Consider the following 103,691-nt stretch of genomic DNA (forward strand, 5'->3'; position numbering starts at 1 on the left):
GAGCAAGGCGTGTAATAGTCGGTGAGGTGACAAAGGACCCCAGGGTAACTTCTAAGCAACTGAAGGCCTCTCTCACATTGGCTAATGTTAATGAGTCCACCATCAGGAGAACACTGAACAACAATGGTGTGCATGGCAGAGTTGCAAGGAGAAAGCCACTGCTCTCCAAAAAGAACATTTTGCTGCTCGTTTACAGTTTGTTAAAGATCGTGTGGACAAGCCAGAAGGCTATTGGAAAAATGTTTTGTGGACGGATGAGACCAAAATAGCACTTTTGGGTTTAAATGAGAAGTGTTATGTTTGGAGAAAGGAAAACGCTGCATTCCAGCATAAGAACCTTATCCCATCATCTGTGAAACATGGTGGTGGGATCATGGTTTGGGCCTGTTTTGCTGCATCTGGGCCAGGACGGCTTGCCATCATTGATGGAATAATGAATTCTGAATTATACCAGCGAATTCTAAAGGAAAATGTCAGGATATCTGTCCATGAACTGAATCTCAAGAGAAGGTGGGTCATGCAGCAAGACAATGATCCTAAGCACACAAGTTGTTCTATCAGAGAATGCTTAAAGAAGAACGAAGTCAATGTTTTGGAATGGCTAAGTCAAAGTCCTGACCTTAATCCAATCGAAATGTTGTGGAAGGACCTGAAGTGAGCAGTTCATGTGAGGAAACCCACCAACATCCCAGAGTTGAAGCTGTTCTGTACAGAGGAATGGGCTAAAATTCCTCCAAGCTGGTGTGCAGGACTGATCAACAGTTATTGGAAAAGTTTAGTTGCAGTTATTGCTGCACAAGGGGGTCACAGCAGATACTGAAAGCAAAGGTTCACATACTTTTGCCACTCAGATATGTAATCTTAGATCATTTTCCTCAATAAATAAATGACCAAGTATAATATTTTTGTCTCATTTGTTTAACTGGGTTCTCTTTTTATCTACTTTTAGGACTTGTGTGAAAATCTGATGTTTTAGGTCATATTTATACAGGAATATAGAAAATTCTAAAGGGTTCACAAACTTTCAAGCACCACTGTATACACAGAGTTTCCTGTTCATAAGGTGGTGATTTACTTGCTTGTGAATTATACTACAATAGAAGTTTATTATTACGGGATACTGATCTGAGATAAATTTTGTTACTTTTAAAACTAAAGTGTGAATAATGTACAGTGTATTGCAAAAGTATTCATACCCTGGGTGTTGGTCCTGTTTTGTTGCATTACAACCTGTAATTAAAATGAATTTTTGGGAGGTTAGCACCATTTAATTTGCACAACATGCCTACAATTTGATAGGTGCAGGGTTTTTTTTTTTTTAATTGTGACACAAACAATAATTAAGATGAAAAAAACAGTAATCAGGAGTGTGCATAGGTATTCAACCCCCTTTCATATGAAACCCCTAAATTATAGCTGGTCTAACTAATTTGCGTCATAAGTCTCATAATTAGTAGATTTAGATCCACCTGTGTGCAATCAAAGTGCCATATGATCTGTCACATGATCTCTGTATAAATCAACCTGTTCTGGAAGGACCCTGACTCTGCTACACTACTAAGCAAACAACATGAGAACCAAGGAGCCTCCAAACAGGTCAAGGACAAAGTTGTGAAGAAGTATGGATGAGGGTTGGGTTATAAAAAAAAAAAAATCCAAAACTTTGCTGGCTTGAAACTCCCACAGAGCACCATTAAATCCATTATAGCAAAATGAAAAGAATATGGTACCACTACAAACCTGACAAGAGCAGGCTCCCCACCAAAACTCCGATTAATGCAAGGAGGGCATTAATCAGAGATGCAACAAAGATAACACTGAAGGAGCTGCAAAGATCCACAGTGGAGATGAGAGTATCTGTCCATAGGACCACTTTAAGCCGTACACTCCACAGAGTGGACAGAAAAAAGCCATTGCTTAAAAAAAAAAAATCTCGTTTGGAATTTGCCCAACCGCATCTGGCAGACTCCCCAAACACACGGAAGAAGACACTCTGGTCAAAGGAGACTAAAATTGATTGTTTTGGCCATCATGGGAAATGCCATGTGTGGTGCAAATCCAACACCCTGAGAACACCATTCCTACAGTGAAGCATGGTGGTGGCAGCATCATGCTGTGGGGATTTTTTCATCTGCAGGGACAGGAAAGCTGGTCAGGACTGAAGGAAAGATGGATGGCACTAAATACAGGGCAATTCTGGAGGAAAACCTGTTTGAGTCGGCCAGAGGTCTGAGACTGGGACGAAGGTTCATGTTCTAGCAGGACAATGACCCTAAAGATACTGCTAAAGCTACACTGGAGTGGTTTGAAGGGAAACATTTAAATGTCTTGGAATGGCCTAATCAAAGCCCAGACCTCAATCCAATTGAGAATCTGTGGCATAACTTGAAGATTGCTGTACACCAACACAACCCATCTAACTTGAAGGAGTTGGAGCAGTTTTGCCTTGAGGAATGGGCAAAAATCCCAGTAGCTAGATGTGCTAAGCTAATAGAGACATACCCCAAGAGACTTGCAGCTGTAATTGTAGCAAAAGGTGGCTGTACAAAGTATTGACTTTGGGGGGTGTGAATACCAATGGACACTCCAGATTTCTGTTTTTTCCATCATTATTATTGTTTGTGTCACAATAAAACAACAGTTTTCACCTTTAAAGTGGTATGCATGTTTTGTAAATCAAATGGTGCTAACCCCCCAAAAATCCATTTTAATTCCAGCTTGTAATACGACAAAACAGGACAAACATAAAGGGGGATGAATACTTTTGCAAGACACTATATTTTAGTCCTTTTATCTCCCAAGACATCTTACACTTCCACTACACAGACAATGTGGGAAGCTAATACAGTATTTCTCCGTCTTGCTAAAAGATTTATCTGTTCTTGTTCATCTTCTATGTTTAGGTTGATCTGAGATCAGTTATGCTGCGTATATTTATTTTATTATTGCTGGATACACCCATGATTTCCTTTTACCAGTGTCGGTTTTAAAACACTGCCTCACTGTTTAATGGAGTGTCTGAGGGCTAACCAGCAGATCAACTGATTCAAGGTCGAATGTCTAAAACAACAGTTTTTCTTCAATAGCTTCCTTCCTGTTTGAAATGGATTTTAAGGTTATTTGAGGCATACATATTAGTAACAAGAAGGACGCCTTTGGTGCTGAATTCTACTCATTTTTTTCTCTTAAGTTTATAATCTTAATTATCTTATGTAATTATCTTACTAGCTTGTTCAGGAAATGCTCCAGTATACATCAATATAATACTAGGAATAGTAACAATCTGAATATCCCTAAGTGTCGTACTGCCAAGGCACACAACTCTTTTCTTTATAGGGGGGTCTCTGTCTGGAATTCACTCCCCGAGGCAATTTCCAAGTCTCTATCAGTATCCATGTTTAAACGTAACTTAGGGCCTGGTCCCACAACACTGATAACTATGACTATCCCTCTGCCTGAATTTAGTTCTAGTCTGGAGCAGTCACACCACATCTATAATCCCCACTATAAGATCTGTTGGTCCTGCCACTCAGGGAAATAAAGGCATGCAAATTAGGAATAGTCATGGAAGTTTTTTTCCAAGTAGTAGCACATTATTCTGGGTCATACTGTACATCTTGGATTTCAAAACAACCCATGTGCATACTCTGGTTGTTGATTTAATATGGATAGGTCACAGACTATGGAAATATAACAAGTGTTGCCAGGCAAAACAAACCTCACCCGGCAGCACTTATTTTATACCTATATGTTGATGATGGTTATATTTCTCAATCATCAGCTGTCAGGTTATAGTCCTATGAAAATCCATGACCTTGAGTTTGACATTTCAAAGTCATTCAGGGTCAAAGGTCATGGCAGCAACTGAAAGCCCATATGCGACTTCTTATATGTTGATAATGGTAAACATCTGGCTATCATGAACCATTTTAAAGTTATAGCTCTTTGAAAAGCCATGACCTTCAGTTTGACCTTTCAAGGTCAAAGGTCATGGTGCCAAATGAAAGCCCATATGGCACTTTCTATAAGTTGATGATGGTAAATATCTGTCTACCATCAACCGTTTTCAAATTACAGCCCTCTGAAAATCCATGACCTTAAGTTTGACCTTTCAAGGTCACTCAAAGTCAAAGATCATGGTGCCAAATGAAAGGCCATATAGGAGTTCCTATATGCTCATAATAGTAAACATCTGTCTATTGGCAACCGTTTTTGAGTTATAATGGAAAATGTTACTTTTACTGAAAGGTTGACCTTTCTGGTGACCTTGACCTTCACCTTGACCCGATTAGCCCCAAAATTTAATCAGGTAATCTACGGACCATTGCCCACCTATCCTGAAAATTTGAATCAATTGGTGCAACCGTCTAGATGCGAGATTGTTAACAGACAGACACACAAACAAACCGCACTAATTACAATACCTTGCCCCGCTTACTCCGTCGCAGGCGAGGTAACAAAGGATACAAAATACGGAGTGGTTATGGATTTTAATACAGATGCATCATGGATGCTAATAATTTACAGATTGGTCATGGATCTTTCAGACTGGTTACCGATTTTATGCAGATGATGCATCACAGATAAAAAAAAAATTAAGAAGTCTAAAACAATTAAATGTTTGGACTGCTAAAATTCATAATTAAACTATCTTACCGGCATTTATATCTTTATTAATTTACTATTGATATTTCACGGAAAATCACATATCCGTGAATAAAAGATCTGTGCTTTGTATTTTTTATTTTTTTTTTCGATGAATCCTTGTTCCATGACTTCATGATACAACAAGGATGTACAAAGATGCCCGGGGAAAATAGCACATGCTCAGACAACATCACATGGAAACATTTACCTGATTGGTCAGATGTTTTATCGGATCAGGTCCAGGCCTGGAAAAATCGCTCCAGAAGCAATCTCACCGATACCGATAAACCCAGGCCTGGGCTATAGGTACCGTTATCGGTCTGGTGTGACCCCCAACCACATAAACTGCATGGGAATCTTCACAGACAAACTGCAGGGGACTGATTTATTTATAGTTATCATTATAGTTATCGGTAATGTGGGACTGGGCCTTTAAAGTTGCATTATTTTGGAAAGTGGCTACACACCTAATTCTGATAAGTTTGATAACATTTGTAAATAGTATTCTTATCAGGTTTTCATCATGACTTCTTTCTATATATTTCAGTAGAATATTTTCATTTATTTTTATATTATTTGTAATTAGAATTATTTATATTTTATAAGCATTTGTAAATTAGGTACTGTATGAAGACCTCATTTTGGGAACCTAATAAAGATTATTGTATTGTATAAGACAAAAAATAAAAGCAGCTCGTCATGATACTGAGGACTTTCCTGTGGTGGAAAACCTTCAGCTACAAAATGCTGGCCTTAGAGACTTAAATAAACATTAAATGGTTTTTCCTTGTTAAATAACACATTATTAATCTGTTTATTTGTCATTGTAAATTTTGTTAGGCATTCACAATGCAAGTCCCTGTGAAAGAGTTGTTGCTATAGAAACAATAACGTATTTTTTTTTTTTAAAGTGCATTAATATAAACTTGTGATTTGCACTGCAGCCAGAATTACCATCGGAGCTGCTGTTGTAGAAAATGAATAAACACCTACGTACGTAACAGGATGCTGGACAACTAAAGTATCATTACTAATGGTTACTTTAAATTGATACAAATCAGACAGTAATCTACTAGGGAAAAAAATATTCTCTTTGGTCAGTTTTAGTGACCATCCTTTGTAAATACTGCAAACGTTTAGAGAGATTTCCAAAAGCATGGTGCTATTTGCCACATGTGCAGGTGTCATAACAGCTGCCTAATGGCTTTAGCTGCTGTTGTCAGGAAGGAGCTTGTTTAACAACGTGTAACTGACCTAGGAACAGCTGGAGAGGTGAGTGTCAACAATCTCTCTCTCTCTCTCTCTCTCTCTCTCTCTCTCTCTCTCACACACACACACACACACACACTCTATGGGTGCTAATGTTCTCCTAGGGTTCCTTCTCGGTTTAGAGTTACCTGAGATCAGTTTTGCTGTTTTTATTTAGCTATGATCCAGCTGTTGCTGATGTGAGATTAGCACTAAAAGGAATTGGTGGTATGACTATCTCTGTGCCTCTTTCTTGGGAATTGTAACTGATCTGATTCTTATAGTATAAGAATATACTGAGTGCATAGTTAGAGAGTCAAAGCTAGATATTTTCACTAGAGGATCCCCTTACAGACCAACACGGTCCATTACTTAGCTTAATAATGTCTGGAAAATCTGTGAGCAAATCAGTGCAATTTCACAAATAACATGTAGCAGGTCCATGAAAAGCTCAAGGCGGCCGTGGGAAACATGACAGAGTGACTGTTTTGCTGGCGGGACATGGCTTACTTTCTCTATCCCATATAAATTCACTGAGTTAATCCTTATTACACAAGTCAGGGGATGTAAGCAGGCCGTGGCAGCCATGTTTGACCGTATGGGTCATGTGAGGGAGGGAGGACGGAAAGAAGAGATTAAAGCTAGAGTCTTAGTAAGCAGCGTGTTCTGGATATTGCTTCCAAGAATAAATTTATATGGCGCTGACAAAAAAGATAAATGTTAAAGAGTAATGTTTGTTTTTAAAGAAAGTAACATATTCAGTAATAAAATAATTAAACAGCAACAACAACAACATGGTGGCTGTCTGGTTTTACCTGAAGTTTTACCTGTGTGTGTGTGTGTTTCAATTTAAGCATGACACAGGAAGTTCACTTATTAGATGGGATTAGAGCAGATCTGCAAACTTCATTGACACACAAACATTCCCCCCTACACATACACACATGCACAGGCTTCCACTGTAAATAAGAATCTTGTTCTTAGTGACTTGCCTGATTGAATAAAGGGCAAATAAATACATAAAAAACCCCACAATAATCTTATCTAATAATAAAAGATGTATATTTTGAACAGCCTTTGACCTCCACACCCAGTCCTTCTCTCTGTGTGTGTACGTGTTTATAGACAGGAATCTACCAGGTATGCTAATAAAGTTTACTCATCATTCCTGTGAGTCAGAGACAGAGAGACTGAGATGAGAAGTGCTGTCACCTCCATTGAGAATGGCTTATTATAACCCCGCCCCCAATATGTTTGGGCTTGAGACTCCACCCCCTCACATGTATTCCACTCATGATTTGTTGTGGTTTCCTTTGATCTTTCTGCCTTATGTTTAAAACATAGCCTGCCTCTCTCTCTCTCTCTCTCTCTCTCTCTCTCTCTCTCACACACACACACACACACACACACTTTATATTCAGTAGATATGATTATGTTAGCAAAAAAGTATCTAAGTGTGTGGGTGTGTGCATGTTGTGAGTCCTAGTCCTTAATCTTGCAATCATGCTGACAGACAAGGGCACAGTGTTCTATTACTGTACAGAACACTCTCTCTCTCTCTCTCAAACACATACATACACACACCTCCACATGTTCCCAGCCCGGAGCTGTTTGGGAAGCCTGTGTTTTTCAGTGTAACTGTGTTGCTGATCAGACAGTTCCCATTGCCGCCTTCTTCCATTTGCATGTCTTTTGATATATTTACTGAGCACACAGAGCTGTAGCAACGCTCATACACTTCCCAAAGATACAGAGACTAAACAAATGCAAGTAAGAACAATGGAGATATTTCTTCATAACAGAGTGAGCTGATTTAATAATAAATAACATAATTATGCAGTGAATGAACTGGAAGATGCTGCACTGTTTTAGGGATTTGCCACTTTTGATTCCTGTATTTAATGTAAAAGTATATGATTAACAGAAATGGTTCTTATTGAAAAACTGCACCGTATGGGCAATGGAGATGCTTTTTTTTTGTATCCTTGTTGCTGTATACTTTGAAATTGTGGTTATTAGATTAGAATTTTGCTGGTCCCCATTCTGTGTGGAGCTTCTCCCTGTGTCCATGTGGGTTTCCAATGAGTTCACATTTGCTCCCACTTCTCAAAGGATTGACTACTCTAAATGGACGGCACAGTGGTGTAGTGGTTAGCACTGTTGCCTCACAGCAAGAAGGTTCTGGGTTCAAGCCCAGTTCGACGGAGGCCTTTCTGTGTGGAGTTTGCATGTTCTCCCCGTGTCTGCATGGGTTTCCTCTGGGTGCTCCGGTTTCCTCCACAGTTCAAAGACATGCGGTTAAGTCAACATGGGGCAGCCTTGGGCTGAAGTGCCCTTGAGCAAGGCACCTAACCCCCAACTGCTCCCTGGGTGCTGTAGCATAGCTGCCCACTGCTCTGGGTATGTGTGTATGCTCATTGCTCACTTGTGTGTGTGCACGCATGTGTTCATTGCTTCAGATGGGTTAAATGCAGAGGACGAGTTTCACTGTGCTTGAGTGTGCATGTGACAAGTAAAGGCTTCTTCTTCTTGAAACTAAGTGTGTATGTGTGTGTGCATGGTGCTCTGTGATAGGGTATTCCCAGGTAGGCTCTGGGTCCACCAAGGCTGTCATCTATTCAATACCCTGTTCCTTTCATTCCCAAAGGTAGTTCCAGGTCCTAAACCTACTTTATGCTTGATACCAGTACCAGACCTACTCCTTTCCCAGTTTCAATACAGGTCCTAGCTCCATTTCCACTGTCAGTCCCATTGCCCAGTGACTCTTCCAGGTCCTGAAAATGCCCTCACCTTAGACCCAGATTTTGTTCTATTTCCCAGTTTCGATCTCAAGCCCTGCTCCTTCCCAAATATCAGTCCTAGGTTCAGCCCATCTCCATTTTATTCCAGTTTGTCTCTATACAAGGCCATATTCCTTCTCTAGTGCCCATCTAAGGATCATCTCTTCCCCCAGTATCAATCCCAGGTCCCGAAACTTTCCTGTACCCTTCACAGGTCCTGACCATTCCCCAATATTAGCCCCAAGCCCTGCTCCTTCCCCAGTGTCAGCCTTAAGTCTTGATCCTGCACCAGCATCAGTTTTACCCACTGGTCCTTTTCCAATGTCAGTCCCATGACCCACATCTTAATCAGTATTAGTAGCAGATCATTCCCTTGTCTTTCCAAGAGGCAGTGTTGGCCAGAATATTCCTGACTGCTCCTTTTCCAGTACCATTCCCAGGTTATTAACATTCCCTATTGTCAGTCATAGGTTATGAACATCACACAGTGTCAGTTCCAGACCTTGCTCTACCTTCTTTTATCCTTAATCCTGTGTCTGATCGAGGCCTGGCTCCTTCCCAAGTATCAGTCCCTTGGTCTGAACCTAGTCCAGTCTCATTCATAGCTCTTGAACATTCCTCAGTATCACTCTCAGGTACTGCTTCTTCCACAGTGTCAGTCTGAAGTTCTGATCCTGCCTCAGAATCTTTCCCTGATCCTTCCAAGAAGCAGTATTTGTCTTAAGATTTCTGACTGGTCCCTTTCCACTACCATTCCCAGGCCATGAACATTCCCCGGCCATGAACATTCCCCAATGTCAGGCCCAGTTTCTGAACATTCCCCAGTGTAAATCCCAGACCTTGCATTCCCTCCCTTTGTCAGTCCTAAGCCCTGTACCATCCCCAGTATTAGTCCTAGCAGTGCTGGACTGGCCATCTTGCTTACCAGACACTTTTCTGGTGGGCTGGTGCATCTTTGGGGCCCACAAAAAAAAATTAATTGATTGGCCCATAAAGTAGATTGAGTGGCCCATTGGTTGGTTTCTTGACTGACACTGGGCTGGCCCAATGGCCCATTCTCATCTTACAAGACACTTCCCCCTTGGGGCTCTACAATTAACGTGTGAAACATGGATAAGCCAAAGCAAAAAGGTGGCACAGAGAAGTTGCAGGCAAAGAAAAGGCAGACTTTTGAGGCAGATGCTGCCAAGTGTGCAAAATTGATGGATATGTTTGCTGCAGGACCTTCTGCAGCAGTGGCACCTGCCATTTGCCACTAGTAGTGGGCAGAGTTGGGAGGTAGAAGTGATGGGTGAGACTGAGAAAGACAGGTCGGAAGATGAGGGCAAGAGTACGTAAGTTGAGGAAAGACTAGAAGTTGAAGAAGTGAGCACAAGCTAATATGGTTCAACAGGGAGTGTGTCATGATGATGATGATGATGATAACCAAATCATAGATATGTTCTGCTTTTAATTAGGCTACTGTCAAATGCAGAATCTCATGAAGCTTCCCTTGATAAAGTTGAGCAAAAGTGCACTAACTGATTTTGCCTGCTAGCTAGTGTTTGCAAAAATAGCTTGACTTCATTACAACAAAAGTAAACTGCAACCTTGCTTTACCTCAATTTAGCTAGCTAGGTACACAGCTAGCTTAGCTAGCTTGCTTACTTTGTAGGCACAGCTATTTTGTTAATGCTAGCTTATAATAGTTATTTGTGCACACTGGTAACTTGGCTAATGACTAGTTAGCTAGCTGGCTCTCAGTGTTTTGGATTGTTTACTAATATCCTGTAAATGTTGCTCTTTGTCTTATGGAGGAGGAATGCTGTTCCACACATTATTATTTTGCTAACCATATGGGATGACCAGTGTTCTTTCTCCATCCTAAAATCCTAAAACTCTCCTTCCCTCTGCAACATGTGCCTTCTTTTTGGGAAATCTAGTCACACTGTTTATTATCATTAAATTGTAACCTCATGAGTGAGGCTCAGTCCACTCCAAACAACTTTGTCCAAGTCCCAATTCTAAGATCTAATTTAATTGTTCATGAAAAGTGACAGTGACAATGAAGAGTGAAGCCATTATGTGGATGACACAGTATTTAGAAAGATAAATGATGCTTTCATCCATTATCCATTAATCAAATAAACGGCTGTTTTCCCATTATCAGTAATGTATCACAACTTATTATTGGATCTTTACTTTCTTGACAGGAAATTTCACTCTTGGGACAAGTACATTTTAATTATTTAATCCTACACTTTTACACTTACTACATAGCTTTGTAGTGATTTTGGGGAATCGTACAGAAGGTACACATGTTTAAAAAGAGTGCAGAAAGATGGGCGGTTTCTGATGGTGGGTCGGTAATAGTGAGCCAGTCTGGGCCAAAATGCCAGAGCTGATTTTTGGTCCCAGTCCAGTTCTGAGTCATAGGTTATGACTTTTCCCCAGTATCATTCCCAGATTACAGTCTCTTCCCAAAGCTTCTGTGACACTAATGTCACAGGTGCCAAACTACCAACAATGTCAATCAGTCCAAGTACCCTTTGCTGCAAAACCAAAAGTCTGGGGGTTGGAATTACACCTGATCCAGCTTCTCTGATCTAGATTGAGTCAAAACAAAAGTCCAGAGGGTAGAGACAACTCAGTATGTTTCAACTTGGATAAATCTGTTTAGATTAGATCAGTCTTCACCCCTAGCTCAATCTATTCCTTGTGTCAACTTTCCAGAGCCTTCCTTAGTAGAAATCCTGTGCTCCTTCTCCAGTTTCTTTCCCAGGCCCTGATCATTCCACAAAATCAAAAACAGATTTAATATTTTCCCAGGCTTTTCAACTTCACCAGTGTCAGAACCAGGCTCCTGCAGTGCCGCACACTACTTACGACCCCTGAACAAAACTTCTTTTTAGCTTCCTGACATAACTTATCATTAGCACTCCTGCATGGATGGATCAATAAAAAATTGATAATACAAACATAAATAATAAATTGCTCCTTAATGCCACTCTTTGACATTTCAGAAACCTAATCCAAAAGCTTTTCAAAAGCTCTCCATGATGACACTGAAAAGATTTACACAGTCAATGTAAGGTTAAGATTCCTCCCACTTGAATTTTTTGGTTTGTTGGTTGTTCAGTTTTTCTCTCTCTTTTTTTTTTTTAGAGTGAGATGGAATGCTGATCACATCATGCTGGTTTTCTGCATACACTGTATCTCCAGAGGGATAGGTCTTTTCTTAAAAAAAAAGAAGAAAAATATTATTTTTATTAATCAATTAGATAATTTTATCAGTGAAACAGCTGAGAGAAATATGGTGTACCATTTCAAGCTCGCTTGTTGTTATTCTGAGGCACCAAGCTAACACACCATTTTGCCTACTTAGAGAACAAAATTTTAACTGTATAACTGGCCAAATGTACAGTGGGGCAAAAAAGTATTTAGTCAGCCACCAATTGTGCAAGTTCTCCCACTTAAAAAGATGAGAGAGGCCTGTAATTTTCATCATAGGTACACTTCAACTATGAGAGACAGAATGGGGGGGAAAGAATCCAGGAAATCACATTGTAGGATTTTTAATGAATTAATTGGTAAATTCCTTGGTAAAATAAGTATTTGCTCACCTACAAACAAGCAAGATTTCTGGCTCTCACAGACCTGTAACTTCTTCTTTAAGAGGCTCCTCTGTCCTCCACTCGTTACCTGTATTAATGGCACCTGTTTGAACTCGTTATCAGTATAAAAGACACCTGTCCACAACCTCAAACAGTCACACTCCAAACTCCACTATGGCCAAGACCAAAGAGCTGTCAAAGGACACCAGAAACAAAATTGTAGACCTGCACCAGGCTGGGAAGACTGAATCTGCAATAGGTAAGCAGCTTGGTGTGAAGAAATCAACTGTGGGAGCAATTATTAGAAAATGGAAGACATACAAGACCACTGATAATCTCCCTCGATCTGGGGCTCCACGCAAGATCTCACCCCGTGGGGTCAAAATGATCACAAGAATGGTGAGCAAAAATCCCAGAACCACATGGGGGGACCTAGTGAATGATCTGCAGAGAGCTGGGACCAAAGTAACAAAGGCTACCATCAGTAACACACTACGCCACCAGGGACTCAAATCCTGCAGTGCCAGACGTGTCCCCCTGCTTAAGCCAGTACATGTCCAGGCCCGTCTGAAGTTTGCTAGAGAGCATTTGGATGATCCAGAAGAGGATTGGGAGAATGTCATATGGTCAGATGAAACCAAAATAGAACTTTTTGGTAAAAACTCAACTTGTTGTGTTTGGAGGAGAAAGAATGCTGAGTTGCATCCAAAGAACACCATACCTACTGTGAAGCATGGGGGTGGAAACATCATGCTTTGGGGCTGTTTTTCTGCAGAGGGACCAGGACAACTGATCGGTGTAAAGGAAAGAATGAATGGGGCCATGTGTCATGAGATTTTGAGTGAAAACCTCCTTCCATCAGCAAGGGCATTGAAGATGAAACGTAGCTGGGTCTTTCAGCATGGCAATGATCCCAAACACACCGCCCGGGCAATGAAGGAGTGGCTTCGTAAGAAGCATTTTAAGGTCCTGGAGTGGCCTAGCCAGTCTCCAGATCTCAACCCCATAGAAAATCTTTGGAGGGAGTTGAAAGTCCGTGTTGCCTGGCGACAGCCCCAAAACATCACTGCTCTAGAGGAGATCTGCATGGAGGAATGGGCCAAAATACCAGCAACAGTGTGTGAAAACCTTGTGAAGACTTACAGAAAACGTTTGACCTCTGTCAGTGCCAACAAAGGGTATATAACAAAGTATTGAGATGAACTTTTGTTATTGACCAAATACTTATTTTCCACCATAATTTGCAAATACATTCTTTAAAAATCAGACAATGTGATTTTCTGGATTTATTTTTCTCATTTTGTCTCTCATAGTTGAGGTATACCTATGATGAAAATTACAGGCCTCTCTCATCTTTTTAAGTGGGAGAACTTGCACAATTGGTGACTGACTAAATACTTTTTTTGCCCCACTGTATGATACTGTTTTTCTCCACACTAAATAAGTTCAATACATTTATATCAGCATAGCAGATCAATCATCTGACATGGCCTTCTGTATCACCTTGGGCATGTATTTCATCCTGAATAATTATCCGCCCCTTGTCTTCAAAAAAAGGGAGTCATAATTGTGATGAATAATTCACAGGATGAGAAATTGAGCAGCTCTAGGGTTTCGAGTGCTTATTGTTCCTGGACGAGGTCTCTCAATGGCTGCAAAAAGTGAACTCGTCATGCTTCTTACTCATCACTGGCCGATCACGGATTGGCTAGGTGTATTGTCCTTTCATACATGCGCACGTACGTGCAAAAGCATTTTTCTTATTTTTCTTGAACGTACCCACATACACACAGGGACAAAGTTACTGAGGAATACAATGCCGAGAGAGAAGCTCATCACATTCAAGAGTGATGGTAAATTGTTTTTTTTTCTTTCAATTAACGTTATTAGAGAGTTCCTTATTTTTTAGTGATTGGTAAATTTATGTGTTTTCAAGCAAAGTCTGATTGATTCACTCACACTGAATTCCTACTGAATATATTATCAGGCTGTTATGTGAGTTTGTTTAATGATTTGACAGATACTTTTATCTAAAGCAACTTTTATCCAAAGTGGGATGAAATTCAACCCAAGCTCAGATCTGTGTACAGACTAAAGTTTCTGCTGATGGCAAGGGATGACAAGTGATTTGTCAACAGGAAGACCAAAGACTAGCGCTGGAGAGCCAGGACTTCTTTAAAGTTATTTAAATTACAGAGATACGTACACCTCTGCGAGATGAAGGTTGTTTTTCAGTAGACGTGCACAGTCTTCAGGTATTCCTTGATGATTTTGAGTGAACTGAGCTGAGTAGTTCATTCTCCCATCAATAAACAAGTAAAGAGTTTTGTTTTAAGCTTCATTTCCAAAGGATTTTGGTATCACTATTTTGGTGATCCTCCAGTAATGTAACATAGCCACTTATGTCCTTATGTAGGTGTGGGAAATTTTTACTCTGTAGATGAGGATAAAGCATTTGAACTTGACATGGGCTGCACAAGTGATGCAGTAGAGTGATTTTTATTTTTTAACATAATCACAGCTATCATATATATTGATCGTGCAATTGCCTGTGTGTAACTATGCAGCTGTGTGTGTGTGTGTGTGTGTGTGTGTGTGTGTGTGTGTGTGTGTGTGCACTGTAGAAGTAAGTATGGTTGAGTGAGCATCGTTTGACCTCAACCAGAGACCCTGAGGGTATATAATGACACAGATAGACACCTCCTCAATGCCCCTTTGTACCTGCTGTTTGACAATAGTACACTTGTAATGACCTCTGCAGCATACACAGATTTGGTTACACTGGACACAAGGGATGCAATAACAGCTTTCATTTTCTGATATTTACATCTAGATGTGCTTGAAAAAAAACATAGAGCATGGCATCTTTTGTTTGAATGCACCCATTTTGCAGTGATCAGAAATATTGGAAAAATATGACTGACGGGGGCGGCACGATGGTGTAGTGGTTAGCACTGTCGCCTCACAGCAAGAAGGTCCTGGGTTCGAGTCCAGTTTGCATGTTCTCCCCATGTCTGCATGGGTTTCCTCTGGGTGCTCCAGTTTCCCCCACAGTCCAAAGACATGCAGGTTAGGCTAATTGGTGGCTCTAAATTGACCGTCGGTGTGAGTGTGAATGGTTGTTTGTCTCTGTGTGTCAGCCGTGCAATGATCTGGCGACTTCTCCAGGGTGTACCCCGCCTCTTGCCCATAGTCAGCTGGGATAGGCTCCAGCTTGCCTGCGACCCTGTAGAACAGGATAAGTGGCTACAGATAATGGATGGATGGAGGGTTGTTTGTCTATAGGAAGAAAAGCGAGCAATTTTGAAGTTGAGAAAAGAGGAAAATCAAATCAATCAGAGACATTTCACAAGCATTGGGTATAGCCAATACAACTATTTGGAATGTCCTGAAAAAGAAAGAAACCGTTGGTGTACTAACAACCTGACATCAAACAGGTCTGCCAAGGACAACAGCAGTTGATGAGAAAAACATTGTGAGAGCTGTGAAGACAACCCTCCAAAAATATCATCAGCAGTAAGAATCAGAAGGCCAGATTGGAATTCATGAAGCACAGAGATGAACCACAAAATTTCTGGACCCTCTATCAAAGTGATGGAAAAAGAAAGGATCTGCTTATGATCCAAAACATATGTGCTCATCAGTCAAGCATGGTGGAGGTAATGTCCTGGCTTGGGCTTTAATGGCTTCTTCTGGAACAGGTTCACTAATCTTTATTGATGATGTAATTCATGAAGGTAGCAGCAGAATGACTTTAGAAGTCGTCAGAAACATCCCGTTTGCCAATTTACAGAGAAATTCATCCAACCTAACTGGGGGAACTTCATCATGCATCAAGACAATGACCCAAAACGGCACGGTGGTGTAGTGGTTAGCATGGTTGCCTCACAGCAAGAAGGTTCCAGGTTCGAACCCAGCGGCCGGCGAGGGCCTTTCTGTGTGGAGTTTGCATGTTCTCCCCATGTCTGCGTGGGTTTCCTCCAGGTGCTCCAGTTTCCCCCACAATCCAAAGACATGTAGTTAGGTTAACGTGGGGTGGCCTTGGGCTGGAGTGCCCTTGAGCAAGGTACCTAACCCCGGACTGCTCCCCGGGTGCTCTGGTGTGGCTGCCCACTGCTCTGAGTGTGTGTGTACGTGTGTTCACTGCTTCAGATGGGTTAAATGCAGAGGATGAATTTCACTGTGCTTGAAGTGTGCATGTGACAAATAAAGGTTTACAAAACAAAACAAAAAACACTGCCAACACAACAAAGGACTTCATCAGGGGAAAAGTGGAAGGTTTAGACTGGAGAGGTCAATCAGCAGACCTTAACTGATTTTGCAGCATTTCACCTCCTGAAGAGGAGACTGAATGGAGCAACCCACCAAAACAAATAACAACTGAAAGAAGCTCTGGTACAAGCATGAAAAAGGATCACAGAATAATAACGCAACTAATTAGTGATGTGATGTGATTGGGTCGCCGGATTGTTGCAGATGTTACAAGCAAGAGGATATGCAATTTCATTATGATATTAAATGTTTTTAGTAAATATTAAGTAAACTTACTTTAATTTACTTTAAAGGTAGACAGCCTTTCAGATTTTTCAAGTGTAGGTCATGAAAAGAATTTTCCCTGACACCCAATTATTTTTGTTTAGTGGACTAAAAGCTACTGAATTCGAATCACAGAATTCCAATTGTATTCGTTTTTTTAAAATAGAACAATTAATGAATTTAGGGCCACGTGGCCCTAAATTCTCTGCTATTTTTTCCTGCTTCACCATGATTCAATTCAAGATACTACGTCATGCATCACGTGGTGGGCTTTCCCTGTTCGCGCAAGACATTGTGGGATACAAATTTGAAACAGGAGAGAAAAATGGCGGACGTGAGTGTGCGAATGAAATGCAAAAGACCGACTACAGTGATGGAAAGTGAGAAGAAAAGGCATTATGTTGTGAAGGAAAGGAAATGCAGGACCAAACTAATAAATATCGGTGCTCAGCGAGCACCTCGGTGTGATCAGCTGTTCGTTTAGTGACAGAATGATGGAACTGTCAATACATGGTCAAAGGTAAACCTGTAGATGGCAGTAATGCAGCACTGTTCATGCCAGCTGCTATAAAACCCAAAAGAAGAAGAAGAAGAAGGTAAACCTGCGCATGCGCACACAGACTTCCTCTGTCTGCTTGACTGTGCGAAGTGAGCGATTTCATGCACATTATTTGCTTTAGTCCCCTCAAATTAAATAACTTCCCAGCCACAGAACAGCCTGATATTTTTTAGATATTACAGAAATAAACATATATCACAATGACCAAATTTCAGAGGGAACTAAATTTCACTGATTTTATGAAATCAAAAGGCTGTATAGCTTTAAGATTATCTGTTCATAGACTTTTGCTACTCTTACGATTTGGCTGGTCTGCCTTCAAAGGTGACATGTTCGAAGTTGTTTCACACATATCGATGCAAATGTCAGAAAATGAAAACTGAAATTAAACATCTAATTTAATATTTTTCAGCTATTTATAAGGAGGATCATTTCATGCAGATTAATTTTACTGATGTGCGAACATTTATACAATAATAGATGCTTTCATGTTTCACTCTTAATAATGTGGTGCCAGAGACGACTACCATTTCCAGCTTCTCATACACATTTATGAGCTTGTCCTCTTTCACTGGACATCTGGTACTTTCTCTTGTAATTGTTTGTGCATGCCTAAATGCCATTTTCATTTTGTTTTTACAGTCAGCATTGATGTGGATGATGGTAGGCCATAATATTTCAACTGCACATGATTTGGAAGATACGTAGGGTCCAAAAGTCAACTACCAGTACCAGAAACTTTATTTTCTTTTTTTAAAGGTCCCATGGCATGAGATTTTTACTTTCTGAGGTTTTTTAATGTTAAAATGAGTTCCTCTGACCTTAAGTCACCCCAGTGGCTAGAAATTTCATAATGTGTAAACCAAACTATGCCCAATATTTGAGAATGGCGCGTCAAAACGGTGCGTTGAGAAGCTCTTCCCTTGCCGACATCAGCAAGGGAGATGATCCCCACGCCCCCCCTCTGGATTCCCACCCACTGTATGAATTGCCCGCCCAGTTGTAGTGAGGAGACCATAGAGGACACAACAACATGGCATCACCTAAGCGAGCGAAACATGGAAATTGCGCTGTACATGGATGTGACAACACAGAAAAGAGTCTGTTTTTACTACCGACGGGAGAGCCCCTGAAGACGCAGTGGCTTAATTTTATTTACTTCAATAATACGCCGTCGAGTCTACCTAAGACGGTGTATGTTTGTCAGAATCATTTTCCTGATGAATGTTTCCACAACTTGGGATAGTACAGGGCAGGTTTTGCACATCAACTGTCACTGAAGCCTGGGTCCGTACCAAGCATCCCTGCCGCATCAGCCACAAACAGCGAACAAGTAAGTGTATAACTGTTAAGTCGTTTTGCCGTGTTTTAAAATCGGTGCGTTAGCCTTGCAATGGCTACATTAGCTGTGCAGCTAACCGCTTCCTGCAGTTAGCCAGGTACTCTGCGCTACAAAACCAAAAAGCATGCAGCATGCTCTGTTAAACTGAGTTTAGTCTGGAAATTGACTGTAATTTATGAGCTTATGTTTTGCCGTGTTTTAAAATCGGTGCCACGTTAGCCTTGCAATGGCTACATTAGCTGTGCAGCTAACCGCTCCCTGCAGTTAGCCAGGTACTCTGCGCTATAAAACCAAAAAGCATGCAGCATGCTCTGTTATAATAGCCAATCAAAACAGTTTTTACAAAGACACCCACATTCTTTTTTTTAAATCACTCGTTCATTTTATTTGTTTGTTTGTTCAGTAAAAACCCAAACATTTGCTGAATTTATTTTATTTCCTCGCGTCGCACCTTAATGACGTCAGCGCGCGGTATTTTTCCCTTCGCGGTTTGTTCCTTCTCTCTCGCCATAGTAAGACACCCACGTCCGCTTGTTCTGACCCACTGGAGGTAGCGTCACAGTGCTGTTAGCCAATCAGAGGTAACACGTTTACATGTCATGAATATTAATGATAAGACCCGCCCCCACCCTCTACCCTTCCCCGCCTCCTGCTTCTCGTTAGCAAAACGACGCACTGGGAAAAGCGCTGAAATGGGGCTTTCTCCCAGGAGGCTATATCTACGTGCCGAGGGTTCATTTCGAGAAAGCCTGCGGATATAACATCCGGAAATCTCCACGAGCCCGTTTAAAGCATCAACAAACCACCATGCCATGGGTCCTTTAAGGTGAAGACAGATTTCAATACAAATAGTTTTACATCTACACTTGTCTCTTATTTACGGAGTTTAGTAAAGCAAACTCCCCTCCCCCACTGATTAACTAATGCTTGGTGACCTTTCGACCCTGCAGTATATACAAACACTCTTAGAAACACTTGTTTTGCCCTTAATAATTGTTTATACCCAATAAATATATGATTCTGATAAGCTAAACAAAATACCTTTTTTTTCAGGAGATAAAAGTGGCAGCATTTACTCTGTTGAAATTGATGCGGCTGGAAGAAGGCAGCGACAAGAGTTGGACAAAAAGAAGAGAGAAAGAAAGAGTAAAGCTGAAAAGGGACAAGTGCAGAGGCTACAGATAAAATCAGATGATCATAACGGTGAAAGGAAAGGGATAAAGAGAGGAGGAGAGGTAGTGGAGACTCCCAAGGAGCGAAATAACAGTAAGAACAAGAGAACCAAGAAACAGCAGGAGGTAGCAGAAAAAGAAGAAGAGGAGGAGAAGATGAAGAAAATAAAGCAAGAAAACATTAAAGAAGATGATCAATCAAAAAAGATGAAAAAGGATCGGAAAAAGGCAACGGAGAGCATGTAAGCTGTAAAAGTAAAGCTAATGAATGTGAATAAAACACTGTTACTCTGGATTATTACTGTATGAGTAACAGTACTAAAACTGTATCATTGATAGCTGAAAAACAAAATTAATCAGTATAGTTAGTTGTAAAATTAATGGTAAAGGGTAACAATAATAATAGTACTACTAGTAATGTAGCAAATTTATGAAGGTAATAAAATTAATGAAATATACTGTAATATATTGCAAGCAAGAGAAATAAATCTAGTCTAATTATTTGTAATACAGCGTCAATGGTAATATAATAAGCAAGATTTAAAAAAGAAGAAGAAAAACAGAAAATGAATAAATATATTGTACATTATAGGAATGAAATAATAGGAATGAAATTCTATACATAGTAATAAAATCATTGACGTAATAGATAAAATGGCAAAGTATTAAAAATATATTATTTGTATTAAAACAAAGTCATTAGAAATAACTAAAAAAATAATAATAGAGCAGTAAAATTAATTGTAATAAAATAATAATTATGAATTAAATTATTTGTTAGTAAAAACTGTCAAAATGATTAAACTGCAAAATTAATTATATTATATTAATTTTATTAAAAATGAATACTAGTACAGGTATTAGACATTAATTGTATAAAAAGAAAAAGTATTAAATACTGGAAAAGTAATAATGAAATGTAAATGTGGTTGAATTGGAAGGTCAAGAGTTCAAGTCTCAGGATTGCAAAGTTACAACAGCAATCGGGAAAAAGAAAACGCAAGAAAGAAAATCATTTATTTTCTTATTCTTGTTTTATATTTTTTTATTAATTTTCTTATTATTTTTCAGATTTATTCTTTTTGATGGTATTCCTGTGCCTCCATTGTAAATGATGGTTGTTGGGTTTTTTTTTTTGCCTTTTTAACACTTTTTTGTTTTCTACATAATTCCATATATATATTGCATATGTTAGTTCATAGTTTTGATGTCTTCAGTATTGTTCTCCAATGTAGAAGAGAGAGAGAGAGAGAATATAATACACATAAAGATCATCTTTATGTCTGTCATTTCTAAATAGGATGATTATAGCACGTTCAGTGCTGAGTTTCCCAAAAGCATCATAGCACAAAGGTCATCATTAAAAGGTCGAGCGAGCAGCACAATGAACACTCTTTCCTAGTTAAGATGCTCTTAGCGTTAAAAAGCTTTTGGGAAACCCACCACAGTTCAGTTATTCATCAGTACACACTTTATCCTGGTCAGGGTAGCAGAGGGTCATACACACACACACACATGCATGCACGCACGCACGTACACACACATTCACACACGCCAATCCACTTACTGGCATGTTTGGCATGCTCTGCACAGACAGTAACTCATGCTCAGGATTAAACCAGGGACTCAGTCAGCAACATGAACAGGCATAATGGCTGACTAAAAAGACAAATCAAATGGCATGTTATCATATTAGTCAAACTTCATAATTTTCGCAGTAACAGCTTTGATGTTTTCCATGGCTCTGAGGTGAGCTCTTCATCAGATGAAGAGTTTGCGGTGGGTTCGCTGAGTGAGGAGGAGCTGGAGAAACTCATGGAAGCTATAGATGAGAGGAAGAAGCTCATCGCCACACTGAGAGCACAACCTTGGCCAATGCACAAGAAAATGTCTATGCTCAGGTCAATCACATACATTACAGTATACACACAGCTATGGTTTTATCCTAATCCACTGCACACAAACATACCCAGTTTTATACATGTTTGTGGGCACACCACACACTCACTGTGCTCAAAGGATGTTAGTTTTATGGGGTCATAAATGAAAAAGTCACATCCACACCCAAGCTTCTTTCCTGACTCATGTACAAAAAGTTGCCCACACTCCAACAACATCACACACACAAGCACAAACCTGAACCTCAAAACATGTTGTATACTGTATGTAGTGATTATGGGGTTATGTCGTAACACCTATATTTAAAGACCTCAATGATTGCAAAAAGAAAAAAAAATATTCATATGAGTCACACTGGACTCCTTGTTACCTTCATCCTCTTGCTTGTTTTTTTTTTCTGCAACACAGGAAGTCACAAGCATTTATAGAGAAATATGAGGGCACTTTAGGAAAAAGCAGAGGGAGGAAGCTATATGCCTACAAGGTCAGGATAACAAAGGTCAGCAGTTATGATCTGAAATTTAACACTCATCATGTTCATTGGACTATCCCAGCTGACTAGAAGGATAAAGCGGCTAGAGATAATGAGATGAGATGTTCATTGGACTGAAATGTATGCTGTATGTTTTCAATGTTTTATTATGTTAGATGTGCAAAAAAAACCTTACAAAGAACAATGAAAAATGTTGATTAATATAGAATATTGAATAAGGGTCATTGAAGCTTTATTTAACTGATAAAAGTACAAAGAAAAGTTTTTCAATAGTTTTACTGACGAACTTAATTGTATTTTGTAAATATAAATGAAGTTAAAATTTGATGCCTGCAACACACTCAAAAGAAGTTGGGGCAGAGGCAAAATAAAACTGAAAATTTCATAGGATATTCAAGTAACACCATTCTGGAAGATTCCACAATAAGCAGGTTAATTGGTAACAGGTGAGGGTATCATGATTGGATATAAAAGGAGCATGCACAGTCTTTGCAAGCAAGGATGGATCATGGCTCACCCCTTTGTGCCAAAATTCGTGAGAGAATTGTTAGTCAATTCAAACAGAACTTTTCTCAGTGCAAGATTGCAGAGAATGTACATCTTTTAATATTGTGAAACAATTCAGGGAATTCAGAGACATCTCACTGTGTAAAATGCAAGGTTGGAAACCACTGTTGAATGGGCATGACCTTCACGCCCTCAGGCAGACTGCTTGAGAAACTGTCATGCTAATGTGACAAATATAGCCACGTGGGCTTGGGAGTACTTCAGGAAACCATTATCACATAATACAGTCCACTGCTGCATCCAGAAATGCAAGGCGAAACTGTATTACGCAAGGAGGAAGCCTTTCATCAATTCTATGCAGAAATGCCACTGATTTCTCTGGGCATGGACTCATCTCAGATGGACTGAAAAACAGTGGAAACGTGTGCTGTGGTCAGATGAGTCCACATTTCAGCTTATTTTCAGGAAAACTGGACATCGAGCTCTCCTTGCCAAAAATGAACACGAACACCCAGTTTGTTATTAGAGAAAGGTGCAAAAGCCAAAATCTGTGATCACGGCATGGGTGAGTTGCATGTGTGTGAAAGTACTATTGACACAAAGGCATATATTGGGATTTTAGAGAGACATATGTTGCCATCAAGGTGACATCTCTTCCTGGGAAGTCCATACTTATTTCAGCATAACAATGCCAGGCCTCATTTTGCATGGGCTACGACAGCGTGGCTTCGTAGACACAGAGTGCATGTGCTTGACTGGCCTGCTGCCAGTCCAGATCTGTCTCTTATTGAGAATGTATGGTGCATCATGAAGAGGAGAATCAGACAACGGCGACCACGGACTGTTGGGCAGGTGAAGTCTTGCATCAAGCAAGGATGGACAATAATTCAAATGGCAAAACTGCAACAATCAATATCCTCAGTTTCCATGTGATTAAAAAGTGTTATTAAAGGAAAGGTGATGTAAGACAATAGTAATAATGCCTCTGTCTCAACTTCTTTTGAGTGTGTTGTAGGCATCAAATTCTAGTTTCATTTATATTTACAAAATACAATTAAGTTGGTCAGTAAAACTATTGAAAATCTTTTCTTTGCACTTTTGTCAGTTAAATAAAGGTTCACATGAATTAACAAATCACAGATTTTTGTTTTTATTGCATTTTGGAAAATATCCCAACTTTTCAGGAAATGGGATTTGTTGATAGATAGATAGATAGATAGATAGATAGATAGATAGATAGATAGATAGATAGATAGATAGATAGATAGATAGATAGATAGATGCATTGTCATGTTTCCTTATGGTGCATGAAATGGTGCATACTTTTTCTAGAGATGTTTTGTGGTGTTACATGTAATGCATTGCTTCTGTTCACTCAGAAATGGGTGAAGTTTCAGAAAGACTTCAATAACTTTAAGACAGCCTGCATTCCATGGGAGATGAAAATCAAGGAAATTGAAAGTATGTGAAATTGAATATGGCCCATATTAAATATGACCTATGGTCTCCTGTCGATGCTTTTTAACTTTTAAGATATCATTTATCTCAGTCACTTAGTTTGTAGAATTATCAAACATGAATTGATACACTTTAGCACTCTTTTTTCCCTTCTAAATTTCACAAATATGTGAATCCTGTATTTGTATCCTCTCTCAGGTCATTTTGGTTCATCAGTAGCTTCCTATTTCATATTTTTGCGATGGATGTTTGGCATCAACATCATTCTCTTTGGCCTGTCCTTTGGGCTTGTTATGTTTCCTGAGGTAAGGAACATGTTGGCTTCAAAATATTCCATAGAAAAGTTGTGCATTAATATTCTCACCAGTATTAGGGCACTAAAATCTAAGACTGGTTAAAACATCTCTTAATAGCTGTTCAAATATTTCGATTGACTTTTGAACTGGACAATTCCAAAGAAGGGGTCAGGGCATTCTTTCACAGTGGCTAGGGTCCCCATGCACCACAAAATGTACCCCATCATCTTCACAGGGTTTTCTGTAAGCTCACACCTACTGAGAAGAACTATGTCATCAATATTGTATAAACAGATTATAAGAATCTGAAATACTTCAAATCTGAAAAACACTTTAATCCTTGACAAACTAGATGACTCTGATTCCAATATTCTCCTCCTCCCATCAACCAGGATCTAAACATCAAAGCTACGTAAGTAACAACATCTCAGTAACCATTGGCAGGGGTGCCGCCAGAAATTTTGGGCCCCATGAAAGATTAGAATTTTGGGCCCCCCAACTTTGCCCACCCTCGTCACAATTGCACTATTGTCATTATTTGACTTTTGATAGCCCATGGACCTTGAGTTTGTGACTTTGTTATTACATTTTATGTATTAACCAATGGTTGTAACCAATGGTTTAGAACGTGTGAACATTCCACACACGTAACCATGTCAAACACTTGACTGGTGTCTGTTATTAGTGTAACGGGTTTATTTTTTTCCACTTGCCATTGTGTGTAGTGGTGGGGAAATTCTGCGCTGGCCCTTTAAGACCGCAGGTAGTTATGGGAACGAGGCGCTGGCCTCTTTCAGTTCGTTTTGGAAATGTAAGCGCCAATGCCACTGGATGTTTGCAGCCCGTCCTCAGCAGTGTATTTGTGTCTCATTTCTTCAGGATAAAAAGACTGGTGAACAACACAACGCAACGTCTGTTACATTAGCAACACTTTAATCTAGCAAACTGTATATGGCGCTCGCTCATTAAAAACTTCAATCCTAAAGCATTTATGGGTTGTATTGCTGCTTACCTCCTCCAAAGGGGGGTTCAGTGGTTTGGTAGGGTGGAGGTCCCCCTTAGGCTGAATCTGTGCATATTTAGGGCACCCCATTAGTTATGAAACTGGTTATTAGCACTAGTTATTAGCACCAGCATAACGTAATATTTCATCTTGTTTATCACACAAGTCAGTTCAGTTATTAAAATGGAAAAAATGTCACTGTACAAACTGTAAAAGTGTTCTCTTGATAGGCTAATCCAACCACGTTCATACTGTTCATTTACCATTCGCTAATATTTTGAACACACATGTGAGCGATAGCTACCTTTCTTTGGGAAAAACTGAGTGATCAGTTGCCTGCCTCTCCGGTCCCTCTCAGCTTTCAGCTGCCTTTCTTTACGTTTTTGACAGCCACGCTTCATATTTAGCGATCATAGACTGTACGCATTCCACTGCTGGCTGGCTGGCTGCTGCACCGCGACACAGCAGCAAGTAGCGTTGCACTGATCAGCACACAGATTTAACGCATCGCGCTTCTACCAGAACTGGACCGTACCATTTCGCAAAAGGGGGAGGGTTAAATGACAATATGTTGAAGAACTCAAGAAATAGACAACCTTGTTCAATTAGCTCATTTTACCAGATGGAATATTGCATTGTTGTTATTTCAAAAGTCTTATTAAAATCATCAAAAGCATATTATCAGCCCCTTAAAGGGCCCCATGGCAGTGCTGGGCCCCTAGAATTGTTCTAACCTCCCCCCCCCCCCCCCCCCCCCCCGGCGGCGCCCATGACCATTGGTCATACGGTGTTACAAAGCTTTACCATCTACCTGAATATTAAATACTGGTTGAAATACATGGGCCATTCCATGCCAAATCAACAAGAGGTTATGCTCGACCATCTCAGATTTCAATGAAATTTGGAGGGCTCAGAGATACTATTAAAAGAAGTTAGTCCCCAAAACTTGAGCTTCCTATCACCAATAGTTTCAGAGATACAGGCATTTGAATTTTTCGATTTTTTTTGTTTTTTGCTCAAAACATACATATTTCAAAGTGCAATATAATCTTTATTATGCAAGATAGAAACCTAACATTTTGCACAGAGAGACTCAATGTCTTGTACTACAAGCTTCAACTTAGAATTTCAATGGTCATTGTATATTAGATGGTGATTTTAACAAGGAAATTAAAAAGACAAATTTGCATTTTTTGCATTTTTAACTCATTCTGGAAGCTTGCCTGTGGCAGTAATGCTTAAACTAAGAATGTTACTCAAATCTACACAGAAATATGTACCAATTTCAGTTTTACCAAGTCTCCACTATTCCTAGTTTGTCTGTAATAGGGTTTTGAAATTCGCCGATTTCTAAAACATGCCATTTTCAGTAGCAAGAAATCCAATGTGGGATAGCAGTTAGGAACTTGTAATTTTTTTTTCAGTAATCCCCAAGACCCATATTTTATATTTCCAAATATTTGTTCTGTGTCCCTCAAGTAATTTTAAACTACAGGGGTTTAAAAAATCCATTTTCACCAAATTCGAATTTTTTTTAATATATTTTCATATAACTGATATTTGAGGGTTAATAAATGCTTCAATAAGGCTCAAGTAGGTTAGGAGACATGTTTCTTCCTCAATTTTAAATAAAATTTCAATTAATGCTCAGTATTAATTATTTGTAAATTGATTTTAATCTAAGACTGTGTAACATTAGCAATCAATGACCAGCTATTGTGTACCAGTCAACAGCCAGCCTTATCAATATCAACAAAGCACAATAGGTGACCTTTGATACCAGAACAGGTGGCTCATATCTTATAGTTTTAGAGTCTGTAAACTGCATACTTGTTCAGATAACATTATATTGCTTGGATTATATTAAATACATTGTAATACAGAGCACTGAGAAAATTTACCAATGTTATTAACTGAATGTGTTTCTTTGCAAGGATTGGATATTTTGAATAGTTGACTAGGGAATTTAATTGTAGTTGCTTTCAATTTGAGATCAGTATAAATGAGTTTGTTCTTAGACATCTAGAAATGGCTGAACTTCCTCCCTGTTCTATAGGAATTGGACTAAAGAAAGATTCTGACTGCCATAAACTAACATACAACAGAAATTGTAAGTTAAGTGATTTATATGAAAAATGACTGACTTCTTTAGTTTTTATATATATATTTACTGAAAAATGTGAAATGTTCATATATTATTTAGCTTATTTCAAAATGATATTTTTAAAACCATATTTCTGTGACATGAACACAAGTAAAATGTTTCCTTATCTATACAAATCATTTAGTTGTATTTATCAGTCCTTAATCATCAATAAAATGGAAATAACATAAAAAATTCGAATTTGGAAAAAATGGATTTTTTAAACACCTGTAGCTCAGAAATACTTGAGAGACACAGAACAAAAACTTGGAAATATAAAATATGGGTCTAGGAGATTACTGAAAATTTTTTTTACAAGTTCCTAACTGCTATCCCACATTGGAATCCATGCTACTGAAAATGGCATGTTTTAGAAATCGGCAAATTTCAAAACCCTATTACAGACAAACTAGGAATAGTGGAGACTTGATAAAACTGAAATTGGTACATATTTCTGTGTAGATTTGAATAACATTCTTAGTTTAAGCATTACTGCCACAGGCAAGCTTCCAGAATGAATTAAAAATGCAAAAAATGCAAATTTGTCTTTTTAATTTCCTTGTTAAAATCACCATCTAATATACAATGACCATTGAAATTCTAAGTTGAAGCTTGTAGTACAAGACATTGAGTCTCTCTGTGCAAAATTTTAGGTTTCTATCTTGCATAATAAAGATTATATTACACTTTGAAATATGTATGTTTTGAGCAAAATGCAAAAAAAATCGAAAAATTCAAATGCCTGTATCTCTGAAACCGTTGGAGATAGGAAGCTCAAATTTTGGGGATTAACTTCTTTTAATAGTATCTCTGAGCCCTCCAAATTTCATTGAAATCTGAGATGGTCGGGCATAAATTTGTCAGATATTTGTTAATTTGGCATGGAATGACCCACATGTTAAGTATCATTCACTGTTTTGTAAGGCAGTCTTCCACCTTTGGTCATCCCCAAATCCCGATAACTTTATTAACTGGTAAATGACTTCCCCATTGCCCTGGTCTCAAATAGTTGTTCACCATGAGATCTGATCTATTAATCATTCTTGTGGCCATTAACCACAAGATTAACTACAGGATTTTGAAAAGATTAGTTTATCTCAAACTTCTCAAACTTTCTGAGACATACCCCTGCCAGCTCTATCCATAGCTATGCTCAAAGATGCACCAGCACTTGGATGAGTGCTTTCAAGAAAAAATATAGAAGCTTGCAAAATGGCCCATGGTCTAAAGAATTTGTCTGATCATCACCTGACGTAATTCATCTCATTTGCAGGTGGCTGAAAACTAATGCCCCTGTACTGTAAATCAGCCCCTTCAAGATTGTTGAGCTCATAAACAGGGCAGTGTATAAGCTGCAACTAGCAGTTCAGTATCACATGTCACCATGGTTCCATGCAGGCCCGTTTCAAGCTATTTGGGGGCCCTAGGCAAAGGGGGATCTGGGGCCCATAATTATCCCCCCCTTGACGAAAGGCCTTATGGCCGCCTACCCACTGAAGACTTAATAAATAAACATCACACATATTGTAATCATTCTTACAATTTTTACTTAATAAATGAACTCTTTACATTACTATAAATAATTATCAAACCCAATTAAACACAAGAATAGACAAAATACACACACACACACACACACACACACACACACACACACACACACACACGCATATATATAAATCAAATATGAAAATAAGACAAAGTAACATAAAATGTGCAAATAACACAACACTAAATATTTACAGTATATACACAAGTAGAAATAACTTCAAATGGTGATTAAATGATTACAAACATGAATAAGAATCTTAATAAGAACCAGCACACACAGAAAAGTGCAAAAGGTATAGAAAAACACATAAAAATTTAAGAATACACAACTAGAATCATGGGCAAAATGTCTAAAACTGCTGCTTGTGGGCTTTGGCTTCAGCAAAGGCAGCCACAATACCCTCCATGTCCAAAGACCTGCGGACATCACATTCAATTGACATCAGTGCCACTTTTTTACATAAATAGGCTATTTATGTAAAAAAGAGCTTTCTTGTGAGCCATCCCCTGTCCTACTCCATTCATGCTCACAACACACTAGCTACTTTTGATGAAAGCCATGCAGCTCACTGAAACTAACTCTGACTATGACATTTTGATAAACACAATAAGTTAATCTGGGAGAAGTTCACAGTCTTTCACCTATTTGTGTGGCACATATTAAAATTTTTAGCCAGTCCTTGCAAGTTTGTAAGCCTGTTGTGCATGACAATGTTTACATCACTGTTATAAACACTGTCTACAAGATAACTACCATTAACGTAAGCTAGCTACCAAATTTGCTTGTCGACCCGCTTGGTATTAATGAGTGTGTACATTCTCACTTACCAGTGTCTTGTTTTTTTCTGTCTTCCTCTTCCCTTTTCTTCTTTCTCTTCTGGCTCCCTGAGGGGTAATTTCGCTTCATATTTGATTTTGTTTTTTTTTTTTGCCGCGGAGCTCTGCAACCACTTGACTGGACGGAGATGGGCATTGAGGGGTTGACAACAGACTGTCATTGCACTTTTCGGCCAAAGCATGTAGGGAGGCACTGTTGTGCATTAGGGGGCCCCCCTTGGAACTAGGGTATTTCAACAAGTGTCATTAGGCGCTGTGCTGCCGCGCTCAAAAAGTTGTCATTGCTATTGAATACATAACCAGTCATTCGGCAGCGGGGGCCCTTCGAGGGCTGGGGCCCTAGGCAATTGCCAAGTCAGCCTACCTTGTTGCAACGGGTCTGGTTCCATGTCTCTCTTCTCAAGCCTGTAGTTCTTAGTATGTTGGGTGAGGGATGTCCAGCTGAAACACTACCATCATCAAAAGACATCACTTGTACACAGTAAAATACATTCTGGTCTTTCTTGGTGCAGTTTTTAGTACCTCACTGAATGGGAGATTCGTGGACCTAAGGAGTTATGCTGGGTCTCTGCACAAGACATGCTAGGCTATGCAGCAAACTGAGAGCTTCACAGAAGCCAAGCAAATCATCCACCATGAAATTTTCTGCACACATCAAAAGAAAATACATCAAAAAACAATCATGGGCATTTTGGAAGAGTTTGTTTCTGACATGTTTTATCATTTGGTCTTCTTGCTAGGATCCAAATAGATAAATAATTTTATAATTCCATGTACCAAAATGTGGGCTTATTGTTTGGAAGTGAAGCTGCTTGAAGCTGTCTCATCCCACATCCATATATAAGAGTTTGATCACAGAGGAGGAACCAAATGCCATGTTGTATCTGGATGTCTGGTTCAAGTTAAAAAACCTAGAATCACCTACCTTTCTGTATCTATCTTATTCAACAGCAGAGCCCTAGATAGCAGTTTTAATCTGCTGTATAATAAATCTGCTCCAGGCCAATATCTATATAATTATCTTTCTACAGGCATTAATGGGGCGGCCATATGGGAGTATTCCCAGGAAGACTGTCCCCAGGCAAGAACAATCCAGTGCTTTGGACTTTGATGTCATATGGAACATTGGGGTCAGGAAATTTTTGGGATTATAGCACACTTGCAATGTTGCACTGTTTAAACAGCATAGTCTTAAACCATCACTGTTACATAAAGAGCTTGTGTTTTATTTTTACAGGGCTACCTAAAGTATTCTGTCCTGTTTTATGGCTACTACAACGACCAGAGAACAATTGGCTGGCTCAGGTTCCGCATGCCCCTGTGCTACTTACTGGTTGGATTGGGCAGTGTGGCTTACAGTTACATGGTGGTCATTAGAACGTGAGTGTGGGACATCATTTCCTTTTTTCTACATCTTATATCCATACTGTGCTTGGGTTGATAGCATGAATCCAGATAGGGGAAATAAATATTTGGACTCTTATTATTTTTGTGTTGTTGTTTATTTAATATACTTCTAGTAGATTTGTCTACTTCAGATTTTTCAAACATAAGGTTCCAGGTTTGAACCTTATAGCCGACAGGGGCCTTTCTGTGTGGAGTTTGCATGTTCTACCCATGTCTGCGTGGATTTCCTCCAGGTGCTCTGGTTTCCTCCCACAGTTCAAAGACATGCAGATTCGGTAAAAATACCCAGCCACTGGGGTTGCACAAGCCAGTGCATATTTAGTGCTGGGACCAAGCCCAGAGAGATTGGGAAGGGTTGCATCAGGAAGGGCATCCAGTGTAAAAATCATATGCCAAATCAAATATGCAGATGATGGTCCACTGTGGTGACCCCTAACAGGAGTAGCCGAAAGAAGAAGAAGAAGAAGAAACAGATTCCCTTTGACATTGTTCTTATAAATATGAACAAAAAAAAACAAGTATAAGCATAAACAAAGATATGTTTAAAAACCTAAGCTGAAAATCACATTACACTGTCAATTACAATGTGTTTTTGGCAATTATACACTGAGTGCAGAATTATTAGGCAAGTGAGTATTTTGACCACAACATCCTTTTAATGCATGTTGTCCCACTCCAAGCTGTTTAGGCTTGAAAGCCTACTACCAATTAAGTATATCAGGTGCTGTGCATCTGTGTAATGAGAGGGGGTGTGGTCTAATGACATCAACACCCTATATCAGGTGTGCATAATTATTAGGCAACCTCTTTTCCTCTGGCAAAATGGGTCAGAAGAGAGATCTGACAGACTTTGAAAAGTCTAAAATTGTGAGATGTCTTGCAGACGGATGCAGCACTCTTGAAATTGTGAAGATGTTGAAACGTGATCACCGAACAATCAAGCGTTTCATTGCAAATAGTCAACAGGGTCGAAAGAAGCGTGTGGGGAAAAAAAAGGCACAAAATAACTGCACATGATCTGCGGAAAATCAAGCGTGACGCTAACAAGCAGCCATTAGCATCCAGTTCTGCCATATTCCAGAGTTGCAACATTCCTGGAGTGTCAAAGAGTACAAGGTGTGCAATACTGAGGGACATGGCCAAGGTAAGGAAGGCTGAAAAACAACCACCACTGAGTAAGGCACACAAGATAAAACGTCAAGACTGGGCCAAGAAATATCTTAAGACTGATTTTTCTAAGGTGCTGTGGTCTGATGAGATGAGAGTGACTCTTGATGGGCCAGATGAATGGGCCTGTGGCTGGATCAGTAATGGGCACAGAGCTCCACTCCGACTCAGACGCCAGCAAGGTGGAGGTGGAGTACTGCTATGGGCTGGTATCATCAAAGACGAGCTTGTTGGACCTTTTCGAGTTGAGGATGGACTCAAACTCAACTCCCAGACCTACTGCCAGTTCCTGGAAGAAACCTTCTTCAAGCAGTGGTAGAGGAAAAAGTCAGCATCTTTCAAGAAGAACATGATTTTCATGCAGGATAACGCTCCATCTCATGCGTCCAAATACTCCACTGCGTGGCTAGCCAGTAAAGGTCTGAAAGGTGAAAAAATAATGACATGGCCCCCTTGTTCACCTGACCTAAACCCCATAGAGAACCTGTGGTCCATTATAAAACGTGAGGTCTACAAAGAGGGAAAACAGTACACCTCTCTGAACAGCGTCTGGGAGGCCGTGGTTGCTGCTGCACACAATGTTGGTCGTGAACAGGTAAAGAAATTGACAGAATCTATGGATGGAAGGCTTTTGAGCGTCCTCATGAAGAAGGGTGGCTATATTGGTCACTGATTTGTTTTTGTTTTGTGTTTGAATGTCAGATATGTTTATTTGCAAATCTGGAGTTGTCATATCAGTGTACCTGGTGAAAATAAATAAGTGAAATGGCTACATATTTGGTTTTTATTAAGTTGCCTAATAATTCTGCACAGTGAAAGTTACCTGAACACATACATATTCTCCTAAAACGGCCAAAACTAAAAACGCCCCACTCTAACTTCCATACATATTCAGCTTTGATATTTATGAGTCTTTTTGGTTGATTGAGAACATAGTTGTTGTTCAATAATAAAACTAATCCTCAAAAATACAACTTGCCTAATAATTCTGCACTCCGTGTATTGTTGAGCTGTCTATGGTAAGAAAGCATTTAGGTTTTTGTCGCATGCTGGTTTAATTTGGACCTATTCCTCTTGGTGAATCGGTTTCAATTTCCCAAGGTTGTGAGGGTCCCTCTAATAGATGTGCAATTTCAAGTTTCTCAATAAATTTTCAAGTCAGGAGATTGTCTAGGCCATGTAGCGCCTTCTTTAGTTAATTTTGGCTGTATATGCATTGTCTTGTTGACACATCCATTTTCTTCATTTTCTAGGGACCTGCAGATTTCTCCAATCAAGTATTATCTATCCATTTATCTATCTATCCCTTATCTATACTGCATATATGTCAGGGTTGCGGGGGAAGCTGGAGCCAATCCCAAGAACTGGGGCACACTCTGGGCAGGTTGCCAATCTATTGCTAACAAAGGAACAAACAACCACTCACACTTATGTTTACACTTATGGGCAATTTATAGTAGCCAGTTGACCTAATCCATGTCTTTGGACTATGGGAGGAAACTGGAGCACATGGAAGAAACCCATGCAGGCACAGGCGAGGAACCTTCTTGCTGTGAAGTGACAGTGCTATCACCATGCCACATCCACTGCACCACCATGCCGCTCTATTCAAGCTTTATCCATAATGTTATTGTCGAGAACTTTAGGAAGCTTCTTCACCTTCAACATGATTGCTACTTATTGCATGAAATCTTCCCAACCAATGGCAATGTATTTTATAATGATGCCATGTATAATTTGCATGGGGTGGTGTAGTGATAAGCACTGTTGCCTCATGGAAAGAAGGTTCTGGGTTTGAGCCCAGTGGCTGATGGGGGCCTTTCTGTGTGGAGTTTGCATGTTCTCCCTGTGTCTGCATGGGTTTCCTCCAGGTGCTCCAGTTTTCCCCACAGTCCAAAGACATACAGGTTAGGCTAATTGGTGATGCTAAATTGACCATAGGTGTGAATGTGAGTGTGAATGGTTGTTTGTCTCTGTGTCAGCCCTGCAATGACCTGGTGACTTGTCCAGGGTGTACCTTGCCTTTCACCCATAGTCAGCTGGGATAGGCTCCAGCTTGCCTGTGACCCTGCACAGGATAAGCGGTTACAGATAATGGATGGATGGATGGATGGATGGATAATTTGCATGAGAAAATTGTTTTCAGTGTTTTATGAGTTGATCCATTACTTTGTGTTTTCAAACAAAGTTAGTAAGATTTATTAGGGGGTTTGAGGTGGAGGGGTTGAGCTGGTGCAAGCCATCAGGGAAAGATCCTTTCTGTTGAATTGTGAAGTATGATTCATGGGCAAGTCTACAAGGGAACATTGAAAATGGTACTGATGCACTGGGCCAATGTAAAGCAAAGCAAAAGTAATGATATTTCAGGTCACTATTCTTTCAGCACCAAGCCAACCAAGGTTTGTCTACTCCGATTACAGAAATGGTATATTGCACCACCTGCTGGTCACTTCTCCTAACATTTGTCCACAGCATGGCACGTAACGCCAGTGAAGAAAGTGGAGGAGATGACACCAACTTTAACTATAGCTGGAAAATATTTACCAGTTGGGATTACCTCATTGGAAACCCAGAGACAGCTGATAGCAAGTTTGCCTCCATTGCCACAAACTTCAAGGTCATCCTCTGTGTGTGTGTTTGTGTGTTTGTGTTTGTGTGTTATTAAATTGTCTGTAAGACCTCAAATGTTGTTGCAAATGTTTCTTCTCAAAAGGAAGCCCTTGTTGAGGAGAAGGAGAGCAAAAAAGATGAAAACCTCCATTTGAAGATACTCTTCCGCCTCCTGGCCAACGTCCTGATTCTCAGCGTTCTAGCAGGAAGTGGTTATCTCATCTATTATGTAGTACACAGATCTGAAAAGTTACTCCAGAATAGGATGGGCAAGTACAGCTGGTGGGAAAGAAATGAGGTAAGAATCTTGTATGTATCCTTCTCTGTATGGATGTTTTTCTGTTTCTCAGTGTGCATGTCCTAAATCATGTCTCTCTACTATGTATAATAAAAAAAGACAAAAAGTTTGGATGTAATTATAAAATAAAATATGACATTGCATAAAATTATACAACTTTTTTGTTTCAGGTCAATGTAGTGATGTCTCTGTTAAGCACGTTTTGTCCAATGTTGTTTGATGCAATAAGCAATCTGGAAAATTATCACCCACGCATTACCCTGCGTTGGCAACTGGGCCGTGTCTTTGCCCTTTACGTAGGCAACCTCTACAGCTTCCTCATAGCCGTCATTGACCAGATCAACTTTACGGTGAGTCATGGGAGAACTTTTGAAGTTCTGCTCCCTTTGTTTTTTCTTTTTAGTATTCACAATTCACGTTGGAACCTTGTCCCATTTCCCACCATTTCTGGCCACCTTCCAGTTGTAAAATGAAAGAAGCTATTTAACAGTTATTCCACAAAATTGAGTTGATAGCTGACGAGGTGCATTGCGCCGAGTAGGCTATAAGTCATGTATGAAAAGATTGAGTGGAATAACTGTTTTATTCCATCCACATTCACTGGATTTTGAGTAACGAAGCATTTTTATTTTTTGCAAATTTGATAAATAAAAACTTTATACAAAATGTTTGACAAAATAATTTCCGCTTAGAATGTGAACAAACTGGCAAAATGACAGTAGCAATTTGTGAAAAATGCTATAATAATAATAATTCTTGAAAAATAAAAAAGATACATTCTTACAATCAAATACTTTTATTCCATATTTTGTTGCTTTTCTGTTGGAATTTTTGGGGTTTTGTTTTCAAGTAGAGTTTTTATTTTTGTTTTTCTCTGCTCATGGTAGATGAGCTGATATCCTAGTAGCCAATCAGAGCGCACGATTGCATATATCCAGTGAATGTGGATAGAATAATATAAAATATTGAAAGGACATGAAAGTTAGAGTGAGCTTATACCTTTTTTTTCCAGTTTCTTCACATAGTGATGTCATCCTACTGAAGGTCTGAATTCTGTGTCAAGAAAATAAAAAAATACACTGTACTGTGAAAGTGCTTGATTTGTTCTGCCATAAAACACAAGAACACCATTAACCCTATGAACCATAGACTATTGTGGCAGCAGGGGCGTGGCCTAGAGTCAGCTTGTGAATGGAGGGTGGGGCTGGGGAAGGTGAGTGGCAAAGTCAATGCACCTATGGTTAATTAATGCTGTGTGCCTGTGTTGTTGCAGTCACAGAGGATAGAAAAGGAGGGGGAGAGCAGAGAGAAGGAGGCTCTTCTGACCAGAACACGTGTGTGTGTGTGTGTGTGTGTGTGTGTGTGTGTGTGTGTGTGTGTGTGTGTGCACGAGCAGCAAGTGAGTAAAGCTGAAAAGCAAAGAAAATAAGGAAAAAAAAAAGTGTACATGAACATCAACTCCCGCCTGCCGTGGTTCTGTGCTTCACCCACATCAGGGACTTTTTACAGTGCTGCCAAAACCTGGGAGTACAGAAGGGAACCACCACATGGAGTCCTCCCCATTCAAAGAGCTCATCCATGCCCTCTCTACCACCCAGCAGAACCAGCATCAAGTGCTGACTGCCCTCTGGAAGGAGCAAAATCAACACTTTAAAGCCTTGATGCTGGCCCAGCAGGAAGATTGCCAGGCATTCCGACATCTGCTTGCGTCGGCAGGGGCTTCGACCGTCACCACAGCGGACCCTCCTCATGTCACCCTCAGGAAGATGGGCCCGCAGGATGATCAGGAAGCTTTCCTTGCTCCCTTTGAGCACAAAGCGTTGGCCAAAACGTTGTGGTGGCTGTTCAAGCAGCACACGGCGTGCCTCCTCCCGCTTCTGACTGGCGAGGCACAGCAGGATGATCAGGAAGCTTTCCTTGCTCTCTTTGAGCACAAAGCGTTGGCCAAAACGTCGTGGTGGCTGTTCAAGCAGCACACGGCGTGCCTCCTCCCGCTTCTGACTGGCGAGGCACAGCAGGATGATCAGGAAGCTTTCCTTGCTCTCTTTGAGCACAAAGCGTTGGCCAAAACGTCATGGTGGCTGTTCAAGCAGCACACGGCGTGCCTCCTCCCGCTTCTGACTGGCGAGGCACAGCTCGCAGCACAGCAGCTCCCTGCTGACAGCTGACTTATGTACGCTGACCTGAAGAAAGCCATGCTGCAGCGTGTTGGCCGCTACCCAGAACAACATTGCCAGCGCTTCTGGATGCTGACATTGGAGGAAGTCGGCTAGCCGTTCGCATTCGGCCAGCAACTCCGGGATGCCTGTTGTTGGTGGCTGAGGGCAGAAGACCATGACGCTGATGGGATCATCAATCTGGTGGCACTGGAACAGTTCATCTCTCAACTTCTGGAAGGCATGGCAGAATGGGTCCAGTGTCATCACCTGGCATCACTAGAACGAGCCATCGAGTTGGCGGAGGACCATCTGGAGGTGGTTCCGATGGCAAGCGGATGAGGCGCCTCTCCTCGTTTCCTTTTTCTCTCTCCTTTCTCTCTCTCTCTCTCTCTCTCTCTCTCTCTCTCTCTCTCCCTTCCCCACCCTGTTCCCCCACCATGGAGGCAGTGGCCGGCTCCTCCCCAGCCAGCCCGTCGCACCCGTGGTGTCCTCCCATCTCTCTCTTCCATGTCTGTGTCTTCTCCCCCTCAGGTGATTAATGCCCATAACGCTGGTGCAGAGGGAATGCCTAGGTTGGTGTGCTGGCACGGCGGGGAGCCAAAGCATCTCCAGAGTCAGGGCTCCACAATGGAGGTGAGAGCTGTGATCCGGATCCCCGATGCACTAGAGACCGCTCCCTATCGGGTCAGAATGTATCGCATACCGGTAAGCGTTCAAGGGGATACATATCACGCATTGGTGGATTCCGGTTGTAATCAGACCTCAATTCACCAAAGCCTGGTGCAAGGCGATGAAGGTGGTGAAGGTGCTGTGTGTGCACAGGGATGTTCACAATTATCCTCTAGTGTCTGTCCATATTCTATTCCAGGGCCAAAGGCATAGAATTAAGGTGGTAGTTAATCCTCGTCTCATCCACTTGCTGATTTTGGGAACTGATTGGCTGAGGTTTTGAACCTTAATGGAATACGTAGTAGGGAATGGGTCCTGCAGTAAAATGTCACGGGGGGATCCTGGTGTGGCATCGACTGGAGAAGCTGTCACAGAGCTGTCTGCATCATCACCATGTCAGGGCGATATGAGGAGTGAGGAGCAGCCCACCCCTCCTCCCTCTCTCAGGGATTCCCTCAAGGATTTCCCTTTAGAGCAGTCATGAGACGAGACTCTGTGGCATGCGCTTGACCAAGTGAGAGTAATCGATGATCAAACTACCCAGCCAAACGTGGCACCCGTCTTCCCATTCTTCGTGATTATTAAAGATAGACTGTATCGAGTGACACAGGACACTCAAATCAGTGAACAAATAACCCAGTTGTTAATCCCTAAGAGCCGTAGGGAACTCATGTTCCATGCAGCTCACTTTAATCCTATGACCAGACACTTAGGGCAGGATAAAACACTAGCCCGAATAATGGCCTGGTTCTATTGGTCAGGGATTCGTGGGGATGTTCATTGGTAGTGTGCGGCATGCCATGAATGCCAATTAGTAAATCCCACGGCCACTCCAAAAGCACCTTTGTGCCCTCTCCCTCTCATCAAGACCCCCCTTCGAGAGAATTGGTATGGATCTTATCAGGCTATTAGATCGGTCAGTACAAGGATACCGCTTTATTTTAGTTCTGGAGGACTATGCAATGCAATATCCAGAAGCGGTGCCTCTCCGCAATATCTCAGCATGTAGTATTGTGGAAGCACTCTTCTGTATTATCTCCCAGATCGGGATTCCAAAAGAAATCCTGACAGACCAAGGCACTTCATTTATGTCATGCACCCTGCGTGGGCTGTATGAGTTGTTGGGGATTAAATCTATCTGCACCAGTGCTTATCACGCACAAATGGATGGCTTGATAGAGAGACTTAATCAAACACTTAAAAATTTATTTCAGAAGTTTGTAAGTGAAGATGCATGTAATTGGGACAGATGGCTCGAGCCCCTGTTATTTGCAGTATGAGAGGTCCTGCAAGCCTCCACAGGATTTTCCCTGCTTGAATTATTATATGAGCGAAAGCCGCATGGCATCTTGGATGTGCTGTGGGAAAATTGGGAGGAGGAACCTTCACCTAGTAAGAACAAAATTCAATACGTTCTCAACCTGCGCGCCAAGCTCCACACCTTCACACACTTAACCCAGGAGAATTTGCAGCAGGCACAAGAACATCAAGCCCAGCTGTACGACAGGGGCACACGCCTTAGAGAGTTCACTCCAGGAGACAAAGTACTCGTGTTATTGCCCACGTTGAGTTTCAAATTAGTTGCCAAATGACAAGGGCCCTTCGAGGTCACATGGTGAGTTGGGGACATTGACTATGAGGTGAGGCAAATGGATAGGGGCGGGGCTCTACAAATATACCAGTTCAACCTATTAAAGCATTGGAATGAGGGGGTCCCTGTGGCATAGGCGTCAGTAGTTCCTTAGAAGGCGGAGCTGGGGCTGGTGTAAAAACAACCAAAACTACAACCTGAACTGCTCTGGTCCCTTGTGGAACCACCTCTCACTGGCCCAACTCGCAGAGTTGGCCAAGTTGCAGGAGGAATTTTCTGACATGTTCTTGCCCCTTCCCAGCCGCACCCACCTCATAGAACACCACACTGAAACACCCCTGGGGGTGGTGGTGCATAGCCGCTCTTACTGCTTACCGAAACACAAAAAAAGGTGGTTCAGGATGAACTCAAGGCCATGCTCAGCATGGGCATAATCGAGGAGTCACACAGTGACTGGAGCAGTCCGGTGGTTCTGGTTCCCAAGGCCGATGGGTCAGTCTGGTTCTGTGTGGACTATAGAAAAGTCAACATGGCATCTAAATTCGATGCATACCCAATGCCTCGCATTAATGAGTTGCTTGATCAGTTAGGTGTGGCTCACTTTTATTCAACACTCGATTTGATGAAGGGATATTGGCAGATCCCCTTGACTCCTCTATCCTGAGAAAAAATGGCTTTTTCCACACTGTTTGGATTGCACCAGTTTGTCACGCTTCTTTTTGGGTTGTTTGAGGCTCCCGCTTTGTTTCAGTGGCTCATGGACAAGATCCTCCACCCCCATGCCACCTATGTGGCAGCCTACTTAGATGACATAATCTTATACAGCAGGGACTGGCTGCGGCACATAGAACACCTTAGGGCCATCCTAGAGTCACTGAGGCGGGTGGGTCTCACAGCCAACCTGAAAAAGTGTGCAATTGGATGGGTGGAAGTATGTATCTGGGTTTCCACTTGGGTCTTGGGCAGGTGCGTCCCCAAATTGACAAGACAGCAGCGATTGTGGCCTGCCAGAGGCCTAAGACGAAAAAGGGGGTGAGACAGTTCCTGGGGCTGGCTGGCTACTATCATAGATTCATACCTAATTATTCGGACATCACCAGCCCGCTGACTGATCTCACTAAAAAGGAAACACCAGATCTGGTCCAGTGGATGGAGCAGTGCCAACAGGTTTTCACCAGGGTAAAGGCTGCACTGTGTGTGGGGGGGGCACTCTTACACTCCCCTGACTTCTCTCTTCCCTTTATTTTGCAGATGGATGCGTTGGACAGAAGGCTGGGGGCTGTTTTGTCCCAGAAGGTGGAGGGTGAGGAATGCCCCGAGCTGTACATCAGCCGCAAGCTCTCGATGCGTGAGAGTAAGTACAGCACCATCGAGAAAGAGTGCTTGGCCATCAGGTGGGTGGTCCTTACCCTCCGGTACTACCTGCTGGGGTGCCCTTTCACCCTCTGTTCAGACCACGCGCCCCTCCAGTGGCTCCACCGCATGAAAGATGCCAATGTGCGGATCACCCATTGGTATCTACTCCTCCAGCCATTTAAATTCAAAGTGGTCCACAGACCGGAGGTGCAGATGGTAGTGGCAGACTTCCTGTCCTGTCGGGGGAGGGGAGTCCGCTGCAGGCCAGACGGCTCCCCGGCCTGAGTTGGACAGTGGAGGTATGTGGCAGTGGGGGCGTGGCCTAGCATCAGTTTGTGAATGGAGGGCGGGGCCAGGGAAGGTGAGTGGCAGTCAATGCACCTGTAGTTAATTAATGTTGTGTGTCTGTGTTGTTGCAGTGACAGAGGATAGAAAAGGAGGGAGAGAGCAGAGAGAAGGAGGCTCTCCTGACCAGAACACATGTGTGTGTGTTGCGTGTGTGGCTGTGTGTGAGCAGCAAGTGAGTAAAGCTGAAAAGCAAAGAAAATTAGATTAGATTAGATAGATTAGATGAGATAAAATTTTATTGATCCCTTTGGGAGGGTTCCCTCAGGGAAATTAAGATTCCAGCAGCATCATTACAGATAAACAGAGAAAAGAAATAGAGGAAAACTTCTAGATAAATTAAAATAAATTAAATTAAATATTTACATATATAAATATACAGTAAAAAGAATAAGACATGGGGAAGAGAGGAAGGGGGAGGGGGGAGGAGGAAAAATTAAATAAAAGAGGGGGGCATCTGGAGAGATATTCCACTTTATATTGCACATTATATTGCACATTGTCCGGTATTGCTTATTGTTAGGCTAGGCTACTGCTCCTTCCCATCCTCTGTCCTCCTGTTACCCTTCCTCCCCCCCAGAGAGGAGTTGTACAGTCTGATGGCATGAGGGACAAAGGAGTTTTTGAGTCTGTTAGTCCTGCACTTGGGAAGGAGCATTCTGTCACTGAACAGATTCCTCTGGTTGCTGATAACGGTGTGCAGAGGGTGACTGGCATCGTCCATGATGTTCAATAGTTTGTCCATAGACCTATTCTCTGCCACCGTCACCAGAGAGTCCAGCTTCATGCCGACCATAGAGCCGGCCCGCCTGATCAGTTTGTCCAGCCTGGATGTGTCCTTCTTGGATGTGCTGCCCCCCCCCAGCACACCATGGTGTAAAATAGGACACTGGCGACCACAGACTGACAGAACATCCACAGGAGTTTCCTGCAAATGTTAAAGGACCGCACCCTCCTAAGGAAGTATAGCCTGCTCTGTCCCTTCCTGTATAATTGTTTGGTGTTGCAAGTCCAGTCCAGCTTGCTGTCCAGCCACAGCCCGAGGTACATGTAGGAATCCACAGCCTCCACCTCGACTTCCTTGATCAGAACTGGTTGTGACCTTGGTCTGGACCTCCCAAAATCAATGACCAGCTCCTTGGTCTTCAAGGTGTTGAGCTGCAGATGGTTCCTGTTGCACCACACAGCAAAGTCCCTCACCAGGCTCCTATACACCCCCTCTCTGTCGCCACTGATACACCCAACGATGGCTGTGTCATTGGCAAACTTCTGAATGTGACACAGCTCCGAGTTGTAGCAGAAGTCTGCGGTGTACAGGGTGAAGAGAAGAGGGGCCAGCACCATGCCCTGGGGTGCTCCAGTGCTGCTAATCACAGTGTCAGACATGATGTCCTTCAGCCTGACGTACTGCAGCCTGTCGGTGAGGTAGCTGGAGATCCAGGTGACCAGGCAGGGGTCCATTCACATCCTGTTCAGTTTGTCCTGAAGCAATAGGGGCTGGATGGTGTTGAAGTCACTTGAGAAGTCTAAGAAGAGGATCCTCACTGTGCCCTCACTGTGCCCTTATCCAGATGCGAGCGGGCTCGGTGTAGCAGGTAGAGGATGGCATCTTCCACACCAACACCTGCCTGGTACGCAAACTGCAGACAGTCCTGGGCATGTTGTACCTGGGGTCTGAGGAGGCTGAGGAAGAGCCCCTCCAACGTCTTCCTCAGATGTGAAGTGAGTGCCACCGGTCGGAAGTCGTTCAGCTCACTGGGCCGATTCTTTTTGGGAACTGGAACGATACATGATGTCTTCCAGAGGGTGGGCACTCTCCCTAGCTGCAAGCTGAGGTTGAAGATGCGTTGGAGTGGTTCACCCAGTTCAGCAGTGCAGGTCTTCAGTAGTCAGGACACACCTTGTCTGGGCCTGCTGCTTTCCTGGGGTGAAACTTCCTCAGTTGACCTCTGACCTGATCTGCAGTAATGCATGGAGGAGTCTGTGTTGAGGTGGGGATGAGGGGGAGGAGGGGGCTGCTGTGATGACTGGGGGGAGGTGTGTTGAGGGAAGAAGGAGAGATGGCTGCAGTGAGGGAGAGGGTGGGGGGACGTGGGCTGGTTGAACCGATTGAAGAAGTCATTCAACTCATTCACCCTCTCCACTGTCCCCTCAATGACTCTGGTCTTTGTATTGTGGCCTGTGATGGTTTTCACACCTTCCCAGACCTCCCTCATGCTGTTCTCCTTCAGCTTCTGCTCCACCTTTCTCCTGTAGCTGTCCTTAGCTTCCCTCATGCAGCATTTTACAGTACCTCCTGCTGTGCTGCTTTCATCGCCTCCCTATCCGTGCTCCTGAAGGCAGCCTTTTTCCTGTTGAGGACAGCTTTGACTTCCTGTGTTACCCATGGCTTGTTATTAGGGTAACACTATGGTCTTAGCAGGGGAGACCACATCTGCACAGAAGTTGAGGTAATCTGCCAGACAGTGTGTCAGCCCCTCTATGTCCTCACAGTGTGGGCTAAGCAGCACATCCCAGTCCGTGATGTCGTAGCAGTCCCTGAGGGCATCTTCCATTTCAGGGGACCACCTCCTGATGGAGCTAGTTGTTGCAGGCTGCCTTTGAACCAGGGGGGCGTTCTTTGGCTGTAGAAGAACCAGGTTGTGGTCAGACTTCCCTAGTGGGGGGAGGGGTGTGACTCTGTATGCATCCCTCACATTAGCATACAGCAAATCAATTGTCCTGTTGTTCCTTGTTGGACAATCCACAGCCTGGTAGAAAGCAGCCAAAGTAGAGTCCAAAGTAGCATGATTAAAGTCCCCAGAAATGATGATAAATGCCTCAGGGTGCTGTGTCTGCAGCCTTGCTGTGACAGAGTGAATCCTCTCACATGCAGCGGCTGCATCTGTCCTCGGAGGGATGTAAACACAGATGGTGATCACGTGACTGAACTCCCTCGGCAGATAATATGGCCGCAGGCTAACAGCTAGCAGCTCCAAGTCCGGGCAACATAAAACTGTCTTTACGGAGACATGTCCCGAGTTACACCAGCGGTTGTTAACATAAATGATGAGTCCCCCACCTTTGCTTTTCCCGCATGTTTTAGTGTCTCTGTCGGCTCTCACAGCAGTGAATCCCCGCAGGTCCACGTTAGCATCCAGTACGAGATGTGTTAGCCATGTCTCTGTAAAAATAAATAAGCTGCTCTCCCGGTAAATCCGCTGGTTGTTCAGAGCGGAAAACTCGTCGACTTTATTCGGCAGTGAGTTCACATTCCCCATGATAATGGAGGGAATGGATGGTTTGCAGCGTCACCGGTTGTCCGCTAGCCTAGCCTTTAGCTTAGCTCCAGCTTTGCAGCCCCTGGGTTTCCTCCTCAGCTCTGCTGGGATAGGGTGTCATATCCCGGCTCGTCCCATTGTTTTCAGGGCCAGCAGCTCCTCTCTCGAATAAGTGAAAAAACTGGCTCCTGGTTGCATGTTAAAGTTAAAAATATCCACATTATATAAGTAAAACACACTATGTCTTCCTAAGAAGAGCAAAAAAGTAAAAAAAAGGTGGGAAAAAAGAGGTTTAAAGAGCTAAAAACTACAGAGCTACTGGAGAGGCAGCTGTCTCACACAGCGCCCAGTCAATACAAAATAAGGAAAATAAAGAGTGTGTGTGAACATCAACTCCCGCATGCCATGCTTCTGTGCTTCACCGACATCAGGGACTTGTTACAACTATTTTCAGGGTAATTTCATGGCCTTTAATTTTAAGTTCTTATCTTGGTCATTATAAGGGCTAGCCATACATGATGTAGTTTTTTTTTAGAACAGTCTAGTCTATTGTATTTCATAATAAAATGCTAGCAGTAGAGATATCCTTTCATAATTGTGTGGAGGAGATTGTCTGGAATCTGGTGACATCAGAACCATGATGGTGGGAAAGTCTATGACTTAGCAATTTGCAAAAACATGCTTAGTGACTAATGGAAAAAAAAGATCATTGCTTTATTTGCTGTGAATTCAAAACCAGATTATTCAAAAACACTATCACACAGATAAACAACTGGTATCCTTGGAAAGGGTATACTCTGATGTTTAGTTTGATATGAGCTACATTGTGAAGTGATACGAACTTTGTGACTTATTCAACCGAGAACAGGAGTGTGAAAACGGCTGCAGAAGTTAGCAGAAGTGCAGAAGTTTGATCAGAATTATGTTATTACTTCAGTGTGTACAAATACTATACAAATGTGATTAGGATCATTACAAAGCTCTGGTTCTGCTCTTTTTTGGGATATGCGTTACATGTCTATGCAGTGGTGAGTTCATCAGTATATCAAACAAAAATCTGATGTAAATGCAAAATTCTTTTCTCACTAACCCTTCATCACATAGACAGGGATCTAGCACTGTTGGAAGACCAAGTTGTGTTCTTTCATATGATATGTGATGCACCTCGATGAATATTTAATGAACAATTTAACTGAGAAGAAGGTATGTGGATGCAGTTTGTGTCAGTCGGGTTCATAGGGGTAACTTCTGAAGTTTTTTTTTTTCAGTGCACAACTACATGACTGTTTTGGAATCATCATCATCATCATCAATGTGGCCTTAGGCGAGCTATATGCCTGGTGGCCCAGTCATCACGATTGTTGATGCACGATGTTGGTTCAGAGAGACTCTGAGCCCCAGTGTCCCTCATTAGTGTGTCCAAAAAGGTGGCTGGAGGGTGGCCCCTCCTCAGATGACCATGGGTTGGGCGCTACCACACCAGCTGACTTGTGGGAAGGTCAGGGTGACAATTACAGTGATCAACAAGTCAACAAGGCCAAGCCTCCTGTAGCCAATCTTATCCAAGATACGGGGGGGTGTCACCATACAGCTCAGAATTGGTGATATGGTCTCTCCAGCTGATGTTATGTACTCTATGGAGCATGCACATATAGGTGCCATTTAGGCATTTCTCCAATACAGTTATGAGGCTCCAGTTTGCCTGCGACCCTGTAGAACAGGATAAAGCAGCTAGAGATAATGAGATGAGACGATGCACTTTATGTAGATTTCTAGTGTTTGGAAAAAAACTGCTATTGAAAAAATTCATCATGGATCTTCTACTCAAGAGAAATGTAGCAACCTTGCAGAAAATGGCAGTGTTAAAATGTGAACGGTATGTGAGAAGAGTATTGTTGTTTGTTTACTTGTTTACCAGAGGGCTGAAGAAGAGGAAATGAAGACTAATCTGACCATATGGCAGGCTAACATGTATAACAGGTCCATAGCAGAGAATTCAACCTGGTCTCCTTTAACAGTGGATCCTGCAGATGTACCCAGAGGACCTTGTTGGGAGACTATGGTCGGACAGGTATCTCTCTCTCTCTCTCTCTCTCTCTCTCTCTCTTTCACTCACTCTCCTCTTGTTCTTTCTTTCTTTCTTTCTTTCTTTCTTTCTTTCTTTCTTTCTTTCTTTCTTTTGGTTATTAGGTTTTTTTGGACAGGCATTTTTTATTTAAGTCTGAAAAATATGCTGCATACTTACAGCATTGTTATAAAATGGTCATATTCATTTATGGCTAAAAACACAACAGTAATTCTTGATTACGAATAATAAATACAAAATTAAAATATTAAACAGCAGCAATACCAGGTATAATGATTTTCATAAACCAATGTGGGATGAAAAATAGACTGCATGTTATTTGTTGAAATTCCAGCTTTAAAGATGCATATACAGTACTGTGCAAAAGTCTTAGGCACCCTATTTATTCCAGACAAACTTTGTTATAGATTTCTATTGTATGACTTCTACATTATTGAGTTAGTACAAAAACATTTTAGAGTTCCAAACATTCATTTTCCAGCACAAAATTATATGTTACAGAAAAAAAAGTTTGTATCTGAGCAGCATATTCCATAAAAGACCACTTTTCAGATTTAAAAAGAAAACATAATGAAGGCTACTGGGTTTTGGTGCAAAATGAAGAAGCAAGTGTGACAGTCAAAGCATCCAGAAGAACTATGGCTGGTTCTGTAAGATGCTCAGTAAAGCCTACAGCTCATTTCCTTATAAAACTGCACTCATTGTACCTGAGGCTACTATTTTTTTTTTTTAAGTGAAGGGTCATCTCGCACCAAATATGGACTGTTTCATTTATTATGGCTTACTGCTGTTTGTAGTGTTTTTTAATATTGAAACATTTCATTATTTTTAAGCCATTTTTGTTCGACAGCATTTCTTTACATGTGCCTAAAAAAAGCCTTCTATCATGAATTAGCTGATGTGGTAGACAGGGTACCTTAAGTAGAGAAGCTTCTGCTCCTGGGAGATTTCAGTGCAAGAGTAAGAAATGATCACGTAACATACAAAGGCACTATTGGGAAATTTGACAAGGGAAATAGGAACGCCAATGATGAACTCATGCTCAACTTTTGTACTCAGTGTGAACTATGCATCACAAATACCTACTTTTATCAACCAGACAAAAATCACTTCACCTGGTGCCACCCAAGATCTAAACACTTACATTTCCCTATGTCGTGACTCGCAGATCCAACATGAAAGAGATTCTGTCAACAAAGGTAATGCGAGAAGCTGAATGCTCAACAGACTGAGCTGAGACTCAGACATGTATTTCCTAGACGCAAGAGTGCAGCCTCTACAACAAATAAGAAACTACACTTAGACAAGTTGAAGAATTATAAGACAGTGCAAACTCAAAATAGCTATTACAACTACTCTCCAGGAAAATGCTCCAATCAAGAAGACACAGAAAATGTTGAGGATATGTGACAACGGCTGAAAAATATTGTGTACACAACTGCAAGTGATATACTTGGACAGCCGAAGAAAAATACACCAGACTGGTTTCAAGAACAGGCTGATTTCTATCCAAGCTTTGTTTGAATAAAAACGCAAACTTTATAACCTACATCTAAAAGAGAACCCTGATAAAAGTATGAAAGCTTTCAAAGACATTAAAGTGAAAGTGCAACAAGAAATCAGAGCCATGAACAATAGATGGTGGTGCAAGAAAGCTGAGGAACTACAGGAACTGGCAGACAGGAAGGACTACCATGGATTACTCACCGGACTGAAGACTCTCTGTGGACCGAGAAGCAAGGTAGTGGGAGCAGTGAAAAGTGCTGATGGAAGCATACTCCACACAAATCTGGAAGACATAAAAACAAGGTGGAAGGAGCATTTCTTCAATCTCCTAAACCAGCAAGAGTCAGCTGATCCTGAGGCATGTTGTTGGCTTGAGAGGAGACCAACAAGAGAAGATCTGTGTGTACCCATCACATCAAGATGAGCTTGAGAAAGCATTCAAGAATACTAGATGTAGAAAAGCACCTGGCCAAGATGGCATTCCAGCTGACATGTTGAAGCGAGGTGGCCCCAGCCTAACAGCTGCACTCTTAAAATTGTACAATGCATGTTGGGAGAACTTGTGTCTTCCCCAATACTTCAAAGATACACTAATTGTAACCATCTACAAAAAGAAAGGAGAAAGGAGTGAATGTGGAAACCATCATGGCATACCTCTGCTTTCCACTGCAGACAAGATTCTGGCCAAGATAGTTCTAAACCAAGTTAAAAATATCTCAGATGATGTACTTCTAGAAAGTCAGTGCGGTTTCAGGGCTGGCAGCTGTACCTCAGATATGATATTTACCCAGAGACAACTCCAAGAGAAAGCCATTGAACAATGTCAACCTCTGTATGTGGTTTTTGTAGACTTCTCAAAGGCCTTTGACACTGTTGACTGAGAGATGCTTTGGAAGGAACTAGAAGTGTATGGATGCCTGGAAAGACTGATATGGCTCATTAAGCTCTTCGTTGAGAACATGTCTGGAAAGGTTTCGATCGGAGGAGACATTAGTGAAGCTTTTCCTGTCAATCATGGTGTCAAACAGGGATGCGTTCTTGTCCCGACATTATTTATACTCTACCTTACAGCAGTCCTAGAGATTATGGGCACTAACCTAGACAAAGGAGTCTACATCAGGACTCGATCGGAAGGCAAACTCTTCAGTCTTGCCAGACTCAAGTCCTCAACCAAAACTCGGTAAATTTGCATGTGAGAACTGCTGTACGCAGATGACTCTGCATTTGTAGCAACAGATTTGGACAACATGCAGGAAATCGTTAATCGCTTTGCCACAGCTGCAACCCTCTTTGGATTGAAAATCAATACCACAAAAACAGAACTCCTGTACCAACCCTTACCTGAGCCACAGGCAATATCAAACAATGTTGTTTTGGTCAATAGAATGTCTTTTAGGAGTTCTGAGAGTTTCATCTACTTAGGCAATGCAGTTACCAACACAAACACATCAGACTTGGAGGTAGACCACTGGAATCTCGCTGCCACCAAAGCCTTCAGTGCATTACAAAAGCATCTATGATCTTGCCATGACATCAAGAGAACCACCAAGTTGAAAGTAAACAATGCTGCAGTCTTACCATCTCTGCTTTATGTCACTGAATGCATGACGCTCTACTGTAAACACTTCAAGAAACTGACCAGGCTACAACTCTGACACCTGCATCAAATCCTCAAAATAAGATGGCAGGACAAGGTCCTTGATGTAGAAGTCCTCAGGTGAGCCAAAACAGTAAGTGTGGAAGCCCTTATCACAGCCTTCCAACTTTGTTGGGCTGGACACATCTGGCACATGTGTGACATGCAACTACCCAAAGCCGTTTTCTACGGAGAACTGAGCCAAGGAAAGAGGAGACAAGGAGGACAGAAACTGAGGTACAAAGACTTTTTGAAGAGGAACATGAAGAATGCTGGAGTTATCGATCAGATGTGGGAAAGGGATGCCTCAGCTAGAGAAACATGGTGAAGCATAGTTAAAAGTTCACTGTCTGCAATGGAAAATATGCGTCAAAAGGAGTATACGAGAGCTCATGAAACCAGACATTCCAAAGCAACTCAACCAGGCCATCCATGCTACTGCCACAGATGACCCTGTCACTATGGTGTGGGCCTTGCAGCCCATCTGTGTTTCTACGCATCCTAATGAAGCAGTCATTATCGCTAGCGATGGACAGCCATTGATGACATGTGCTTAAGACTTTTGTACAGTACTGTAGTTCAGAAATTAATATACAAAAATGTTTAGTGGGAAAAGTGTCAAGCTTTTTGAAAGACACACACATTCTCTCTCTCTCTCTACTCTTTAGGAGTTTGTACGCATGCTGATTTCAGACACACTGACTATTTACATTGTGCTGCTGATCAACGACTTCACCCGATCAGTTGTGATTCGTTTCCTGAACCACTGCTGGTGCTGGGACCTGGAGTACAGCTTTGTGAGTGTTCAGGCGACTGAACAAGAGTTGTATGACATTTTAACCATTATGTTCCATCAGAGTGGCTCAATTCCTATAATGAGCATGGAAAAAAAATAATAAAAGGCATACTCACTGTATTAGTTTGTAGTGATTTTGAGTAACAACCCAATCAGTTACTACACTACAACCTTTGACAGTATTTTACTGAGTTGATGATGAAGCCATTCAATACGTCTTTACATAATTAATTAAGGAATAAATCATGACAGGGAATGTTGCTATGGGAACGTAATCAGTGGTGTGATGCCATTGCCATTTGAAGATGTTTATTTTCCAATAATAAGTACATTCTTTATAGTGTTTTATTCATTTTATAACGTAGCAATTTGTTAACAATTACAAAGAATGACATGGTGTAGTGTTTAATTTACTTCCTTACATTTAACGTTGGGGAATGTCCATAAAACAAAAGAGTTCCTGTTACAAAACACTGACACTGCTGTATACGAGTCCTGCTATAACTTTAATAAATCACAGAAAACATATTCATACAATATTATTATTTTTTAAAAATCCACTATAATTGTTATTTCCATAGAAATCTTGCAGCCTGCACTATTGTCCAAGCTGCTGTTAAAGAAATCCAACCAAAACATTTCTACCAATCAGATTTCAGTATTTGATTTTACTTTCTTGAGCATCTTAAGCTGACTGAGGCTAAAACTCAACTCTGTGTGTTATTCCGATGTGAACACACTGCAAAAAGTAAAATCTAACCAAGATTAAATATCTTAAATCAAGACAAAATATGCTTGTTATTTGTCTGCCAAGATAATTCTCCTTTCCAGGCAGGTTTTGTGTAAGAGTATTTCACTTACTTTAAGCATTTTTTCCCTCAATTATCTTAATAAGGTATTATAACTTGTTATTGAGATTTTATTACTGGTTATGAGTAAGTTCTGTCTTAAAATGAGAATTACCATAATTTCATCGGTGTTATATTAACCATGACAAGTTTGTCAAAGTCAGAATTTCTTATTTCAAGCATCTTATCCTTTCTTTTAATCTCTTAACACAAAACAGATAACTAAATTAAATGAATTGTTGTATTGTCAATCTGGCAACAAAAATAGGCTACAAAATGGATTGGTTTGTTGTTTTGATTTTGATTTATTTGGCGGTGTCAGTTGGTATAAACACTTACTTAAACAGAGCACACCAATATGCCCAGATGAAATAGACAAACTGTTGGTTGGGGGACAAAGTATCTAGCATGTTAAAATGAGTAGTACAACTTTACTTGTTTTTAGTATAAATACACTAGTTTTAAGACATCTGTGGGGTTTCTAAAGCTAGATATATTTACTTGTTTTTAAAAATCTTGCCAAGTCAAATTTTCTTGTTCTGTTGGCAGATAATTTTGCTTATTTTAAGTAAAATATTCCTAATTTTATTACTTTTTTTTTTCTTGTTTTTGTAAGCCGGGTTTTTGCAGTGCACCAGTATATCACTCCTACAGTGTCAGAAATAGGGGTACAGTAGGAGTCCATTTCTGTCCCCCAAGGTACAGTCTACACTAATGTACCCCCCAGGGTTTATTATTGGACTCCAAGGTAACTACTTGTACCTTTTTTAGGGCCAAAAATGTACATATATGCTCCCAAGCAGTACATAAAGGGTACAGACAAGTACCTTAGAGGGTCCTGCCCCAGTGACAACCCACTGTACCCCTAAAGGTACAATAATGTACTTTATTTTCTGAGAGTGTACTTCAGCACAAGACCATTTTTCTTATTTGTAGCCGTGCTATGCCGAGTTCGATTTGAGTGGGAATGTGCTCAACCTCATATTCAACCAGGGAATGATCTGGTAGGTAGATCTTTTCTATTTCCTTTATTATTTTTATCTATGTGTATAATACCTGCTCCAAATGGTCTGTGAAATTAATTATTGTATTTGTGTGTGTGTGTGTGTGTGTGTGTGTGTGTGTGTTTCAGGATGGGGACCTTCTATGCCCCTTGTCTTCCAGCACTCAACCTCATCAAACTGCAAATATCCATGTATATACAAGCCTGGGCTGTTATGTGCTGCAATGTCCCTCATACACGCGTCTTCAAAGTCTCACGCTCTAGCAACTTCTACATAGCCATACTGCTGGTCATTCTCTTCCTCTCCACACTGCCCACCATCTTCAGCATCGTCTCTTTGCGTCCATCCTTTGACTGTGGGCCTTTCAGGTACTGAAAGATCAACACAACATCCAATAGAGACCAAAGGTTTCTCTCATATTAACTTAGTCAGTATGCTCCTTATATACAGTATTGAGCTTATAGTGGAGGACAAGAACAGATGTTAGTAGAGGACTCATATTTTGTTACCATACTGTACATATTGCCTCTCCTCTACTCTACCACTAGGGTGCACCAGATGGTAAAGTTGAATTAACACTTTCATGAGGGTCAACAGTAGACTCTGTACTGTATTTTTCAAGTATAATATAAAATTAATTCTAAAATGAAAAGAGATGGACTGGGAGATAACGGCTTCCTCACTATTTCAGTGGGAAAAGCCACATGTATGACGTGATCCTGGAGATGCTGCAGATGGATTTTCCAGCCTGGTTTGGAAAAGTGTTCAGCTACATCTCAAACCCAGGACTGGCCCTGCCTTTCCTACTGCTCATGGTGTAAGTACCAGTGTAGAGATGTTAAGAACATTACCCCCCCCCCCCCCCCCCCCCCAATAAATAAATAAATAAAATGAAAAAAAAATGAGGAAAAGCACATTATATGCATTCAACCAATAAAATACAGTTTTATGTGCAACTCTGGGTACCCTTGATTAAATTACATGTTGTTGATTAAAAAAATGTACAGGGAATAGATAAATTTTTATTATTATTTGTTGAACTGAATGTATTTTTAGGGGGAAAAAACCCTGTAAAATATTTTATTTTTAATTTGACCTGGGTACCTAAACTTCTGCACACAATTTATAATTTATAGTTTTTCATTTTTTAACTATCGATTTCATTATAATAAAATATAACACTCTTCAAAACTTATATGTAGTAATAATATATATATATATATATATATATATATATATATATATATATATATATATATATATACACACACCAATGATATAGATAATAACATTACAAGTGGAATATTAATAAATGATATTAGTGATCATCTACCAGTTTTTACAATTTATGACTGTAATCATAAGAGAAATGTGGCAGACCATAAACTTAAGTATAGAAGAGTTAGGACTGAGGAAGCCATGTTTGCATTAAATAATGATTTATTAATACAAGACTGGGAATCAGTTTATATAGAGAATAGCACTGATAGAGCATATGATAACTTTTTAAGTATATTCAAATTATTATATGATAAAAATTGCCCACTGAAGCAATATAGTACAAAACAAAACTATAATGACCAACCTTGGATTACTAAGGGATTACAAAATGCCTGTAAGAAGAAAAACACTCTATATAGAGAATTTATTAAATTAAGAACCAAAGAGGCAGAAAATAAATATAAAAAATATAAAAACAAGTTAACAAGTATCATAAGGATATGTAGGAAGGATTATTATGGTAAATTAATATATAATAACAAAAATAATATTAAAGGAATATGGAATATATTAAATAGTATTATTAAAGATGGTTCTGGACAAATACATTACCGTAAATACTTTAATGACAAAGGTATCGAAAATTATAACATGGATGTAGTTGCTAATAGTTTTAATAATTTTTTTGTTAATGTTGGACCAAGATTAGCTCAAAATATCTCTGATCCAGTAACAAATGATGATTGTATAGATAATATTATAAAGAGGAATTCTTGTTCTGTTTCTTACACCAGTAGATGAGAAGGAAATTATTGATATAGTTAATAAATGTAGTAATAAAATATCCACAGATTGTAATGATATTGATATGAAACTAGTGAAAACTATTATTGGGGGGATTTCTAAACAATTAACATACATCTGTAACTTGTCATTTCAAACCGGTACATTTCCAAGCAATATGAAAATAGCAAAAGTAATTCCATTGTATAAATCTGGGGACAAACACAGCTTCACAAATTACAGACCTGTTTCTTTACTTCCTCAATTCTCCAAAATTCTTGAAAAACTATTCAATAACAGATTAGATAAATTCATTGAAAAATACAAACTACTCAGTGATAGTCAATATGGATTTAGAGCAAATAGATCAACAGAGATGGCACTAATGGAATCAATTGAAGAAATCAGTAACTCTATAGATGATAAGAAACATGTCGCTGGGACATTTATTGATCTTCAAAAAGCTTTTGATACTATTAATCATGATATATTAATTAATAAGATGGAACAATATGGGATAAGGGGAATTGAATTAAATTGAATAAAAAGTTGCAACCCCGATTCCAAAAATTCCACTGGGACAAAGTACAAATTGTAAATAAAACTGGAATGCAATAATTTACAAATCTCAAAAACTGATATTGTATTCACAATAGAACATAGACAACATATCAAATGTCGAAAGTGAGACATTTTGAAATTTCATGCCAAATATTGGCTCATTTGAAATTTCATGACAGCAACACATCTCAAAAAAGTTGGGACGGGCAATAAGAGGCTGGAAAAGTTAAAGGTACAAAAAAGGAACAGCTGGAGAACCAAATTGCAACTCATTAGGTCAATTGGCAATAGGTCATTAACATGACTGGGTATAAAAAGAGCATCTTGGAGTGGCAGTGGCTCTCAGAAGTAAAGATGGGAAGAGGATCACCAATCCCCCTAATTCTGCACCAACAAATAGTGGAGCAATATCAGAAAGGAGTTCGACAGTGTAAAATTGCAAAGAGTTTGAACATATCATCATCTACAGTGCATAATATCATCAAAAGATTCAGAGAATCTGGAAGAATCTCTGTGCGTAAGGGTCAAGGCCGGAAAACCATACTGGGTGCCCGTGATCTTCAGGCCCTTAGACGGCACTGCATCACATACAGGCATGCTTCTGTATTGGAAATCACAAAATGGGCTCAGGAATATTTCCAGAGAACATTATCTGTGAACACAATTCACCGTGCCATCCGCTGTTGCCAGCTAAAACTCGATAGTTCAAAGAAGAAGCCATATCTAAAAATGATCCAGAAGCGCAGACGTCTTCTCTGGGCCAAGGCTCATTTAAAATGGACTGTGGCAAAGTGAAAAACTGTTCTGTGGTCAGACGAATCAAAATTTGAAGTTCTTTATGGAAATCAGGGACGCCATGTCATTCGGACTAAAGAGGAGAAGGACGACCCAAGTTGTTATCAGCGCTCAGTTCAGAAGCCTGCATCTCTGATGGTATGGGGTTGCATTAGTGCGTGTGGCATGGGCAGCTTACGCATCTGGAAAGACACCATCAATGCTGAAAGGTATATCCAGGTTCTAGAGCAATTATGCTTCCATCCAGACGACGTCTCTTTCAGGGAAGACCTTGCATTTTCCAACATGACAATGCCAAACCACATACTGCATCAATTACAGCATCATGGCTGCGTAGAAGAAGGGTCCGGTTACTGAACTGGCCAGCCTGCAGTCCAGAGCTTTCACTCATAGAAAACATTTGGCGCATCATAAAACGGAAGATACGACAAAAAAGACCTAAGACAGTTGAGCAACTTGAATCCTACATTAGACAAGAATGGGTTAACATTCCTATCCCTAAACTTGAGCAACTTGTCTCCTCAGTCCCCAGACGGTTACAGACTGTTGTAAAGAGAAAAGGGGATGTCTCACAGTGGTAAACATGGCCTTGTCCCAATATTTTTGAGATGTGTTGCTGTCATGAAATTTAAAATCACCTAATTTTTCTCTTTAAATGATACATTTTCTCAGTTTAAACATTTGATATGTCATCTATGTTCTATTCTGAATAAAATATGGAATTTTGAAACTTCCACATCATTGCATTCCGTTTTTATTTACAATTTGTACTTTGTCCCAACTTTTTTGGAATCGGGGTTGTATTTGAGCAACAGGACACAATTTGTGAAGTTGGGTGACTCTGTCTCAACTCGTTTGAATATTGATTGTGGTGTCCCTCAGGGGTCAGTATTGGGTCCTAAACTGTTTATTCTTTATATAAATGATATGTGCAATGTATTAAAGATATTTAAGATGGTATTAATTGCAGATGACACAAATATGTTTTGTTCTGGAACAAATTTACATGAGTTAGAAAACATAATCTCTTCAGAATTGTGCAGGTTAAAAAGTTGGTTTGATCGAAATAAATTATCATTAAATCTGTCTAAAACAAAAATCATGTTATTTAATAATTATAAAATAAATAGGACAATAAATGTACAGGTAGATGGTGTTGATATTGAAAGAGTTTCTAATAATAAATTTCTTGGGGTAATAATAGATGATAGAATTAATTGGAAGTCACATATAAAATACATACTAATGAAACTATCAAGAAGCATATCTGTGTTGAGTAAATCTAAGCATGTCCTGGACTATAATTCACTCCGCATTCTTTACTGTTCCCTGGTTTTACCGTACTTAAATTACTGCTCAGTGGTGTGGAGAAATACATATAAATGTTCACTTCATGCAATAACTATACTTCAAAAAGAGCTATAAGAATAATTAATAGTGCTGGTTACTGAGATCATACTAATTCACTGTTCTTAAATTCAAAATGTTTAAAATTCAGGGATATTATAGAATATAAAACTGCCTTAGTAATGTACAAAGTAAGGAATTATAAAGTATCAAGGAATATCCAAATAATGTTCTCGGATAGAGAGGGGGGCTATAATTTTAGGGGAAATTGAAATTTAAAATTCGCAGTGCTAGGACAACGTTAAAAATGTTCAGTATCTCTATTTGTGGAGTAAAGTTAAGGAACAGTTTGAATGTGGAGCTCATGAAATGTACAACTATAAACCAGTTCAAAAAAAGGTATAAGGAACAGATCTTTATGAGGTATAGGGAGGAGGAATTACAATAACATGCTATTGATAATATAAGTGTATATCTGTGGGTATGGGTACATTCGGATATATTATATAAAAAGTCAGTATTTGTATAATATATATACAGTGGTGCTTGAAAGTTTGTGAACCCTTTAGAATTTTCTATATTTCTGCATAAATATGACCTAAAACATCATCAGATTTTCACACAAGTCCTAAAAGTAGATAAAGAGAACCCAGTTAAACAAATGAGACAAAAATATTATACTTGGTCATTTATTTATTGAGGAAAATGATCCAATATTACATATCTGTGAGTGGCAAAAGTATGTGAACCTCTAGGATTAGCAGTTAATTTGAAGCTAAAATTAGAGTCAGGTGTTTTCAATCAATGGGATGACAATCAGGTGCAAATGGGCACCCTGTTTTTTTTAAAGAACAGGGATTTATATGGTCTGATCTTCATAACACATGTTTGTGGAAGTGTATCACGGCACGAACAAAGGAGATTTCTGAGGACCTCAGAAAAAGCATTGTTGATGCTCATCAGGCAGGAAAAGGTTACAAAACCATCTCTAAAGAGTTTGGACTCCACCAATCCACAGTCAGACAGATTGTGTACAAATGGAGGAAATTCAAGACCATTGTTACCCTCCCCAGGAGTGGTCGACCAACAAAGATCACTCCAAGAATAAGGTGTGTAATAGTCGGCGAGGTCACAAAGGACCCCAGGGTAACTTCTAAGCAACTGAAGGCCTCTCTCACATTGGCTAATGTTAATGTTCATGAGTCCACCATCAGGAGAACACTGAACAACAATGGTGTGCATGGCAGGGTTGCAAGGAGAAACCCACTGCTCTCCAAAAAGAACATTGTTGCTCATCTGCAGTTTGCTAAAAATCAGGTGGACAAGCCAGAAGGCTATTGGAAAAATGTTTTGTGGACGGATGAGACCAAAATAGAACTTTTTGGTTTAAATGAGAAGCGTTATGTTTGGAGAAAGGAAAACACTGCATTCCAGCATAAGAACCTTATCCCATCTGTGAAACATGGTGGTGGTATCATCATGGTTTGGGCCTGTTTTGCTGCATCTGGGCCAGGACGGCTTGCCATCATTGATGGAACAATGAATTCTGAATTATACCAGTGAATTCTAAAGGAAAATGTCAGGACATCTGTCCATGAACTGAATCTCAAGAGAAGGTGGGTCATGCAGGAAGATAACGACCCTAAGCACACAAGTCGTTCTACCAAAGAATGGTTAAAGAAGAATAAAGTTAATGTTCTGGAATGGCCAAGTCAAAGTCCTGACCTTAATCCAATGGAAATGTTGTGGAAGGACCTGAAGCGAGCAGTTCATGTGAGGAAACCCACCAACATCCCAGAGTTGAAGCTGTTCTGTACGGAGGAATGGGCTAAAATTCCTCCAAGCCGGTGTGCAGGACTGATCAACAGTTACCGGAAATGTTTAGTTGCAGTTATTGCTGCATAAGGGGGTCACACCAGATACTGAAAGCAAAGGTTCACATACTTTTGCCACTCACAGATATGTAATATTGGATCATTTTCCTCAGTAAATAAATGACCAAGTATAATATTTTTATCTCATTTGTTTAACTGGGTTCTCTTTATCTACTTTTAGGACTTGTGTGAAAATCTGATGATGTTTTAGGTCACATTTATGCAGAAATATAGAAAATTCTAAAGGGTTCACAAACTTTTAAGCACCACTGTATATAGTGCATAATTGTATATAATATATGGGTCATCCCATGCCAAATCAACAAATATCTGACAAATTTATGCTCAACCATATCAGATTTCAATGAAATTTGGAGGGCTCAGAGACACTATTAAAAGAAGTTAATCCCCAAAATTTGAGCTTCCTATCTCCAACTGTTTCAGAGATACAGGCATTTGAATTTTTCGATTTTTTTGCATTTTGCTCAAAACATACATATTTCAAAGTGTAATATAATCTTTATTATGCAAGATAGAAACCTAAAATTTTGCACAGAGAGACTCAATGTCTTGTACTACAAGCTTCAACTTAGAATTTCAATGGTCATTGTATATTAGATGGTGATTTTAACAAGGAAATTAAAAAGACAAATTTGCATTTTTTGCATTTTTAACTCATTCTGGAAGCTTGCCTGTGGCAGTAATGCTTAAACTAAGAATGTTATTCAAATCTACACAGAAATATGTACCAATTTCAGTTTTACCAAGTCTCCACTATTCCTAGTTTGTCTGTAATAGGGTTTTGAAATTCACCGATTTCTAAAACATGCCATTTTCAGTAGCATGGATTCCAATGTGAGATAGCAGTTAGGAACTTGTAAATTTTTTTCAGTAATCTCCTAGACCCATATTTTATATTTCCAAGTTTTTGTTCTGTCTCTCAAGTATTTCTGAGCTACAGGTGTTTAAAAAATCCATTTTTTCCAAATTCGAATTTTTTATATTATTTCCATTTTATTGATGATTAAGGACTGATAAATACAACTAAATGATTTGTATAGATAAGGAAACATTTTACTTGTGTTCATGTCACAGAAATATGGTTTTAAAATATTATCATTTTGAAATAAGCTAAATAATATGTGAACATTTCACATTTTTCAGTATATATATATATATATATATATATATATATATATATATATATATATATATATATATATATAAAAACTAAAGAAGTCAGTCATTTTTCATATAAATCACTTAACTTACAATTTCTGTTGTATGTTAGTTTATGGCAGTCAGAATCTTTCTTTAGTCCAATTCCTATAGAACAGGGAGGAAGTTCAGCCATTTCTAGATGTCTAAGAACAAACTCATTTATACTGATCTCAAATTGAAAGCAACTACAATTAAATTCCCTAGTCAACTATTCAAAATATCCAATCCTTGCAAAGAAACACATTCAGTTAATAACATTGGTAAATTTTCTCAGTGCTCTGTATTACAATGTATTTAATATAATCCAAACAATATAATGTTATCTGAACAACTATGCAGTTTACAGACTCTAAAACTATAAGATATGAGCCACCTGTTCTGGTATCAAAGGTCACCTATTGTGCTGTGTTGATATTGATAAGGCTGGCTGTTGACTGGTACACAATAGCTGGTCATTGATTGCTAATGTTACACAGTCTTAGATTAAAATCAATTTACAAATAATTAATACTGAGCATTAATTGAAATTTTATTTAAAATTGAGGAAGAAACATGTCTCCTAACCTACTTGAGCCTTATTGAAGCATTTATTAACCCTCAAATATCAGTTATATGAAAATATATAAAAAATTCGAATTTGGTGAAAATGGATTTTTTAAACCCCTGTAGTTTAAGAATACTTGAGAGACACAGAACGAAAATGTGGAAATATAAAATATGGGTCTTGGGGATTACTGAAAAAAATTTACAAGTTCCTAACTGCTATCCCACATTGGATTTCTTGCTACCTAAAATTGTATGTTTTAGAAATCAGCGAATTTCAAAACCCTATTACAGACAAACTAGGAATAGTGGAGACTTGGTAAAACTGAAATTGGTAGATATTTCTGTGTAGATTTGAATAACATTCTTAGTTTAAGCATTACTGCCACAGGCAAGCTTCCAGAATGAGTTAAAAATGCAAAAAATGCAAATTTGTCTTTTTAATTTCCTTGTTAAAATCACCATCTAATATACAATGACTATTGAAATTCTAAGCTGAAGCTTGTAGTACAAGACATTGAGTCTCTCTGTGCAAAATTTTAGGTTTCTATCTTGCATAATAAAGATTATTTTGCACTTTGAAATATGTATGTTTTGAGCAAAAAAAAAAAAAATTGAAAAATTTAAATGCCTGTATCTCTGAAACTATTGGTGATAGGAAGCTCAAGTTTTGGGGATTAACTTCTTTTAATAGTGTCTCTGAGCCCTCCAAATTTCATTGAAATCTGAGATGGTCGAGCATAACCTCTTGTTGATTTGGCATGGGGCGGCACGGTGGTGTAGTGGTTAGCGCTGTCGCCTCACAGCAAGAAGGTCCTGGGTTCGAGCCCCGGGGCCGGCGAGGGCCTTTCTGTGTGGAGTTTGCATGTTCTCCCCGTGTCCGCGTGGGTTTCCTCCGGGTGCTCCGGTTTCCCCCACAGTCCAAAGACATGCAGGTTAGGTTAACTGGTGACTCTAAATTGACCAGGTGTGACTGTGAATGGTTGTCTGTGTCTATGTGTCAGCCCTGTGATGACCTGGCGACTTGTCCAGGGTGTACCCCGCCTTTCGCCCGTAGTCAGCTGGGATAGGCTCCAGCTTGCCTGCGACCCTGTAGAAGGATAAAGCGGCTAGAGATGATGAGATGAGATGAGATGATTTGGCATGGAATGACCCATATACAACCCCGATTCCAAAAAAGTTGGGACAAAGTACAAATTGTAAATAAAAATGGAATGTAATGATGTGGAAGTTTCAAAATTCCATATTTTATTCAGAATAGAACATAGATGACATATCAAATGTTTAATCTGAGAAAATGTATTATTTAAAAAGAAAAATTAGGTGATTTTAAATTTCATGACAACAACACATGTCAAAAAAAGTTGGGACAAGGCCATGTTTACCACTGTGAGACATCCCCTTTTCTCTTTATAACAGTCTGTAAACGTCTGGGGACTGAGGAGACAAGTTGCTCAAGTTTAGGGATAGGAATGTTAACCCATTCTTGTCTAATGTAGGATTCTAGTTGCTCAACTGTCTTGGGTATTTTTTGTCGTATCTTCCGTTTTATGAAGTGCCAAATGTTTTCTATGGGTGAAAGATCTGGACTGCAGGCTGGCCAGTTCAGTAACCGGACCCTTCTTCTACGCAGCCATGATGCTGTAATTGATGCAGTATGTGGTTTGGCATTGTCATGTTGGAAAATGCAAGGTCTTCCCTGAAAGAGACGTCATCTGGATGGGAGCATATGTTGCTCTAGAACCTGGATATATCTTTCAGCATTGATGGTGTCTTTCCAGATGTGTAAGCTGCCCATGCCACATGCACTAATGCAACCCCATACCATCAGAGATGCAGGCTTCTGAACTGAGCGCTGATAACAACTTGGGTCATCCTTCTCCTCTTTAGTCCGAATGACACGGCGTCCCTGATTTCCATAAAGAACTTCAAATTTTGATTCATCTGACCACAGAACAGTTTTCCACTTTGCCACAGTCCATTTTAAATGAGCCTTGGCCCAGAGAAGACGTCTGCGCTTCTGGATCATTTTTAGATACGGCATCTTCTTTGAACTATAAAGTTTTAGCTGGCAACAGTGGATGGCACGGTGAATTGTGTTCACAGATAATGTTCTCTGGAAATATTCCTGAGCCCATTTTGTGATTTCCAATACAGAAGCATGCCTGTATGTGATGCAGTGCTGTCTAAGGGCCCGAAGATCACAGGCACCCAGTATGGTTTTCCGGCCTTGACCCTTACGCACAGAGATTCTTCCAGATTCTCTGAATCCTTTGATGATATTATGCACTGTAGATGATGATATGTTCAAACTCTTTGCAATTTTACACTGTCGAACTCCTTTCTGATATTGCTCCACTATTTGTCGGCACAGAATTAGGGGGATTGGTGATCCTCTTCCCATCTTTACTTCTGAGAGCCGCTGCCACTCCAAGATGCTCTTTTTATACCCAGTCATGTTAATGACCTATTGCCAATTGACCTAATGAGTTGCAATTTGGTCCTCCAGCTGTTCCTTTTTTGTACCTTTAACTTTTCCAGCCTCTTATTGCCCCTGTCCCAACTTTTTTGAGATGTGTTGCTGTCATGAAATTTCAAATGAGCCAATATTTGGCATGAAATTTCAAAATGTCTCACTTTCGACATTTGATATGTTGTCTATGTTCTATTGTGAATACAATATCAGTTGTTGAGATTTGTAAATTATTGCATTCCATTTTTATTTACAATTTGTACTTTGTCCCAACTTTCTTGGAATCGGGGTTGTAAGCATAATATGCATAATTATGATATGGGCGTCTGTGTACGTATGGATGTGTAGAGTTATAGGTATGTGTATATGTATGTACTGTATATATGTATTGTATGTGTGTATATATGCATAGCATAAGTATTTGTATATATATGATTTGATTTGGGCCATATTATACCATGTTGGTATGTTGGTATTTTTTTTTTTTTGTTGATTTTGCTTTTGTAAGACTCCCTACGTGTGGGTGGAGCACTGAGGACGGCAGGACAGAGATCAGGTTTGCCAAACGGCTTTATTGCCACACTTTTCAGTGAACAACGTTATATTGTCTAGACACACACACACAGCCAGCGTCTAGTCTGGAGATCAGCTCCTCTGCTCTCACTCTCCCTCCTTACATAGGGCGCGGTCACTGGGAAGACACACACAACCACAGGTTAATTGTTCTCAGGTGTCGTGATTCTGCCACTTACCTTCCCTGACTCCGCCCTCCTGTCACAGACCGGCGCTTGACCACGCCCCCGCTGCCACATACCCCCACCGCCCGACTCAGGCCGGTTCGGCCGTCCGGCCTGCAGCCGACTCCCCCCCCCCCCTTGACGGGAGAGGAAGTCCGCCACGACCATCTGCGCCCCCGGCCTGTGGACCACCTTGAAATTAAAGGGTTGGAGCGCCAGATACCAACGGGTGATCTGCGCGTTGGCATCTTTCATGCGGTGGAGCCACTGGAGGGGCGCGTGGTCTGAACAGAGGGTGAAAGGGCGCCCCAGTAGGTAGTACCGGAGGGCGAGAACCGCCCACTTGATGGCCAGACACTCTTTCTCGATGGTGCTGTAGCGCCCCTCACGCACCGACAGCTTCCTGCTGATATACAGGACAGGGCGGTCCTCCCCCTCCACCTCCTGGGACAAAACCGCCCCCAGCCCTCTGTCTGACGCATCGGTCTGCAACACAAAGGGGAGAGAAAAGTCAGGGGAGTGTAGAAGTGGCCCCCCACACAGTGCAGCCTTTACCTCAGAGAAAGCCCGCTGGCACTGCTCCGTCCACTGGACCGGATCTGGTGCCCCCTTTTTAGTGAGATCAGTCAGCGGGCTGGTGACGTCTGAATAATTAGGTATAAACCTACGATAATAGCCAGCCAGCCCCAGGAACTGTCTCACCCCCTTTTTGGTCTTGGGCCTCGGGCAGGCCGCAATTGCTGCCGTCTTATTAATTTGGGGACGCACCTGCCCGTTGCCCAAGTGGAAGCCCAGGTACCGTACTTCCACCCGCCCAATCGCACACTTCTTTGGGTTGGCTGTGAGCCCAGCTTGCCTCAGCGACCTAAGGACGGCCCTCAGATGTTCGAGGTGCCGCTGCCAGTCATTGCTATAGATGATGATATCATCTAAATATGCTGCCGCATACGTGGCGTGAGGGCGGAGGACTCTGTCCATCAGCCGCTGAAACGTCGCGGGCGCCCCAAACAGCTCAAACGGAAGGGTGACGAATTGGTGTAAACCAAACGGTGTGGAAAAGGCCGTTTTTTCTCGGGATAGTGGAGTCAAGGGGATCTGCCAATATCCCTTCGTCAAATCCAGTGTCGAATAAAATCGAGCAGTGCCAAGTCGATCGAGCAGCTCATCAATACGAGGCATTGGGTACACGTCGAATTTAGACACCGCGTTGACTTTTCTATAGTCCACACAGAACCGGACCGACCCGTCGGCCTTGGGTACCAAGACCACCGGGCTGCTCCAGTCACTGTGGGACTCCTCGACGATGCCCATTTCGAGCATGGTCTGAAGTTCTTCCCGAACCACCTTTTTTTTGTGTTCGGGTAGCCTGTAAGGGCGGCTACGCACTACCACCCCCGGGGGTGTCTCTATGTGGTGCTCTATGAGGTTAGTGCGACCGGGCAGGGGCGAGAACACATCCAAAAACTCGGTCTGCAACTGGGTGACCTCCGTGAGTTGGGTCGGGGAGAGGTGGTCTCCACAGGGGACTGGAGAGGTACGTGATGCCAATGTTCCTTTTTGAACCTCCGGCCCCAGCTCCGCCTTCTCCTGAACTACCGACACCAACGCCACGGGGACCTCCTCGTTCCAGAGTTTAAGCAGGTTGAGGTGGTAAATCTGTAGCGCCCCACCCCTGTCCGTTCGCCTCACCTCATAGTCGACATCCCCGACTCGCCGTGTGACCTCAAAGGGTCCTTGCCACTTGGCGATCAATTTGGAGCTCGACGTGGGCAACAGTACGAGTACCTTATCTCCCGGAGTGAACTCTCTAAGGCGTGTACCCTTGTTGTACAGGCGGGCTTGCCGTTCCTGGGCCTTCCGCAAATTCTCCTGAGTTAGGTGGGTGAGTGTGTGGAGTTTTGCGCGCAGGTCCATAACGTACTGAATTTCATTCTTACTTTGTGAAGGTCCCTCCTCCCAATTTTCCCGCAGCACGTCCAGGATGCCGCGCGGCTTACGCCCATATAATAATTTGAACGGGGAGAACCCCATGGAGGCTTGGGGGACCTCTCGCACTGAGAACAGCAAGGGTTCGAGCCACTTATCCCAATTATGTGCGTCCTCACTTACTAATTTTTTAATAATATTTTTGAGGGTGCGGTTGAATCGTTCTACCAAACCGTCCGTTTGTGGGTGATACACGCTGGTGCGGATCGGCTTAATCCCCAATAACCCATACAGTTCGCGCAGTGTTCGTGACATAAACGTAGTGCCTTGATCAGTCAGAATCTCTTTCGGGATTCCAACTCGGGAGATGACGCGGAAGAGTGCCTCTGCAATACTGCGTGTTGAGATATTGCGCAGAGGCACGGCTTCCGGGTATCGCGTTGCATAGTCCACCAGAACTAATATAAAACGGTACCCTCGTGCTGACCGATCTAATGGCCCGACGAGATCCATCCCGATTCTCTCGAACGGGGTCTCGATTAACGGTAGAGGGCGCAAAGGCGCTTTTGGAATGGCCGCTGGGTTTACTAACTGGCATTCGCGGCATGCCGTACACCACCTACGGACATCGCCGCGAATCCCCGGCCAATAGAATCGGGCCATTATTCGGGCTAGTGTTTTATCCTGCCCCAAGTGTCCAGCCATGGGATTAAAGTGAGCCGCCTGGAATACCAATTCCCGGCGGCTTTTCGGAATTAAAAGCTGCATGACTCGCTCTTTAGTTTGAGTGTCCTGTGTCACTCGATATAATCTATCCTTCATAATCGCGAAGTAGGGGAAGGACAGGGTGGCGTTCGGCAGGAGCGTTTGACCATCGATTACTCTCACTTGGTCAAACGCATGCCGCAGAGTCTCGTCTCGCGACTGCTCTAATGGGAAATCTGCGAGGGATTCCCCAATAGAGAGAGGAGGAGCCGGCAGCTCCTCACTCTGACGCGAGGATGACGTAGACGGCTCTGTGACAGCTGCTCCCGCCAAAGCGACACTGGGACCTCCCCCTGTCAAATGGCAGGACCCACTCTCTACTAGGCGTGTCATTAAACCCCGAAATCCCGGCCAATCAGTCCCCAAAATTAACGAGTGGGTAAGGCGAGGATTAACCGCCGCCTTCACTATAAATTTTTCCCCTCTGAAAATAATGTGGACCGACACCAAAGGGTAGCTGTGAACATCCCCGTGCACACATAACACCTTCACCCCTTGTGCTCCCCCCAATGCCTCGTTTTGAACCAGGCTTTGGCGAATTGAGGTCTGATTACAACCAGAATCCACCAACGCCTGATATGTAGCCCCTTGGATACTCACCGGTATGCGAGACGCTCCGGCCCGATCGAGGGCGGCCTCTGGCGCGTCGGGGATCCGAACCACTGCGCCCACTTCCATTGCTGTGCACTGCTGATGAAGGTGGCCCGGCTCCCCGCAGCGCCAGCAAACCGGCCCGGGCTTTCCCTCTGCACCGGTGATCTGGGGCTCACTCAACTGAGGTGGGGGAGAGACAGACACAGAAAGGAGAAACGGGAGGGCACCGCGGGTGCGGCGGGCCGGCTGGGGTGGAGCCGGCCCCCGCCTCCGCGGTGGGGGAATGGGGCGAGGACGGGACACAGGAGGAGGGGGAGAGAGAGAGAGAGAAGAGGAGAGAAGAGACGATGCCATCTGCTGTCCTGCCGCCGGGACAGCCGCCAGATGATCCTCCGCCAGCTCGACTGCCTGATCCAGCGACGCCGGGCGGTGGCACTGGACCCACTCCGCGGTTCCATCTGGTAAGCGGGCAACGAACTGTTCCAGTACCACCTGGTCGACGATTCCCTCGGCGTCGCGATGGTTGGCCCTCAGCCACCGCCAGCAGGCGTCCCGGAGCTGCTGGCCGAACGCGAACGGCCGGCCAACTTCCTCCAGTCGCAGCGCGCGGAAGCGCTGGCGCTGTTGCTCTGGGGTGCGCCCCACGCGCTGGAGGACGGCCCAGCGGAGGTCCGCGTAGGCCAGCCGGCGGTCGGCGGGGAGCTGTAGCGCGGCCAGCTGTGCCTCTCCCGTGAGCAGGGGGAGGAGGCGCGCCGCGCGCTGCTCCATCGGCCACCCCGAGGCTTCGGCGACCTGTTCGAACAACGTGATGAACGCCTCGGGGTCGTCCTGCGGGCCCATCTTGGTGACGATGAGGGGAGACGGGCCCGCGGCCGGAGCGCTGGTGGACCCCGCCGACGCGAGGAGATGCCGGAACGCCTCGCGGTCTTCCTGCTGGGCCAGCACCAGGGCTTCGAAGCGCTGCTCCTGCTCCTTTCGGAGCGTGACGAGTGCCTGGTGCTGGCTTTGCTGAGCCGTGGCGAGGGCGTGGACCAGATCGGCGAACGGGGAGGATTCCATGGGGCTGCTGATTTGGTGCTCCACCTCCCAGGTTTCGGCACCACTGTAAGACTCCCTACGTGTGGATGGAGCACTGAGGACGGCAGGACAGAGATCAGGTTTGCCAAACGGCTTTATTGCCACACTTTTCAGTGAACAATGTTATATTGTCTAGACACACACACACAGCCAGCGTCTAGTCTGGAGATCAGCTCCTCTGCTCTCACTCTCCCTCCTTACATAGGGCGCGGTCACTGGGAAGACACACACAAACACAGGTTAATTGTTCTCAGGTGTCGTGATTCTGCCACTTACCTTCCCTGACTCCGCCCTCCTGTCACAGACCGGCACTTGACCACGCCCCCGCTGCCACAGCTTTGTTTTGTATATATAGTTTATTATGGTGGAAAGTGACGTTTGATTAACAGTGGTATAGAGGGTTAGGATTTGATAAGTTATTTACTTCTTCCTAATCCTTTTCGAACATTATTATGTTATTGCCTTGTGGCTACGCTATTCTGTTTATGATGATGTTTTGATGATTGCATTTTTTATTTTTATTTTTTGTTTTTTTGTTTGTTTTTATATCTTCTTTACTGTTTGGAATAAAGCAATCAATCAATCAATCAATCAATGGTATATACAATTGTAATATCCTTAAAACATTCAGTACTTATTTTTTTCTCTTTTTGTTTTAGCCTCACGATTTATTACCTCCATGCCACATCTAAAACATACAAGCAGGTCAACACTGATCTGAAAAAGAAACTGCAGGCTGTAAGTTGAAAGATCCCTGATTTTTATGCAAATAATCAGTTAATACTGAACTCATACAATCATTTGAGTGTATTTTTATAATGTCCCTTTAATCAGATTGATCCAATCCAAATGACTGAACAGCATTCAACATATCAATTACTCGGCATGTAATGATTAATCTAAATTCATGATTCGATTCACGATATTGGGTTCATGATTCAATTTTCCCATGATATTTTTGAAAAAATTAAATGAAGAAAATTTTATTACCAAAATATTGTGGCAACATTTATTTTCCTATTCTTTATCAATTTAAATATTCCTTTTGTGAAATAAAATAATATTTCATTTTCTTAATCACCAACAGTAATTATTTACCCACATTTGTAGATGTTGGAGTAAAATATAATAGCGTGTTTATTAAAATATTCCTTTTATTAAAAATGTTTAAAAGTTAATAACATATAAGCCTTTCCTTAATGACTACATGTCATTTTTCTTACTACTATTTCATACTACTACTGCATCTTTCAGCAGTCTGAAAAAAGATCCAATTTTTGTAGAAAGCTTTGATTTCTTGTTAAATCTATTTATAGAGTCAGTTGCCCAATAGCTCTTTCCCATTCTAGATCTGTTTTTTTGTGTTTTTGCAGCATTAGAGCTGTGTTACTTCTGCCTACACTGAAATCATATGTATTCCTGCTCTTGTACATTATTGTACGTTCTGCTGTCTAAACAATGTAATTACACTGAGGAAAACAAAGCAATTACACAACCTGATGGTAATATCTCATCTCATCTCATTATCTCTAGCTGCTTTATCCTTCTACAGGGTCGCAGGCAAGCTGGAGCCTATCCCAGTTGACTACGGGCGAAAGGCGGGGTACACCCTGGACAAGTCGCCAGGTCATCACAGGGCTGACACATAGACACAGACAACCATTCACACTCACACCTACGGTCAATTTAGAGTCACCAGTTAACCTAACCTGCATGTCTTTGGACTGTGGGGGAAACCGGAGCACCCAGAGGAAACCCACGCGGACATGGAGAACATGCAAACTCCGCACAGAAAAGCCCTCGCCGGCCACCTGGCTCAAACCCGGACCTTCTTGCTGTGAGGTGACACCGCTAACCACTACACCACTGTGCCACCCCGATGATAATAATTTCAATTAATTTTTTTATTTCATTGATTCAAATCGTGGATTTTGCATGTTCTCCTTGTGTCCACGTGAGTTTCCTCCAGGTGCTCCAGTTTCTCCCACAGTCCAAAGACATGCAGGTTAGGCTAATTGGTGGCTCTAAATTGACCGTAGGTGTGAATGTGAGTGTGAATGGTTGCCTGTGTCTATGTGTCAGCCCTGCGATAACCTGGCGACTTGTCCAGGGTGTACCCCGCCTCTCGCTCATAGTCACCTGGGATAGGCTCCAGCTTGCCTGCGACCCTGTAGAACAGGATAAGCGACTACAGATAATGGATGGATGGATTCAAATCGTCATATATTTGTATCGTGATTTAGAATTGAACAATATCTTTTTACATGCCTGGTGATTAGCATTGTTTTGTTCACTCATGCTATAGTTTTGTTTACTGCACTTAGTGTAAAATACTGGATTTAATTTATATGACACCACAGAAAAATGTACTACTATCTGTATTCGTACTAAAGGAAATTGCATGATGCATTACTATTTAAAGGAATAACAATGCTCTATGTTCTATGCTGTATTTTTTTAAACAAAAAAATCCCCAGCAATGTAAGGAGAGTAGAAGGAGGAGCAAACTTGTAGCAAAGGAGAAGGCGGAATATATGAAGTTGGCTGAAAGCATGGCTGCCACAGAACAACAGGACAAGCAGAGCAACAACAGTGTGTCTGGGAAAGGTGAGTGTATGGGTTGCGTTATTGTTAGTGCACACTACAGTTTTAAATGGCATGGACAGTGATTGTGAGCTTTTTGCTAGAGTTCTGGGCAGTAGCCTATCCATCCATCCATTCATTGATCGATCGATCCATCCATCCATCGATTGATCCATCCATCTATCAGTGTTGTAGTCGAGTCACTAAACCTCAAGTCCAAGTTCAGTCTCGAGTCCCCAGTGTTCAAATCCAAGTCAAGTCCAAGTCATGAAAGAAAATTTCAAGTCGAGTCCACTATTGATTCAAGTCAAGTCCGAGTTGAGTCCAAGAACAAGACTCCAACCTTTGACAGTGGCTGTTGCTGTCTTTATTTGAAACTGTCTCTGCTACTGTGTTGGACTAACACACGGGCGATTGCTCTAAGACAACGAGGGAGGCTCAGCCTCCTCTAAAAATGACGAACATCGTGTAGGATGAATTGCGCTAGGCTTATGTTATAGCCGACCTTATAACATTGCTATTTCAGATCCAGAATCATAGAAATATATGTGCTCAACCCAACTACAGTGCGAAATCATTCCGTTATAACTTTCCCCAGTTCGCCTAATGTGTGCGTGAGTTTTTCCCCCGTGACAGCGCGATGCAGCCCAGCCTCAGTGGACTTCAATGGCATTTGGGAGCTATGCGCTTTTCAATCTCAAAATGCAAGACAGTTATTGGACAAATACTGCAAAAACGCCCGCCCATGGACTCCCACGGACTCCCAGCCTCAGTGGACTTCAATGGCATTTGGGAGCTATGCGCTTTTCAATATCAAAATGCAAGACGGTTATTGGACAAATACTGCGAAAATGCCTGCCCACGGACTCCCAGCCTCATAGTGGGAGGGACATGGCAAAGCTTTCCACGAGGAGACTGGTGATTGGTGAAAGCGGCCGGATATTTTCTTTGATTGACAGCTCGTTTCAAATATAGACAGGCAGCGATGAATCTCAGTTCAGTCCCATGCGGATTCACAAGTGCTGTGGTGTATTGTAAGAGATCAGCTTACATTTCGATTTCATTCATTACTTATGGTTTCTACCAGCTTTTTTAGTTTGTATATATTTTCATTGTAAATAAAGTGTAAATATAGTGTTGTCAAGTTTGCTATCTTAGTTCCAGAAATTTTGTTTATTTGAGTGACAACTTGAACTTGAGGGGGCTAGTCAGCTAGCAAGAAAGCTGTGCACGGATGCCAAGCATTGCTGATTTAATTTTGGCGAAGCCATTTGCCAGTCTTCCTTTCGAGGAAAAAATAAAAATTAAAGAGCAGGGTAGACCAACGCCTCAAATTGACTTGGTGAAAAAGGTAGGGAATAATACTCGTTCCTTTCAGCTCTCCTGGTACAAGAAAGTGAATTGGCTAACAGCAAGTGACCCACATCAACAACAGTAAATAGGCTACTTTAGTAATATGTCATGGATGGACCAAAAATATAGAATCTATTTAAAATGTTTATGCTGAGTATATTATATTGGAATATATATTTTTCTGGATATGAATTAAACACAGCTACAATTTGGAAAACATTTTTAAACAAAAACACAGCCGAGAACATTTCACACTACAGACCTGGATTAAAAGTGAAGGGTTATCAAAATTGTCAATAAAACATTTCTCAGTCAAAATAAGTAAAATATAGGGAAAGTGTCATTGAATGAAATGTGTGGCACCCAGCTCCAGAGGTAGAAAAACTGGATTGACAAAGTAAAAGTCCTGCTTAGGTTTTCCTTCTGCCTGTGCTCTCAACACAGGTGATTTCACCAATTAGCTCATCAACCTGGCTTAGGGGATGTGGTAATTAGGATCAGCTGGTTCATTGAATTGGCTGGAGCAAAAATGTGGCAGGGTTTTTACTTTCTGCACCCGGGTTTTTCCACCTCTGCCTAGCTCTATGTTTGGCTCCCCAAGGTCAGTGCTTGTGCCTATTCCAGAACACTCTGCTGTTACTGCTGAGGTTCCTGACAAAGAGCTGCTTTCAATAATGATCAATTTTTAAACAACATGCCACAATTTTAAAATATAAAGTGTTAAAATATACCCCCCCAACACCACCATCATGTATATTGGATAGTAGGCTAATGAGCCAAAAGAACCTGTTATTTCACAGTTTGTGACCCTGCCAACAATCAACCAGATCAGAGGCAAGAGTATGGGCAAAATTGATGTTTTTTCTTTTTTCTTTTAAAATCTGGAAATATCGTAACCAACCAGCCTCCCCTGTTTGAAAGACTACCAGCTGCCACTGGGCTAACATTACTGCTCAGCTGCCCCATTTAGTGAATAGGCTACAGATAAAAAGCTTGTTCATCGCTCAGCAAGCCCCGCCCACTATCAACAGGGCAAATAATATGAGAGAGGGTTAACACTAGCTAGTTCATTGCTCAGCAAGCGAGCCCCTCGATCAACAGAACAATGAACATAACGTGTTACTTACTTCTCTGGGTGGAGTCTTGCCAAATGACGATTGAAGTTTGAGGTTGTCCCCATTGTCTCCTTGATAGTTCTTCTCCGTATGGAACACATAGCAGTGCATTTTTTTCCCACTGCACAAGAAGTCTGTATAAGCAAAGTGGACAATCCTAGGGGCGTTTTCTCCAGGCATTTTAGCACCATTAACGTTAGTTTGTTCCTCAACATGACGTATGAACAGGTGAATTTGCATTCTCTTGCACGAAATTAGTATAAAAATTAATATAGATATAAATGTCTTACACCAAATTATTATGGCATGTTACAAAAATCAAGAAAAAATCAGTCTTCATCTGCAATTTACGAGTCCAAATGCAGTTAATACACGAGTCCAAGTCCGAGTCATCAGTGCTCAAGTCCAAGTCACAAGTCCTCAAAATTAGGGCACAAGTTGGACTTCAGTCTGAGTCCTGGACTCGAGTACGACAAGCCTGCCATTGGATTGATCAATCTATTGATCGATTGATTGATCCATCCATCTATTGATCCATCCATCCATCCATCCATCCATCTACAGTGCCTTGGAAAAGTATTCATCCCCTTGGTGTTTGTCCTGTTTTGTCGCATTACAAGCTGGTATTAAAGAGGATTTTTGGAGGGTTAGCACCATTTGAATTACACAACATGCCTACCACTTTAAAGGTGCACATTGTTGTTTTATTGTGACACAAACAATAATTAAGATGAAAAAACAGAAATCAGAAACAGAAAGGTATTCACCCATTTTCATATGAAACGCCTAAATAAGAGCTGATCCAACCAGTTCACATCATAAGTCACATAATTACTTGATTAAGATCTACCTGTGTGCACTCAAAGTGTCACATGATCTGTCACATGATGTCTGTATAAATCAACCAGTTCAAGGAAGGACCCTGACTCTGCAAAACTACTAAGCAAGTAACATGAGAACCAAGGAGTCCTCCAAACAGGTCAGAGACAAAGTTGTGGAGAAGTATAGATCAGGATTGGGTCATAAAAAATATCCCAAACTTTGAATATCCCAGGGAGCACCATTAAATCCATTATAGCAAAATGGAAAGAATATGGCACCACTACAAACCTGACAAGAGAAGGCCACACACCAAAACTCACAGACCGGGCAAGGAGGGCATTAATCAGAAATGTAACAAAGACACCAAAGTTAACACTGAAGGAGCTGCAAAGATCCACAGTGGAGATAGGAGTGTCTGTCCATAGGACCACTTTAAGCCATACACTCCACAGAGCGGGGCTTTATGGAAGAGTGGCCAGAAAAAAGCCATTGCTTAAGAAAACACGTTTGGAATTTGCCCAACAGCATGTGGCAGACTCCCCAAACACATGGAAGAAGATTCTTTGGTCAAATGAGACAAAAATTGAATTTTTTGTCTATCATGGGAAATGCCATGTGTGGTGCAAACCCAACACTCTGAGAACACCATCTTTACCAGGGCTTTACATTAACTTTTTTGCTCACCGGCCACTGTGGCTAGTGGTTTTCCTGAGTCACTAGCTATTCAGCCTTTTCACTAGCCACAATTTTGTTGCGGGGGTGTATGGGGTGTCCAGGAAGAGGTAGTACCTTTAGCAGGAGGGCTCGCCATGTCCTTGTCAGGACAGCTCGTCTGTTACTGGTCCTCACCTGACACTCAGCTCTCACCTGTGGCTCCACGTAGCTGTCGCATGCAACAGCGGCCACACCCTGGGCACTGGCCTTGGCGGGCTTGCTAAACCAGGTGAGGGTAGCCGATGGGTTCCAAACCCTCGGTGAATTAGAATTGGGTGGTGTCAGCCCCACTGTATGCGGAGACTGACTCCCGGCAGAACGAACGGAAGAGATCTCCTGTAGAGCCAACGGTTGTGAAGGCGGTGGCAGCAAGCATTGTGGAATGCCTAGAGCATGGACGTGGCACCCAAAGAAGTCCTGGTCATCCACTGCAGCCAAGGAGGCCCCCAGTTGTAACATTCCCTTGTGCCACTGGACCCTGGCTTCTGCGGCCGAGAGGGTGGGGTTGTTCCCATGCAACAGCTTCCCCACCAAAATCCAACTCACGCACAGGTTATGTGCAGATCCCCCTTCCTTTCCTCAATTCCTTCCTCTCAACTTCTCCTGAAAGTCCTGCGGTGACGGGAGCGGGGCGAAGCGACAGGTAGAGGTTACTACTGGCAGTCGTAGCCTCAAACCTGCACGTAGGTGGCCTGGGACAGATGGTCATCCTTCATTGTACCTGGGGCAGCAGTGGAGTTCGGCAGCATCCCTGGTGACTGAGCAGCCCTTTTTAGGACAGCACTGCTCACCCTAGCAAGGGAGGGGCCTAGAAAAGGTGGCCTAAACATTGCCTGCCCTAATTCACTAACTGGCCAGCATGCCGTGGCTGGCAGTTAACCCTCTTAGCAGTCGAAAAGAAAAAACAAAGAAAATTATCCTCGGCACTTGGAACGTGCGCACCCTGCTAGACAGAGAGAACACAGCAAGGCCTCACAGAAGAACTGCCCTGGTAGCTAGAGAATTGGCACGATACAGGATCAATATCGCCGCGCTCAGTGAAACCCGCTCTGCTGAAGAAGGAGCAATCTGCGAACCAGATGGGGTCTACACCTTCTTCTGGAAAGGAAAGGCAGAAGCTGAAGACAGACAACATGGAGTTGGATTCGCTATTCGTAACACCTTGCTACGCCAACTCCCTGATCTCCCCACCAGCATCAATGAACGGCTGATGAAAATCCGCTTCCCTGTCAGTTGCTCAAGGCACGTTACCATCATTAGTGCCTATGCCCCCACGCTCACATGCAGTGACGAGGACAAGGAGAATTTCTATGAAGCCTTGGACTCCCTCTTGAAGTCAACTCCTGCAAGTGACAAGCTAGTAGTCCTAGGGGACTTCAGTGCAAGAGTTGGGACAGATCACCAGAGCTGGGAAGGAGTTTTAGGCCCCCAGGGAGTTGGCAAGATGAACAGCAACGGGCTGCTGCTCCTGACTATGTGTGCTGAGAATGGTCTCACCATCACCAACACCCTCTTTAGACTGGCCAACAAGTACAAGACCACATGGATGCATCCAAGGTCCAAACAATGGCATCTCATAGACTATGTCATTGTCCGGCGGCAGGATACATGGGACGTGATGATCACAAGAGCCATGCGAGGAGCGGAGTGTTGGACTGACCATAGGCTGGTGAGGGCTATCATCGCAAGAAGCCCAAAACTGCTCGCCCAAAATTCAACCTCACAAAGCTACTGAACCCTTCCACAAGAGAGAAATTTCAATCCCACCTAGATGACGCTCTGACTGCTCAAGGACCGTTGACTGGTGACCCAATAGAACAATGGAACCAGTTCAAGCACATGGTGACAGAGTCAGCCAAAGCCACTCTAGGTCTGCAGAGGTGTGTCCATCAGGACTGGTTTGATGAGAACAATGCTGAAATCAACAAACTCTTAGAGGAGAAGCACAATGCCTACATCATCTGGCAGAATGACCCATCTTCCATCTCCAAGAAAGAAAGCTTCAAGCACCTCCAAAGCAAAGCCCAGAGAGAACTGCGCGCAATGCAAGACAGCTGGTGGGACAGAAAAGCTGAAAAGGTTCAACTTTACACTGACCTGAATTACTCTAAGGAGTTTTACAGTGAGCTCAAGGCTGTGTATGGACCACAGAGACCCAGCACAACCCCACTACTGTCGGCAGATGGTCAGACCTTGCTGAAAGATAAGGACAGCCTTACACAACGCTGGAGGGAACATTTCTTCACCCTCCTCAACAGACCATCCACAGTTGACCCTACAGCTTTGAACATAATCCCAGAGAAGCCAGCGCTTGAGGAACTTGACCTGCCACCCACCCTTGAAGAAGTCACCACTGCAGTGAAGCAGACGAACTCGGGTAAGGCGCCAGGCATGGACGGCATCCCAGTCGAGATATACAAGGCAGCTGGCCCATTGGCCCTGGATACACTCCACGAGATACTTTGCAGCATTTGGGAAGAAGAATCCATGCCACAGGACTTTTGAAATGCCATTGTTGTCTCTTTATTCAAGAACAAGGGCAGCAAATCTGACTGTGGCAATTACCGCGGCATCTCCCTCCTCTCTATCACTGGGAAGATACTCGCCAGGGTCATCCTGAACCGCCTTGTCAGTGCTGTCTCAGAACCGTCACTGCTAGAGTCCCAGTGTGGCTTCAGACGAGGCCGCAGCACCATCGACATGATCTTCTCGGTGAGACAGGTCCAGGAAAAGTGCATCGAGCAGCGGATGGATCTTTACGCAGTCTTCATAGACTGTAGGTGCAATTGGTGATTAAGTGATCAATCTCATTAAATCAGTCTCATTAATTAATCTCATTAAATTAGTCTCATTGAACCATTAAATCACTCATTGAATCAGTCTCATTAATTAATACCATTAATTTTTGGTGCTTAATAATAAATTACCAAACAGCTAAATTATGGTATATTCCAAATTATTATGATCACTTACCGTATTACACAACTCATATGCACCTTGGAATTCTTTGAGATTGGGTACTTCAAAAATATTGGTACAACAATAAACACACAGTTTCAATAATTAATTGAATTTATTATAAGAAAGATAAAAATGAATAATGTCAGCAGATATATACATATAAGCAAGCATCAACGGTGTGTATGTGTGTGTGAGAGTGATTGGAATCTTATCTGAGGTGTGTGTGTGTGTGTGTGTGTGTTATCTGAGGTGTGTGTGGTCATGACCATGTGTTTCTAAGTGGAAACAAAAGAATTAGCTCTGGTAGCTAACTCCACATGTGTGTCCACGTGGTGTAGGCCTTGTGACCACGTGTTTCTAAGTAAAACAAGGAAAATTAGCTTTGGTAGCTAACTGAGACGTGTTTGTGTGTGTGAGGCCTTGTGACCACGTGTTTCTAAGTAAAACAAGGAAAATTAGCTTTGGTAGCTAACTGAGACGTGTTTATGTGTGTGAGGCCTTGTGACCACGTGTTTCTAAGTAAAACAAGAAAAATTAGCTTTGGTAGCTAACTAAGACAAAGGAATGCTAGCTAAGGTGTGTTTGTGAGGCCTGTGGCCACGTGTGGAGACAAAGATTAGCCTTGTATTGCTAGCTAAGACAATGGAATTAGCCGTAACAGCTAACCCACTAGCTTTATAACATTATCAAATTCACTGAAATCTTGATGAGGTCAAAATATGTGTAAATAATGAAATTAAAGTGTTAGAAAGGAAAAGGGGGCATGCAAAATCTATCTATTAAACAATTGAGAGGTCAAAACAAAATAGAACAATCATCAATTCAACATCCTAAGTGTTTACAGTGTACACAATTAAACCGTTCCTGAGTTTAAATTCACACTGCTTCATAAAAGCTAATTCCTAAGACTAGGTTTTGCCCAAAATTTGCCAGTCTTACTTCAGTATCTCGCTTATAGCAAGATTATGGAGATATGTTCCGAGACTTTTGGAGTTTCACCATTGTGAAGCACGTGAGTCACTTTCGTGGAAGGCAGAGGATTTCTTGGTCCGACGCGTGGTCGCTTGTGATGAAAAGAAATTCTCTGATCAGACAATGTGCAAAGTGCTTTAAAATTAGAAGGATCCGGTCACTTCTAACTTTTTAAATTAACTGCTTGGCTGCAGTTTTGTACGTACTTGATAATAGACAAACAAACCGGCTGTAGCTCAACCGAGAGAGAGATAGCACGATTTAAGTGGTTCTACCGTGGCAAAGGGTAAACAAAAACCATGTTGAATCATATTCTCGGGAGAAAGATGTCCTTTCTTGGGTTTTCTGGTGCGGGGTATCTCTTTGTGTCCAGATGGCTTGACATCCAAGATGAGAGAGAGAGACGGAAGCGTTGTTCTGTTACTTATGCCTTCAGGGAGGAAGTGATGTTGGTGATCCCACCCAGCGTGACGTAGGTCAACGCGGAAGTTGGCTGATGGGAAATGTAGTTTCTTAAAGGGACTGTACCTACATAGACCTTACGAAGGCCTTTGATACGGTGAACAGAGAAGCGCTGTGGGTCATCCTCGCCAAGCTTGGCTGCCCAAGGAAATTCACTACCATCATCCGCCTCTTCCACGACGACATGGTTAGCACTGTACTTGCTGGGGGTGACATTTCTGCTCCCTTTGAGATTTCAAACTGTGTCAAACAGGGCTGTGTCCTTGCCCCGGTCCTGTTTAACCTGTTCTTCACATGCGTGCTGAACCATGCCCTCAGAGATCTCGATAGAGGCATCTACATTAAGTACAGGTTAGACGGCTCTCTGTTTGACCTGCGCCGGCTGAACGCTAAGACCTGAACAATGGTGAGACTTGTGACAGATGCATTGTTTGCCGATGACTGTGCACTGATGGCACACACAGAAGCGGACCTCCAGTTCATCGTCAGCAAGTTTGCGGAAGCCTCCCAACTCTTCGGCCTGACAAGCAGCCTAGGAAAAACAGAAGTCCTCTTCCAACCATCCCCAGGCCCTGCTGTGCACCCTCCCCCCACCATCTCTATTGGAGGTACTGCACTGAAGAACGTTGAGAACTTCAAATACCTCGGGAGCATTATATCCAGTGACGGCTCCATCAACAAGAAAATCTCTGCCAGGATCAGTAAAGCCAGTCAGGCTCTTGGTCGCCTTTGATCTCGTGTGATGAGTCACAAAAGCATCAGGCTCGAGACAAAAATCAAAGTGTACAAAGCTGTCGTGATCACAAGTCTACTCTACGGCTGTGAGACCTGGATGCTGTACAGGAAACAAATCAACAGCTTGAACATTTTCACATGAGATCCCTACGGTCGATCATGGGCATCAAGTGGCAAGATCGAGTGACGAACCTCAAAGTCCTGGACACAGCAGATCTAGTTAGCATAGAAGCTATGGTCTTGAAGGCTCAACTCCACTGGACTGGTCACGTCATTCACATGGAGCCTTACAGACTGCCTCACTACCTACTCTATGGAGAGCTGAGGCAGGGCCACAGACCCAGGGGCCGACCGAGAAAACAGTACAAAGACTGCATCAAAGACAGCCTGAAACATGTCGGCATACCTGCAAAAGACCTTGAGGCTTGTGCACAAGACAGACTAGCATGGCGTAGTCAAATCCGGCAGGCCCAGGACAACTTTGAAAGCAGTCGCTGTGACTACATCATCCAAGCAAGAGAAAGAAGAAAGGCCTCAACATCTTCCCTTCCTGCAGCAGCCACGTTCCAATGCCCTTACTGCCCACGAGTGTGTGCCTCCAGAATTGGTCTCTTTAGCCACACCCGTGTCCACGAAAGGAGGCCCACTGCACATTGACATTGTCAGATCGATGGTCTACCAAAGAATTTTGTTGCCAGGAAATCGCAGTTTTTTCTTCACCATGATATGTTAAAGTTCGGAAGATCTAGATTTAATTATGAATGGCAGCATATAATGTATCTCTACAGTAGCACTCAAGTATTCAGTGCTGTTAAGGTAGCTCCCTCTATGAAAACATGCAACCAATTCAGACAAAAATATCAACAGAGTATTCTGTTTATTGAACTCAAATTCAAGCCCCCTACAATATGAAATATTGTATAATATGAAAAATAACATTCAGTACAACTGAACTGATTCTAATATTAAAAGTCCAATTCAAAACTTTTATCATTGAAAAACATTTGATGTTTTGATATGCAAGTATTGTGTATTATCAAGTATTATTATGCATATTATGTATTATCTATTAATAGTGTGCATATGTGTGTGTGAACATGTGTAGAGAGAGACATTAAATGCCCTTATTACATTCAGGGTAATTAGCTCAAGTGGTGGGATCAATATCCACATTTTCCAAAACAGTAACTGCCCCCTTGCTTGTGTTTTCTTAATTTCCTGAGGGAACCTGCCCAAAGGGATCAATAAAGTTTTATCTAATCTAATCTAATCTAATCTAATCTAATCTAATCTAATCTAATCTAATCTAATCATCAGATGAGTCTGAATGGTCCATGAAAAATGGTCTTCGTGACCTGAGGCTTCCAGCATGCCATAAGTTGATAGCTGGGGCGAGATCAACTTCTTTACAATCGCGTGAACATTTCTAAACAGCAGCTCCATCCTCTCCAGCTCAGCCGACTTCATGACAGCCAGGGACTTGAAAGCAATGCTGTCCTGTAGTGAACCAGCCGTCTTCGCCGGTTTTGATGTTATAGTACCGATGTGTGCATTTGACTTTTTGTGGTCCTTTTATAGTTTCGAGTTTAAAATTACTGGTGCCTGTCTTTGCCAGACTTTCCACAGTCTTCGCAGTACATGGTATTTTCGGTTTTGATATGGACTAGCCAATCTCACCCGAACTTCCATTTGTCATTGAACTGTCTTATCTTCCTATTAGTGTCTTGTTCATGTCCATGGCCTCAGCTAGCTCTGAGGCCCCCGCGGTCCAGACCTCGGTCATTTTTAAGAGCTGAAAATACATTTGTATGCTAAATATTCAACTGGATAAAAAAATAAAGAACATTAAAACGTCTCCGTAAAAAGTGCATTGTTAATTATGTTAACCGTTGATTCTGTCTTCTGTGTCTGTTTCGTGCATGTGGCTCTGAGACCAAGAACACGAAAATGAATTAGTGCGCGACTCGGGGGAGGAACACAGTGCAGGAGACACAGGGTTTCCATGGTAACCATCAGTGCACTTTCATGAAGCTGTTAAATTTACATTTTCGAAGCAGTGCAGTTGTAGCCTACCTTGTTGGAGATTTTAAAATAAATCATTCGATAAGCCAAAGCAATAGAGTGGAAAGTTTAAACTTATGTTTGCCTTGGATAACTTTGCCTAAAACATGGTGGTGTATACTGATTTTTTCCCAGAATTTTTGTTTTTTTTTTTGTGTAGGTGTAACGGATGCCAGATTGTTAATGTATCTTTGTTACATAGGCTACGTGGTTAAGGTATCTTTTGTCCTCATTGCTTGGGCCAGATCAAACCATTAAACAAGCTTAAATTATTCTTACTCTTGCCACATACATCATTTTTTTTTCAAAACTGATGATATTCAGTTCAAACACCATTAAAAGTAATTTCAGGAATAGATCTCTTGTGTGATGTGTAATTCACCCCTCTCATTTAAATATGTCGAACATTTTTCGGTGCACGCTTTGCGCATCACGGACCTCGGTGATTTTAAAATGCTGCTCCAGCCCTGCTCATCTCTGCCCCTTTTTCCCTGAGCAGCAGGGTTTGAAACTCCAGCTATATGCCGCCACATAGTGCGCTTGTCAGTCGTCAGCAACTTTGTTGCTTCATTCATTAACTGCAGGTGACCATACTTATCATTGATTTTATCTGAGCCGTTAACGAACGTTCTAAATAATTCTAACATGTTGTCAGAATGTTTATGCAGGTGCTCATGGGAGTTGTAGGCACGTAATATCACATAGCAATGCATTTATTATATCAGATGCCTTCAGAGAAAACTACAATTAAAATATATTGTCATACCACAGAATAAACCACCCGCCAAAGTGGCTAGTGGGACTAAAGTCATTACCCGCCAAAGCTGAATTTTACCCGCATTTGGCGGGTGCTAATGTAAAGCCCTGATCCCTACAATGAAGCATGGTGGTGGCAGCATCATGCTGTGGGGATGTTTTTCATCTGCAGGGACAGGAAAGCTGGTCAGGACTGAAGGAAAGATGGATGACACTAAATACAGGGCAATTCTGGAGGAAAACCTTTTTGATTCAGCCAAGGTTTGAGACTGGGATGAAGGTTCACATTCCAGCAGGACAATGACCCTAAACATACTGCTAAAGCTACGCTGGAGTGGTTTAAAGGAAAACATTTAAATGTCTTGGAATGGCCTAATCCAGGGGTTTTCAAAGTGTGGGAGAGTCAGCCCCCCCCAGGAGAGCAAATAAACAACAGCGCCCCCTTACAATTTTTGTTGTTGCTATACTTAATGTTCCATTTGTATTTTTAAAAAATGGTTGTTGTACACATTATTTTTTTCACATTTTAAACATCTGTGCTTTTTAAAACATCTTATTTTACACATTTTAAACATCTCATAGCATCGTTAGCTAGCACCTCTTGGCAGACAACACACTGTGGCAGTGGAGCATCTTCAGATCCAGTCCATGAAAATCCAAACTTTAAATAATCGTGGTCATACTTCCTGCTTTTTTCAGCCCCCCCAGGATTCCGCGGGCCTTTTTTGTGATTGTTGCAGGCTAAAATGTCTGATGTTGCGGGGTTTTCCAAAAAATTGCGATGAAAGTTGCAGTGTTTTTTAGGTTTTTGTTGCGATTACATTGTGGGAGGAAGTGAAAGTTGCGAGAAATTGTTGCGATTTTCTCTTTTTGTGATTAAAATTGAGTGATATGTTAAATATTAAGTTATTACTGAAAAACTATTGATTAAAAAAACAAAGACACTGAGAAATGGTCCTATAAACAACTTTACCAATATAAAAGATTACCAGGGCTACAAAAATGCAGAAAAATAGGCTTTACTTATCCAAATGCACCTGTTGGTTCAAAAGTTAAAGTGCACAGAACCTCACAGCACAACATGAAGTTACCTTAAAATATAATATAAATGCCTCAGCTTTCATGTAAGAAAAAAAACTATTAATACTAGTACTGTGTGCAGGCAGTCTCTCCTGAAGACTAAATTAAACAATAATTATAAACTAATAAAATAAATGGCTCAGGCTTCATAGAAGAAAAAAACAACTTGAACAGAATCTCACAGTATGATGCTGAAGCTGCCTAAACAATGGAAAATAAAATACCATTTTGGCAAAAATGTTGGCATCCATTAATTTCTTGTATTAAGTAAAAAAAAATAATGTAAAGTGCACACAGTCCTTCACTGTAAACATAACACACTCTCAGTAACAGAATTTAAGCCTATATAAACATTGTCTCGCACATGCAGTGTTGCCAGATACTGCTGATGCTTTCCAGCCCAAAATATGTTCAAAACCCGCCAAAATGCACTTGAAACTGCCCAATCTGGCAACACTGCACGCATGCTGCTTCTTTTGAATGCATACACGGAAGTAAGGCGGAAGGTAGTTTGTCGACGTCACCTCAAGACGATGCCAACGATTGGTCAAATTTGCGGGAAAGTTGCGGTGATTGGATATAATTGCAACACCGCCCTGAATTCGCGGGGATTGGTTGAATTTGCATTGAAGTTGCAAATTGCAACATCCTGGAGGCTCTGTTTTTTTGCTTGGCCCAGACTCTGTCTCCTCACTCACTGTAGCTTTAGGTACTAAAAATCGATCCATTTTGTCTCTGGTAAAGGCTAGCTGAAGTTTGCTAAATGTCTGCAATAGTAACTTATTCTGGTTCATTTTTCCTCACGTTGCGCCCCCCCCCGAAGAACTCTGGCGCCCCCTGGGGGGGCGCGCCCCACACTTTGAAAAGCCCTGGCCTAATCAAAGCCCAAACCTCAATCCAATTGAGAATCTGTGGCATAACTTGAAGCAGTTTTTCCTTGAGGAATGGGCAAAAATCCTAGTGGCTAGATGTGCTAAGCTAATAGAGACATACCCCAAGAGACTTGCAGCTGTAATTGTAGCAAAAGGTGGCTCTATAAAGTATTGACTTTGGGGGGGTGAATACCTATACACACTCCAGATTTCTTTTTTTTCATCTTAATTATTGTTTGTGTCACAATAATAAAAAAAGTGTGCACCTTTTAAAGTGGTAGGCATGTTGTGTAAATCAAATGGTGCTAACCCTCCAAAAATCCATTTTAATTCCAGCTTGTAATATGACAAAACGGGACAAACACCAAGGGGGATGAATACTTTTGCAAGGCACTCTATCTATCTATCTATCTATCTATCTATCTATCTATCTATCTATCTATCTATCAAATGATCCATTCATCCATCTATTGATCCATCCATCCATCCATCTATTGATCCATCCATCCATCCATCCATCCATCTATCGATCCATCTATTGATCCATCCATCCCTGTCATTAATTTGGTGTAGTACAGCTTGAGCTACATAAACTAATATAACTTAAATATACAACATGCCTCAAACACAACGCATTTAATAAAACAGACTGCAAAAGATTGATAGACTGCAGATGACTCACTATCTTTTACATTCTCTCTCTCTCTCTCTCTCTCTCTCTCTCTCTCTCCAGCTAGAGACAGCAGAAAGAGCAGCAGATGGAGTTATTATCTTCCTCCTCCTTCTCCGCCGCCGGATATTTACAGTGGGGGTCAAGGTTCTGGTCTCAAATACTCTCCCAGACCTCCTTACACTCGACCCCCTGCACCCCGGTCTCACCTCATGCACGGGCACCTACCAGGATTTCCACCATATTAAAAAAGTAGAAGTTGTCACACAGTCGAGCTGGTCACATCAGACACATTAAACAATTTCACCTTCTGTCTCTTTATCACTAATCTGTCCTGGAGAATCAGTTCTCTGTTTAATTTATTTTCTATCTGGGTTAAACATGTCTTCTGAAGTGTTAGATTTGAAGAAGACCGAGGGCAAATAAACTTTAGACACAGAGGATTGACAGTCACTCAGTGATAGGGAGATAGATGTCGTTGTTTATGTGCTCGGATAAAACATGAGCACGGATTTCATGTCACTGCAGGGGGATACTCATGAATGAATCATTCAATAACATACATTTCATTTAAGCATCCTTTTGTCATTGACACAATTGAAGATCATATTTTTTCCTTCACTTTTTACATAAAAGAAAAAAATAAAAGCAAGAGAAAAAAGCAAATAAAAAGCTAACATTGCACAATTATATATGAAAATGATGATAAGCAGTGAAATAAACATCTAATAAACTTAATAATTATCACAATCACTGGTTTGATTTAACAATACGGTTTCAACCCTCTTTAACACAGAACCAGCATTTGTTTTCATGATGAACAAGAAGTACAGCATTGGAAAGCTCGAAGTTTAGACTATATTCTTAATTATTGTTCTAATGTGAAGGGCGGCACGGTGGTGTAGTGGTTAGCGCTGTTGCCTCACAGCAAGAAGGTCCGGGTTTGAGCCTTGTGGCCGGTGAGGGCCTTTCTGTGCGGAGTTTGCATGCTCTCCCCGTGTCCGTGTGGGTTTCCTCTGGGTGCTCCGGTTTCCCCCACAGTCCAAAGACATGCAGGTTAGGTTAACTGGTGACTCTAAATTGACCGTAGGGTGTGAATGTGAGTGAGAATGGTTGTCTGTGTCTATGTGTCAGCCCTGTGATGACCTGGCGACTTGTCCAGGGTGTATCCCGCCTTTCGCCCGTAGTCAGCTGGGATAGGCTCCAGCTTGCCTGTGACCTTGTAGAACAGGATAAAGCGGCTAGAGATAATGAGATGAGATGAGATATATGCTGTGCAATTATATATACAATTAATTGTGGGTGGTAAAAAAGAGCAACTGGACTTGCTTGAAGATTCTTGAAGACGTTTCACCTCTCATCCTAAAGGCTTCTTCAGTTCTGTCTGACTAATAGGGAGTATCAGGTATGTATCCTCTCATGGATGAAAAGCAATCCTAAGGTGTCGTTGAGCCATCCTGTTGGTGTGGGTCACTGGGGGCTGGGTGTGAACGGCCTCGAGAGTCGTTAGGGTGATCAATGGATTGCTGGTTCTCTCTGTCCTCCTGTGAGTCACTGAGTGCATTTACATGCACATAGAGAAAATCGAATTTTTGCCGTTGCTCGACTGAAATCGAAGTTCTAAATGCCATGGAAACACCTTAGCTAGGCTGAAATCGAACCGAACTTGATTTCTCGTAATCGAGCTACACGACCTAGATTATGCGATTTTAGCCAAGCTACTTAGTGCATGTATATCCTATCAAGCTACATAGTCGAGCTACTTACTTCAGCACTGCCCCTTCCGGAAGTGACGAGTGACGAGACCACAAGTGGGAAACACAACAGCCTCGGTCGGCATGACAATGAATCATGACAACGGCATGAATCTTTTCTTTTTGTGGCATTGTTTGCACTGTTAAAATTTAGCTCACTTACTGTATCACCAAATACATCTGTACAGCTGTTGCATAGCTGTGAATTGTGTACATAAACAAGTCATTGTATTTGTGTGTGTGTGTGTGTGTGTGTGTGTGTGTGTGTGTGTATATATATATATATATATATATGTCCAACATCTGAAGAATGTCAATAAAAACAAAACAATTTAACTTTTTTGTGTGTTTATTAAGACATAGGTTAAATTGTAAGCAAAAAAAAAAAAAATTTTTGTAAGCAAAAAATGGACTTTAGAAAAATATACAATTGTGCAAAATAAGTTGTCTTACAAAACAGTGGTCTGCGCAGGACAGTTTGTAGCCATACAGTCTGTTAGAGCAAGCCTAACAGCTTGAGCACGGAACTTGTGAACACGGAACTGCCAGTGTTGCCAGATTGGGCGGTTTTAAGTGCATTTTGGCGGATTTGAACATGTTTTGGGTTGGAAAACGTCAGCAGTATCTGGCAACACTGCTGATAACTTTGTTTATACTCTTGAATAGCTCTTCTTCATGATGACAACCGGAAGTGTACCAACACGATGGTGCGTGTAGTGCCACCTGTGGCTCGGGTGCACAATGTACCTCACACAATAGCTTGATTTCCTTGTGTGCATGTAGGATTGGATTTCTCTGGCACCCCTGCTGGGACCCTTAGCTTGATTACCGACAGTAGCTTGATTTGGATGTGCATGTAAACGCACTGAGTGAAAACAGCTGAGTTTTGGTGTGCATTCAGTTGTCTGGGAAGTGTGCCAAGGACTGCATTGTAGGTGGCTGATAAATGATGTCTTAGACCCCCACCTCTGTTCAGTGATGGCCGTTCCAGGTTGACAAAAATGGCTTCTTTAACTCCTCGCTCATACCAACGATCCTCTCTGGCTAAAATGCATACATTGCAATTCTGAAATGAGTGTCCTTTGTTGTTAAGATGAAGATAGACAGCAGAGTCCTGGCCTGAGGAACTGGCTCTCCTGTGTTGAGCCATGCGCCTGTGAAACGGTTGTTTTCTTTCCCCAATATCCAAGTCTATGCATTCCTCACTGCACTGAATTGCATACACTATGTTGTCCTGTTTGTGTCTGGCTATTCTGTCCTTAGGGTGGACCAGTTTCTGCTTCAGGGTGTTACTGGGTCTGAAATGTACTGGAATGTTGTGTTTGTAGAAGATCCTCCTGAGTTTCTCAGATAGACCAGAAATGTAGGGAATGACAATGTTCTTGCGTTTGTTCCTGTACGTCCTCCTTGTATGTTAGGTTCCTTTTTCTGGTCTTGAAGAAAGACCAGTTGGGATACCCGCGTATTGGGATACCAGTTGAATACAGGCGTAGGCTAGTGGGGATAATGTTGGATTGTCTGCATCTCAGGTTGAAACGCAGGTGGTTTCTGTAGTCTGCCAGTTTTCTGGAAGTCCTCTCATACTCTCGCACCAGTCGAAGGGTTCTCATCCCAAAGTGCGTGGAAACATGTCTCTGAAGATTCTCAGTCATCCAGGTCATAGTAAACTGTGGGTGGTAAAAGAGAGCAACTGGACTTGCTTGAAGATTCTTGAATATGTTTCACCTCTCATCTGAAAGGCTTTTTCAGTTCTGTCTGACTAATAGGGAGTATCAGGTATTTATCCTCTCATGGATGAAAAGCAATCCTAAGGTGTCGTTGAGCCATCCTGTTGGAAAGTTAATGAGTTCCTGTTGGAAAGTTAATGAGTTCCTCCTGTTGGATGGCTCAACGACACCTTAGGATTGCTTTTCATCCATGAGAGGATAAATACCTGATACTCCCTATTAGTCAGACAGAACTGAAGAAGTCTTCGACTGGTGCGAGATTATGAGAGGACTTCCAGAAAACTGGCAGACTACAGAAACCACCTGCGTTTCAACCTGAGATGCCGACAATCCAACATTATCCCCACTAGCCTACACCTGTATTCAACCGTCAAAGGACACAGAGCTGATATAATCCTCCAGAAAGCCCAGAAGCAGCTTCTCAATGAGAGAGTGAGACAAGTGCATTTCACCATCGATGCTCTCCAGAACAGGACTGAACTGATGTTTGAAGAGTTGAAAGTACTTCTTCCCAGTGAAGTTTTGGAATGAGTCTCTGAGTTTGCTGAAAAGGCACAGATTTCACAACATACCAAAGGCAAGGAACGACAGATGCGCAAATTTCAAACATTGCTGTCTAAAACCACCTCCTCCAGCAAGACAGAAGTGCTGACTTGGAGGAAGAAATCTGACCAGGCTACACATCCGAACATAGAAGAGAAATGGGTGAAGAACTTATCTGACAGGGTACTCACCCAACCAGAGAAAGATGTTTTATCCAAGGGACTTAACTTTGCAGTTTCACCAAAGCAGATACCAGTGGTAGACCTCATCACAGCCACAGAGTCAGCCATCAGAAACAACAATCTGACCAACACAGAGGCAGAACAACTTAGACTGAAGATATCAGCTGCTCTGTCCAGTGCAAAAGCACCCCCCTCCAACCTCACCAGCCAAGAAAGGAGGGCTCTTATGTTGCTTCAAAGAGACCGGAACATCATCATCCTTCCTGCTGACAAAGGGAGATGCACAGTGGTGCTAAACACAGCAGACTACCACTCCAGGATGACCAGTCTCCTCAGTGACACAACCACCTATGAAACCTTGAGGCGGGACCCCACCAGTTGTTACAAAAAGAAAGTTGTTAGCTGCCTGAAACAACTAGAAAAGGACCAAACCATCAACTGATCTCTGTACTACAGATTATACCCTGGGGAAGCCATTCCTCTCATATACAGACTCCCCAAGATTCATAAGGAAGGAGCTCCACTCAGACCTATCATCAGCAGTATAAACTCTGTCACCTATAACATTGCCAAACACCTCGCCACCATCCTGGCAGACTACAGAAACCACCTGCGTTTCAACCTGAGATGCTCTTGTTGGGAATATGCCACATCATGTCAAAAACTCCCAAGATTTTGCTACTAAAGTTTCAGACCTCAAACTAGACTCAGATAAAACCATGGTTTCCTATGATGTCACTTCTCTTTTCTCCTGCATTCCCACCACAGAAGCAGTCGAATCTGTTAGAAAACGACTCCTTCGAGACAGCACCTTACTGGATAGAACGAACCTCACCACGGACCAGATTTGCACCCTGCTTGACCTCTGCCTGACTACCACTTATTTCCAGTTTAATGAAAGTTTCTACAGACAGAAGCATGGATGTGCAATGGGCTCACCAGCGTCCCCTATTGTGGCCAATCTTTACATGGAGGAAGTGGAACATAAAGCTTTGACCACTTTTTCAGGAGTTGCTCCCAGCCACTGGTTCAGATATGTGGATGACATCTGGGTTAAAATCAAAACCCATGAGGTGGAAGCCTTCTCTAAGCACATCAATGCAGTGGATATCAACATTAATTTCACTCGGGAGGATGTCAGTGGGAATAATCTAACCTTCTTGGATTGTGATGTACACATTAGACAAGTCAGAAGCCTTAGCATCAAGGTCTACCGGAAACCCCCCCACACAGACCAGTACCTACTCTTTGATTCTCACCACCCACTGGAACACAAATTGGGGGTCATTAGGACCTTGCAACACAAGGCTCAGAACATTCCTACAATGGTAGAGGGAAAAGAGAAGGAGCAGAATCACATCAAGAAAGCACTTCAGAACTGCGGGTATCCCAACTGGTCTTTCTTTAAGACTAGAAAAAGGAACCTAACGTACAAGGAGGACGTACAGGAACAAACGCAAGAACATTAGAGGTGTTCACACGGCACATATTTGCATCGATGCTACACCGATGTATTTTGTTGCGATATATCTTACACCGGTGTAAATTTTATGGAGCGTTCACATGTCACAACCCTGCTTACTAGAGAGAAGCGTGTTAGCACCGGTGCAGCCCCACTTGTGGTCACACGGCAGTTTTTGCGACAGTGCAATAGTCGCAAAAACTTTATTACTATCATTTCCTTTGATAGTAATAAAGTTTTGATATCATTTCCTTTTATTACTATCATTTCCTATCATTATTACTATCATTTCCGATAGTAATAATGCGGAAATGAAATATGCGCATGCGTGAAAATGTACTTCCTTTTCCCGGTTGTCATGGCATCACCAAGTGCCGGGAAAACAACGTGGATGAAGACACCAGTGTTGCCAGATACTGCTGATATTTTCCAGCCCAAAATATGTTCAAATCCGCCAAAATGCACTTAAAACTGCCCAATCTGGCAACACTGGAAGACACGCAGTTCTGTTGTTGTTGATATTCACCATTTTGGAAGTGCAAAATACCAGGATGCAAATTATGCAATGCCAGTATGTAATCAACTCTCCTCACGCGTAGCGAGTCTACCCCTGTAGTGTTTAGACGTCCCATTTTATATCGGTGCTGCCCCGCAAACTAGCATTTACTCCAGAGTAAATTTCTTAAACCACCTCCCGAGCAGGGTTAGATTTGCACCGGTTTAAGCAGCTTTCAGGGGCTACACCGGTATAACTTTGTACCGTGTGAATGCTCTACTGGGGCAGCCCCGGTGCTACACTGGAGTAAAAGTTGCCGTGTGAACACCCCTATTGTCATTCCCTACATTTCTGGTCTATCTGAGAAACTCAGGAGGATCTTCGACAAACACAACATTCCGGTACATTTCAGACCCAGTAACACTCTGAAGCAGAAACTGGTCCACCCTAAGGACAGAATAGCCAGACACAAACAGGACAACGTAGTGTATGCAATTCAGTGCAGTGAGGAATGCACAGACTCGTATATTGGGGAAAGAAAACAACCGCTTCACAGGCACATGACTCAACACAGGAGAGCCAGTTCCTCAGCCCAGGACTCTGCTTTCTATCTTCATCTTAACAACAAAGGACACTCATTTCAGGATTGCAACATATGCATTTTAGCCAGAGAGGATCGTTGGTATGAGCAAGGAGTTAAAGAAACCATTTTTGTCAACCTGGAACGCCATCACTGAACAGAGGTGGGGGTCTAAGACATCATTTATCAGCCACCTACAATGCAGTCCTTGGCACACTTCCCAGACAACTGAATGCACACCAAAACCCAGCTGTTTTCACTCAGTACGTTTACATGCACATCCAAATCGAGCTGCTGTCGGTAATCGAGCAAAGGGTCCCAGCAGGGGTGCCAGAGAAATCCAATCCTACATGCACACAAGGAAATCGAGCTATTGTGTGAGGTACATTGTGCACCCGAGCCACAGGTGGCGCTACATGCCCCATCGTGTTGGTACACTTCCGGTTGTCGTCATGAAGAAGAGCTATTCAAGCGTATAAACAAAGTTATCAGTTCCGTGTTCACAAGAAGAGTGTTTGTAGTTTGTATGTACGAACAGAAGTGTTCCTAATAAAATGGCCACTAAGTTGAAGTTGATCTGTAATGGTGAACATATTAACTGTTAGCCTGCTAACATGCTAATAACTTACCAACTAATTGGAAATGGGTGCGTACAGGGGCGCCGCTAGAAATCTTAGGCCCTATGAAAGATTACAATTTAGGGCCCCCCCAGTAAAATTTTCAAGCTCAAGCAACTGAATTTCAAGTCTGTTTTTGGCTGGCACTTCTACTTTACTATGCATGTGATCAGCTACCTAACAAGTTTAGGTGATACAATTATTTGGTATATGAACATTTTAAATGCAGAACTGTCAGAATTAGACTGAATAGACTGTTGCCTTAAAAATGATATATATGGAAGATATATATATATATATACAGGGAGTGCAGAATTATTAGGCAAGTTGTATTTTTGAGGATTAGTTTTATTATTGAAAAACAACTATGTTCTTGATGAACCCAAAAGACTCATAAATATCAAAGCTGAGTATTTTTGGAAGTTGGAGTAGGGCTTTCTTAGTTTTAGCTATCTTAGGAGGATATCTGTGTGTGCAGGTGACTATAACTGTGCATAATTATTAGGCAACTTAACAAAAAACAAACATATACCCATTTCACTCATTTATTTTCACCAGGGAAACCAATATAACAACTCAACATTCACTAATATACATTGCTGGCATTCAAAAACAAACAAAAAAAAAATCAGTGACTAATATAGCCGCCTTTCTTTACAAGGACACTCAAAAGCCTGCCATCCATGGATTCGGTCAGTGTTTTGATCTGTTTGCGATCAACATTGCGTGCAGCAGCAACCACAGCCTCCCAGACACTGTTCAGAGATGTGTACTGTTTCCCCTCCTTGTAGATCTCACATTTGATGAGGGACCACAGGTTTTCTATGGGGTTCAGATCAGGTGAACAAGGAGGCCACGTCATTAATCTTTCTTCCTTTAGACCCTTTCTGGCCAGCCATGCTGTGGAGTACTTGGATGCGTGTGATGGAGCATTGTCCTGCATGAAAATCATGTTTTTCTTGAAGGATGCTGACTTCTTCCTGTACCACTGCTTGAAGAAGGTGTCTTCCAAAAACTGACAATAGGACTGGGAGTTGAGCTTGACGCCATCCTCAACCCGAAAAGGTCCCACAAGCTCATCTTTGATGATACCAGCCCATACCAGTACCCCACCTCCACCTTGCTGGCGTCTGAGTCGGACTGGAGCTCTCTGCCCTTTGCTGATCCAGCCACGAGCCCATCCATCTGGCCCATCAAGACTCACTCTCATTTCATCTGTCCATAAGACCTTAGAAAAATCAGTCTTGTGATACTTCTTGGCCCAGTCTTGACGTTTCATCTTGTGTGTCTTGTTCAGTGGTGGTCGTTTTTCAGCCTTTGTTACCTTGGCCGTGTCCCTGAGTATTGCACACCTTGTGCTTTTTGACACTCCAGTGATGTTGCAGCTCTGAAATATGGCAAAACTGGTGGCGAGTGGCATCTTGGCAGCTTCACGCTTGACTTTCCTCAGTTCACGGGCAGTTAGTTTGCGCCTTTTTTTTTTCAACGCGCTTCTTGCGACCCTGTTGACTATTTTGAATGAAGCGCTTGATTGTTCGATGGTCACGCTTCAAAAGCTGGGCAATTTTAAGAGTGCTCCATCCCTTTGCAATATATGTCACTATTTTTGACTTTTCTGAGTCCGTCAAATCCCTCTTCTGACCCATTTTGCCAAAGGAAAGGAAGTTGCCTAATAATTTTGCACACCTGATATAGGGTGTTGATGTCATTAGACCACACCCCTTTTCATTACAGAGATGCACATCACCTGGTATGCTTAATTGGTAGGAGGCTTTCAAGCCTATGCAGCTTGGAGTAGGCCAACATGCATAGAGAGGGTAATGTGGTCAACATACTCATTTGCCTAATAATTCTGCACTCCCTGTATATATACGGTATATATATATATATATATGGCGGCACGGTGGTGTAGTGGTTAGCGCTGTCGCCTCACAGCAAGAAGGTCCTGGGTTCGAGCCCCGGGGCCGGCGAGGGCCTTTCTGTGTGGAGTTTGCATGTTCTCCCCGTGTCCGCGTGGGTTTCCTCCGGGTGCTCCGGTTTCCCCCACAGTCCAAAGACATGCAGGTTAGGTTAACTGGTGACCCTAAATTGACCGTAGGGTGTGAGTGTGAATGGTTGTCTGTGTCTATGTGTCAGCCCTGTGATGACCTGGCGACTTGTCCAGGGTGTACCCCGCCTTTCGCCCGTAGTCAGTTGGGATAGGCTCCAGCTTGCCTGCAACCCTGTAGAAGGATAAAGCGGCTAGAGATAATGAGATATATATATATATATATATATATATTTTTTTTTTTTTCTTTTATGAGCAACTATCAGTAGCCTATGTAGTTCATTCAATCCAAATGTTTGTGTTGAGAGAAATTGCATGCATCACTGTATCAGTATGGATTAATAACATTCTGTATGCACATTATGGATACTCCAGAGCCCTCCAGCAAACATCATCAATAATCAGGATTACAAAATGTATTCTTTTGTTTCCTCCATTTATTGACTTATTGTATGTGATCAAATGTATGCCTTGACGAATAACTACACTAGTTTTTTGATACAATTACATAGTGCACTGCAAGAAATCCACTAAGTGTTTTTGGTTTCTTTTAGGCATCACACATTTATTAGAAAACACAGCAAATGTTCTAATATTCAAGTTAAATACTTAGCAACAGTATCAATAGATCCACACATGAACAATAGCAATGATATCTATGACCACAGCTAATGTGCAAAATATTAAAGTTAAATACTTAACAATATCAACAAATCTACACATGAACAATGGCAAAACACCTAGACTTAATTATACAATAAAGATACCTATGAAAAAAGGTGATTTTTTTTTTTCACACACAGTGTGATATCCGGACTTCATAATTCATCACACCTGCTCCTGCTTTGCAACTTCTAGAATGTACACCTCTGTTGCGCACATAGAAAAGCTGCCAGCTGCTCTAAGCTGCGCTAATAGCGGCGCTGTGCATGCACGGAGCTACACATTTCACGTGTCCCGCACCCAGAATCAGACTGTACCATTAGTAAAAAGGGTGGAGGGGTGAAATGACTATCATAAATAATTCAAGAAAAATGTTATAGCAAATCATAACCATGTATAATTTGCATATTTTAACAGATGAAATGAAATATTTTATTTCAAAAACTTACACAAGGCAATACAGACCCGTTGCAACAAGGTAGGCAGACTTGGCTAATGACACTTGTTGAAATACCCTAATTCCAAGGGGGGCCCCCTAATGCACAACAGCGCCTCCCTACATGCTTTGGCCGAAAAGTGCAATGACAGTCTGTTATCAACCCCTCAATGCCCATCTCCGTCCAGTCAAGTGGTTGCAGAGCTCCGTGGCAAAAAAAAAAAAAAATCAAATATGAAGCAAAATTACCCCTCAGGGAGCCAGAAGATAAAGAAGAAAAGGGAAGAGGAAGACAGAAAAAAACAAGACACTGGTAAGTGAGAATGTACACACTCATTAATACCAAGCGGGTCGACAAGCAAATTTGGTAGCTAGCTTACGTTCATGGTAGTTATCTTGTAGACAGTGTTTATAACAGTGATGTAAACATTGTCATGCACAACAGGCTTACAAACTTGCAAGGACTGGCTAAAAATTTGAATATGTGCCACACAAATAGGTGAAAGACTGTCAGCTTCTCCCAGATTAACTTATTGTGTTTATCAAAATGTCATAGTCAGAGTTAGTTTCAGCGAGCTGCATGGCTTTCATCAGAAGTAGCTAGTGTGTCCTGAGCATGAATGGAGTAGCACAGGGGATGGCTCACAAGAAAGCTCTTTTTTACATAAATAGCCTATTTATGTAAAAAAGTGGCACTGATGTCAATTGAATGTGATGTCCGCAGGTCTTTGGACATGGAGGGTATTGTGGCTGCCTTTGCTGACGCCAAAGCCCGCAAGCAGCAGTTTTAGACATTTTGCCCATGATTCTAGTTGTGTATTCTTAAATTTTTATGTGTTTTTCTATACCTTTTGCACTTTTCTGTGTGTGCTGGTTCTTATTAAGATTCTTATTCATGTTTGTAATCATTTAATCACCATTTGAAGTTATTTCTACTTGTGTATATACTGTAAATATTTAGTGTTGTGTTATTTGCACATTTTATATTACTTTGTCTTATTTTCATATTTTATATATATATATATATATATATATATATATATATATATATATATATATATATATATATATATATATATATATATATTTTTTTTTGTGTGTGTGTATTTTGTCTATTCTTGTGTTTAATTGGGTGTGGCAGCAGGGGCGTGGTCAAGCGCCGGTTTGTGACAGGAGGGCGGAGCCAGGGAAGGTGAGTGGCAGAATCACTACACCTGATGGTAATTAACCTGTGTTTGTGTGTCTTCCCAGTAACTGCGCCCTATTTAAGGAGGCAGAGGGAGAGCAGAGGAAAGCTATTCGCGGGACAAGAACACAGCGTGTGTGTTTGTGTTTATGAGAATAATGTTTTTTTGTTATACTGAAAAGTCTGGCAATAAAAGCCTATTTCGTACCTTAAGCTTTGTCCTGCCGTCCTCTGTGCTCCACCCACACCTCAGAGAGCTTACAGTGGTGCCGAAACCCAGGAAAAAGGTGGAGCACCAACCCCGCAGCCCCATGGAATCCTCCCCGTTCACGGACCTGGTCCACGCCCTCGCCACGGCTCAGCAAAGCCAGCACCAGGCACTCGTCATGCTCCGAAAGGAGCAAGAGCGGTGCTTCGAAGCCCTGGTGCTGGCCCAGCAGGAAGATCGCGAGGCGTTCCGGCATCTCCTTGCGTCGGCGGGGTCCACCAGCGCCCCGGCCGTGGGCCCGTCTCCCCTCACCGTGACCAAGAAGGGCCCGCAGGATGACCCCGAGGCGTTCCTCACATTGTTCGAACAGGTTGACGAAGCCTCAGGGTGGCTGATGGAGCAGCGCGCGGCGCGCCGCCTCCTCCCCCTCCTGACGGGAGAGGCGCAGCTGGCCGTGCTACAGCTCCCCGCCGACCGCCGGCTGGCCTACGCGGACCTTTGCCGGGCCGTCCTCCAGCGCGTGGGGCGCACACCAGAACAGCAGCGCCAGCGCTTCCGCGCGCTGTGGTTGGAGGAAGTCGGCCGGCCGTTCGCGTTTGGCCAGCAGCTCCGGGACGCCTGCTGGCGGTGGCTGAGGGCTGACGATCGCGATGCCGAGGGAATCATCGATCAGGTGGTGCTGGAGCAGTTCATCGCGCGCTTACCAGCCGGAACCGCGGAGTGGGTCCAGTGCCACTGCCCGGCGTCGCTGGATCAGGCAGTAGGACTGGCGGAGGATCATTTGGCGGCTGTTCCGGCAGCAGGACAACCGACGACGTCTTCTCTCCTCTTCTCTCTCTCTTTCTCCCCTCCCTTCTGTGTCCCGTCCTCGCCCCATTCCCCCACCATGGAGGCGGGGGCCGGCTCCACCCCAGCCGGCCCGCCGCACCCGTGGTGCCCTCCTGTTTCTCCCTTCTGTGTCTGTCTCTCCCCCCCCCTCAGGTGAGTGAGCCCCAGAGCACAGGTGCAGAGGGAAAGCCTGGGCCGGTTTTCTGGCGCTGCGGGGAGCCAGGCCACCTGCAACAACAGTGCGCAGCAATGGAGGTGGGCGCGGTGGTACGGATCCCCGATGCACCAGAAGCTGCCCTCGATCGGGCCGGAGCGTATCGCATACCGGTGAGTGTCCAAGGGGCTACATATCAGGCGTTGGTGGATTCTGGTTGCAATCAGACCTCGATCTGCCAAAGCCTGGTGCAAGACGAGGCATTGGGGGGAGCACAGGGGGTGAAGGTGTTGTGTGTGCACGGGGATGTTCACAGCTACCCTTTGATGTCGGTCCACATATATTTCAGAGGGGAAAAATCTATAGTGAAGGCGGCGGTTAATCCTCGCCTTACCCACTCTTTAATTTTGGGGACTGATTGGCCGGGATTTTGGGGTTTAATGACACGCCTAGTAAAGAGTGGGTCCTGCCATTTGGCAGGGGGAGTTCCCGGTGTCGCTTTGGCTGGAGCTGCTGTCGCAGAGCCGTCTACGTCACCTTCGCGACAGAGTGAGGAGCCACCGGCTCCTCCTCTTTCTATTGGGGAATCCCTCGCGGATTTCCCAATAGAACAATCATGAGGCAAGACTCTGCGACATGCGTTTGACCAAGTGAGAGTAATCAATGGTCAAATGCTCCAGCCGAACGCCACCCCGTCCTTCCCCTATTTTTCTATTATGAAGGATAGATTATACCGAGTGACGCAGGACACTCAGACGAAAGAGCGAGTCACACAGCTGTTAATTCCAAAGAGCCGCCGGGAATTGGTATTTCAGGCGGCTCACTTTAATCCCATGGCTGGACACCTAGGGCAGGATAAGACACTAGCCCGGATAATGGCCCGATTCTATTGGCCGGGGATTCGCGGTGATGTCCATAAGTGGTGTACGGCGTGCCATGAATGCCAGTTAGTAAATCCAGCGGCCATTCCAAAAGCGCCTTTGCGCCCCCTACCATTAATCGAGACCCCGTTCGAAAGAATTGGGATGGATCTCGTTGGGCCATTAGATCGGTCAACATGAGGGTACCGCTTTATATTGGTTCTGGTGGACTATGCAACACGATACCCGGAAGCGGTGCCTCTTCGCAATATCTCAGCATGCAGTATTGCGGAGGCCCTCTTCCACGTCATCTCCTGGGTTGGAATCCCGAAAGAGATTCTGACTGACCAAGGCACCTCGTTTATGTCACGAACACTGAGCGAACTGTATGGGCTATTAGGTATTAAGCCGATCCGCACCAGCGTTTATCACCCACAAACGGACGGTTTAGTCAAACTGTTCAATCGCACCCTCAAGAATATAATTAAAAAATTCGTAAGTGAGGACGCACGTAACTGGGATAAATGGCTCGAACCCTTGTTGTTTGCAGTGCGAGAGGTCCCCCAAGCCTCCACAGGGTTCTCCCCGTTTGAATTGTTATACGGGCGTAAGCCGCGTGGCATTTTAGATGTGCTACGTGAAAATTGGGAGGAGGGACCTTCACAAAGCAAAAATGAAATTCAGTACGTTATGGACCTGCGCGCAAAACTCTACACGCTCACACACCTAACTCAGGAGAATTTGCGGCAGGCCCAGGAACGGCAAGCCCGCCTGTACAACAAGGGCATGCGCCTTAGAGAGTTCACTCCGGGAAAGAAGGTACTCATACTGTTGCCCACGTCGAGCTCCAAATTAATCGCCAAGTGGCAAGGACCCTTTGAGGTCACACGGCGAGTTGGGGATGTCGACTATGAGGTAAGGCGAACGGACAGGGAGGGGGTGCTACAGATCTACCACCTCAATCTGCTTAAACTCTGGAACGAGGAGGTCCCTGTGGCATTGGTGTCGGTAGTTCAGGAGAAGGCGGAGCTGGGGCCGGAGGTTCAAAAAGGGACATTGGCATCAAGTACCTCTCCAGTCCCCTGTGGAGACCACCTCTCCCCGACCCAACTCACGGAGGTCACCCAGTTGCAGGCCGAGTTTTCGGATGTGTTCTCGCCCCTGCCCGGTCGCACTAACCGCATTGAACACCACATAGAGACGCCCCCGGGGGTGGTAGTGCGTAGCCGCCCTTACAGGCTACCCGAACACAAAAAAAAGGTGGTTCAGGAAGAACTTCAGGCTATGCTCGAAATGGGCATCGTCGAGGAGTCCCACAGTGACTGGAGCAGCCCGGTGGTCTTGGTACCCAAGGCCGACGGGTCAGTCCGGTTCTGTGTGGACTATAGAAAAGTCAATGCAGTGTCTAAATTCGACGCATACCCAATGCCTCGTATTGACGAGCTGCTCGATCGACTAGGCACGGCTCGCTTTTACTCGACACTGGATTTGACGAAGGGATATTGGCAGATCCCCTTGACTCCATTATCCCGGGAAAAAACGGCCTTTTCCACACCGTTCGGCTTACACCAATTTGTCACACTTCCTTTTGGGCTGTTTGGGGCGCCCGCTATGTTTCAGCGGCTGATGGACGGGGTCCTCCGGCCCCACGCCACCTATGCGGCCGCATATCTTGATGACTTTATTATTTATAGTAACGACTGGCAGCGGCACCTGCAACACCTGAGGGCCGTCCTTAGGTCGCTGAGGCGGGCGGGTCTCACTGCCAACCCGAAGAAGTGTGCGATTGGGCGGGTGGAAGTACGGTATCTGGGCTTCCACTTGGGCAACGGGCAGGTGCGTCCCCAAATTAATAAGACAGCAGCGATTGCGGCCTGCCCAAGGCCCAAGACCAAAAAGGGGGTGAGACAGTTCCTGGGGCTGGCTGGCTACTATCGTAGGTTTATACCTAATTATTCGGACGTCACCAGCCCGCTGACTGACCTCACTAAAAAGGGGGCACCAGATCCGGTCCAGTGGACGGAGCAGTGCCAGCGGGCTTTCTCTGAGGTAAAGGCTGCACTGTGTGGGGGGCCACTATTACACTCCCCTGACTTCTCTCTCCCTTTTGTGTTGCAGACCGATGCGTCGGACAGAGGGCTGGGGGCGGTGTTGTCCCAGGAGGTGGAGGGGGAGGACCGCCCCATCCTGTACATTAGCAGGAAGCTGTCAGTGCATGAGGGGTGCTACAGCACTATTGAGAAAGAATGCCTGGCGATCAAGTGGGCGGTCCTCGCCCTCCGTTACTACCTGCTGGGGCGCCCTTTCACCCTCTGTTCGGACCACGCGCCCCTCCAGTGGCTCCACCGCATGAAAGATGCCAACGCGCGGATCACCCGTTGGTATCTGGCACTCCAACCCTTCAATTTCAAGGTGGTCCACAGGCCGGGGGCGCAGATGGTCGTGGCGGACTTCCTCTCCCGTCAAGGGGGGGGGGGGGAGTCGGCTGCGGGCCGGACGGGCGCCCGGCCTGAGTCGGGCGGTGGGGGTATGTTGCAGCGGGGGCGTGGTCAAGCACCGGTTTGTGACAGGAGGGCGGAGCCAGGGAAGGTGAGTGGCAGAATCACTATACCTGACGGTAATTAACCTGTGTTTGTGTGTCTTCCCAGTAACCGTGCCCTATTTAAGGAGGCAGAGGGAGAGCAGAGGAGAGCTCTTCCCAGGACAAGAACACAGCGTGTGTGTGTGTGTTTATGAGAATAACGTTTTTTTGTTATACTGAAAAGTCTGGCAATAAAAGCCTATTTCGTACCTGAAGCTTTTTCCTGCCGTCCTCTGTGCTCCACCCACACCTCAGAGAGCTTACATTGGGTTGATAATTATTTATAATGATGTAAAGAGTTCATTTATTAAGTAAAAATCATAAGAATGATTACAATATGTGTGATGTTTATTTATTAAGTCTTCAGTGGGTAGGCGGCCATAAGGCCTTTCGTCGAGGGGGGGATAATTATGGGCCCCAGATCCCCCTTTGCCTAGGGCCCCCAAATAGCTTGAAACGGGCCTGAGGCAATACTATTAAAATAATATTAATATCCCTCACAGGCCCCCCTGTCAGTGCCAGGCCCTTAGAATCGTCCTAACCCCCCCCCCCCCCCCCCCCCAGTGGCGCCCCTGGGTGGGTACATGCCCAGACACAAGTGTTCCTAATAAAGTGGCGGCTAAGGTGAAGTGTCACGCCGACCGAGGCTGTTTTTGTTTTTTTTTCGACCGAGGCTGTTGTGTTTCCCGCTTGTGGTCTCGTCACTCATCACTTCCGGAAGGGGCAGTGCTGAAGTAAGTAGCCTGACTACGTAGCTCGATAGGGTATACATGCACTAAGTAGCTCGGCAAAAATCGCATAATCTAGGTCGTGTAGCTCGATTACGAGAAATCAAGTTCCGTTCAATTTCAGCCTAGCTAAGGAGTTTCCATGCCATTTAGAACTTCGATTTCAGTCGAGCAACGGCAGAAATTCCATTTTCTCTATGTGCATGTAAACGCACTCAGTGACCCACACCAACAGGATGGCTCAACGACACCTTAGGATTGCTTTTCATCCATGAGAGGATAAATACCTGATACTCCCTATTAGTCAGACAGAACTGAAGAAGCCTTTCGGATAAGAGGTGAAATGTCTTCAAGAATCTTCAAGCAAGTCCAGTTGCTCTCTTTTACCACCCACAGTTTACTATGACCTGGATGACTGAGAATCTTCACAGACACATACAATTAATTGTGCACAATTATCTTAACATAGCCACAACATACTAAATTGATTATTCTGAGTTGTTGAATTAATAAAATAATGCCAACGTTCCCATTAAAAGTAGATGGCCTTTCGATTTCATATAATTGGTGAAATTTAAATCCCTCTGAAATTTGGTTATTGTGATATATGTTTGCTTCTGTAATATCTAAAAAATAAATAAATAAATAAATAAAAAACCCAGGCCATTCTGTGGCTGAGAATTCTTTAATTTGAGGAGATTACCTAGCAAATAATGTGCATGAAATTGCTTGCTTCACATAGTCAAACAGACAGAGGAAGTCCG

General features: G+C 42.5%; 1 protein-coding gene across 1 annotated transcript; it reads left to right on the top strand.

Moving 5' to 3' along the window:
* The first annotated feature begins 13,940 nt into the window (after positions 1-13,940).
* LOC132872895 (transmembrane channel-like protein 1) lies at positions 13,941-86,123 on the top strand. The gene is made up of 20 exons (XM_060908011.1): positions 13,941-14,121; positions 18,006-18,026; positions 19,759-20,119; positions 21,602-21,778; positions 22,185-22,275; positions 24,156-24,237; positions 24,433-24,539; positions 31,096-31,194; positions 31,302-31,444; positions 35,111-35,255; positions 35,352-35,546; positions 35,717-35,896; positions 46,845-46,997; positions 50,823-50,951; positions 52,735-52,802; positions 52,931-53,170; positions 53,494-53,619; positions 69,379-69,457; positions 71,197-71,326; positions 85,945-86,123. Exons 1-20 carry the CDS (start codon positions 13,941-13,943, stop codon positions 86,121-86,123), a joined length of 2,886 nt encoding a protein of 961 aa, XP_060763994.1.
* The last annotated feature ends 17,568 nt before the right edge of the window (positions 86,124-103,691 follow it).

This window comes from Neoarius graeffei, chromosome 24 (genome assembly GCF_027579695.1).
Source record: "Neoarius graeffei isolate fNeoGra1 chromosome 24, fNeoGra1.pri, whole genome shotgun sequence".
Classification (NCBI taxonomy): Eukaryota; Metazoa; Chordata; class Actinopteri; order Siluriformes; family Ariidae; genus Neoarius; species Neoarius graeffei.

Coding starts and splice junctions, on each gene's coding strand:
- LOC132872895 (XM_060908011.1), top strand. CDS start 13,941: ATGCTTCTTACTCATCACTGGCCGATCACGGATTGGCTAGGTGTATTG. Junction 22,276..24,155: donor ACAAGGTCAGGATAACAAAG/GTCAGCAGTTAT, acceptor CTGTTCACTCAG/AAATGGGTGAAGTTTCAGAA. Junction 24,238..24,432: donor GAAAATCAAGGAAATTGAAA/GTATGTGAAATT, acceptor ATCCTCTCTCAG/GTCATTTTGGTTCATCAGTA.